The 144,179-nt window shown below is 38.1% G+C and overlaps 3 protein-coding genes across 3 annotated transcripts in view; all 3 read right to left on the reverse strand.

Moving 5' to 3' along the window:
• Window positions 1-20,914: 20,914 nt before the first annotated feature.
• On the reverse strand, window positions 20,915-109,371 carry LOC306871412 (pappalysin-1-like; the record flags this gene model as incomplete). The annotated part of the gene is made up of 22 exons (XM_079419318.1): window positions 20,915-21,019; window positions 29,643-29,741; window positions 31,564-31,635; window positions 39,056-39,171; window positions 40,208-40,355; window positions 40,769-40,961; window positions 42,096-42,303; window positions 42,509-42,692; window positions 49,035-49,203; window positions 50,480-50,693; window positions 50,809-50,944; window positions 51,368-51,475; window positions 55,045-55,241; window positions 60,825-60,916; window positions 62,285-62,413; window positions 72,848-73,349; window positions 84,470-84,591; window positions 87,739-87,931; window positions 88,085-88,378; window positions 88,544-88,689; window positions 101,951-103,022; window positions 108,990-109,371. The coding sequence occupies 22 exons, from the start codon at window positions 109,369-109,371 to the stop codon at window positions 20,915-20,917; spliced, it is 4,881 nt and encodes a 1,626-aa protein (XP_079275444.1).
• A 31,014-nt stretch (window positions 109,372-140,385) lies between these two features.
• On the reverse strand, window positions 140,386-141,127 carry LOC306870694 (myosin light chain, embryonic-like). Its single transcript, XM_079418117.1, has one exon. It carries the CDS (start codon window positions 141,092-141,094, stop codon window positions 140,504-140,506), a length of 591 nt encoding a protein of 196 aa, XP_079274243.1. The 5' UTR covers window positions 141,095-141,127; the 3' UTR covers window positions 140,386-140,503.
• A 1,368-nt stretch (window positions 141,128-142,495) lies between these two features.
• Window positions 142,496-144,179, reverse strand: part of LOC306871422 (adenylate kinase isoenzyme 5-like) — a 6,841-nt gene continuing 5,157 nt past the window's right edge. Inside the window, exons 5-8 of the mRNA XM_079419335.1 lie at window positions 144,149-144,179; window positions 143,854-144,045; window positions 143,607-143,693; window positions 142,496-143,489 (exon numbers count right to left, since the gene is read on the reverse strand). The exon at window positions 144,149-144,179 is cut by the window's right edge and continues 83 nt beyond it. Coding sequence (XP_079275461.1) covers window positions 143,469-143,489; window positions 143,607-143,693; window positions 143,854-144,045; window positions 144,149-144,179 — 331 coding nt within the window. The 3' untranslated portion in view covers window positions 142,496-143,468. The remainder of the gene's footprint in view (window positions 143,490-143,606; window positions 143,694-143,853; window positions 144,046-144,148) is intronic.

Here is a 144,179-nt window from a genome sequence, read left to right on the forward strand (position 1 = left end):
CACTCTAAAGCTATTTGAAGACATTTTGAAGGCTGAATTAGCAGCAATGCGCACCGGATTCGCCTCTCACATGACTAAAATCCAGAATATATGCTCTAAAATTGACTTTTTAATTGGGGAACAGAGAGAGCAGAAAAAAGTGATCGGCAAACACTATGCGTCTGGATGCCCTTGAGCAACAAGTGACTGATTTACAAGACTGCAGCAGATGCAGTAATCTCCGCCTGCTGGGACTACCTGAAGGGGCTGAGAAGGATGATCCGATTGGCTTTCTGAAATGGTCACTGCCGATCTGGATCTCTTCATTTGTGGGCGAACGTGCGCATTGAGTTTACTCCAGAGCTTCAACGGATCACTCCAAACCGCGAGTGTTTCTCTTCAAACTTTTATGCTACAACAACCGGAATTTGATTCTAAATGAAGCAAGATGCCGCGGCCCCGTGAAAGCGGGTGATGGTGCGATGTTGAGTGTTACGTTATGTGTAATTATGTTTTATAATGTTTATATGTTGTTGGATGTTTTCTTTCTCTTGAGTTTCAGATCGCCGCTGATTTGCTAAGTGTTGCCGCCTAGCAACGGTAATTGGATGATCAGCTGGCGGTTTCCTTTAAAACGCCTCTTCCGTTTCTCAGAAGCGAGTTGGTGTGACATCGGGCCGGTCGCACTGCTCCGGGCTTCCTTCTAGCCGCCAGACCAAATGTGTTTCTAGTGTTTCTTTTGTCTTTTTCTTTCTTTGTTGCTTAGTTTGGAATGTGGTAGAAATGTAGGAGAGACCTGCCTTTTTGATTTAATCCTCATTTTTCATGATGTTTATGTTTAGAGTAGTTTAGGTAAGGTTGGTTGTATTTATTTTTCTTTTCTTTGGGGTAGGTTATTTATATTGCCGTTTTATTTGATTAGATTGGGTTTTGTTTGTTATTTTGGCTTTGGGTCTCTCTGACGAAAAATGCCACTTCATTAATTAATTTTATATTTAATTGTATTGCTTTAATTGTATTGCTTTAATGATTTTCTGGTTGGGTTGTGGGTCTCTTTGGGAGATCCACTAATTATTGGTGTTTCTTATCTTCTTTTGTAATCCATAATAAATTTACTTTATAATTTATTGTGATTTGTTCGGGTTCTTTTTGATCTGACGGCCTGCTGGAAGTCTTTTTGTTTTTTATTATTTATTGCGTCTCACCCCTAGCGGACGTAATAAAATGGGGGCTCGTCCGTTTGACTGTTTCATCTAATTTATTCTTTATAGAATTTACCTTGCTGGTGAGTAAACTTTTTGTCTTTTTCTGATTGGCGGTTTTTATTTGTAAAAGGGGGAGTGTAGGGTAACTATGGAGTTTAATATTGAGGATTTTAAACAGTTTCCTACTGTAGAGGCGTTAAATATATGTCGTAAATCTGACTTAATCCTTATTGCAGATTATTATGATATAGCCATCTCTAAAGCGGACACTAAACAGGCAATAAGAGAGAGAGTGCAGGAGAATTTAGTGGCTGTGGGGGTTTTGATAATTGAACCGGAGTCGAGGGATGTCGACGCTGGGTTGATGACTGACGGAGATGAGGCAGGGGCTTCAGCTCAATTTTCGATGGTAGATTCGAATTCATTGATTGGTCTAAATACAGTAGATCTTAAATTGGCGATACGACTTAAAGAGCTTGATTTGCGAGTCAAGCAGCAAGAACATGATACACAGCTGCTGCGTGTCAGGCAGTGTGAACTTGAGGCTCGTCGCGTTTCGCCTAGACCGGTGAGTGGATTACAAGCCCCAATAGCATCTGTACCTAGCGGTCCTCCTGTGGTTTCTCCTGTTCTACGTTCTCCAAGTACAGGTGAGTTTGACATCAGTAGACAGATTCGTTTAGTCCCTGCTTTTAGGGAAACTGAGATTGATTCTTATTTCAGTGCGTTTGAGCGGATAGCTGTCGCTCTGCATTGGCCAAGGGAGATATGGTCGCTCTTGTTGCAATGCAGACTGACAGGTAAAGCTCAGGAAATTTCTGCAGCTTTGTCCATCGAGGAGAGTTTAGATTACGATATTTTGAAGGCCTCGGTTCTTAGAGCTTATGAGCTTGTTCCCGAGGCTTACCGTCAAAAATTCCGTGGTCATTTAAAGGCCGCCAATCAGACTTTTGTTGAGTTTGCCCGTGAGAAGGGAGCTCTTTTTGATAAATGGTGTCAGTCCAGCAAGATAAATGATTTTGAGCAACTTCGTGAACTTGTGCTATTGGAAGATTTTAAAAACACTTTGCCGGATAAAATTGTAGTACATTTAAATGAGCAAAAAGTAAACGTGCTGGCGCAAGCTGCCGTTTTAGCTGACGAATTCGTATTGACTCATAAACATGTTTTTGTTTCGTCGGCGCGTCATGAATCTTCTCAATTTGGAGCTGAGAAAAATGTGAAAACCTTAAAGACTATTATACCAAATCAAGCTGAGTCACGTGAGTGTTTTTATTGTCACGGGGTTGGTCACCTCATTGCTGGGTGTCCAGTTTTGAAAAAGAAGAACCAGTCTCCGAAACGTCAGGCTCCGAAGAGTGTTGGATTTGTTCGTGTTACCGGCCCGCCAGTTAGTGCTGATGAGCCAGGAATTGATCCTGGATATGATCCATTTGTTTTTAGTGGGGTGGTTTTTCTTACTGGACAGGAGAGAGATGAAGTTCCCATTCGTATTCTTCGAGATACTGGGTCGGCCCAATCTTTCGTACTTGGAAGTATCTTACCATTTACTAGGGAGTCGTATTGTGGTTCCGATGTACTGGTTCAAGGGATTGAACTAGGAATAGTCAGAGTTCCTTTACATTATATAAATATTCGATCTGATCTCGTTTCCGGATTTGTTAAAATCGCTGTTCGTTCGCAACTGCCTATTAAAGGAGTTGATTTGATTCTCGGTAATGATTTGGCAGGCGAGAAGGTACTGCCCCTTCCTGAGGTAGTGGAGAATCCGCTTTCTGAACCACAAAATGTTGTAGAGATAATTTCAAGTTTAACATCTGTATTTCCTGCATGTGCGATCACGCGAGCGCAGTCTCGTAAATATAGTGACGTGGTTGAACTCTCAGACAGCTTCCTAGCTTCCCCTGACAGCGCTGATGTTTGCCAAGAGTTTCATGGAGAGGTAGAATGCGGGCGCTTTGAGTCACTGTCCACCGTGCCTAGTGCTGAAATTGATCTGTCTTTGACTATTGATAGAGTCACTTTAGCGAGCGCACAAAAATATGATGATTCATTAGCTCGTTGCAGAGCTGCTGTTGTGAAAAAGGAAGATGTGTTTGAGAAACCCGTTGCTTATTTTTGGGATGACGGGTTGCTAATGCGGAAAAGAACACCAGTGACTTCTGAATGTGAAGCTGATGCAGTTTATCAAATAGTCGTGCCCATTCAGTTTCGTTCTCACGTGTTGACGTTAGCTCACGATCACAGTTTTTCAGGCCATTTGGGCATTACAAAAACATACTACCGCATCTTACGTCATTTCTTTTGGCCTGGGTTAAGATCTGATGTTGTGAGATATTGCCGGTCGTGCCATACATGCCAGATTGTGGGCAAGCCAAATCAGTTAATTTCTCCAGCGCCTCTTTGCCCCATTCCTGTTGTTGGTGAGCCGTTCGAACGGGTGATATTAGACTGTGTTGGTCCTTTGCCACGGACTAAGTCCGGACATAAATTTATACTAACTATGATGTGCTCTAACACGCGCTTCCCGGAAGCTGTGCCGTTACGCACCATAAAAACTAAGGGAGTTCTGCAAGCGTTAACGAAATTCTTTTCTACCTTCGGGTTACCGAAGGTTGTGCAGACCGACCAGGGCACAAATTTTATGTCTCGGTTATTTAAACAAGTGTTATCACAGCTCCATATAAAACACGAAGTCTCTAGCGCGTACCATCCAGAATCGCAGGGCGCGCTAGAACGGTTTCACCAGACATTAAAGTCAATGTTGCGTACTTTTTGTGTACAGTCCGACAAAGAATGGGATGAGGGTTTACCCCTATTGTTGTTTGCTGTGCGTGAAACTCAGCAAGAGTCGCTTGGATTTAGTCCTGCTGAATTGGTTTTCGGTCACACTGTAAGGGGGCCGTTGAAGCTGTTGAAAGAGAAAATGATGGGTTGTGAACCCAGTGGTGTCACCAATATTTTGGACTATGTTAGTTCATTTCGTGAGCGTTTGCATCATGTGTGTGAACTAGCTCGTGCCTCTATGGCATCCGTTCAAGCAAAGATGAAAACCCGATTTGATAAGAAGGCTGTTGCACGTTCTTTTAATCAGGGTGATATGGTACTGGTTTTGCTTCCCGTCCCCGGATCAGCCTTGCAGGCGAAATTTTCTGGCCCATATGTAATTGATGCTAAACTTAGTGAAACAGACTATGTAATTCGCACACCTGATCGTCAGAGGAAAACTCGCGTTTGTCACATTAATATGCTGAAGTTATATGTTCCGCGTGACCGCGAAATGAAATGTTCTGCTGCCTTAATTGTTCCTGTATCTGTTATGTCTGCACCTGTTTCTGATGGCACTGATACAGATGGGTTAACTATGCGAAGTGGTTCTGTTGCTGGTGCTCGTTTGCAAAACTCTGAGATTCTTAAAGACTTGAAGTCGCATTTGTCATATCTGTCTGAAACCCCTCGAGCAGATATTTGTCAATTAATCCAAACCTATTTGACTTTGTTCTCTGATTTGCCAACCAGAACGACTGCAGTGTGTCATGACATTGATGTGGGAGACCATCTACCAATTAAGCAGCATGCTTACAGAGTGAACCCGACGAAATGTCAAATAATGCGGGATGAGGTGAAGTACCTGCTTGAAAACGGGATGGCTGTTCCGAGCTCTAGTGCTTGGAGCTCCCCCTGTCTTATCGTTCCGAAAAGTGATGGTACTGCCCGTTTCTGCACTGATTATAGAAGAGTCAATGCGATCACGAAGCCAGATTCCTTTCCTCTGCCCCGTATGGAGGATTGTGTTGACCGGGTGGGGTCAGCTACGTTTGTTTCGAAGCTAGATTTACTCAAGGGATACTGGCAGGTGCCCTTGACTCCTCGTGCAGCTGAAATCTCTGCTTTTGTTACACCTGACAACCTGCTACAGTACACCGTTATGGCATTTGGGTTACGAAACGCTCCAGCCACGTTTCAGCGTCTGATGAATAGGGTGCTGGCAGGCATTCCTGATTGTGACGCGTATTTAGACGATATTGTGGTATATTCTTCTGATTGGAACGAACACTTAAAAACCCTTGGTATGGTGTTTGACCGTCTGCAAGCCTTTTCGTTGACACTTAATCTCGCGAAATGCGAGTTTGGAAGAGCTACAGTGACGTATTTGGGCAAGCAGGTCGGCCAGGGTGAAGTTCGTCCTATTGTTGCTAAAGTGCAGGCTATTGTACAGTTCCCTGTTCCAACGACTAAACGACAGCTGAGACGTTTCCTTGGTATGGCAGGATACTACCGAGGATTCTGTAAAAATTTCTCTGATGTGGTGTTATCACTGACCAATTTGCTTTGTCAACATCGAGACTATGTCTGGTCTGACGAATGTCAGAGAGCTTTTGAGTCAGTTAAATCATTACTGTGCAGTACGCCAGTGCTCTCTGCTCCTAATTTTTCGACGCCGTTCAAGATGGAGGTGGATGCTAGCGCTACTGGCGCTGGTGCCGTTCTTCTACAGGAGGATGTGCATGGAATTGATCACCCTGTGTGCTACTTCTCCCGAAAATTTTTGAAGCATCAGTTAAATTATAGCACAATTGAGAAGGAAGCTTTGGCGTTACTGCTTGCCCTACAATATTTTGAAGTGTATGTAGGGTCAAGTCCATTACCCCTTGTAGTATTTACAGATCATAATCCGTTGGTTTTTCTGTCTCGTATGCGTAATTCTAATCAACGCATTATGCGTTGGGCATTAATCATCCAGGAGTTCAATCTAGAAATCCGCTACAAGAAAGGAAAAGAGAACGTTTTGGCTGATACTTTATCTCGTGCGGTGTAAATTGATTAATCAACTGTGCGTTGATTTTTAGTGGTGGGGGTGTTACGTTATGTGTAATTATGTTTTATAATGTTTATATGTTGTTGGATGTTTTCTTTCTCTTGAGTTTCAGATCGCCGCTGATTTGCTAAGTGTTGCCGCCTAGCAACGGTAATTGGATGATCAGCTGGCGGTTTCCTTTAAAACGCCTCTTCCGTTTCTCAGAAGCGAGTTGGTGTGACATCGGGCCGGTCGCACTGCTCCGGGCTTCCTGCTAGCCGCCAGACCAAATGTGTTTCTAGTGTTTCTTTTGTCTTTTTCTTTCTTTGTTGCTTAGTTTGGAATGTGGTAGAAATGTAGGAGAGACCTGCCTTTTTGATTTAATCCTCATTTTTCATGATGTTTATGTTTAGAGTAGTTTAGGTAAGGTTGGTTGTATTTATTTTTCTTTTCTTTGGGGTAGGTTATTTATATTGCCGTTTTATTTGATTAGATTGGGTTTTGTTTGTTATTTTGGCTTTGGGTCTCTCTGACGAAAAATGCCACTTCATTAATTAATTTTATATTTAATTGTATTGCTTTAATTGTATTGTTTTAATGATTTTCTGGTTGGGTTGTGGGTCTCTTTGGGAGATCCACTAATTATTGGTGTTTCTTATCTTCTTTTGTAATCCATAATAAATTTACTTTATAATTTATTGTGATTTGTTCGGGTTCTTTTTGATCTGACGGCCTGCTGGAAGTCTTTTTGTTTTTTATTATTTATTGCGTCTCACCCCTAGCGGACGTAATATGAGCTTTTCCCCCGACTTCCCCGCGACGGCAAAGAAGTGGAGTTCCTTCAGTACAATATGGAAGGAATTGAAAGCAGCAGGTCTGCAGATCTTTCTTCAGTATCCAGCTACGCTGAAGATCGTCATGAAACACAGCGAGACCAAACTAATGCACTCACCGGACGAAGCGCATCAATTCCTGAGATCCATTCCCGCTCCTCATTCTCCTGGGATGGACGTGGCATAAGGGTTTGATAATACCGAGTGACTCGACTTCTGATTTACTGATCTAGAACTTCATGTGACAATTGGCTACTAGCAGTTCTTCATGTAAGCCAGGAAACTTGGTATCACTAATGTACAGTTTTCAGTGTACATGATGCAATTATGTTTCCTTGTTATAGAAAGTATACATACTTTTTTTTTTTTTTTAACCCCACTCTATTACTCATGTGAATTCGAAGTTATTATGTTCTCTTATAATAGGGCTAATGGCAGTGTTCTAAAGAATGGTACTGGCTGTCATGTTACCGTCACTGATTAAGACAGGGGAGGGCGGCAGCCTGGGGTTTTCACCCCAGTCTGTAAAGTTTTATGGGGTGGGTTTTCTTTGTTAATGGGTTTTTAAAGGCAGACTTGAGTTAATTAATTTTCAGTGGTATAATTTTCTCTCATTTGTTCAGTTCACTTATTTGATAGTAATGACTGAAATTAATATACTAAGTTGTAATGTCAATGGTTTAAATGGCCCCCATAAACGTTCAAGATTTTTAGAACTATTGCGGCGAAAGAGGGTTGACATTGCTTTGGTCCAGGAGGCCCATTTGTGGAAGGGTGGTGTTCATGGATGCAATGGTAAATATTGCGAGGTGGTCTCTTTTGCTGCGACTGATAGTGGAACTAGGGGTATTTTGATAATTGTTTGAAGAGATTTGAATGTTTTCATTTTGGACAGAAATGGTGATAATGCTGACAGAAGTGCCTGTACATCCCTTGTGAAAAGTAATTCTCCCCACTGATAATTCTGTTGTTTCTGCTTCAGTTGTTGGCTCTTTTCTCCTCGAACAATCATGCAAACCATTGTCCATAACAACTATCTGGTCTTCTGCTATCTTATTTCTTCTCTTTGATTTGTAGTTTTTGTATTCATGTGTTATTTTTTTTTCTTTTCGTGTATTTGAATTTGCCTTTAAATAAAATAAAAAATAATTGTTCACAAAAAAATAAATAAAAAAATCTTAATTTGTGTTCCAAAGATGAACAAAGTTATTATGGCTTTGGAACAACACGAGGGTGAGCAATTAATGACAGAATTTTCATTTTTGGGTGAACTGTCCTTTTAAAAAAGAAACCTCTCATGCTAGGTCACTAATGCATGTCTGCTCGACTAATACGAATACAAAACAGACCCAAACTTGTAGCCTATTGGTCATTAAAGTCATAGCCTACAACAGCGTCCACATACAAAACCTGAATAGCAGTTAGAATGAAAATTAAACACAGCTTTATTGGTTCTGAAACAGAAGTCATTTAAAAGGTTATTTGTAGCCTATTTTAATTTTCTGCAGTAAAGGTATAGACTATTCAAGGCACTGTATTTTCTCTAAATATTTTATATATAATTAAAGTGTGTAAAATTATTTAATTCAGAAATTACATATTTTTTTGTTTTATTTGTTAATTCATTATTTAAATTATACTTATATATTCGGAAACAGGTGCAGTTATTCGCCGGCATCAGTCACAAAAAAAAAAAATATATAAATCTTTGTGAGGATGACTGGCAACAGCCTTATATTCACACCAGGAAAGTCCACTAGTTCACTTGCTTTGGTCCGGACCAAATTCAATGTTGATTTTTTTTCACTTTCACACTGCCGTTTTAACAAGTGAACCATAAATTGTAAACAAAACCATACGTGTGCTTAAGGTCATCCATTCATTAGTTCATCCATTCAACCATACCAGAGTTCGTTTGGAACTGGAGCAAGACCACCTCTTCAGCTGGGTCTCGGTACGGTTGTTTGGTGTGCACCCGAGTGCGATTGCAGTATTAACATCTGCCCAAAAGATCTTCACCAAGGGGGTAAACGAACTTGAGTTCGATTCAATCGAACCAAACAAGACAGGTGTCCCTTTGGGGGAGAGGGCAGGGGTGTATTGTTTCAGCTGTCAGTGAGATTGACCCAGTCACTAACCCAACTGCTGGGTAACACAAAAACTTCCCAGCAAATGACCAAGCAGGCTCAACCCAGTGGTTGGCTAGAAAAAAATAACCCAGCAATTTTAAAAAATGACCCAGCAGCTTAGTTACAGAAAAACTTCAGCACCTGGGTAAAAAAATATATTAAAAATAACCCAGTAAAATGACCCAACAAGCTGAACCCAGCACTTGGGTTGAGAAAAAAAAAAAAAAAAATAGATGAATGAATGAATGAATGATGCATTTATATAGCGCTTTATTGTGTATTGCTGTACACCCAAAGCGCTTTACAATTATGTGGGGGGGGGTCTCTCCTCAACCACCACCAGTGTGCAGCATCCACTTGGATGATGCGACGGCAGCCACAGTACAACGGCGCCAGTACACTCACCACACACCAGCTACAGGTGGAGAGGAGAGAGTGTCATTGAGCCAATCAAGTGGATGGGGATTGTTAGGAGGCCATGATAGACAAGGGCCAGTAGATGGAATTTGGCCAGGACACCGGGGTTACACCCCTACTCTTTACGAGAAGTGCCATGGGATTTTTAATGACCACAGAGAGTCAGGACCTCGGTTTAACGTCTCATCCGAAAGACGGATGAGACGGGTAAAAATAGATGGGTAAAAATGATTGAGAAATGCACACCCTTCACGTCGCAGATGCTTATCATCATTTAAAGGTTATGATAAAAGGGACAAAAGTCTGTATTTACTTTAATTAGTCAATAACCCTCACCGTTTACTATAAGGAGTATATCTTGTGCAAATATGTTAACCCAAACACCCTTCAACACATATCTTATTTCAGAAAAATGATTAAAAGCCTTTTTAGTTTGCAGTGAAGAAGGACCTAGATCCAGATGTCTTTGTTTCAGTCAAAGCCGTCCCAGACAGAGCGATAACTTTTACAGTATAATGTGAGACAAAACAGTGTTGTAAAATATAATGACCAAAATTCTAGAGCTTGTCTCATTAATAGATTGAAGCAAAGTCTTTATTTAAGGTATGCTGTTTCTGTTACTTTGCCATTGTTCCATGTTTGTGACTTTAAAGATGTGTAAAGAAAGGTGAATTACTGTAAGTGATCTCCATATAGATCAGCTCTGAAACATTTCATGGATGTGTGTGTTCCACGGAATAAAGTAAGTCATAAATATTTGTAAAAGCATAATTGTCAACATCTTTCAGCATAAACAGATGGAGCAGGTTATGTAATCTGTAGCTGCTGCTGTTGCCTCAAAAAAAATAGATGACATTTGAAAATCATGACTGCTTGGGTGTGATGGTTTCTACTATTTGCCTTTTTTTAAGGGTCTCACAGGGTTGAACATGTCTATGGGGATTAGAGAGAGCAGAGAGTGATGAGGTGGTCATGACGCTGGAAAGAATATGAGCTGGTATTTTTGCTTTAACATTAATTCTGAAATTATACAGGGAGAACTTTTTAAGCAACTATGCGAGGATAATGGCCCTGTGTCTTCATCGAGTGCCAGGAGAATTCTGGAAAGTAACACAATCCACTGGAATCCCAGCAGCAGACCTGCATTGTATTTGAGCTATTTTTCAGCAGCAGCGAATTCTGTGGCTGTAAGCATAGGCCCATAAAAATATCACATATAGGCCCTGGGTACATTTTGTACCACAAATATCACATTTCACTCATAAAAAAATGGGGCTATAGGTTTTTTTTTCTTGCTTTAAAATTTTAAAGGCTTTATAATTCTCTAACAATTAGACATTTAGAGTTTATATCTGTATCAGGGAATGTACATTCATTTAAGAGGCAACCTCATCATTACTGTTTACATGTAGTATAAGTTTCAGAAGCATCTAATATGCTGTTCATAAAGCTCGCTTTCTCTTAGCATCTTATCTTCTATATGGTGGAAATGAAAAAATGGAAATTACACAATATTTAAGTAATTTATTCCACTCCGATTAAACTATTAGTCCATTAGTTTTAAAAATCAATTTTCATATTATAATATTAGGCCTGGGGATGGGTAAAACAATGTACAATCAAAGGCATTTGAAAAGTAGCAAAAATTATGATGAAGCCACTAGTTAAAAATGACCTTCATATAACAACAATAAATAATAAAAACAAACAAACAAACAAAGATTTAATAAATATCAACCCCTAGGAAATAATGTGTCTAAAATATTATTTGGAACTATTGGACATATCCGATTATGGATTAGTTGGATATTTAATTAATCTCTCAACTATACTGACAAATAATTGGTGTAGAAACAATTTTCACTCATAATTTTCAAAAGCATTTCTGGGTAGTGTTAAAAGAAATAATACCACCGTAGCCAGCAGTCATAATGTTGACTACAGGCATATGATCCTCATAAGTTTCCAAGTAAATAAACAACCTGATACAAATAAAGAAACAGCTATTTATTCTCATTTCCTGTAGGCTTGTTTACAGCGTTTGTATTTTCACACTAACCACTAGTCTTTAGCAGTTGCGTTTTCTTTCACCAGTTTCCACAATTGATCCCAGAATAGAGCTGAAAAATAACAAGCTCCACTGCTCGGTATAATTGTTCACCACCATTGCCTGAGGTCAAATGCATTTCCAAAACTGATTTGCTTTTCAGTTTTTCCACTCTTGTGGAAGCCGGGGGAAAATCCCTCAGTGAAAGAGGGACACCCGCTCTGATTTCAGCCGTCTTCTCAGCTGCAGTTGGGCCTCTGGGTGACCTCGTGAGGCTGGGACTAAACTGGCTGCTTTTAAAACCACAAAGCCACAGTTGTCTCACTCAAGCCAATTTGACTGCCTACTCAGAGTGGCCTCCGATCGCAGGAAAACACAAACACGGTTGGCTGATGTGGCCGGGGCAAATGTGTTTAACTGGCTTACAACGGCCAATGGAAAAAGGATGTGTTGCAGTTTGACTGTTAATTCCAGCGCAATGTAAAAGCTCTCTCTCTATAAAGCATTAGCTGATCTGATGTCTAAACAAATAAACTCTGCCATCAGTTCTGTTTGGATCTCAGTAGCTTGACTGATAAATGGGAACATTACGGCACAACACAACACTCTAAAAACAGAACAAGACTGGATGTCAGGGATCAAGCACATCCATGCTGAAATTTTATTTTATTATTGGGTGATTCAACACATAGATGTTTTACCAGCTAAGAAGTTCCGCACTTGTAGAGTTTCATCCCTCTATCTAATGTGAGCATAAGTATTGGAACAGTTGCCTCACAGGTCTTTCTAAGTGATCAGCTGTTTCCTGTTGCATTAATTCTTCAGATATTAAAAGCAGGGGATGTGTCGTATCAGTTATATCCATTACTTCTGTATTCTGAATCTTGCATTCGATGATGACACACACAAACCAGGATGAAGATGAGGGAGCTGACTTTGAGAGAAAAGCAAGCAATTTGGATGCTAAAAGAAAAGAGGAAGTCAATTAGAGCTCTAGCAAAAAAAAAAAGGGCATGGAGAAATCAAGAGTTTGGAAACCACCAGCAACCAACAACGACCTGATCAGCCGAGAAAACAACAGTAGTTGATGACAGACAAATCATAAAAGCTGTGAAAATTAATCCTAAAAGATGTGTCTGTAAAATCACCAACAACTTCCAGAAAGCTTGGGTGATGCTCTGACAATCTAGAAAATGCCACCAGATTCATTGGGAAGTGCTTCATATTGCACCAGGACAATGACCAAAAACACCCTGCCAGTTCAGTCAAGGAATTTATAAGGGCAAAGAAATGGAAAGTCTCAGATTGCCCAAGTCGATCTCCAGATTTAAATCTGATTGAACATGAATTTCACCAGCTGAACAATTGGAATTGGCTGCATTAAAGGCTGGTAAAAGTATTTCAAAGGATGAGACCAAGAGTCTGGTGATGTCTATGGGTCACAGACTCACTGCTGTGATTGTGCGCAAGGGATCTGCAACTAAATAATAGCTTTTAATCTTTTATATCTGCCTTATGTTCAACTGTCCCAACACTTATACTCACATCAATGAGTGGGATGAACTCTAAAAGTGCTGTTCTTTTTATTTGGTAAAACATGTATGTGTTGAAACGGCTAATAATAAAATGTGTTTGTCTCATATTCATCTTTTAATCATATTTGCAAATGTCTTGACTCCACAGCCAACAGAGCAATTTTGTCTTTACTGTTCCAATACTTATGAAGGGGACTGCATATTTTACAGTGTATGTGGGTGAAAACAATATGCTAGATAGATTTTGGAAGTATATACACTGATGTTAATGTTTGGGTTTAGTAAGTTTTTTTTTTTAAAGGGGTCAGCGGATGCAAAATTAACTTTTCAAGTTGTTTGAACATAAATGTGTGTTGGAAGTGTGTGTACACATCCATCCTCTAATTATAAAAATCCACCCAGTATTTTTTTTTAAATCCTTATTTTAAAATCCCCTTTCTCAAATCAGGCTGTTCTGAGGTTCCAGTCAGAATGACGTAGTTCTACGCAGACTGCTCCCACGTTATTTGATTGACAAGACCGTCTTACCTTAGACCTGCCCTGAGAGAGCTGTCCACCATTGTGTCGACTCCGGAACAGGGGAAGACAAGATGTCTCAGATTAAGCACTTGAGGTGTTTTGTTGTTGGATGTAGTAATGAATATAGCAGTTGTCATTTACTCCCGACATCTGAGCCGCTGAAGATGCAGTGGATTAACGTTACTTTCGCTTTGAAGTGAATGTGCTGATCTCCAATCTGCCTAAATGCATCTATAGCCCTATTCGGATGGGATTCGTTTTACATGGAGAGGTGGGGTAATTTTTACCAGAGCTTCTCAGTGATTTTAGCCCTGTCCAAATGTGCCATCTCAGTAATCATTACGGACGATGTCAGTAAAGATTACCGCGACTTTTACCTTTGTAAAAAGGTCCGGAAGTATTACCTCAGGTAATACTAATCCCGTGCGAATAGACAAGCTGTAAATATGTATGTAAATATTCTGTAATTTTTCCACTCTTGAAGAAGCATTCAGTTGCGTTCTAGACAGTGGGACAAGACTGTGGCAAACCTTGAATGTTTTCTGTATATGCCAGTGCATACCATTCAAACCAAAAAGAAAGTTGAAAGCACTTGTTAGAGACACAAAACTTCTGTTAGTTTTAGGTAAGTGCCTACTGCAAACAGAATCCAATTATAATTTAATTAATAAATCGATCGATGTGGCACGCACATTACGACAGCAAGGTGACGGCGGTGTGTAAATCAAGTTACTCCTCCCACTTCTGGTAGTTTTATTGAGATTTCTTATCCTGTGCGAACTGGTCATTAATATTACAGAATATTACTCCATCTACCCTTGTGAAACTAATCCAGTCCGAATAGGGCTCATGTTTGCACGAATCATTCGTGATCCAGCCTCACCTACAGAAGAAGTGAGTATAAGGTTTTTTTTTTTTAAACTTTGTAAATCGCCTTTCCTAATAATGTACTAGTTAGCCAGTTTTGTGGCGAAAGTAAACAGTACTAAAAAACGGCTTGCTGAAAACAGCTGATTTTGACAGGGTAAAAAAAGGTGTTTTTTTACACTAATAGTGAGAAATTTTAACCAAAGTATGTTGTAGATTTTTAATTAAGACCATAAAGAATCATATCAACTTGTGCAAAATGGGCATTCGATGACCCCTTCAAATATGTTTTTGAAAGAAGTTTCTTGTGTTCACCTTGATTAATTTGATCAATAAATGTTACTATACTTTAAAATGTTTTCAAATTTAAAGCTGAATTTTATGATATTTTTATGATATTTTGAGTTATATTTTAATTATTATTATTTTATGAATATGAAACTTGCATGAACAAATCAATTACAAAAAGATCATTAAAATCCTACCATCCTTTCAAAAACATTAAAAAGTCTTTTTTTGGGAAATATTTGTGATACATTTTTGTCAGGATACTGTGATGAATACAAAGTTCAAAACAACCTATTTATTTCTTTATTACAATGTAAACGTCTTTACTGTCACTTTAGAACAATTTAATGTGTTCTTGCTGAATAGAAGTTTTAATTATAAAAATGACTGACCTCAAACTTTTGAACGGTAGTGTGTGTGCAAGGTTTTTCAGTTGATATTACCCACAAACCTATGTGCAATGAATAGTTTGTAATGACGCTTTTTTAAATTTGTAAAGATGTAGAAAAAACCAAAAGCATGCATAGCTGAAGTTGCCACATCAGCTTTCACCTTCACGAACCTAACAGCAGCAAGAATAGGCTACTGCTCATTAATTTATCTAAAAACTACATTTAACTTGTAAGCACAAGAACCAGGCAACAAAGGGGATAATGATGTTTTAGTGAGGTTTCATTATATGTTCGAAATATACATATATAAATGGAAATAAATGTCCCTGCGACAAACAGGCCAGAATATTTTATGAATCTATACATTTCAGCGGTATAGGGACTAAGTCTTACTATTAATTAGCTGCTTATTAGCATACCTTTTATTAACATATTGGCTGTTTATTAGTACTTATAAAGCATATATTCTGCACGACCATATTCTACATCCCTAATCCTACCCAATACCTAATTTAACAACTGCCTTACTAACTGTCAATAAGCAGCAAATTAGGAGTTTATTGAGGTAAAAGTCATAGTTAATGGTTTGTTAATAGCGATAATTGAACCTTAAAATAAAATGTGATCATTTCAGCTTATGAAAGAGGGCCGTCGCATTTTTGTTGACCAGTCTGACCAATCATGTCTTCTATTATATTCCAGTGCCAAGATCACTTTCACTGCATGGAGGTTTAAGTGCACTACGCCCATTATACAATACACTGTACATATTTTTCATTTACTGTTACATTTATCACATACCATAGAATTATGCAGCAGTGCTTTGAATGTAACATTGGCTTTCATGTAGTATATCCAAATGTAAAACACTATAAACTGAATTGACACTGTAATGACTAAAGATGCTTGAGGTAATTGCAAAAGGTGTTAAAGGTACAGTAACCCAGTTCTTCCATACTTTCCATCACAATATTTAGAGATCATTTCAGAAATATACTTACAAGAGGAGCAGTGTTATGGACAAGTGCCAGTATCAGGTTTCACAAAGCGATTAAACACAAGTGGTGCAATTACATTTCATTAACCAGTGTTTATTTTCTAAATAATACATATCAGGAAAAATAACATTGATGTACTTACTGTTAATAATGCTTGAGGAGTTCATGAAAATATACAGTACACTAGTCTGCTCTGTGACAAATAATATCACAATATTATCAAACAACAGTGGCAAACTGCTCACATCAGAGATAATCATGAAAAATGGTACAAATCAATTGGTTAATAAAATAATATTGTGGTAAGTGCCCAAAACAGTGCATTTATACTGAGCACTGTGGGTTTATTGAGACTAACCAGAGCTTACAGAGACCGTCAGTGTAAGAGGTCAAACCTTTTAGGGTTGTATTTGGAGATACACCAGGAAGGAACAACAGGTTTGTCATCATGTCTGGTCTTGATTTTATGTCAGTGCAGTCGCAGAAGTATTTGCAAATTTGGAGACCAAACAATGACACAAAATGGAGCAGGGCATCAAAAAGAAACACTCAGGAAAAATATATATCATGTAACATGTAACATATTTGATTTAGATATAAAGGTTTTGAAAAGAACAATAAAAACAGCACACAAAATGAATACTCAAATGACACATAATGGGGTAAATTACCTCTCGTTGCAAAAAACGTATGATAAATACATCGAAATTTGCTATACTACTCGGATGAAAGTAGAACACCATCAAATTTTTACATCTCGGACTTTGGGAACATGGTTTTGATCATGCAACTGTAATCTTCAGAGTATGGGACTTGAGAAAAGCATGCTAAACTGGCTTAATATTGATGTGCAGTCATGTTACTGGTAGCAATGTACAAAACCTACACAGCTGTGTAGAATTACAGAAGCTGTATAAAGTGAAATTACTGCAAAAATCCCATGATGTAAAGTGACCTTTAGGCTATTCTTCAAGCAAATACAGCACTAGGGAAATCTGAAATAGGTTGAAACATTTAAAATCTCAATTGGATATACAAATTAGATGTACAAAATAGGACACTAATTTGCTGAGGTACGGTCATGAGGACGTGCCTCTTTCTGTGCTGAAGATGAAAATCTAGGGACACACGTTGGATTATAGAAGGAATCTATACATGGCCAAACATCAGCAGCTGAGCCACCACAAGCAGTCTTTCAGTTTCTCTCACCTATTCTACTATTTACACAAAACCACACAAGCCCCATGGCTCCAGACCGGTTCAATGTATCTACTCAGCAATTGGAAACGGAACCTCTCTGACCAATTTCCCCAGAATATACAAACATATGGAATCTAAAACATGGGTGGAAGTCAATACGGCAAAGGAACGCTTTGTACGGTTTTCCAAAGGTGACATTTCTCTAACATTTTCCTTGTGCATTAGAGACTTTTATTTATTACTCATACAAATTGAGTGGCTGGGAAAACAGGTCATTTCTTATGCCAGACCTTTGCTTTCTAACCGGAACAGAGGAACCGACAGAGAAATTTAAAAAAGAAAGACTTTTGATCACACCAAGTAACACTGGAGACATAAAATAACTTAGACGAACTGTGTAAATATAAATAAAAAGACAACATTCTTAATAAATAATTCTATTATTTACAACATTGTATATTGCAAAGAGATTTAAATTACTAAAATACTGAACAAGTAAGCAGCAAACATTACAGGCATGAGGTACAGCAAAAAAAGATCCTGTTAAGTTTACAGTAGACTGTTTCACCAAACTTCATTTGATTTGATCTTGTTTTTCATGGCTTCAGAAGAAAAAAAGTAATGTTGCGTTAGAATGCATTCAGCTTTTCTTAACATTTCCAGGAAAAAAAAGGACAGAAAAGGTTGATCACTGTTTGTGTACAACACCCCAGTAAAGAACTGTATGTACTGTAAAGCTCAGTAATGGTCCATTTTTCAGTGATGTCTGAAACTGGTTGTGATACTGGTTCATAAGATTGCACATATATTGGTATTTGTTCTAGGCACTCTTTCCAAGTGATAATTGAATAAAAGCAGCAGTATTTTAGCATTTACTATGCAATAATAGCATACAGTTTAATACTAGGAACAAAGACATCTATAGAGACTAAATATGACATGATCTTTACATCGAAAGAAATGACGACAGAGCTGTTTGTGTACATGAATAAATAAGTCATCAGTGACTGTGACGATCTACTCTGTCATCCTACTGTTGCCATGTCTCTCGCAGGTCAGATTTTTTTCCTTTGGATATCCTTTAATAGTAGCTGTGTTTTTAACATCTGTATTTGCAATCAGACTACACACATCTCTCTTTAATACTCGTAATTTTAACCAAAGGTAGTGAAAAGAGAAGAAAACAACAACAACACAGTATAAAGTACTATTCAATGATGTCATACACTACACGAATATTTAATTTAACAATTATGATAACCTGTCTGACCATAGCAGCTTTTTTATGGTAAACTTTTTTCTTTTCTTTCTTTTTTTTCTATTTCATCGACAAAACAATTGTACAAAGACAAGTGCAGCAACTGTGGTCAAAGATAAAAATATTGATTGATAGAGATACAGTTGAACAAAACCACCAGATATAAATATACACACAAGGCTCTTCCCACCTTAAACTCTTCACTTCTGAAAAACATAATATTTATTGTTAGACATTAATGCCATAGAAATAACCTCTTATTATTGGCTGGGCTGACACAACCTGTTGGGATATCCTGGTTTGATAAGTAGCCTCACTTCTGCTATCACAACAGTTGTTGTTTTTCTATGCTACATTGCTAATGCTAATGTAATGAGAAAGATGTCACTTAGATGTATTTATAAGAGCTCAGGAAGATTGTGAGGGTGGCTGATAAATGCTTCTACGTCAAGTCATTTTGAGGTTTCTATACTTTCTAAAAGTGGTTTGTAAACCAATGTGTAGATATTAAAAGATAATGTGTTTAATGGGGTCGTACTTACTGCCATTAACTACCACACCACCATAGACTACAATCTCCAGTTTTACACTGGTGTACATATAAATCTTAACAATGCCTGTTATTCAAGCCAGTTGTTACATATACTGCTGTTATGAGCTAATGATATTGTTAGTTATTTTTCACAAAAATAATGAGCACCAAAAAAAGGGGAGCATCCAATGGCATATCTGCCACGGAGATATTTTTTGTTACAAAATGTCAGATGAAGTGGACTGCAAAGGTGGACTGTAAGCCTGAAATGATTTCATCTATTTTATACATAGTTTAACTGCTCTTTTGCAAATATAATGCTACATTAGACTGAGCTAGCACACTTCTTAATTCTTATTATATTCACAATGAAGCCTAAATTACATTCTTTGTGTCAATACTTTACTCGCTTTTGTTGTATTTTGGCATTACTTTTGATTGAACACTTGGCTCCTAAAAAATATGTTATTATCTGGATGGAAAAAGGCCCTTTAGCAGGTCTTCATCAACAAGCAAACACTGACTGACTGTCCATTTTATTTGAATTATTAATTATGCTTGGTATATGCTGTGTCAGTGTGTATGTAATTGTATTTCTCTTTAAGTCAATCATGTCAGTGGCCATTGTGTCTCTAATAAGGCTGTCAATCTATTCAAATGATCAGTCTAATCTGTTTCATAGTTATAATGCACAGCATTAATGTATTCAGTTCCAAAGAATGTGTATTTGAGTTTGGCAGTTTATGTGAATGGTATGTCTATATAATGACACCAGACAGAGCTAAAGGAGGGGAGCCTGTTAGTAGATCTACATGTATAAAGCTGTTTGCATGTATATGAATATATATTTCATGTAAAGCTGATATAACTGCATTTTGACTAGAGGTAAAATCTATGGCAGACTGCACTTGCATTAAACTACAAACTGTCCATAGACAGAATTGGCTGCACGGCCACAGCAGCAAAACTAGCAGCAACAGCTGTGCTAACAACTTCTTTCACAAGCTCTCTTTCTCTCTGGATGTAACTCCCTGGATCAACACCTCCTCTGATGATTTTTCAGCATCAAATTTGTGCATTTCTTGCTGATATACAGGATTTGGTGATTTAGGGCCACAGCAGCTGCACTCGTACATCTTCCTATGCACTGTGAAACGTTCCCATCATCCCTCGATGTTTCGAGGTCGGCAGCCAGATATTTTTTTTCATAGTGAGTAAGAGCAGCTCAAACATTCAGAGGAGTGCAAGCCATTCGTGTGACACAAATTTGGATTTGATATTAAGGTCCATTTCTAGGTATTTCCTCTTTGATATTTGAATTGATAAATATAAGACCGCTTGACAGAGAAAGCTTGATATGCGAGGACACAGTGAATGGCTAAACTGTCATTGAGACAGTCTCGGAGGTCAGGCGTTAAGGGGCATCGTAAAAACATCAGAGGTCCTCTCATTCATCGATACGCATTAGTTTGGAGCTCTTGATTTGACTCGACTGCAATCATCCCATTTTCTGAATACAGGCAAACATTAACAGCTGCATTTTTTCCTTTCCCCCCTTCTTCCTCTGGCTTTACATAAAAACAACATTGCCATGGTTGCGTTTTACAAATAATGATCAATGAAAGCAAACATAAAACAACAAAACTGTCAGCCCAGGCTTGTTTGAGCTTTAGTTTGATGACATCTATGGTTGCTCATTCATAAAACTTCCACTTCTTGTCCTTTATGAAACCTGTTGTTGATGTGTTTGATTGGTTGTTTGTTTTTGAGTGTCATACCCTCTTAAGCTGTTGCTGTTTGATGAGGAAACGAGGGCATGTTGGAGTGCGGTGTGAGTGGAAAGGCCCTCTTATAAGCAGCATGTAGAGAAGAATGGTTTCCCAGCAGGCCCCCTGGGTGCCACAGGGGGTACTAAGCTCAGCCAATGGAACGGTGGCGGACTCCTTTGTTGTTCTCCTGGGCATCGAGGTCCCGACACGCACAGTCCTCTCGAATGTCACATGACATAGGGAATGGAATCACCTGGCACAGACAAAATATCAAAAGGGGTTGAGTCCAAGAGCTTGAAGTGATGATCACATTCACCATAATGCAGCAGTTTTATGAAAAGGTTTCAACGTTTTTTTATTAATTATATTTCAGAGATTCTGATCCAAGGGATAGTTCACCCCAAAATGATAAATTTTCCATAATTTACTCAACCTCATGCTTGTATGACTTTCTTTCTGCTGTGGAACATAAAAGATGATGTACTGAAGAATGTTGTCCAAACTACATTGGAGATTGGGGAAAAACAAACACTGAAAGATTTTTTAAAGACACCTTTTTTGTGTTCCACAAGGCAAATTAATTTTAAATGGTGAGGGTAAGTAAATGACAACATAATTTTCATTTTTGTGTGAACTATTAAGTTATTAAGAAAGAGCTATTAAAAAAAACTTCATCTCAGATCTTCTATTCTCTCCCAGCTTGTGGCTAGAAGGGATACAGCTCTGACCGGAAATGAACAATGAAATTAATTTACCTATCAGATTGTGTTTTATTAATGTCTACACCTACCCCAAACCTTAAACCTACCCCTTACAAGAATAAAAAAAATAGTAATTATTGTTGTATAGTGTGACAAAAATGACACTGTATTGATGTGCGCATGCCCAGTAGTGCCATATGTATCGCTTAGCCTTAACTAAGGTAACTGATAGTTGGTGGGAAAACTAGAACAAGGGAGACAGGAAAGTAATGAGAAATAAACTAAAAGTCCTTGGTAATGAAACTAAAAGAACATAACTGTGTGTATAATCTTTTTTTTTTTTTAATTTACAAGCTCAATTTTTTTAATGGTTCAAATGAATAAATGTAAATGTCAGCAGTTAAAAGAATGAAAATTTACAAGCTCATTTTTATTTAATAGTGCAAATGAATAAAAGCAAATGTCAGCACTTCAAAAAATAAAAATTTACAAGCTCAATTTTTTAATAGTACAAATGAATAAATGTAAATGTCAGCAGTTCAAAGAATGAAAAAAGGGAAACAAACCAAGTTTTTTCAAGAACATCATTGAAAATGGTAACAAAAGTCCTTACACTTGACCTTGGTTGATACTGCGGTGAGATTTTATCTATCAAACATCAGTCAAAACTATTTTGTTAAATTAGATATGGTGAGAGCTGAATGTGTGTGTGGGTTTAATGATGTTGCTGACCAAAGCACAGCATGCTCTCATTTTATAAATAACATTATTATCCTTTATTTAGTTCTAACTGTTCTACCATTTGGGGAAGAGAGGATGCGGAACACTGGAGCTGGAACACAAACAAAGTTTGTCAGTGAAAACACCTCCATATATCCACAAGTATGCACAATGGAATATATTTTTGAGAAAGTGATCCACACCTGCACTTCTACTTTACATGAGCCGCTAACAATGTGTCAGTATGCTCATCTCACTTTGTTTTTACTTTTGATGTCAAACAGAAAGCGGCATCTTTTCAGTCCCTGTGAGCTATGTATGTGTGCACTGTCAGATCAGTGCGAGCGCACTTGGATCCCTGTGAGTGCAGAGTGAAAAAAGAGAGAACGCAAGAGCGTATATGTGTACAGAAGAACAAGGGATCTCTTGTTTTCGGAGCAATGAGGGAAGGAATGCCCTCTCCTTGCCCTGTGAAATACACAGGCCTTTCCTTTTGGTGTCCCCATCCACTGTAGGGGATTTTCCCAACTGTAAATCTAGTCCATTCATAGTGCCCACAAACTCTGGCTGACAACATTCCCTCCATTGCCACACTCCTCATTACAACCGACCAACACTTCTCCAATTGTTAAGTGTGCGTGTGTATCTGTGTCTTCAAAATGTTTTCGTTGCCCTCAGCCATCCCTGAATTGTTTCCAGGGAAAACAAACAAAACACTGCAAAACAAAAATCTTTCGTGAAAAAAAGAGTTCATTTTTTCTTTAAGTTTCAACATCAACAGTACAGTGCAAAGACAAAAGTGAACATTTAATCAAAACTGAGTTGTACCAGAAATTAGGTATCAGGGTTTTCAAACATTTTGATGCTAAGAACCTAGTTATTATATAACTAAAACTTAAACCATGAAAAGAAAGAAAGAAAGAAAGAAAGAAAGAAAGAAAGAAAGAAAGAAAGAAAGAAAGAAAGAAAGAAAGAAAGAAAAAATAAAATATACATTAACTGAATTTAAATATAAAAAAAACAATTGTTTTTTATTTAATTGCCAAGGCAACAATTTTCATTTTCATCAAGTTTAACTGAAATAAAACCAAAATAAAATTAATAAAAACTATACAGACATATAAATAGTAATAATAAAAATAGCAACTAAATTACTAACATTTTAACTAAAATGAAGATTATATGAAAATAAAACTAAAACTAATAAAAAAACTATTACAGTATATCAATGATAATAAAAATGCTGCAAAGAAAAAAGGAGCTCATTTAAAAGAAATAATTATACTGATGAATATTCATGAAAACATGTTATATATATATATATATATATAAACCTTACATATTTTTATTGTACCAAAGCCATAAGAAGTGTTTAAAATAATATCTGAAAAAAAACATTCATTATCATTTTATGAAATTTTAACTTAATTTTACCTTACATTTGTTTTACACTGGTTTCACATTTTAGATTTGACACTATTTTTTCCTTCTAAAATGGAAATAGAAAGTCCAACTATCTGTAGCAAACCGTGCAGGATGAGTTATCCACCTGCAATTTAATACTCAAGGTATTATAGTATGAATTTGTCCAGCTACATATATGCTGTTTTCTTCCAAATAAATGACTTCTAAACTGACGTTAGGTGACGCCAATGCAAGCAAACTTACTTTTAATATTCAGTTCATGCCCCTGAGACCATGACATCTGGATAGTATAAATATCAGCATTTCACGAGAGTCAGACAAACTCTGACATAAGCTTGAAAGAAGTGAAGTTGAGAAGTCTGCAGGAAGCTTTTGACAGTAAGCTGAGCTGTCAGCACACTTTTCCTTCAGCAAACCTTGCAACCGCTGAATGTTCTCACAACATCTGACCTTTTCTGGGACAGTGGTAGAGGAACTGAGACTCCTCCAGTAGCCTCAGTTCCTCTACCACTGTCCCAATGACATTCAAGATTAGAACAATTGCCTACAAGAATGTGATGAAGCTCATTCAAAAATAAGTAGATATTGTTTGTTTTTGTCACGTAAGTTGGTTTTCAACTGGATTTGCTTAAAAACAAACAAACAATGAACATCAAGTGCCAGCCCAACACAGTACCAACAAAGTTTGAGACACAAAAGTAAATCGAAAATGTCCTCTAAAATATATTCATATACAGCTGCACATTGTCTTTATAATTGGACTGTTTGGTTTGTAAATGTCTCTTGAAGTTTGACTGTAGCCTATAATTCAATACACAAACAAACCATTTTTAGCGAGTTAACGTACTCTGCATTTGGGTTGGATGCACCATTTGAAATCCTAAAACTGACCTACAACAATTTTCCCAAAATCCCATTTCCATATGACTCCTTTGTGCTCTCTACAAAATGCAAGGCAATGTAGTTTCATATATAGGGTGCAATTCCACGTTTAAGCAAAGGATTTATATTGGGGCACATTTTACAGATCTGGAGGCCTTTGGTAGAAAATTGTTTAGCGGCACCACTAAACATCAACTGGAAGCAAATTTAGTTCTCCCGTCATGACCTCACCTCTAAAATGGAAGACCTCATCATTACAAGGCATGGATTCAAATCCTGGTCATCCTCAAGTCCAACAAACTAATAGGATGCTTTGTGTCAATGTTGCTTTTCTGTCTGCTCGTAGCACGTCAGAGGCCCCGGTTAGTTTTTCCTAATTGCTCTGTGGGGCTTGTGAGGGCAGTTATCCGCTATTGATGGTGTGTTTGGGAGGAAAAGACCTTGGCTGACAAGAGCTCTGACAAATACAAGCAATGTATACTGTGAGTTATTGGAACACTGGATTGAAGAACATACAGTCCTTCCAAAGAAACAATGAAAACAGCCCACCAAAGACCAACGAAAATGACAGCCATCCAGTGGAAGCCACCTAATTCTGTGTTTACTAAATCCAATAAACCAACCAAATCAAATAGGGGGAGGAATCAAAACATAATTTCAGTGCTATCTGTTATGACCTGATATGACCTCGGCCTGATATGAGCCACAAAACATCTGTCAAAGAAGGAACAAGTCATAAGAATATGTTTAAAATATTATCCCTAAAAATGCTACTGACAAGTCATACCTTGGCAACTATAACTGTCTGCCATTTTCTCAGACAAGCCTAACTTGGCTCTTTCCTAATGTACACAACTGTAATAAAAAAAAAGAAAGTTTTTCATAGAAGTCTCATGATCACCAAGGCTGCATTTATTTGATCAAAAATACTGTAATAATAGTAATATTGTGAAATTTAAATACATTTTAACATTTTTTAAAACATAATTTTTTCCTATGACAGAAATGCTGAATTTTCATTTATTTGAAATAGAAATCCTTTGAAATATTCTAAAAATCTTTTGATAAATTGAATGCATTGTTGCTGAATCATTAATATCTGTATTAAGATCTTACTGATCCTAAACTTTTGAACAGTAGTGTAAGTTTATGGTTGTTGGGGTAGTTTTGCCCGCTAATTCAATCAAATTCATCTGAGCACTCCAAAAAATAAAGAAATAAAATAAAGTAAAATAAATTTAATTAAAATTGAATGAATGAATTAATGAATGAAAAAACACCTCCCTTTTTAATCCCTTAATGTACATTATGAACACTTAAAGGGGTCATCGGATGCCCATTTTCCACAAGTTGATATGATTCTTTAGGTTCTTAATGAAAAGTCTGCAACATAGTTTGGTTAAAATTTCTCAATGGTAGTGTAAAAAACCCCACCAAAAACAGCTCTTGTCAGAGCAAGCCGTTTTGTAGCCTTTTCCTTTAAATGTTAATGAGCTCTGCTGACCCCGCCCCTCTCTTCCGAGCAGCTCTCTGAGGGATTGTTTACTTTAGCCGCATTCATTGTGAAACTTGCTAATTAGCACATTATTAGGAAAGTCGATTTGCAAAGATTCATTAAAAATACTCACTGCTTCTGTAAGTGAAGCTGGATCACGAATGATTCGCATGAACATAGATGCATTTAGGTAGATCAGGGGGCGCATTCCCTTCAACAAGCAACAAACAAACGTAATCCACTGCGTCTTCAGCGGCTCAGATGTCGAGAGTAAATGATGACTGCTATATTCATTATTACATCCAACAACAGAACGCCTCAACCGCATAATCGGAGACATTTTTGTCTTCCCCTGCACCAGAGTCGACACAATGGCAGACAGCTTTCTCAGGGCGGCTCTAAGGTATTCAGTTCTCATGGGAGCGGCCTGTACAGAACTACGTCATTCTGACAAGAATCTCAGAACAGCCTGATTTGATAAAGGGGATTTTAAAATAGAAATAAAAAACAAACAAACAAAAAAACACTGCGTGGATTTTTATCATTATAGGATGGATGTGTAAACACGCTTCCAACATCCAACACACATTTATGTTCAAACATAAATTAAACATAAACATAAACATTTAGCATCCGATGACCCCTTTAAAGCACTGGAGTAACTTGCAGATGGTTCCTTTTCTGGTTCATTTGAAGTAAAAGCATTATTTAGCACAATTTTACAGAAACTATACAAAAATACAGTACCCAACTCACCAAATGAGGATGAAACCATTATTGTTTTGCTTTTTAAATCTTAATCTTAAATTGATGCTAATTAACTATGTCTCACCCTCATTGCCAAATGAAGAATGTCAGTGCGAACACTTTTTTTTCAAGGGAAACGTCAACATGTTTTTGTTTATGTAAGGCTCAAGATCATTGTAGTGTGGACAATAATTAGTTCACAGTGCCATACTGAATGTATTGTACAAATGTTAGGAACAGTTCTGTTTACTTAGAGTAATCACTTTCAAATGAGTCCTTTCTCTTTTCAGCTGACTGTGAGAAGTGTTTGCCTCAATTCTCAATTGAAATCGCTACAGTTTAAACATGTTATTGCATAGTCTAACAGTTTCTTAAAAAAAGATAAAAATTCTTGCAATGTCACAAATCATTCCAGTACACATAAAAAAATAATAATATGTACTATTTCATTAGTACATTTTACTGAAAATCATGCTCTTCACAGAAATCACTAAAAAGCTTGTCTGAGGTAGAGAACGCAGCCAAGAGAGGTGGAGCTCAGCACAGGGTCAACTGTGGGGACACGATAGCCATTATATAATGAAGGCATTTACATTATTACTCTCTAAAACTCCTTAAAATGACATGACAAAGATGAAAATTAAGCATTTATTGGCTTCTCTTTATACAAAAATTACACTGGGCAGATGTGCACTTACCCTGTGATGGAGCAATTTACTAAATTATTTGCTTTTGGCAGCAACCTTTCAGAATTCATACAAGAATACTGTCAAATTTCTTTTGTTCTAAACTTACAAAGAAAGTCAAACTCCTTGTTTACAGCCACTTATTAGCACAATTCAGGACTGACAATGAATCGGTCAGCAGCTCAGCTTCTGAGAGGAGGAGGATGTGCAGTTAGTTTTATTATTTGCTTGGGTAATCCTCTGGTGTGACAAAGCAAACGGCCCCCTGAGTTTATACGTTTCTATATGATTTACAGCCGTATTTAAATGTTAAGCGTCCAGCTCCAACTGCCGTTTCTAGACCTTTCACAACAAGTTGTGTACTCTGCCGGGAAATGCGTCATCACACATGCCAACTTTTTTTGTTTTGGCACGACGCGCGGGTAGAGCGATCCAGTGTGCTTCCAGAGTTTGCTGTTGTAACTTTGGAGAAGTTACTTCATTCTTTGTCTGGCGAAAGAGAAGTTCACTTTCTCTGGCAGCCAGGAAAACTTGCTCAAGGAAAAAGCAAAGGAGGATCAAGTGAAAGAGGATGACAAGTCCACTGGAAAAAGAACAGTACACAAGCGTGCTGAAAAAGCCTTTCTAGGGCTATTTACCACCCTCGGGATTAAACTCACGAATCTTTCTCATTGTTGGAAAGTGAGGTGAACGTCCATATGGAAATGCTATATGCAACCGTTTGTTGCCATGGCTTTGGAAAAACACCCAAACATATATACACTCACCTAAAGGATTATTAGGAACACCATACTAATACTGTGTTTGACCCCCTTTCGCCTTCAGAACTGCCTTAATTCTACGTGGCATTGATTCAACAAGGTGCTGAAAGCATTCTTTAGAAATGTTGGCCCATATTGATAGGATAGCATCTTGCAGTTGATGGAGATTTGTGGGATGCACATCCAGGGCACGAAGCTCCCGTTCCACCACATCCCAAAGATGCTCTATTGGGTTGAGATCTGGTGACTGTGGGGGCCATTTGAGTACAGTGAACTCATTGTCATGTTCAAGAAACCAATTTGAAATGATTCGAGCTTTGTGACATGGTGCATTATCCTGCTGGAAGTAGCCATCAGAGGATGGGTACATGGTGGTCATAAAGGGATGGACATGGTCAGAAACAATGCTCAGGTAGGCCGTGGCATTTAAACGATGCCCAATTGGCACTAAGGGGCCTAAAGTGTGCCAAGAAAACATCCCCCACACCATTACACCACCACCACCAGCCTGCACAGTGGTAACAAGGCATGATGGATCATGTTCTCATTCTGTTTACACCAAATTCTGACTCTACCATCTGAATGTCTCAACAGAAATCGAGACTCATCAGACCAGGCAACATTTTTCCAGTCTTCAACCGTCCAATTTTGGTGAGCTCGTGCAAATTGTAGCCTCTTTTTCCTATTTGTAGTGGAGATGAGTGGTACCCGGTGGGGTCTTCTGCTGTTGTAGCCCATCCGCCTCAAGGTTGTGCGTGTTGTGGCTTCACAAATGCTTTGCTGCATACCTCGGTTGTAACGAGTGGTTATTTCAGTCAAAGTTGCTCTTCTATCAGCTTGAATCAGTCGGCCCATTCTCCTCTGACCTCTAGAATCAACAAGGCATTTTCGCCCACAGGACTGCCGCATACTGGATGTTTTTCCCTTTTCACACCATTCTTTGTAAACCCTAGAAATGGTTGTGCGTGAAAATCCCAGTAACTGAGCAGATTGTGAAATACTCAGACCGGCCCGTCTGGCACCAACAACCATGCCACGCTCAAAATTGCTTAAATCACCTTTCTTTCCCATTCTGACATTCAGTTTGGAGTTCAGGAGATTGTCTTGACCAGGACCACACCCCTAAATGCATTGAAGCAACTGCCATGTGATTGGTTGATTAGATAATTGCATTAATGAGAAATTGAACAGGTGTTCCTAATAATCCTTTAGGTGAGTGTATGTGTGCTTCATCTACAGCGTCTACAATGTATTGTGGGTAGGGTTCAGAGAGTTTCCCCCCCTTCTGTGGGTATCCTTAAAAGTTTCCTCTCCAAGGAGATAATTATTACAACGCAAGACGTAGTACCCTGTCTGAACAACGCAGATTATACAGCTTTTTACTCTGCTTATTTACCAGTTATTGAAGCGTAAACGAGAAATTTAACTAATTAAACGTCTAATGAATAATAAAACATACCTTTTTGGTTTTAACAGTAGAATGGCAGCAGTCTCCACCATCGTAGTTGCAGAACGCTCGGTTGTTGATGGCGTCGCAGTAATTATCACCCATGAACGGCTGGTGAAAAACAGATAAATCGGCTCTGTAATATGAAATTACTGAATATATGAACACACAAACAACATCAGCAATATAATGCCAAAGAAATGAACTCTTCTTGTGGTTCTTCTTGCGGTTCATTGTCAAATAATAATGAGTTCCCCTATAAACTCCATCAATAAATTCATGTAAAAGCAGAAAGCAAGAAATAAAGAGACAGCCATTCACACTTGCATACATCCACAACTGTGTAAAAATAGACACACAAACTTGAGTCTGTTGCAATTATGTTGCCCTGGAAAAGTTGAGTTAGTATTCCCGGGCTTATGGATGGTGGAGGCCGCTTTTAATGGGGAAACCAAAGCCCTATTAAACTTATATGTGTCTCCCTTGGGAGTTACTACACATTTCCATCTTGACAGGCACAAAAGGTTGCCCAACACACCTGTGACCTTTTCCAGTTTGAAATCATCTCTCTGGCCTGACCCAAAAGCTTTTAGAGGGCTGCTAATTACCACCCATTGAAACTGGCTCAGGATGAGCTGGGTTCAAACGTCTGCAGCTCTGGCCTGAATAAAAAATAGACTGGTCATCTTTCTGCCACAGCAAGACTTGTTATAAATGAGAGAGAGGTGCAGATTAATCACACTTTCAGAACAGCAGCGCAGAAGAGTCGCATGTGCTTTGAACAAATGACGTTTCTTCAAGGAGCAATATACAGTATATGTCAAAATGTCAGTTCAGTCTTTGCAGTGGCAGATGATTTTTCAACAGCTCTTTTTGCAAGAAGACACAGTAGCTGTTTTTTTTTTTTATTTTCACTCGGTGATTTGAGGAAGTTGGGAACATGACACCCTCTAAATGAGGTTTCCAGGTTCGTCTAAAACGCAAAAAGAAAACAAACTGTCCTTAAAAACAAAGGTGGTAACAAATCCCACTTGTCTGCTGTTGTTGGCCCTGTTAAACCTGACTCAGATTAGGCTAGACTGGCCCGAAGAGCAAAGGAGAGGAAGGCACTAAGCACAGCATGTTTATTGATGTATTAGACTTCAAAGATCGTGAGAAGATGGCAGAAACAACTGTTCAAGGTCAGGTTCCAGAGAACAGACCTCCATGACTGCATAGAGCTTAAAGCTATGGCTGGGAGATTACCTTGAAACGACTATCAGCGGAATAATGTTGTTATCATGCAAACGTACAGTGGGAGTTTAGATATGGTGAATAGAAAATTAACTGAATCATTTAAAATAATTTAAAACAAAAAATAAATAAAACAAAGTTAAATAATAGATAAATACAAATGAAATAATAAAAATGAATAAATTAAATGATTTTCAAAACATAAATAGGAGAAAAATAAATGAATAAAAATTACTATAATAAAGGTAAATAATAAAAAATGTATTTAAAGTAAGCGAACAATATAATTTAATTATAAATAAAAAAATATTTAAAAATATTAATCGCAATTAATTGCATCCAAAATGAAAGTTTTTGTTTGCATGATATATGTGTGTGTTCTGTGTATATTTATTATATATATATATATATATAAAAATACACACACATACAGTACATATTTTGAAAATATTTACATGTATTTACAGGTCTATATTTATATTCATATCATTTATATTATAAATAATTATATTTTATAAATAAACATATTTTTCTGAAATATAGACATGCATGTTTGTGTATTTATATATACATAATAAATATACACAGTACACATACATATATTATGTAAACAAAAACATTTATTTTGGATTAATTGCGATTAATCGTTTGACAGCACTAATATATATATAAATGTGTAGAAACGTGAGGTAGGGCTTACCTCACATCCCTTAATGCAGTGGAGGGCATCTGGGTTAGGATACCACTTTAGTCCCATGGTGCACACAATATTCTGTGTGAGAGAAAAGGACAGAATAACAAAGTTAACATTCAAAGTTAACAATGTTTAATGGTTTCAGACAATACAGTTCCATTAGAGTGAATTAACAAAACAAATAGCAGCCACTGTGAGGGTTTTTCAACAAGAAAAGACAAGAAAGAACAAGAAAGAAAATACTACTTCAGTCTTTCCCCTTCAAAATTGAATGTTTAATTCTATGTGGTACTTGCCATTTATTTGTAATTAATTGTGAAATGTACTTATTTCTGAGGTAAATTTTTCTCCAACATTTTCTTTCAGTTAAATTGACAAGAAAATGTATGTGAAACTTGCCTAAACAAAACGTAATAAATGGTTAGTTGCTATACAGTTGTAGAGGTGTTCTGAGCATTTTTAGCATGATTCTCTAGCATTCTGTGTGGTTTCTTACATGTCAGACCTGTAATCTCTGTAATATTCTGATTCCTACAAGTACATTTAAGAGGTTTCTTTTGACCCTTTTATTATTAGAGTTTGTTTACCTCAAAAAAACTAACAGCCTAGCCTCCCTCAAAAAGACTGATGATTTGAGGTATCATGGCGCAGGACGAGTTACACGCCAAGGTTCAGCACACGGGGTCAGGGGTTTGTTCAAATCCTTAGCAAGAATCACTAATAAGCCTTCAGGGATTTCAGTTTGAATGTGGAGAACCATTGCTCTGTTTGTTGACAGATTTCTTTGCCTAACACACAGAACACAAACAAATAAAATCCTCTATGAGCCCAGTGTTCCGGTGGTGATGCTTAAATCAGCTAGGAATCAGTGAAAGAGCTGGGCTTGAAGGATTACAGTCTTAAGAGCTTGGCTAAGTAGGGGACTCATTAAACTCCAGGAGTGCTACCCAGCTCCCACCCCTGCTGAGGAGAGCAAAAGGGGGGTGGCGGACCTCGGCGGCCGGCCTCCTGGGTTAGCACAGGTAGAGAGGATGTTTGGAGAGGTGAAATGACGCGGTCTGGGGGAACTCCAGATGCAATGAGGAATGGAAAGGCTGAGCATAAACAGAACATTTCCAAGAAAGCAGACCTTCGGCTTGCTGGCCAAATGTGGCCATCCACACACATACACACACGCTTAGTATTCAGTGTCACACCAAGGACCCAAGCGGCTTGTTTACTCAAGTCCTAATTTAAACCGTCTGCTCCTGAACTTGTGCTTGTTTTTATAGTTTCTCCACAGGCCTGAGCTGCACGAGTGCTACCTGCCTTCTATTAAATAGACTTTTATACTATCTGTATCAGAGACTGTTTTAAGGCCTTTCATATTTTCCGTCCTTTCAAGCTTTCAAGCTTGTACGCACCACACGTTGGCTGATTTATGGAAAACCAGATGCATACATGCAGCAGGATGTTTTCTTCCAAGTCTCGGCATTTGAATGCTATCAATAAAATTGACAGAAATAAACGGCACTCCAACAAATTCCATGAAGAAACTCCAAGGACCTTGTTGGGTCAATCCCCTTGCGAGGCTGATTTATCTTGGAGAAATCCTATGATATGAAGAAACAGGCCTGGAAGAAACTAGAGCAGTGCTCTCAGATGCGGGCGGGAAATTTGTTTGTGCTTCCTAAAGCTCCAACTCCATCTTAAACAATCAAGTAAAGAACCACATGGCACAGACCACAACGAAAAAGCATGAAAAGCACCACCACACCAAAGGACGTCCACAATAGTACAGAGGAGGAAATGCAAATATGGAATGCATAATCCAGACAACCTCATAACCACTAGCGGGCATGACGTCACCCAAAAATGTCATTCAGTAGTCCATATATAAATGAATGACATAGTAAATGCGGAAATGGATATTCCTTGAGACCTATCTGGCCTCTGTGACCCTAGCCGCAGCTATTGATATACTGTCGTATGAAATCACTGGTTTCCACAAAGATACAGAAGAATAAGCCACACTTCTGTCTCTTTCCATGAGTTTTAAAGAGTCACAGGCTATTTTGTGGTTGGCATCTGTCAGTAGGACACAAAGCAAAGACTTTACTGTTGAAATAAAATCACTTGTTTCTCATCTTGCAGACTAAAAGGACTGTGAAAGTAAGTGTTGGTGAGAGGAAAGACCCATTCAAATGCTACAACCCATCTGGAATATGACAAAGGTTTAAACAGTCACCATGTTTTCATGGCAAAGGTTTAGCATTCTTTGGTCATCACTGACCACAGTTTGAGGTGAGGAGAATAACATTCGGTTTGCCTGTTCATCATACTCATCATTTCTGAAGTACTCCAGGTCTAGTCTGTGACTCTCTCAGGAAATAAGAAAAGGAAATATGCGTTATTACTGTCTCAAGCTTTTGTTTGTGTCTACTACATATTTTGTGACAAAAGCTTCCTGAGGGGAAGTGCTCAAGTATTGACGATGTCCAAACACATGAATGCAGCCACATCATCATGCTGTTATTGTACAGAAGAAATGTTTGTTTTTGGGTATGACAATTATTTGCTTTGGAGCAGAACCTCCATCTTGTGTTTCTCTCTCCTTCCTCCAGTCATGCTCCTCTGGCGTATTCCATAAAGCAGGTTGTGTGACATACCCGGATAAGTTTAGGGATAAGGAAAAGGATAACCTCAACCTGCATTTACAAAACCCAGTAAAAGGTAAGAGGTAAAAAAAATAAAAAATTCTATCTATCTATCTATCTATCTATCTATCTATCTATCTATCTATCTATCTATCTATCTATCTATCTATCTATCTATCTATCTATCTATCTATCTATCTATCTATCTATCTATCTATCGCATTAACCAAAAATGTTCCATCATTGATGTAATTTTTTATCAGTGAGGAAAAAATCTGAAGGCTGTCCGTCACTTTGACAGATTACCCAGATTACTTGATCTGAGGTGTCTACAGCGATCTATCATGCCACATTAAAGAGCGCCAAAACAGTTTTTATTGCTTGAATTTCCTACTAATATGGACAGAATTTGAAATCTGAGACTTTATTTCATATAAAAAATAACAATGCTCAAAGTTTAGCCTATTATTGCGATTTATTGAATGGGAGGCGCATTATATGGTTCATTCATCAACTGAAAACAGCATCGATTGGGATTCAAGAATCATTATTGGTTCATAAAAATGGCCTCCGCTGTCACTGTGGTGTTGAACATGAAAAGTTACGCACAGTCTCTGATCATCTGTTCTCTTCATTAATAAAGAAATGCATAAGCCTATATGCTTGTCCTGTAGGTTCATGATTAAAAATGAAAATTTGAACAAAAATACAAGAAATTAAATGTGTTATTATAATTCAAATATGAAAATTAAATTGACGGGTAATAATAGATTATGATGGAATTTTTACGACCCCGTCCGACAAAATGACGGACAATGTTAAAGTCTAACGCAACCCCTGATATATACAGGTCCTTTTCAAAAAATTTGCATATTGTGATAAAGTTCATTATTTTCTGTAATGTACTGATAAACATTAGACTTTCATATATTTTAGATTCATTACAACACAACTGAAGTAGTTCAAGCCTTTTATTGTTTTAATATTGATGATTTTGGCATGCAGCTCATGAAAACCCAAAATTCCTATCTCAAAAAATTAGCATATTTCATCCGACCAATAAAAGAAAAGTGTTTTTAATACAAAAAAAGTCAACCTTCAAATAATTATGTTCAGTTATGCACTCAATACTTGGTCGGGAATCCTTTTGCAGAAATGACTGCTTCAATGCGGCGTGGCATGGAGGCAATCAGCCTGTGGCACTGCTGAGGTGTTATGGAGGCCCAGGATGCTTCGATAGCGGCCTTAAGCTCATCCAGAGTGTTGGGTCTTGCGTCTCTCAACTTTCTCTTCACAATATCCCACAGATTCTCTATGGGGTTCAGGTCAGGAGAGTTGGCAGGCCAATTGAGCACAGTAATACCATGGTCAGTAAACCATTTACCAGTGGTTTTGGCACTGTGAGCAGGTGCCAGGTCGTGCTGAAAAATGAAATCTTCATCTCCATAAAGCTTTTCAGCAGATGGAAGCATGAAGTGCTCCAAAATCTCCTGATAGCTAGCTGCATTGACCCTGCCCTTGATAAAACACAGTGGACCAACACCAGCAGCTGACATGGCACCCCAGACCATCACTGACTGTGGGTACTTGACACTGGACTTCAGGCATTTTGGCATTTCCCTCTCCCCAGTCTTCCTCCAGACTCTGGCACCTTGATTTCCGAATGACATGCAAAATTTGCTTTCATCCGAAAAAAGTACTTTGGACCACTGAGCAACAGTCCAGTGCTGCTTCTCTGTTCAAAAGTGGCTTGACCTGGGGAATGCGGCACCTGTAGCCCATTTCCTGCACACGCCTGTACACGGGGGCTCTGGATGTTTCTACTCCAGACTCAGTCCACTGCTTCCGCAGGTCCCCCAAGGTCTGGAATCGGTCCTTCTCCACAATCTTCCTCAGGGTCCGGTCACCTCTTCTCATTGTGCTGCATTTTCTGCCACACTTTTTCCTTCCCACAGACTTCCCACTGAGGTGCCTTGATACAGCACTCTGGGAACAGCCTATTCGTTCAGAAATTTCTTTCTGTGTCTTACCCTCTTGCTTGAGGGTGTCAATGATGGCCTTCTGGACAGCAGTCAGGTCGGCAGTCTTACCCATGATTGCGGTTTTGAGTAATGAACCAGGCTGGGAGTTTTTAAAAGCCTCAGGAATCTTTTGCAGGTATTTAGAGTTAATTAGTTGATTCAGATGATTAGGTTAATAGCTCGTTTAGAGAACCTTTTCATGATATGCTAATTTTTTGAGATAGGAATTTTGGGTTTTCATGAGCTGTATGCCAAAATCATCAATATTAAAACAATAAAAGGCTTGAACTACTTCAGTTGTGTTGTAATGAATCTAAAATATATGAAAGTCTAATGTTTATCAGTACATTACAGAAAATAATGAACTTTATCACAATATGCTAATTTTTTGAAAAGGACCTGTACAGGTGCATCTAAAAAAAATTTAATATCATGAAAAAGCTCATTTTTTATGTAACTTATTTCAAAAAGTGAAACTGTCATATATTCTAGATTCATTACATGTAAAGTAAAACATTTAAATATATATATTTTGTTTTCATTTTGATGATTAGAGCTTACAATTCATGAAAGTCAAAAATCCAGTATCTCAAAATATTAGAATATTTCCTAAGATCAATCAAAAAAAGGATTTGCAAAACAGAAAAGTTCAAGTTCTTTAAAGTATGTTCATTTATGCACTCAAAATCGGGGCTCTTTTAGCACAAACCCCAGCATCAGTGAGGTGTGGCATGGAAGAGATCACTGCTGAGGCACTATTGAGCCTTCAGCTCATCTGCATTGTTGGATCGACTGCTTCTCATCTTTCTCTTGAAAATATCCCATAAATTCCATATGGGGTTCAGGTCAGGCATGTTGGCTGGCCAATCAAGCACAGTAATATCATGGTCAGCAAACCACTTGGAAGTGGTTTTGGCAGTGTGGGCAGGTGCTAAAGTCCTGCTGGAAAAGGAAATCAGCATCTTCATAAAGCTTGTCATCAGATGGAAGCTTATAGTGCTCCAAAATCTCCTGATAGACAGCTGCATTGACTTTGGACTTGATAAAACACTATGGACCAACACCAGCAGACGCCACGGCACCCAAAATCATCACTGACTTCGTAAACTTCACACTGGACTTCAAGCAGCTTGGATTCTGTACCGCTCCAGTCTTCCTCCAGACTCCAGACCTTGACTTCCAAATGAAATACAAAATTTACTTTTACCTGAAAAGAGGACTTTGGACCACTGAGCAACAGTCCAGTTTTTTTTTACTCCTTAGCCCGGGTAAGATGCTTCTGACATTCTTTCTGATTCAGAAGTGGCTTGGTAGCCCTTTTCCTGAAGACGTCTGTGCGTGGTGACTCTTGATGCACTGACTCCAGCTTCAGTCGACTCTTTGTGAAGCTCTCCCAAGTGTTTGAATTGGCTTTGCTTGACAGTATTCTCAAGCTTGCAGTCATCCCTGTTGCTTATGCACCTTTTCCTACCCAATTTCTTCCTTCCAGTCAACTTTGCATTTAATATGCTTTGATAAAGAGGTGTCACAGATGCTCTGTGAACAGCCAACCCTTTCAGTAAATGACCTTCTGTGACTTACCCTCTTTGTGGAGGGTGTCAATGATTGTCTTCTGGACCATTGCCAAGTCAGCAGTCTTCCCCATTATTGTGGTTTCAAAGACAAGAGATACCTGGAATTTATACTGTAGGGATGGTCATTTAATGAAACTCAAATGTAAACATTCTAATATTTTGAGATACTGGATTGACTTTCATGAGCTGTAAACTCTAATCATCAAAATTAAAATAAACAAACAAACAAACAACCAAAAAAACGTTTGAAATGTTTTACTTTATATGTAATGAATCTAGAATATATGAAAGTTTCACTTTTTGAAATAAATTACAAAAAAACGAACTTTTCATGATATTCAAATTTTTTGAGATACACACACACACACACACACACACACACACACACACAAATATATATATACTATACTGTATATATATAGCATCAAACAGACAATCTAATTATTGTTCACAGTAATAAGATTAAAAATGACTGTGTTATCGCACAGTAGTGGCGACGTTGGCGATATGCATTGAGAATCAACATTAAACAAAAGAAGATTGTGGAATAGTGGTATGGCATGCTTCTTTTTAGCGACTTCTGGATTTGTCACTTTGTTGAGAATGTCTTGTGTGTTGTTCACTGTGAACATGCACTAAGTAATTTACTCCCAGATGTGTTTTTGGAACCAATAACCATGACTAAGAAATGTTTGGGTTAATAAACTGAGAGTTTGGGATTTATGTGACGGTAAGTTAACACTGCTTTCTAAGGCACAGGGGAAAGGGAAAATGTCACCAATGTGAATGAGTGTGTGTGTGTGGTCCATTGTATTTCAGTCAGGTAAACATAATGATACATTGGACTTTATAACAGCCTAGAACAAAAATATATAATTCCCATTTTTGTTGTTAACGATCAATCTGATCATTAATCGTTAAGTAACAACTGCTGACTACTCTAGTGTGTTTACATCTTAAGGTGTTTATCTCGATTACTTTTAGTGCTTAGGTTACATCCCCTTGCTGAACTATTACACAGTAGATAATTTCAAAAAAGTTATGTCATAATCGTGTGTTAAAATGCACCACATGGTGTTAAATATAGGTACTCAGTGTTTGAAGGTTCAGCTTGTACTATGACCAGGTCTCAAACATTTACCAAACTAATCCAGTGTAACATGGATGAAATATGGAAAAGTTTCAAATATGAGATAAAACTAAAAAGACAAACCATTTATGATAGTAAAGTGAGCCCACCCAAATCTTCCCATGTTTAGGCTCTCACCTTGACTTTGGGTGGGTTCCACCAGTGGTCTTTCATCACAGCTGCAACGCTCATGTTGCTGGGCAGGAGGACCACACTGCTGCTAGCATCCCTACATGCCACATCACACTCCTTTCCTGTTGGGCATCACAGACAGGTGTTATTCATGACCATGGTATATTGGCTTCAGGGCAAATTAAATTTACCTTTATAATCATTAAGAATGAATAAGCATTTTTAATTTTAAAACTAAAAGAAATGACTTGAATACAAAATTGTATTCATTAATACATGTATTCAAAGTACATTAATCAAACATAAAGAAGTTCACATTGTAAGGCATAAAACATACTTAAAGTAAGTTTTAAGTATGGAAAGGAAATTAAGTTTTAAAAAAAAGTCCCATTAAATGAACATGATTCAGGTACGCTACTGTTTTAAGTTTAAAGTTTTTAAATAAAAATACAGTAAAAACCATAATATTGTGAAATTATTGTGATTACTGCAGTTTAAAATAACATTACTCCAGTCTTCACTGTCACAGGATCCTTCAGAAATCATTCTAATATGCTGATTTTGTGCTCAAGAAACATTTCTTATGAATGTTGAAAATAGTTGCGCTGGTCCATATTTTTGTAAAAACAATGACCCCTTTTTCAGAATTCTTTGATTAAAAAGAAAACAGTATTCATTTAATGGATTCATTAATTTTTTGATCAATTTAATGCATCCCTTTTATTTAAAAAAATAAATAATACAACTAACCCTAAATTTTTAAATAATAGTGTAGCTACAAACATGAGAACAGTTTAAATAACTTGCATAGATTCTCTACAAACTGCTTCGCCAAGACTGTAATTAACCTGACAGATAAAACCAAGTGAGATGGTTGTGTTAATAGCTACTATACTGCCCCACAAAAACAAAACACATTAATTACATATTTAGTCACAACTGCGTTATTACCAAAAATCAGCTCTTCAATATAATGTGACAGATGGGTTTGACTCAAAAAATCTCTGATTAAGAGAGATTTTGAAATCCAATTAATAACATGTTGATAACATGTTGTTGTAGTTGCACCGGCCCTTGTGGCAATGTTGAGAATGCAGTGCATACTTGTGTGTGCAGTGTGTTTTGGGCCTAAGAAGTGAAAAGCAGATGGGCAGAGACCTATGCCGTGTCCGTCCTTGCAGCTGAGATGGATAGTCGGGCTGAGATTTTGCGGAAGGGAACACTGGCCTGTCAGGTTGGGGCAAAGATGGAAAGAACCGGTCCAGTTCCCGTCCTTTCTGCATCGGATCACATTCGTGGAAGGACCCTGGAGAAAAGGCCATAATTTCTATTAATCATCATAAAGGAAGCTCACTAGCCATCACCACTTTCAAAAAAAACATATGTGGTTGAATGTAAGGGCGGAGGTCAAGGATGGGCATGACCTTATGGTTAAGTTGTCCATATTACGCATTAGAAGCTGTCTAACTGACAAATGTAACAAAGCACATGTAAAATGCAAGATCAGTCTACCAGTCATGCTGCTGACGAACAGCCAGAGGGACAATGCAGAGCAATCGTGATGCTTAAATGTGAGTGATAGGGTGCGCATGATGAATGGAAAGCGCTGTAGACAGTAATGGGAGGTGATGGACTGAGATGTTAATGGAGGGAAAAAGAAAACAAGGAGAGGAGAGAGAGAACACGACAGACCTGCTTGCAGCGGCTGTGCTGTCTCACCGTGTGGTTAGCCTTGTTGCAGTCGATCCAGCAGTCGCTGTTGAACTGAAAGCCATTTGTGCACTTGTAGGTACCGTGGAAAATGGGAGGAGGCGGCTCACATGTGACTGCCACACACTCACCCGACTGCCAGGTTCCATCCTCCGTACACTGCCGCTTAAACGCACGCCTGTGGTACATCACAGGCACTGACCTGCAACACGTTCATTAAGACAATGAGAGATAGATCGAGCAGAATTCTTTATCATAGTATTTGAATACCTGTAAGGCTGGAATACATTACCAGTTTTGCCCAGATTTTTGCACTGATTTCCAGTATGAAAGAGTCGCAGTCTGCATATTTTGTATAGCCGTAGTTGACAGATTTCACAGAAAATGATGTAATGCATGAAAGGGCCAGATTTCTTAGCTTCTGTCTATGATTCCATCCAGTGTGTTTGTGAGTTTGTTGTGTTTGGAATGATTTCAAAGTCTGGTTTTCATGATTTTCATTCGTTCAGTGTATGATACCTAGTGTTTTTAAACCTGTCCAGATTTGAAAAGTTGTGTAGTGTATTCCAGCCTTGAAACAGCTTTTAATAATCGACTGTTCTCAGAATAAAAGGTTCATGGACCACCCATAGTAAGTTCATGGACCATCTGATGAATACTGCACTAAAAACTGGCAAGCACTGTCCAAAATGACAAGCTCTAATCTGATTGGCTGACTTTCCACAGCTTCTGGGAGTCAGGGTGAGTCAAAATATCACCAAATAAATATCCATCCATCCATTCATCCATCTATCTATTGTCCAAACCGCTTGTCGTACATAGGTCGCAGGCCAAGTAAATCCCAAGTAGAATACAAAAAGACTGTATATTGCACTTTTCTAAAATACATGAAATATTTGGTATGAATTACATTTGAACGCACAGACATTCTGATCAAAGTCCCATTTCCGTTCATTTTGAGTTAAATTGCATATAAAAACAAACTGTGGTTGGTTCTTTACATGTTGGTAACACAATCGCTTCCTGTATAAATGGCTTGTTTTTGGCCAGAATAATCTAAATTTGACATTTAAAAAGGATCAGATTTATGACTACAGTCAAATGTCTGGCTACGCGTGACTATGTGAGTAATCGGCCAACGGGGTAAATAATGTCTACAAAATTATCCAAGCTTTCAAACAACTGATTCAGCCCTGAGTATTCAATTGCCACAACATCATTAACTATATCTGCAATGCAGTAAACAAGAGGACGATACAGTCCGAATACAGAACTCATTAAAGTAAATTAATGTTAGTTATAATTATGCATTTAGGTCTATTTAGTGGTGTCTCACCTCTTGGGCTTGTCAATGTGGGGCACATGGTACCCAGGCTTGCACTTGTACTTGCAGAAAGACCCAACTTTGAGGCCTGTGGCATTGCAGCGTTTGGTCTGCAGGACAGCGTTAGGTACAGGAGGAGGGACCGGACATCGCAGCTCGCACAGAGCCTCGGGAAAGGACCACATGCCATCCTCCATACACGTCAGCACATTATTACTTCCTGCAGAGACAAAAGGAAAAAGAAGCAGGACAAGCTGAATTCAGATCTAATGTGAACCTACTTCAATTTGATGTAAAACACAGGACTGTTTTCTCAGTGCACATTGTTTTTTGTAGTTGGTGTCAAAACCACATTTGACATTTTACAGAGCTGACCTCTCAATCCCAAGGGCCTTTACTTTTAGAATGTGTCAGGGTCTACCCACCCACTAACTGAGCTGGCTCCCGGCACTGAAAAGTGCACTTCTTGCCGTAGGTGGTTCCTTCAGAGAACTCAAAGATTGCCGGGTGCACATGGTACTTGTCAGGCCGCCCGCAGTCCACAGGTTCACAGGTCACCTGCTTGTTCCATTTCCCATCCGCGCAGGTGAGGGTCACCGTGGATTCAGACTGTTGAGAAGGAAAAAACAAAGGCAACAGTTCAAAACATGGGAAAAGAACATTTTGTTTTCTCTAGATCAGTTCACTGCAACCTCAACAATCCTTCAGCCCAGACCATATCAAATAATACACTGTTTCAATAACACTAAAAAGACAAAAAAATACAATTCAAATTAAATGAAAAGTATTTATCTCTTGGTGAAAGGAAGCAGTGGGAAGCTAACTGTCTGAGTGGGTGATAATAAAGGGCTCGGGTACAGCATATAAAGCTGTCAGAACTGAAGGCAGAGTGAGTCAGAGGTCATTTCTGCTGTTTTACAAGCCAAGTCTGACCTGTGTGATGTCTCCAAAGACATATGTGCTAATAGCAGAGCCACAAACCACACACATGCCTGACCCCACATAAGAACAAAACAATTGAACTTTCTGTCGAATCACTGCCATGACGTAACGTGACTTGTGTTTCATTAGTGATTTGAAACTGATTTTCTGTTGGAAAACCCTGAATGAGTCCAAGTACGCCAAGCCCAATTCCGTGAAAATGAGACTGATGAAGCAGATACAATTACAAATTGTCACAAATTCATGATTGTTCATACACTTACAGTAAATTACAATAACCTTGGTGCTGAGCACTAACATTTATAACGAACTAGCTGGTGGTTTTAAGGTAATGTTGACAGTAATAGCAGTATTTCCCGCTCCTGTTATACATCCATAGGTAATTTTGCTCGATTTATTACAAAAAGGACAAATTAATTTATTCCAGCGTGAGAATGATCCCGGTGATAGAAAGTACGAATCCTTCCTCTAACCAAAAACACTGCATATTTCAAAAGGTGCATGAGAACATTCTACAAAAAGTACTAAAAAAGTGTGAGTCCTTACTCTCTCTTTCTCTGTCTCTCCTCACTCTGTCAAAATCCAGTCCAACAATGAAGACTAGTCAGCCTATAGTTTATTTGGACTATTTAGCTGTCCTTGTCTCTTGAGTAATACGCAGGGACATTTACTGACCTCTTATTGACTCGATACATAGTAAATCACTGCTTTTATTAACACAAATCCCTTACTGTGCCTGCAAACAACCAACGAATCAAACTGTACTGTGTACAAAGCAGGAATAACAGTCATGAATTTGTCACCAGCAGCACAACACTGCATTCTTGTACTAGTTCCTCAATGAATCTTCAAATGTGTGAACCACGTAGAAAGTCTGTGCCTTTACTGCACGAAAGCAAATTTAAGACTTTTCTTTGCCAAACAAATTCTTGTGATCTAACATGGTGTGGGTTATGAGACTGTTGTAATTTTTGTGTGGTATTAAGCATTAAGTAAAAAGTGATGTTTAACATAAACCATACCCAGCAGCTTGGACACGGGCCATAGGTGGGCTTAGAGTCCAGACTGTTTTAATGAAGCACAGAGTAAAACATGCACTTCTCCACAGATTTCTCCTTTTGTTTGACAAGTGATGAAAGCTAGTTGGTTGCAAAAAAAAAAAAAGAAAGAAAGAAAGAAAGAAAAAAAGATGTCAGCTATGTTTATTGAAACAATTTTTGTGAAGCCAAAAGTTTTTGCTGGGAAGGCACAGATTATTGTGGCAAATGTTCTTTAACTTGCATCCACAAAACAAAACATCAAGATCTACAAACAGCATTTTTGTTGCTGCTTTACTGTGACCCAGGCACATCTTTCTTTCTTTCTTTCTTTCTTTTTCTTTCTTTCTTTTTTTTTCTCTTTATTTGAAATTACAGATTTAAATAGGCTGGAATGTGGTGAGCTTATCTAATGTTCTGTACCCTCTCAGGAAATGTACCAGCACCTAAAACTGAGCAAGCAGCGGGAAACATTTGAAATGCAATCCAGACACAGTTACAAAACACTTTTTACCCCCTTCTTTCCCTCTTCCTTTTCTTGCGCTGAAGCTCTTATTGAAAACAGCTCACCATGGAAGTGTGAGCCTTTAATATTTGAGGTGAATATATGAAAAAATAAAACAAAACAAAACAATGAGAAAAAAGCAAAAGACATAAAACCAAAGTAAGCACAAAACAAAACAAAGAAAAGCAAACAAAAACTAAGCAGAGCCAAAAGTTAAACTAAGCAAAACAAAATGAAAACAGAGGAAAAAAGTAAAAACTAAAATAACAGACAAAAACAAAATTATGTTAAAACAAACTAAGCAAAATAAATTAGGCAAAACAAAAATAAATTAAGTGAAGCAAAAGCTAAATCTAAAACAAGAAAAACAAACAAAAATATCAAAACAGAATAAGATGATGCACAATTAACGAAAAAAAACAGACAAAAAAGCAAAGAGCATAAAACAATAAGACAAAAATAGCAAACAAAAATAAATGAAGCCAAAGCTTAAAATAAAAAACTAAGCAAAACAAATCAAAACAGAACAACAACAGCAACTACGACAAAGCAAAGTTAAACTGAGCACAAGACAAAAGACAAAAAGGATCAAAATAATTTAGGTAAAGCAAAAGCTAAACGTAAACTAAACAAAATGAAGAGTAACTCGACTGTTTATGAAAAAGTCTCTATCTGACTTCTTCATGTGAGGGCAGCAATGTAATAAAAGACCTCATATCACTGGCTCAATAAAATCTCAAACAGAACAGTAGTCACAATCTACTCAACATCTCCCCCTAGGGTCAGAGAGGCCGCCGTCTGTGTCATAACAATGCCAAAGAACGTGTCAGTCCACATACCTGGCTTCTTTATAAAACTTGCGAGAGGCTACAGAAGTGCATAAACGTGTCATCTAACTTTCCCTGCCCAGACATCTCTGGCTCTCTCAATGGCAGCTTAGACACGAGGTTTATTAGCCGGCACTGGCTGCATTACAGGAGCAGTAAAAGAAATGACCACAGTCACATGGGCTGTGTGGGACGAAAAGGAAAACATAAACTGTTGTGGTTGAACAGAAGAAACACACACATGCAGGGGGCTGTTTAAATGCCCACCTGTATGGTACGTAATCCGTGTCGCAGGCACAAACGAAAACATAAACACACGCCGCTCCTGCTTGGAAGTTATATCATGACTTGTCGTTCCTTCTGGTGAACATAGGGGAAGGGGACTGCCGTCACATCGGGGGGTGGGGTGTCTGCGTGCGGAGTTTCCTTCTTTTAAAACTTTACAGCTGCTGATTCCTCCTCCACTGAGTATTTAACTACCACTGACTACTGTGCCTAATTCAACACAGATGCCTCTGTTGGCTTTTCTTCTACTCCCCAGCACCATCCTGTGTTTCTCTCTCCGCGCACTCACACACACATGCACGAATACATAGTAACACACGTAAGCAAACACGCATAAGCGCTAGAGAAAAAAAAAACAGGGGGTAAAGCAAACCTCGAACTCCCCGCTTCCCTCTGCTCTGTTGAAATGTTGTTTGCCTAACAGTGATTTCAGGACATGCTCTGCTTTCAATAACACCTTGGCAAAAACAAGCGGCTGGCAGCCAGGAAGCTGCGGACACAAAGACATGACACTGTAGTAGAGCTTGTTGCTGTAGTTATCTGCACCGTCCGTTCATGATAGGTTGTGAGATTATAACCCTCGATACTTGGCTTGGCCCGCAACCTTATAAACACACATTTATCTCTGTCTGTAACAGCTACTAATGCTGTTTTTTTTTTTCAATAGGACCATATTGGCACCCTCTCAATGATGTTACGGTAACAGGTTAATGATGAAATGGCTAATTTGTCTCTGCCTAAAGCCTTTAGGAAACACACATTATGAGCTCCCTGGAGATGGCTGATAAGCTGTAATGACTGTGCTGGGATCAGCACTTTCGCTCTGTAAAGGTACGAGGGCTCCCTCGCACTGCCGTGATCAGCTCTCCTGCTCACACGCAAGCGAAACTTGGAAATCCATCACACCAATTTCTTTTTAACCTTTATATGGTCACATTTTTGGAGGGTAAACTCTGGAGCTGTCATAATATCATTTCTAAACAAATGCCTATTTACAATCACGTGCACGTTTTGATATTATTTATAATGTAAAGAATTTAAAAAAGAACGGAACTAAAACTATATAGAATAGTATAGTATGTATAGGCTATTTGACTGAAGGAGACGGTACATTGTTTAAATGTTCTAAAATAATAAATATTTGCATGATGTAATTTTATTGTAATTATTTTGAATGAAAGATATAAATTAACAAATGTGTTCTTTTTGTACTGCATGTTAGTACAATATTTATTTTTAATATTTTTTAAATGTATATATTTATATCTATCTATATAAACCTGTTGTTGTGTTGTTATCATTAAAACTAAAACTAAACCAACTATTAAAAAACATTTTCATTAATTTAAATAAAGATGGAATAAAATATAAATATTAGATTAAAAAATAACTGAAACATAAATAAATGACTGAAAATCTGAATATATAACATTGCATTAAATGGGCCTGTTTTAAAGACTTCATCAAATACTAAACAACATCACAAAAGCTATGAGGTTTAAACACTGCACAATGTGTGGCTGCGGGTGCATTTTAAACAGATAAACAGATAAACAGATTTTAAACAGATAAATGATGGTAAAAGGAGGGAGATGTTATTTCAGAATTCAGTATTTTTATTTCAATTTTACATTGCTGTGCTGTAAATGTAGCACTACTACAGTTACAGTTTGGGTAACAGTCGTGGCCATCTTTATGAAACATCTCCCCTCTTACCTTACATAACCGAACTAGACATCTCTCCAATGGCCCCCGAAGCCCCCAACCCTGGACCCCAATGTGCACCGCTGTTAAATATGCCGAGCCCTCCCAATAGCAGAGAAAAACTGTCTGCTGCCTTTCCTTCCTTCCAAATGTGTAATAACTCACAGGCCAAGCTTCTCAGTCGACTGCGGCTGCTGGCAGAAACCCACCCAACATACAGTAGAGCCCAAGTGCTTACAAAGAACACACAGCACTTTCTCGTCTTTTCTGTTTTTACGTTTGAATTTTCCCTTTTCTTTCTTCCCCTTGTTCTCCTTCTGTCAATATCACAAGAGAACAAGCGCTGGAAAACAGAACAGAGTTGTTTTTGAAAGACCAGAGCTGCAAATGGCCCAAAACGTTCTTTGTGAATGCGTGGGGTGAAGGATGGCCGAGGGCTTGTGGAGTTAGTACAGCGCCAAACACTTGGCCAGGTGGAATGGTGAAAAGGATTGCCATTGCCACCATTGACCTTTTGTGAGGGAGACCGGGGCCAATGGGTTGCAGTAATCGCTGCTCGTTGCTTAGCAAGTGTGTACTGGGCCGGCAGATCTGCATTGCCGCTGATCCGTGGCTGTGTCTTAAACAGAGTCCTCGGGGAGCGCGGTGGCGGCTGAGCATGGTGCTCCACTGTTTTGAAGTCAAATAGACTTGAACAAATTGCATCCTGACCGACTAAACTCTGACACTTTCTTCACACATTCAAGTAGTGGTGAACCAGAAAATGCAAGCGCAATTAACAGATGTGAATGGCACACACACGCAAGGCACAAGCAGACCTTCGTCAACACCTTCGTTAAACTTTTGAATGACATTGCATTTATTAGTATTACTATAGTATTTCTAACAGCAAAGTACAAATGCCACAATTATTTAAATGAATCATGACAAAGAACTGTACAAAAGGATCAAGTTTGTTTGGAAATTTCCAAAAGCAAGACAAACCCCACTGATGTTAAATCACAAAAGGATGCAACCATATGCTGAGGGGAAAAAAGGAGCATGTTCGTGTTAGCCAGACAGTGATTTCTGGAAGGAAACTTCCTTTCCATCACTCACAAATGACTTTTGAGGTTGCTGTTCAGTCAAACTGTTTTCTAGCCTATTACAATAACAACAACAACAACAACAACAAAAAAACACTTCCAGTCAGAAGGGAGGGTGAGAGTGAGAGTAATGTTTATGAAAAATCTACAGCTTCTCTTTTATTTGAGCCACATGGACAATTCCAGCAGTTCCAGGCAGAGAGAAAGACATAAAAACAACATCAAGCCAATAACAGAAAGTCCACTGGCCTGAGCGCCAGCTATTGTGACCATTCACTTACCGTCTCACAGTTTGGTTAGCAAACCCTACGTAAGCCATAAATCTTTACTGCTACTTTCTCTGTATGTGGTCAGGGCATGAGTCAAATGATTATTGTTTGATGTAATATAAACCGCTGTGTGTGCGTGAGTGTGCCTGTGTATGTTTGTGTTGTGAGATTCTCTATCAAACCTGGTCAAAATACTTGGCAAAATACGTGGCAACAGACAGAGAGAGTACAGCCCACACACATACAGTGTAGCCTCCACAAATACACATTCAAAGGCAATAAGCACAACTGTATTACCTGTGTTTTAATGATATCGTCATCTCGGTGTATCTTCAGTGTATATCCTCGGTTGCAGGTGATAGTACAGCGAGCTCCATTGAAGTATCCAGGACTACTGCACTTCATCTCTGCATTACCGACCACTGGCTTCTGACATTCAATGGCGTCACATGAGTAATGAACACAACTGAGGGATTACAGAAAGAACTTGCATTATGACAATGTCAAATGACCTTATCAATTCTACAATTAGTTTCCTTTAACGCTTGCATTATGAAAGCAAATGTATGCAACAATGGAAATAAATTCATCCAATTAATTAAAGACTGCTTTACTAACTACTACATGACAGAATTTAACAATGGCTACAACTATATTCCTAATTTTCACCTAAATGATAATACTAAATAGGTTTTTAATTATTGCTAATAATAAAACAACACAAAAAATAACAAAAATCTAAATAAAAATGCAAAACAAGCATCAGAATTTACTCTATAGTATACTCTAAAAACATGGTGCTATATAGCACTAAAAGTGGTTCTTGGCTCGTAATCATAGGGGAACCACTTTTGGTGCTACAAATGGTGCTATGTAGAACCATAAGTGGTGCCATATTGCATGGTATTTCTTCAACAAAAATGGTGCTAAACAGCACCAACAGTGGTTCTTTGGCTCGTAAAGACCCTTTAAAGGGGCTTAACAGGTTCTGTGTACGGCAGTGGTGCTATATAGCACCCTAATCACCCCAAAGAACCGCTGAAGAACCATACAGGAGCTTAACAGTTTCTGTATATGGTAGTGGTGCTATATAGCCCCTCAGTCATGCAAAAGAACAAGTGAAGAACCGCTGAAAAACCACTATACAGCACCAAACTGTACTTTTAGTGCTATATAGCACCATTTTTTTTAGAGTGTAGTCAATCCATATCTTTTCTGCTGTTGTACGATTTTGTTATTTAACAGGAAATCAAATTAATGCAATCTCTCATCCCAAACAAATAATTTATATCACTATAAATGTGTTTAAATTAAAGTTTTAAAGTTTTCTTACTAACAGGAATAATATTTAACGGGTGAAAAACAAAAGCTTTGCTGATGACTGTGAGGATATAGCGTGACCGAGAAAAGGCTTTTTATTGGTATTGGTTAAAAGACAGCCCTTTATTGTTAATTATTTTATTACCATCTTTTATGCATCATGTGCTAGTAAAGTGAAGTAAATTGATTTATTAAATAACATTCTGCAATAGAGGATTAAATAAATGTGTCATCAACATATCTTCAAATCTTGCCACTACTGCAATAGACATCCTAACATGATACACACACACACACACACACACACAAATTCAAATAGTATACATTACAGCTCTAAGACCACATCTAAGCGCAGTGGACTGGCAAAACGTTTAGTCTCTACACTGACACGAGAGAGAGCAATGCTAGATTTATTTCCTCACCTTTGGCCCATGGGGTTGTAGATTTCATTGCTCTGGCAGCCGCTGATAGTGATGGGGTCAAAATATTGAAAGGAGCGCAGCCCAACACCTGAGATGGCCACCAGAGGAGAGCTGAAGCTCACTATAATGGCTTTTGTCCGGTAGAAAGCCACGCTCAGGTCGTGACTCACAGGGATCACCAGTGGATTGTTCCGGCAGCTCAGCCTCCAGTCCCCTATAACCATCCAGCCATCGTAAAATATACAGCAAAAAAGAAAAATCACCTTTCACACACAACTTGGAGTAAAAGGTGTGTTTGAAATGTTATTGTAGATTGGGGTGAGACTGACCGAGAGGGTGGGTTTGCTCCTTAGTGTCCACCAGCTGAACAGTAATGTTGTGTTGTCTCTGGTCGATGTCGGCTGTTCCGTCAGCAGCCAGATTGATAATGACTGCGGCAGCCACCATAGGATGGGCGTAATAGGCCTTTTGGGAAACAAAAAAAACAAACAAAAAAACTCAGCGACAGTCAGTTCTATCATTGCTAATTGTGACTTTACCAAGTAACATGTGCTCCTGGATCAAAATCTTGTATTGATCAAACACAGCAACACATTTATTTTTAACCCCAATCTTAGTCCTATCCGTTAGCTACCCTTAAATTTAGGGGGAAATGAGACTATTCAAAGACTATTCAACAAGAAAAATGTATATTTCCCATGACTATGGGAAACCTATAAATTGATAATAAAGCTGTTTCAGTTTAAATTAGTTTCTAAGAATGTTGTTTCAGGAATATGTACTACTTGTTGAAGTCACATGATCATATTTATGCACCTGATGTTACATGACAATAATCTGTTCAACTGAAAGCAAAAAAAGACATTAGCATGGTTTGCCATCTCTTACCTTCAACCAATATTGTGAAGTCCAGCTGTGCTGCTGAGACTCCTCACAGGGAAACCAAGCGTACTGGGACACGCCATGTGACAGGTCAAACACCTTCGACTGACAGCTCTGAGCAAACAAACATAAGAGACATTCACTCTTTTTTCTCTTCCTTAGTTAAACTCATTGAATGTGGCCAATAAAATTGTGTTTTTGTCCTGAAATGGGGACATTCAATATATATATATATACATATATATATATATATATATATTTTTTTTAAGAAACTTCTGCATTTATTTAGCAAGGATGTATTAAAACTGATAAGGATTTCTACTTCAGATTAATATATATATATATATTTTTTGTTCTTGTCCATTCACCAAAGAATCCTAGAAAAAATATATATTAAAAAAATCATGGTTTCCAAAAAAAAAAAAAAACAGTTATTAAGTAGCACAACTGTTTTCAACATTGATAAATATACGAAGTTTCTTGAGCGACAAATAAATTAGCATAATATAATGATTGCTGGAAGATCATGTGACACTGAAGACTGGAGTAATGACTTTGCATCACAGGAATAAATTACATTTTAAAATACATCGAAATACAAAACAGTTAATTCAAATTGTAATAATATTTCACAATATTACTGTTTTTACTGTATTGTTCAAATAAATACAGCCTTGGTGGGCAGAAGAGACTTTCAAAACCAAGGAAATCTTACCAACCCCAAACTTTACAGCATATTTTGGACTATAAACACAAAGGCACTTAAACAGAGTAATGATGAGGCTATAAGCCGGCAGTCCACTATGAAAATGTGGTTTAGACCATCTGTAAAATCACAATTAGCCTTACAAGTGGCCAGGTTAAAGCCAGTGAAATCCGGGTGAACAGGGAGAACTGACCTACTACTCTCTTCAGAGAACTGAGAGCAAACCGCAATGTGACCAAAACTGGCCTGAACTCTAGCAACTGCTCAAAATTACTCCCATGGAGACATTTGACTCTCTGTGTGAGAGTGAAGTTCACCAGTCATACAAGTTGGTTTTCTGACATTAAGGGCAGCTTAGGACATTTTGATCATCAAAAAGCTAAAATTACTTTTTTTTTCAGAGCAGAGTGAATAAAGTACTTAAGTAAATAAACACATAGTGCCTTTCTAAGCAAATTTATTATTTATTTTTCCTAATTTCCATCAAGTCCATATTTAGATGGAAAATTCACCCACTTTTCATGTAAAATCCTCTTTCTAATAGACCATTTTAAATAAATGCTGATCTAAATGCCATTTTTAGTGGTATTTTAACTGCAACAGCTAACTCCAAGTCCAAGTCTTCTACACTCTTCGCCCTTGTTTCACGGTGAATTGCATCGAATGTATTTCATTTCACTGTAGAATAATGTGACAGAGAACCTCACTGAACCCCATGAACCCAACTGTGGGGTGACAGTGTTGCAACGCTAGGTGACACTGGAGAGCTGCACGCTTCCTCACAGAGTGAACGGCACTAATGATGTGTTCAGTGTTTGTGTATGTGTAACAGCAGCGGGAGCAGATCAGGGCAGCAGTGCTGTCGCTTAGACTGTCTCCTGCCTGCACAATAGACGTCCCCAGGATTGTTGGGGTGGTATGCAGAGGGTTTTTCCTGCTCGGTCAGCAGTACAGGTGTGCCGCTAGCTGTCTGGCCTTCACGCTTTCCCCTTCAAACATTTATCTCTCTATTTAACATCCATTCCCTTTGAGCTTCAAGGTGCTTCAAACCTAGTTCAAGTTTTTTAAAATTAATTTTAACTTCTATAAATGTAATGCAAAAGTACTGCAGATAAGACATTTTCTGTCATTTTCTGTAAAGTTCTCATATGTCTTATTAAAATGAGTTACTATGAGTTTTTTTATTATCCATATAGATTTTATTTATTTTATTTCAGTTTTTACTTTTAGTTATTTCAATTTAAACTAAATAAAAATGATAAATGTTACCCTGGCTACTAGATACTAGTTTACTGTAGGTAAAATGTAATGTTTTTTTTTTATTTCAAGTAATGAATATATGTAGGTATTATAGTTAGATATTAGTTGTTGTTTTTTTTTTACTTGGAAATTGGTTATAACGATAAATAAAAGGATAAAATAAAGCTATTTTTGCGATTTTCATGTAAATTGCACATTTGGATATTATTTATGGAAAGAAATTCAACATACTCATAAACAATGAGTTTTTCATTTTCAGAAATGAATTTGTCTCTCGAAGTGGAATCATCTTACAGTTCACAGATCTAGAGGTGATGTAATATTACTTGAATTAGACTAAGAGACCGGCAATTCAAGTCATTCACTACTCTAAGACAGCTCTGCAGGGAGAGAGCTGACTGGAGAAGGGGGATTCATAACATCTTTTTCATCTCTAAATGCCTTATAAAATTTGAATGAAACCATTACAAAATTAGCCTCAAAACTAGAGAATTCTGATGTAATGCTTAAAAGAGACTTAGAAAGGGAGTATGGGGTGAAAAAATAGAAGGAGAGGATATTCGTTTCTGCACTCCTGGCTTAATCTCATGAGATTCCTCTCTCTCGCGCGCTTTATCACTCTCTCAGCACGCCACAGTATCCTCAGTGACACCGTTCCCCACTCCACCACCTCCCCTCCATTGAGTCAAGTACACTCCTGTACGCAGCCTGTCCTGCAAGTCCATTGGCCGTTGTGCCACACAATAAGAGAAGAAGCAATTAGTCATTCCGATACACTGCTTACATTGATCACCAGCTGAATCGCTTAAGCTGTTTCCAACCTGAACGAGGCCTTGATTTACATTCATATAAAATACTTGCGAGACTGTGGAGAAACTCCACACAAAGGTGCATTGGCAAGACTATTCAAAGTCATCGTAACCTATGTGCCACCATTTCCCATTACGAGCCACAATACGCAATTTCTAGCAACAATGAGGTTTAAGCTCAACTGTGAAAAATGGCCATTTCTCAGTGCCATAAATCCTTAGGTTGCGCACAGCGTGATAGGAATAGTTTTGTGACATGATTAATTCAGGAGCTTGCACGATTTCGGGGCGCAAGAGACTCGCGCTCCACAAACATCACAATAGTAGGGAGAGGAGGAGGAGAAGTGGCCAATAAAACTGTAAAATTACAAATGTATCATGTTGAAATATCCAGGGAGTAAAACAACACAGTTTTTTTAAGACATCCCTCAGAAAGAGCCAATTCTTTACTACTTCCATGTGTGAAGGGTTAGAGAAGTCTCTCAAATCTCTCCTTAACAGAATCTGCTTCTCAGCCGTTTATTGCGAAAAACTGCAGTTCAGCCTGACTTCATCGTCAATATAAACATCATATTTTAGATCTGAGATTTTTCTGTGTTTTTAGTCAAAAAGCCACTTGTACTTAGATAATTCAAAATGTTACCTTCTGTAACCAACTGAAAAAAGTTGTAGCACTAAAATGACTAAATCTGAAGTAAATATAAATGAAACCTAAATGGAAATGTACTGTATATATATAAAAAAAAAAAAAAAAAAAAAAAAAAAAAAAAATTACACTCCAATTAAAAAATAAAAGTTTTCAAAAAAACTATAACACTTACATCAACCTATCAACCTTTCATGGGGTCTTCTACACATCCTACACGATGCATGTGTAGATGTGCTGGTATGCTTGTAAAAGTGCTCACCTTTGTCACCGCAGGATATCCAACAGCCACCTCCGCTGGACAGTGCATCTTCTCCTCATTGGACACCTCCACTGCAGTGGCCCACTGATCCAGGAAGCCGCTCGGAGTATAGAGACCACAGTCCCTTACGCTCGCCTCCCGCTCAAAGTCCTCACACACACCATCACCGTCGTAGAAGTAACACAAGCTGGGCTCGTCTTCAGAGGAGAGAGGTAGAGATGAACTGGTATGAGAGCAGTACTGAACCACTGCACCAAAAGCCCATTTCAAATGCTAAGATCAGCAGACTGTTTGAGCTGGTAGCAGTTATTCGTGTCCTTAACTTTATTTCAGCGGTTCTCAGACAGCTTCAGGTAGGGCAAAATTGTAAGTAGTGAAACAATAATGGCAGACCACCTAAAACACTCTACCCATTGACCTTAAAGCAATTAACTATACACACACACACACACACACACACACACACACACGTTGTTTTCTGCCTTGGATTAAGGGATGATTGTTTAATATAATAATATATATAAATTATATTTCTGTAATTTATAATTTGCTTGGGGGGGGGGGGGGTCTGTTAAATTAATAATTGTGTGGGTAAGTAAATGAAGAAATGATCTCACTTACTGTAATTATTTACATAAAAAAGAACTTAAAGATAATTTGAATATTTGCTAAATAAATTACACTTCATCAATCAGCCAAATAAATTATATTTATACAGTCTGAATGATATGCAAATAAATAACGTTTCTGTGGGTAAGTAATAACTTGTTGGCATGTTGGCAACAGAAATTAAAACAATACATCTTAGGTCTGTGCAGTTTTAAATGATCTCACTTACTGTTCATTTTGACAAATAAAAAAGAGAAAAACTTAAAGCTAATTTGAATGAAAGTAAAATAAATTACACTTAAGCAATGGGAATAATATGAAAATAAAACAGGAGACAGGACAGAAAAAGCTGATATTTAATTTAGCTGAGTACAGGACATTCTGTTTAGTTTGTCAAACAGTAAATGTTGTTTAGAGCACTCTTTGTTTTACTTGGCATTACTTCACAGTGTTAATACGTGGCCTTTTTAACTGGCTTTCAAACAAGGACAGTCATAAATCAACATTCATGATGACAGATTGATTATCTTTTATGACTGTACTTCATGTATCAGCAGCCCAGACGCATTTCTAGCAAATTGATCACGTCAATTAAAATCCCACTACCATTATCAGATGAAGGACTTCAAGCTTCTTTTTAATAAGAGGTCCAGCCTTTTAAAATGTTGATTTGTGTTGTTTGTTCTTTGTTTCGTGCCCTGATGTGTCCCGTTCCTGTCTTTGCCCAGGCCCTGAGGTGTCAGCAAAATCTGAACGCGTTTAGCTGACATTAAGGGAACACGCTTTGAATTGCAACGTTCTGTCACCTGTTCAGTCCAGCCATCCTGGTAATCAACAGCTACGAGGTGTCAATCATTGCAAACAGCAGTCAGGAAACAAGTTTGCAAGATGTGCACTTATCAAATCAAACACTCTTTCCCTGGCAAGCTACAAAACAATATTAACAAGGACAGACTATGTAAAGTTATAGGCATCCTCAGGCGCACAGCAGCCACAGTACATCATTCAGAGGAAGCTACTATGTATAAAGGGCAGCAGGATCCATGCTGCACCTTGTCACATCACTTCCTGTGCTAAAAAAGCACAGGAAGTGTTTTATTAATACTGTGTTACCGTGTACGGTTCGCGTGACACATTCAAAACAGAGCGCTGGAAAATATCAAGAAACACAGGGTTAACGTAACCATAGATCTTTGCCCTTCTGCTTGATCAGAGGTTTGTCTTGGGGTACGTTCAACATAAATGTAAGTTGCACAAATAACACTAGGTTGAGATAAGACATTTTATTTCTGTCAAACGTTATGCTGTTTTGGACAAAGTAACCGACCGAAAATTGAGACGTTGTTGAAAGTGACATAGAAAGCTCCAACTTTCCATACAAAGATGTACAAAAGCAAGTAGAATGTGCTGAATCTCTGTGACTGATAGTTAAAGGAATATTTAAATAGTTCTGCCAAAATCTAAAAATTCTGTCATTTACTCACCCTCATGTTGTTCCACATCTAACTTTATATATTTCTCAGTGTTTCTCACTGCACTGGTTGCTCTTTTCCATGCAGCTACAATGAACGAATGCACAGATACTAGGGGTGTTCTATATTGGCAAAATAAATTACATCTTGATATTTTCTGGGATTTTTGAGTGTGTTTTCCAAAATGTCATGAAAATGGAACGATTCTTTTAAATGTGAAACTAAAACTGCAAATAGGTTGTGGCAAATCAGCAGCAGCATCCAAAATTGCATACAAAAAGTTCCCAGATGACCACTATTTCTGGTGAGATTCTGAAGAGCACATCCAATGGACAGGTTACTATGAGGCCATTGGAGAGGATCTGTGAATGGCAGTGAAGTGATGAATTTGACACAGATAGGTCACATGACAATGAGAACATGACAAAATAGGTATGTCCGGATTACATCCATACTGCACACATTTATACAATACTGAATGTACTTTTGGGGGGTCAGAGGGGGACAGGGAGATTGGAGTTAAGAGCTCTCACAGCCTGGGGAAAAAATCTGTTGAGCAATCTGACAGAGCAAGTTTTGATACTCCCGTACCTTCTACCTGATGGTAGGAGCTGGAAGAGGCTGTGGGAGGGGTGGGTGGGGTCTTTCACAATGCTGCAGGCCTTGCTGGAGCATCGTGCAAGGAAAATGTCCAGGATGGAGGGGAGAGGGGCACTGATGATCTTTGCGGCAGTGTTCACTGTCCGTTGTACGGTCTTGCGGTCAGCAGCACTGCAGTTCCCATACCAGACAGTGATGCAGGTGGTCAGCACACTCTCAATGGTGCCCCTGTAGAAAGTAGTGAGGATGGGTGGCGGGAGACTTGCCCTTTTCAGCCGGCGGAGAAAGTGGAGGCGCTGTTGTCCCTTCTTGTTGAGTGACGTGACGTTGGTGTTCCAGGTGAGATCCTCTGAGAAGGAATTTAGTGCTGCCGACTCTCTGCACGGTTGAGCCGTCGATGGTCAGTGGGGGGTGGTCAACAGAGTTTCTCCTGAAGTCCATCACAACCTCTTTTGTCTTACTCAAATTGAGGGACAGGTTGTTAGCAACACACCATTACACCAGCTGTGCCACTTCCTCTCTCTAGAGCTTTCATCGTTGTTGCTGATGAGGCCTACCACAGTTGTGTCATCAGCAAACTTGATGATGTGGTTGGAGCTGGATTTAGCAGTGCAGTCATGGGTCAGCAGCGTGAAGAGTAGCGGGCTGAGCACACAGCCTTGTGGGGCACCTGTGCTCAGTGTGGTAGTGCTGGAGGAGTTGCGGCCGACACGGACTGACTGAGGTCTTGTAGTTAAAAAGTCCAGGATCCAATTACAGAGGGGGGTGTTAAGGCCCAGCAAGTTTAGTTTGTGGATGAGCTGTTGTGGGATTATAGTGTTGAATGCTGAGCTGAAGTCGATGAACAGCATTCTTACATAAGAGTCTTTCTGTTCCAGGTGAGTAAGAGCTAGGTGGAGAGTGATGGATATTGCATCGTTCGTGGAACGGTTTGGACGGTATGCAAACTGGAATGGGTCCAGTGTGTTTGGGAGACTGGACTTGATGTGATGCATGACTAACCTCTCAAAGCACTTCATCATGATTGGGGTCAGTGCTATGGGACGATAGTAATTCAGACAGGACACGGGTGACTTCTTTGGTACTGGAATTATGGAGGTGGATTTGAAACACGTGGGGACGACTGCCTGGCTCAGCAAGGTGTTGAAGATGTCTGTTAGGACATCCGTCAGCTGTGCAGCACAGTCTCTCAGTACACGTCCAGTTATGTTGTCAGGGCCCGCAGCCTTTCGTGGGTTAATTCGGGACAGGGTCTTCCTTACGTCGGCTGGAGAGAGACAGAGTACCTGGTCGTTTGGAGATTAATGAGTAGTTTCTGTGCCGGTGTGTCGTTCTGTATCTCAAATCGTGAGTAGAAGTGGTTGAGTGCATCTGGTAAAGATGTGTCTTTACTGTCTGTGAAGTTGTTGTTAATTTTTTTAGCATATTGTTGTTTTGCGTTCTTGATGCCATGAGACAGATTGACTCTTGCTGTTTTGAGGGCTGCTTTGTCTCCTGATCTGAATGCTTCATCTCGGGTCTTTAGCAGCCCACGAACCTCTGCTGTCATCCATGGCTTCTGATTCCAACTATTCCGAAATGGTTCTTCTGTGATACTGCTGTGAAAACCCCCTTTTGAATGCTTTATTATATCATACAAACAAAATACAATACAAAAACTCATACAAGGGTATTTTTTCCACATATCTTGATTTTTGAGGATATTGTAATAGGCTACATCATGTAATTAAAGTGCGCTGTCAAAGCACTGTTAGAAAAAGCTACATCTAAAAAAAAGGATTAATTTATGATTTCTCTATGACATTTATTGTTTTTACTCTTTTTTTTTTAGCATTTTTGATGTAAATTACTAATTTTCAATTTTGTGTGAACTGTTCCTTTAAGGCAGTGAAGGCTGAACTCATTGAACCAACTCCCAAAAAAAAAAAAAGCGGAACTGCCAATTAAGCACTGTCGTGTACTAGTGTAACCTCAGACTTCCAGAGGTGTCCTAGAGGTCAGACAAGACTTCAGCTAAATGAATGTTGGCTACATTCAACAGCGAACTTCAAAAAGCCCTTCTTATCTATTCTTCTTTGCTGCCTCCTTTTCTTCTCTCTGTCTTTTTTACTCTATACTCCAGCTTTCTGTCCACACGTTTAGAAGAAAAGGGGATTGTTGCATTACTGCTAACAGGAAGAAGTGCCACAAAGGTTTGCTGGTGCTCGTTAGGCAGATCTTAGAGCTCTACAGCAAAGAGTAAAGTCTTTTGTGAGGGGACTTAAATGTCGGTAAGAGGGTCCAATTATGCGGCCAATTGTTTTGACAGAACTGATTAGCTCACAACTTAAAGCACTCCATTAACATCACAACCAGCTAACAAGTTTTGTGTTATAAAGGAATAGTACAACAGAACTTTTTCTCGGTCTTTCACACATTGTCAGTGTAGGACACCATGTGACACTGATGACAGACTGAAGCCATGAGATTGATGGCTGGGCAACCAGGCAGAACTGACATCAATAGAGCGCTGAGAGTAATGAGCAATACAGCTAAATGCTGCTGGAGCAAAACATCAATCAAACTGATTGATACACTTTATATACCTTTAGTTTATTGTACTTTCTTCTTAAAATATAGCTAAATAAGCATTTCAACCCGAATATTTTCAACAAAAAAATGAAAATTCTATCATTATTTATACTCTCATGTCATTCCAAACACATATGCTTGTATTATTTTTTCGCCTTACACAAAAGGAGGTATTTTGAAGAATCATTGTGCAGGTCTTTTCCATACAATATGTGTCATTGTATGGAAAAGAGCTGCATAATGATTGTTTAGTGTCTATGTTTTATATAATGCCTGACCATGTCTGCCAAGCAAAAAAAAAAAACAAAAAAAAAACTTAAAAGAACCATAGAACTACTGCATTGTATTTCAAGTTATCTGAAGTCATACAATAGCTTTGTGTGAGAAGCAGGCTCAAACTGGTTACTATGAGCTGTCACAAATTCGACCTTTGCTTTCCTTTAGAAAAAAAATACATATATGTATTTGTTGGAATAAAGACTTAATTTATTCTTTTAATATTTCTAGCTATAGATGATGATCACATACCAACACAGTTGAACAACGACTCTTTCTTGCACTGGTTTGAGCAGCCATCTCCATTAGCGAAGTTCATGTCATCGCATTGCTCTCCAAGATATCTGAAAAGCATAATTCATTAAAATAGTTAAATCACACAAGTAACCTTACTGCCACAAAGCTGTTTTAAATAAATAAAAAATGAACCTTTACTCAGTCATGGTTCAAAACATCTGTTACCAAAACAAGCAGAAATAAAGCAAGGTTTATACTTTTCCAATCAGCTACTGAAAATCTGCTAATGGAAGACAAAGATGCAGCCTCTGTAAACAATTTTACACAACTCAATTCAATGAGCCATTCTGTTAATTATGTTTATTTCAGATTGTTTTATTCACAATACGTTACTTATTTTCTATGGATGTAACGATGTATCTCGTTGAAAATTTACGCAAATACGTGACGATTCAAATCAGTTGAGATATTAAATGAATCGCTACACAGTTTATATAAATGTATCTCTGAGGGGAACTGGCTGTCTTTAGGAAAGTTTAGATGGTATTTTCTTTCCTTCTCTGTATAATGCATATTAAAGTAGCAGCGCTGCTTTGTTTACAGCAGCAACCAAGGAAACGCAGTATCGCTGCTGTTCCATAAGCGCCACCTGCTGTCAGAGACTGAATTTGCATCTCATTCGGTATGAATTTGCATCTCATAAGACGGTACCGGAGCATCAGAGCCCGCTCCGCCAGACTGCTCAGCAGCTTTTCCCCCCAGGCTGTGAGAGCCCTGAACTCAAATCACCCCGCCCCCCTCTGAAACCCCATGCAAACCCCTACCTCCTGAAACATGGACCACCCCCCAAAACTCGACTCGACTTGACTTGATTCAGCCCATCTGCTACTGTTGTTTCGTTCAGATGTTTTATTTAGTATAGTTTCACAAAGTTAAAAGCAGACCATTCTGCTTTTATATTCTGCATTCGAAATTATACAATCTAATTTAGATTAAAAACTGCTAATGCTTGGATCAAGATTGAAATACAGTGGTTGCCTCTAATTTTAAATGGAAAGAGCACAGGCAAAGCCTTAGTTTGTTTATATGAAGAGATTTCTTTTATTTGTATTATTTATTTATTTAATTTGGAATTCGTTCTAAAATTCTAATTTAGTTTTGTTATTCTATATATTTTCATTTCACAAAGAAATTTGCAGCATTTTGTCGTAGCAATATAAAAGGACACCTTTTCATTTATATATTTTTTTTATATTTTGTTGAAAACAAAATTATGAGAAAATCATATAATGAAATCAGTATTGTGAATCACATCACATTGTAAATTGAGTGAATCATAAAATTCCTACTATTTTCATAACATGGCTATAACCATTGTCACCCACAGTGGTTGCAGTAAACCACAAGGATATGTACATTTTTCATTTCCGTTAGATTTACAGTGAATGCAGTGAAAGTTTAGAGAGTGAACTCACCTTTGGATGAGTCCATCTCCACAGTAGGGTGAGCCCAGCTGGTGAGAGAGAGGAGGAGATGGTTCACTCTCCGCTCTTCTAGATACTGTCAGAACGTGGTAGGTGTATGTCTCATCAGGCTTTAAGTCCCTGGAACACATAAACAAGGGCTATTAGTATGTTTTTAAACTTATGCAGGGTGTAAGTTATGGGGTGGTTTAGAGAAATCCAACCCCCCAATGCGTGCACTCCTAAAACTATAGTCAATTAAAAGATTGTGGGTCTTTACCATTCAAAGGTTTGAGGTCAGTGAGAACATATTTACACAGCAAGGACACATTAAATTACCCAAAGTGACAGTAAAAATGTATAATGTAAAAAAAGAAAAATGTTGTTGTTTAGAACTTTCTATTAACCAAAAGTCCTGAAAAAATGTCTTCCATAAAAAAAAAAATAAAATAAAAGAGAAACAGCACAACTGTTTTCGACATTCATGATAATAATAATGCATTTAATAAAACATTTCTAAATGTTTTTTTTTTTTTTTAAATGCAGCCTTGGTGAGCATAAGAGGCTTCTTTCAAAAACATAAAAAAAAAAAAAAAAATTCTTACCAGCCCCAAAACTTTGGAATGGTAGGGTACATATATTTCAACAGGGGTTTCAAATGTTTTATTAGAGATAAAAGTTTGATCACAAGTTAGAGTACTGCTGCCAAACAGACAATGGTGAATAGATATATTGCTCATATGCTTTCCATTAGTACTTCAACAAAACATGACCAGAAGTGTCATAATTTATCGCTTTATTATATATTAGCACTTTATTATAGAACTGCTTTAGATCTGCACCTGTTCCTGACACGAATTGAATGTGCACCTTTCTATATCCATATCACAAACATATATCACAAAAACCTTTAGTATAAAGAAAAGACTTCATATCTTTAAAAGCAATCTGCTTACCTCTACCTAAGTTGACACTGTTTAAATATTTACAACTGAGAGATGGAAAATTACTTCGGAATGAGTGTTTATGAGACAGTTGTAGTGTTTGCCATTATATAAGGCGATAACCACTCAGTGCATTTAATATAAGGCATTTCGTGCAAAACAAACTGTCCCCTTTCATCTTCAAGCACCAACAATTAGATGCTAAGAAAGGATGGCTATTGTAATGTGACTCTACGTAGAGTACAAAGCGTGCTGTACTCAGCACTCGTCATGACTGTAATACAACCCTTCAGGTACACGAAGCACAAGACTCAGCAAAGTAAAGCTCTAGTCATCATCTGTGCCGGGATCAGGCCTCTAATCTCAGCATAGGATCCGTCGCACGGACCACCCAAATGACCCAAGACTCCCTCATCCCATAAAATGCATTTCCGCTCTCATTCTATTCATCTTCACCTCACAATGAGAATGGAGGTGGAGGGAGTGCAGGATCAGTCGGGGAGGCAGAGGGGGAGGTACGGTGCTTTTCTCTCGGACAATACGCCCATCTGTCTGCCTTACTAGTCCTTAACTCCCCTTCTTTCTTAAAAAAAAATAATAATAATAATATCTTCCTGTTATCGACCCAGCCACTTCTATGGTTCGGGTTAACAAAAACATTTTAATTGCAGATCCTTTACAACGCTTAAACTTTCCGCCTGCAGGAACACAAACTTGGAGGAATTGCGCAGTGTGCGGAAAGTCTCACAGCTGGTTCAGGTATACTCGACTCAATCAGCTCCACCATGAGGCTCTAAAACCCCACAAGCTCCTCCAGCTGCAGACTTCCCAAACAGTCAAATATGGGTCAGAGAGCCTCAGTGGTGTGAGAACTGCCGAGTGCCAGAGGACACTTAGTTTGCTAGAAATGCACGTGGAGTCTAAGCCAACCCCCAAAGGCAAGAGCTGGAAGATCTTGGCCCGCAATGTGGTCTTGTGGTTGTGTTTTTCTAAGACATGTTTGTTGTGGAGAGGCAGAGCAAAGCTAAAAGAGTACTGCTGCTATCCTTAACAGCCACAGTGACTCCTGAGGTAGACCGTGGGCTTGGCTTCCACAACGAGGAAAGGATATTTTGCCCGTTGAATCGACTATCAATTTAGCCATCAATGTCTTGTGGCTATATTACGAATTTGTGGTGAGGCTGTTTGTTTGTGAAATCGTAATAATTTATTGGAGCAATACTAAAAACACTCAGAGAAGATCTTTCTTAAAAATAAACCCGCAGATATAAAACTTTTATAAGTCAGCCTGCATACGAAGACACAGTACAAGAAGACAACGTTCAAATGAAATTCCATAGTCGCATAGGAGTAACAATCCAGAGAAACCCTGGAGCTCAAACATCGCGATGTGTCACAGCACCTTCCTGTCTTCGTGCTTTTAGATGATAACAGCATTTTTCGAGCCTCTGTGCTGGAATTTGTGGTAGCTCATGACATCATCAGTATTCCCGTGTGGGATACCCCGCAGTAGTGTGGGAAAACATTGCAGCGCTTGAGTCAATAGGGTGGGAGCGTGCAGCACTGACAATGTTCAGGAAGCACACAACTAGTTAAGACGGTAACCAGACACTAAAGCAGCTAAAATCTCTGGGTATAAATATGACCGGTTTCACTTCCTGAAATCATAATGGGTTGGTTTCTATCAACACTTGTAGGTTTTCTTCTCTCCAGAGTTTCTTTTTTTCCCCAAATTACCATATGGGTTAATGATTTATAAGGGTCCATTCACACAGAATGTATTTTTGCATTAAAAAAGGCAAGTTAAACTTGTTTTAACATGAGTGCTGTGTTTTTAGAATGCCATGTCATACACAAGATTCCGTGTCATACACAAGAATTTAAATAATTAATTTTAATGACTTTAAAAATGTGGTGTAATCAAGTTATATCAATGAATGTATGGGGGAGGTCACCCCACATTACATCTTACAATCTGAAGTATCACAAATTATTTTATATTAAAAGCCTAGGCACACAGTCACGAGGGTCTGCAGGGGTCCTCTCTATGATGTCATTTCCAGTTTTTGTTTTTTTGTGCAATGTGGTCTGCACTTAAATACAGCTGGACTTTGAAACAAACAATCAGAAGAGTGACATATACAAGTCCGTCTTTTCTGTTGCTTGTAATTGAGCTCTATAGAGGAGCACACTCATCCTCCAGTTTTTTTGAAGGTACTCCTCTCTTTCAACCCAGATGTTTGAAAAATGCTATTATAGTAGTCGCTGTATACCTTCAAAAGAAATCAAAGACACGCATCTCATAATGTCAAGCCCTCTGTGCAGCTGCTCGCTGCTTGAAGTGTTTAAGAGGAGAATGCTGATCTAAAAACTTAATTACTTCAAAGGAGTGGAAATAATTTGTCATTTAAAATCAAAATCAGATTTCATATGGCTAAATAAAAAAACAACACAACTTCAATCATATAATTTACCCAACCACAGATGTTTGGTCAGACCGCAACTCAACCCAAGACATCCATCAAGTGGTGCTTACTATATTCTCTATGAATGAAAGAGAAACACGCCGCTGGAATCCATGACAGCTCTGGGGGAAAATGTGAAATTCTTGCAATGTGACCTTCAAGTAGGTAATACGTAATCTCTTCAGATTACTACAGGAAAACAAAGAGACACTGCACAAACACAGATGTCTAAAGCAGGATGTTTTGCTTGTGAATGGATACTATTCTGAAGTCATGAATCATGCATGTTTTTCACAGCTTTAAAGCAATCATTCATCAAAGAATTATACACACATACATACTGTACATTTTCCCTCATGTCATTAAAAAAAAAGTTTTTTCTTTTTTAATAGTTGAGGTCACTACGAATTGTTGTATGGAAAAATGAAAGATTCTGCAAAAATATCTGGGTAAAGAATGCTCAAAAAGTTCACCTTTTGCATTTTACAAACAAAAACAGCAGCATATGGGTGAGTAATAAATCACTAAATGTTAATTTGTTTGGGTGAACTATACCTTAAAATGCACAAGACGAAGCTAAATTTGCATATCCTGTGCATGCTTACAACACGCAGCACTGATTTTTGGGTCAAGTGTGTTCTTTTACAGCACTTTTGTCTTGTTGGCCTGTGACATCATATTGATAAATCTGCAAATAAAAACGGGTGTGTGAAGCAGTATGGAGGTTCTCAGAGGCCATTCTGCTTAATCACTCTCCATACTGTAGCAGCAGTGATCTATAGCGGCTGTTCTTTGGCTGAGATCCGATATTATAGCACATTCCCCTGCTACACTGAAGAGCTCTCATTAGGAAGCCTGCCTCTTTTAGCCAGACACCACTTTGATTGGGGCTGCTTTCACTGGTCACAATGAGTGATTTGCCTGCCTCTATTGGAGCCGAACTAGGCTTGCACCTGGAGGATGAAATGGCCATGTAATTTTGCGCCACTCTGGAGCTGACAAAACATTTTATGGCCCTTGTTTTCCTGGACGATGAAAACGATCTCTAGCTAATTGTCACAAAGCGATGAGGGATCAGAAAAGACCACCCACATTGAGGACTGAAAGGGAGAGGAAGTGAGAAAAACAGATAACAATATCAATAGGACAAAATAACTGACAATGAATCATATTTAGTCATCAAGCAAATCTCATCAAATGATTCCTGTTAATTTACTAACATTTCTTTGAGAAACAACTTTGAGATTACAACTTATAGCTTAACTTTTTATATATTTAACTTTTACTCGCCCTGTCATAATTTTCACTTGCTCCACTACTAAATAAATAATAATAATAAAATAAAATAAATAATATACAGAAATTCACATTTATAATGTTGCAAAATATTTCTGTTCAATATTCATAAGAATATTTCTATTATAAATAGCATGTTATAATGATATTAGCATATTCGAATAATTTTGAAGGATCATGTGAAACTAAATTGCAATGTCATTAAAAAATATTCAATTGTAATAATATTTAAATGATTCAGCAATAAGAATAATAATACTATTTCACAACATTAGTGTTTTTACTATATTTTGATCAAATCAAAACATTAAAAACTCAATTTAACAGTATTACATTTATATTGTAGTTTATAATTTGTACAGATCTTTATTCTGATTTATATATTAACTTATATTTGAATTATACACTTCTCTTTCCATGCAAAACATATACAAAATATATTTTTGCAATAACAGATTATAGCGCAACAATAAAACTCCATGAAAGCAATAAAATCGTATACATTTTCTGGAAAATGATGTGTGTCACAACAACCACAACTCATCTATGTTAGATAACACCACTTTGGTGACAAGTTTAACATGCATAAGATCAAATAATGTATGATTTAGGAGCAACACGACTCTGTTTCTTTGACTCAGGCTGACCCCAGGCCTTATTGTTGTTCATACCGATTCCAACTACTGCAGTAAATTCCTTTAGACTAGCCTCAATGCAACAATCTTCTGAGATCTAGAAGTTACTGTAAAATTCCCATAAGGAAGCCTAACTTGAGGAATCGCTTGTGCTGATACTTAATAATGAATTTCCTGGATTTAGCTTTTAGCTGAAGTGGAAGTCTTTCTAAAATATTCTGCACTACTCCTCACAACAGCTTTCTCAACAGCACTTTCGCTCTGCGTTTATGAATTTCAGATGCGGGGAGTTTTTTGCTGATCCCAGAGCGGTACAAGCCTGCTGATACACTGATACATTTTCTCACCATCTGGTGAATACAGCTGTGCAGCATTAATTCATAAAACAAACCTTTTCAATTAAAAACCACATTATCTGAGCAGATTAAGCCCGTTGGCTGGATCTGAATACCTTGCTAACACAACTTGGACTGTGCTACTACAAACTAAACACAGATTTAATGCATGTTTGGATATGTCAGTATAAATACTACTTTAGTTCTGCAAAGATTTCTTAAGACTTTTTTTCAATTCTAAATATTATATATATTTAAAAATATCTAGATAATTATTTGTTAAGATGAAAAGATCTGCATGTCTTTTCCTAACATACTTCTGCTGCAGCTGTCACTGTATTTACTGTAGTTTCACTTGTCAGCCAACTTTTTGGAAACAAGAAAAGACACCCAAAACAGCCCAGTATGAGGACAGTGAAGTTCAGTGGGTTCACATTGGGTCTTGTTTATATGCACTGAGTAGATTTTTTTTTGTGAAAGCTAATGTGCACATTATTGGCAGCCTGCCAACTGAGGTGTGGTCTTGTTCTGTTGGAGGGCACAGCATTCAGAAGCTCTAGAAAATAGTCCAACACAAAAAAATGCACAAAAGGAAGCAGACACAATGCCTGCCAACTAAGTGACTAAAGTCTTCATTAATGTCCTATTAATGAGGCATATTTCTCTCACAGAAAAAAAAGGATGCCCAATAGGCCATTTTATAGATTTTAAAAAGTCCTTTAAAATGGGATAGCACTTCTGCAAGTTTCATGATTGTTATTTTATTTATTCCAAGAAATTATCCTGAAATCATTGTGGAGGTTCACAACTAAAGTTTGGAGAATAATAAAGAAAAAAGAAATATTGGCAATTAATCTGAAATATCTTTACATGTAAATGTCCTTGCAGATTGCAAAAAATATACAGAATTTTCTTAGTCACATAAAAATGACTCTGATGAACTGATTCTTTTTAGTGAATCAAAAACACAGCACAAGTCTGATTCACAAACATTTGACTCTTATAAATTGATTATTTATGTCAGAGCGAGATATTTTTAGTTGAGACAGCTCAAACATGAATTTTAGTCTGGGACTAGCCTTAAGCCTTGTCTGTGAAACCGTGGGAATTTGAGTCAATCATTTAATTCAATAATTTAAAAAGATATCTATATCTATCTATCTATCTATCTATCTATCTATCTATCTATCTATCTATCTATCTATCTACTATCTATCTATCTATCTATCTATCTATCTATCTATCTATCTATCTATCTATCTATCTATCTATCTATCTATCTATCTATCTATCTATCTATCTATCTTCAAACACTCTCCAACTGTTTATTGGCCACACTGAATTTATGAGTATCCCATGAAGTTAAACTGCCTGGGAGCACTTCAGCATGTATCTCTCAGACGACAACAAGCTGGCTGTGAAATTCTTTGTGCTGACCTGAACCCCCAGCCCAGGAGCAAAGGATATGTTTGAAGACCCCCCACATGGTACCTAAGAGACACTCATACAAGGCAAAGTACATCAACACATGGCAAAAGCAAAGATATTATGTGCTAGTGTTCCTAGAAATGTCTTGAATAATGTTAGTGCATTCAGTCATTATTTGTTTATGTTGGCAGTCATGCAAAAGAAAACTTTTCAAAGCCTCTTTAAGAGTTCATATATCTAAGTTTTCCAGTACAAATGATTCAGAGGGACAAATATTTTATCCCTACTAGGAGCCGTAACGATACATTGATACAGACTCATACATCAATCAAATGACTAACTATACAATGTATCAATGCAACGCCTAAAATAGGTGTTTTTAAGATAAAAATTTTATTTTTAATTTTAACTTTAACTTTTAACTTTTATTTTTGATGTTAGCCTGTTCTACGTATTTCCACCAAGATGTGCATTCTCTTTTAAAAAGTGCCAGATGATCATGATGCAGCAACCTAGCACCGCTGTTGGCAGCCAAAAAACCCAGACAGTGTATTCTCTCCTGTCAAACTCAAGTCTTGGGAAGCACAGAAGACTAAAAGACTTTCTTACTGTTATCATTGCACAAACCAGTGATGAGCTGTCATTAAATGATTCATGATCTCATGTGCAACATGATTTTCCCCCTTCATTTATTGTCCTGTATTATTTAAAAATTAAAGTGTTTTTGTTGTGAATGCCCCAATTGGGATACAGGATTTGCAATTTTCACAGAGTTAAATTACATGTTCATGTTATATTTTGGTTGCATTTGTTAGCTAATAAAAATGTAACTGGTTGTGTAAAATAGGCAAATAATTAGGGCTGCATGATAAATTGCATGCGATGATCATGCACATCTTGTCAGTAAAGCTGGTTCTGTGATTAGTAGTAAATCTCCATCACGTGCATTCAGATGGAGCAGCATTTAATACACAGAGCTGTGGTTTGCTGACAAGCTATGCAATATCACGCTCATAATCGAATGCGATTCATCTGCAATTATGAAAGCGATATTGCGTAGCTTGTCAGCAAACTACGGCTCTGTGTATTACAGTTTTTCTCAGTCGCTTTGGTACATTTCTTGAATCATCCTTGACATTTGCAAAACAGTAAGTGCATTTCTCAAAACAACTCGTACAAATAGCAAAACACCATGGATTACCTGCAAAAGCCAGTCTCTTGCTCAAAATACTTAGTTCATCTCTCAAAAATAAATATCTGTGTCAATGAACATGTCAGTGCCATCAGAATGACAAGTCCTTGTGTCATTGTGTACGGATAAGACAGTCAAATTGTTTAGTTATGTTGTCAATATGACAGTGTACTCTGGAGGGATGTTCTGATGTAAACTACGGCTACAGTTTGGATGACAGTTACTGTACTGAAATGCAGAAGGCTGCACTTCTTATGTATGCCATATTTCATTTCAAAAGTACAAATTTACACATTACTGTATGTGGGATATTGATTGAAAGAGACTGTTTCAAAATGTTTGAATTATTGAGGATATGGGCGATAGCTGCACCCTTCAGCCATTGTAAGGATATGATTGACAACATTATTTCATCTGATATGCACCTCTGTCCTTGGCCTCTTCTTCCTCTTCCTCTGTTTTGCCTCTGTACACTTCCATGTATCCTTACTCCTCTTCTTCCTCTCGGCTGTTGTCCCTGATCGTTTTTTGGATGTTCATCCATCGTCAGAATTTGTCAATTTTGTGTTGTCCTCTGTCTATATATGCTTTCCAATTGAAGGTTCATGAAATGCACCTTTGAGGTATTTCAGAGAATTGGTTTATAATTGGTTGATCTATATTCTCTTCATTAGTGAGAGTCAAGGTTCACTTGCGCAATTCATGGCAAATTTACAAAAAGTCTAATAGAGATGTGTAGAAAATATGCTTGACAGTTTATGAAAACTAGATCAACCATTTTGCATTTCTTTAGATCAACCAAGACAATAGCACAGAGATCTATATAATACATTTTGAGCAACATGACATAAGCAATTGATAATGAAGGAAACAGCAGAGAATTGTACATAATCATTTGCATGGATGTAAAGCATTTGCAACTTGTTCAAAGAAATGAGAAACTGCTTTTTTGATGTGCACAAGTGACACAATGATGTGAAGATTGAACAAGTTGAGAATTTCAATTCTGAACTGAGAAATGTACCAAAGCGACTGAGAAAAACTGTAAATGCCGCTCCATCTGAAAGCACGTGATGGAGATTTATTACTAATCAAAGAACCGGCTTTACCGACGAGATGTACATGACAATCACATGCAATTTATTGTGCAGCCCTAATTGTAATATTGTTTTCTCAGGCCCCTGAATCATAATAATATCAGGACATGTTTGACGTACTGTCAAATATCATATATAAGTGTCAGATCCAGGGATATTATCATTAAAACTAGAGCTAAAGGAAACAGCGCAGAAGGAAATCATTGCCTGTGTCCCAATGTGCACACTATCCATCCTAAATTCTATGTGATATTAGTAATTTTCAATACTATTTAGGGCAGATAGGGTGTATAATATGCACATTGGGACGCAGGGATTGTGTGATTATAAGGTGCTGGGCTCGACACAAGTGAAGCGAACGCGGAGAGAGAGAGAGAGCAACAGTGTGCGAGAGATACAGTATGTACTCATATTTGATAAGGGTACAGGGAACCAGTGTTGCCAGGGTTGTGGTTACCCTGCACAACTGGACTATTTTGAAAATACAGTCGCGGGAAAAATTACAGAGCCGTGGGTCCAATTCTTCTTCATAATGCATTTTGTCATAATACTTCATGTAAGGTCGCAAGAAAATGTTTTGTTGTATTTATTTAGAAATACTTTTGATAATAGTTGGGTAAATGTGTACTGGGATTTAAGCGATGTGGCTTGGTAAATGTTTTATTGTCAGTATAAAGGCTGATAATGGCTGAATAAAAACAAAAGAATAATAAGGATTATGTCTCATTCCTGGCGGAGACGTGAAAGGTTCTGTTTCCTTAAACTAGTTTGTCATGCATTCCTTTATTTCAACACATTTACAGGTAAATCCTAGTATTTTAAATTTGCGATTAATCGTGAATAATCACAGTCCAGGACTGTGATTAACGCGATAAAAAATTGTAATCGATTGACAGCACTAATTTCAACTTAATCTTATAAACTTTAAGTTTCTCATTTGTATTTAGTTTACGTTGAAGCATTTAAATACTAACTGAAAAACAAAAACAAAAAACCCTAAAACTCAAATAAATTAAACCTTAAAAGTAATATTAAAAATAAAACTAATAAAAATAACTAAAGCACAATAAAATTACAGAACAAAATAGCTAAAAGGAAAATTAAAAGTATAAAAATAGCTAATTAGAAAATATTAATAAACACTATAGTAGTTATAAATAATATATACACCCCTGATTCTTACCTGTCCACATATCTCAGAGTGGGTTCCTGAAGGATCAGCCCATATGGTGAATGTGTGAACGGTGGCTGTCGAATCAGTCTATAGCGTAAAGGATGACATGACCGGCACAGAGGATTGTCTGGCTTTGAGGAAAGCAATGTGGCGTCGATTTCCAAGTGCTGCTCCATGGTGAAGAACTGCACCCCATACACCTCCTCCTTCGCATCTAGCTTAAGTGTCAGCGGTGTGTCACAGAACACATACTGTGGACCCAGCGAGATGTTGTTACCACTGAGGGTCAGCAGAAGGATGTCGTGGATTGCAGGCAGTCCAGTCTCCTCTGGAGAGAAGAAGGTGACCCAAACAGTGAGGGAGTCAGGCACAAGCGGATAGGCAAACTCGAGCTGCAGCATACAGCCCTGGGGTGGGCAAGACGCTGAGCCAACACTACTCGAGTCTAGGCCAGCGTTGGGGCTCCAAGTGCTGACACTCGCTTCACAGGCCTGCTCTACGTCTGGTGGACCTAAAGAGGACAGCAAAGAATGAATTAATTAATTAATTAATCTTTTCTTTAGGCAACATATTTCAACTTGGTAGCATAAGTTAATGTCATTATTTCCCCTTATGTGAGGTTCTGAAAATGAGAGGGGTATATTGATGCTGCCAGGATGTTAGCGTGCTTGCCAGGTTATTGCTATGTGGTTGAAAAGCCTTAAAACTAAAGTATGAGCAATAGCAATGTTGCCAAAACGATATAATAAATGTCCAATAGGCCCACCATTTTTACAGATTGTAAGAAGCCCTTTGAAATTGGATACTACTTTCTTAAAGTTTCATGATTGTTTAGTTAATTTAAGAAGTTATCTTGAATTCATTGCAGAAGTTCACAACTAGGGTTTGGAGAAAGAAAACAGGAAAAACTTTAAGATTACTTGTACGTTTTTACATCTAAATGTACTAGATTTTACAGCGTCCCATTCACACACAAATGACACTTATGAAATGACAAATGTCAATTCTTATACTGAATCTTTCTATAATTCAGACCTAAGAAGGACAGCAAATTTAACGGTGATTAATCTGAAAAGTTTTTCCATCTGAACGTCCTTTCAGACAGCACACAACATACAGTGTGACAAGTGTTATCTGATTCACACACAAATTACTATTATGAACTGATTATTTTTAGTAACTCAAACACATAAAGTACAAGTTGTGTTGTCCACGTCACAAACACATTATTCTAAATGAGTCAACCGTTCTACAGAATTTGGTGGACCTAAGGAGGACAGCAAAGGATGAAAACCAAGACTGCATTGTCTAGTCAACATGTTTCAAACTTGGTAGCACAAGCTAATGTCATGTTACTTCCTCTTAAACACCTTGAGGTTATGAAAATGAGAGGGGTACATTAATGCCACCTGGATCCTAGTGTCCTTGCCAGGGTGCTGCAATGTGGATAAATCCTTAAGCCTAAGTATGACCAACAGTAATACGCATGTTTGCCTTAGCAAGCACTGCTAATTATTTACAGTTAAAAAAAAATTATCCTGAGCTATGTCAATTGCAATGACTTCTGCTATTACATCTAATGATTGGGTTCTTGGATTAATGAATGGCATTTCAAAAACAAACAATCAGTTTCTAAGAGGGCCAAATGATGTTCTTCAGTGAGATGGCAGGAGGTCATGGGGAGAATTCTGGCCCTGGGCCCAGTTTTCCTTTTTAGAAACAGTCAAGAGGTCATTGTGAGGGGCCCAGAGAGGGGGTGAGCTTGACAGGGAAGCCTCACTGAAGCTCTGAAGGAAAATGTGCTTAAATGAGACCTACAGCAGTGGCCAACAGCTACAAGCTTGCAGCTATACTAAGTAAGCATAATTATAAATTTATCTTACAATGATGAGTTTCTGTAGAGCATTATTTATTTAATTCCATCCACCTTTGTTGGCTTCCAGAATAAAGCTGGCATATATGGCTTAAATATTTCAAAATGAATATTTCTAAAATATTTCCAAAAATATTTCTAAATAAGCTTCCATCTTACATTATTTAAAATTCCACTAAGAAGATGCAAACAATACAATTTGGGCACTCACTTAAATATATGTGTTTGCATTGCCTATGAAAATACCAAATGGCACCTGAAAATATATGATGCTAGAAATTTTCTTAGAACTAGCCTCATTTTCCTGAACCTTTTTGGCAATGATTTTAACCAACTGGTGTTGAAGTGATTTTAGTGGATGTATGAAGTCAGTTCTCCTTAAGTTTAAACATTTCCTGTGCAATCACAGGTGTAGCTCATCACATTAACTATGAACATGTTTCACTAAAGCCGGGCTCACACTACAGGAGTTACGCTGATTTATCTCCAATTTTCTCCTCCCAAGAATCAGAGAAAAAAATCTTGTTGATGACCTCGGTCGGTTCTGATGTTCAGTGTGGATTATTTGGTAATATGAGGAATTTACAGATTGAATTTTGCACCTCCCGACCTGCTCGCACACAAACTGGGGCCTCCCCGATCATATCAAGCATGTTTGATATTTAGGATTTTAAATCAGGATGATCACAATTACATTAGTACTTTCACAATAACCAACACGCAACCGCAAAACAAGCTGCTTTATGGGCGGTTGGATAGTGGAGATGGAGGAAATGTCTCACATTTGCCGTGATGAACATTGGAACCGACCAAGGTCCTCGACAAGTAAATATAAATCAGCCTAAAACTCCTGTAGTTTGAGCCTGGCTTAAGGCTAATGAATCACAACCAGCATCCCTTTTTGAAGCCACTGTTGATTTTAAAATGCTGGTTTTTGATCTGACTGGTTGCATGATGAATGGAAAAAAAGGTGAGGTAAAAGCTTCTTTCACATTTATTTTGGTTGACCTCAGTCAAGCTTCATTTGTAGTCTGACTACAAGTTAAATGACAAATGGAAAAAGTGTTGGGCAAAAGTTTTGTTAATGTTTATTTGGTTGAGCCAAGCATCTAGGTAACCTCCCTCGCATGTCTGACTCAGATATCACCGTTGTTCTAGGGTGGGTATTTGTTGCTCAATTAGATGGCCAAAACAAACTGGGATGTTCTGAAACTAGATGCATTTTTGCAGTATCAAATACCCAACTTTTTGCTAAATGTCTCCCACATAGATCCCTCATGTACCTCAGCTGCTGATCAAGGGAATATTAGAAGAAATTTTAGATGGAAAAGGACAAAGCCAAAAATAGTGTGAGAACTGGACTTTCCAAAATAAACCAATTAGTTATATCCAGGGCCGTAGCTAGAGGATTGGGGGCCCCCTGAAAAAATATTGATATGCCCCCCCCCCACACACACACATATCATATACTGTACAATATACAAGCATGGAGGCCCACATATATCCTAATAGGTGTTTCTTACAAAATAACAAAACAGTTAACAAATAAATGCATATAAAGGTTTTTTACTGAACATCAGCGCAAGAAAAATACACAAAAATAAAACAAATATTATAACAAACAAATAGCAACAGTAAAGCAACAAAAAATTATTTTGATCAGTAATGAACACTGAAATAACTATGAAAATTATGCAAATAATTCTTATTACATCAATTCTATTGTAGATGTATATTGGTTTGCTTGATCTTTAAACTTTGATGACATTTCACGTCACTTCACCTAGGATGAACCAAAATCCCATTGTCTGACTTTTTTGTTGGCAACGTCACTTATGACTTTGAAGTCCAGCTGTCTGCTTAGCTGGCTTTCAATTGAAAGTCGGGCAAGGCAATTAAACCTCTCCTGAGTTTGGGTAGACATGAGTTTCTGCACCAGAAACAGAGACAGGTAAAGAGCAGAAGATGCGCACTGCAACGCACACTTCTCCAAAAATGCTCTGGAGCTGCATCCTGTAAATTGAATTCAGCAGGTCGAGAGGAGACTGACAGTCTACAAATGTGGCATTATACACAGACTTAAGATGCCTCACTTCATTTTCAAAGCCTGCTGTGAGATCCTGTGTATATTTGCTCACTAATGAGTGGCAAGCTGGGTGAATCTGATCTTCTTCTAAATCTTTTAACTTCAAGATTGCAGCAAACTCTTCAAATATCTCTGCAGTGGGTTGAAAGCGGGTATCCAATGCAGAGATTATATTATCCAATGCCACAAAGAAAACATTGTTTCGAAATCGATTTTTCTCTGTCTCTTGCTGATTAGTGTCCTCTGAACTCTGACTTTCATCTGCAAACCGCTTTCTCCTTCTCTTGTGGCTGACTGGAAACCCCCTGGGGTTTGCTTATTTCAACTTCCATTGAAATTTTCCCTGATTGCAGAATTAGGTTTCTGTCTTCAGTGGACTGCAAGGTTTTCTTCCATACAGTGAGAAGAACTATGGCTTTGAAGGACAAGAAGTACTGTTTTAGACCACTGGCCTCTGACCTGGCTTCATTGGTTAAACTGCACTTAGCAAGGATGGTGTCCAGAGCTTCTATGATTGATGGCAAGTGGTTTGCAACAGGTTTGCAACAGTGCACTCCACCTGCTCTCTGACAAAAGTTGAAGGGAGCAGCCAGTCTTACTTTTAAGGATTGCCCACCGCTCTGGACTTGCACTAAAGAGACTGTATAAGCGGTTCAAACAGCCAAAAAATGCTGACACATCAGGACATGACTCTGCTGCTTGTACACCAACAAGATTCAAGGAGTGTGAAGCACAGGGTGAATATGTGGCAAGAGGGTTTATTTTCTTTATTTCAGCCTGAACCCCTTTCACTTTGCCGGACATATTTGCCCCATTGTCAAATCCTTGTCCCCGGCAATCTGAAATAGCAATGCCATGCTCCTCCAAAGTCTTCAATATCGTTTCTGATATTTCCCGGCCAGTCTTTCCATTGAAAGCTTTGAACTGTAAAAAACGTTCAATTATCTCCCACTGATTATTCTCCTTCTTTGCTATATATCTGAACAGAATCACATTCTGTTCCACATGAGATATGTCAGCAGTTGCATCACAAATCATAGAATAATAAATAGCATTCTCCCTTTCCTTCAATATTTCTTTCAAGACCTTTTCTCCACAGAGTTCAATGAACTCATTTTGTGATTCCGAGCTAAGGTGCCTTTCTTGAACCTTTCTTCCTCTCTGAAACTTTCTTCAAATGTTCACTGAGCAGAGGATCATAACGAGCCAACAGCTCTAATGTGCCAAGGAAGTTTCCATTGTGAACATCACCTACATTTTCTGTGGTCCCTCTGAATGCTAAATTTCTTGATGCCAAAAAAAGATGCCAAATCTAATATTCTTTCAAGAATTGCTTTGTTTTTTTCAACTTCCAGCTGTATTTGTTTTTGTAAGCTGCTATCTATTCCTTTTTCTTCCATCAAATAATATTTCAGATTTGTCCACTTGAGGTAGCATGCTTTGTGTGCCTTACTTGCTTCATGGGCAGGGAATTTGTCGTACATTCGCCGCCATTTTAAATCTGCTGCCTTGTACCCTTCTTTAGTATTGAGCGCACTAGTTGATGCCTTTCTAAGGTCATCATGTGAAAACAGCATGCATGGCACACAATATAATGCATCCATTCTTTGACTGTATGTCAACCAGTCTCTCTTCTGTTTTTCTCTCCCATTTGCTGACTTACTAAACTGGAGATACTCTGGACATTTCTTTCCTTCTGAATCCTTGGGCATAACAATTATCAGGTCTATCTGACTCGCAGTGGCTAGCTTTCTAACAATCACCTTACATTCATGATCTGTCAACCTCTCTGGCCATAATCCTGGATCAGTTGTCAAAAAATCTTCATTCTCGCCTACATTTCGCCCTGCACTTGCTGAGTCTGGGCTGTCTGTGACTGTGTCGTGACTGCTGCTACTTTCAGCTTCTTCATTTTGACCTTCACTAACTGATGTTGGCCTATTTTCATGCATTTGTTCAGTTGAGGGACCTGCCTCTGTAGACAACAAATAGCATGACTCAAAGAATATCAAAAATAAACCAATACTTTGCAGTTCATTTCATTTAAAATACACATTACTAGAAATAATAAAGTGATTCCCTGACAAGTCAATATACCCAATGAGTATCGTCTGCACTGACCCTCCAAGTCATCTTTGGAAAAGGGTTGTGAGTCAGACGATGCCACATCTGATGCTGCAGAATATTATAAAAAAATTAATATCACACCGCTTTAAAGATGGCAATGTTGTTGTAAACGTTTTATTTTAAAGTTAATTAAATAAATTATTTTATCAATATTTTATCTAATTTATTTTATTCTATAATTTACTTAAATTATTTATTAATTTATTTTAATGCCATTAAGCCATAACTTATGAAACACTTATTTAAGACAAATTAATAAAAAACTACCAAAAGACAAAGAAATTATTAAATAATAATAAAAACCTTTTTTTAAAATTCAAATTCAAATTCAAATTTTATTTGTCACATACATATACATACGTAGTACGACATGTAGTGAAATGTATTGTACGACTGTCCAACAAATTGTCCAACAAAATTAGAAAAACCTCAAGTTTACAAAAATACAAATAGAAAAAGTACAGTAACCATATATACAGAATAAACTAGCAATAAAATAAAATAACAAATAGATATGAGAATAAAAAATAGAATATGATTCTATATAGATTCTATAAAAAGTAAAGTGTAAAGGGCCAGCAATATAATTTTTTTCCCACCAGCCTGTTATAATTCGTAAATCAAAAAGTAAAAATTCAGAAACACATAATAATGCAATCTAATACTCATTGTCTTAATTTACAAACCCGATTCCAAAAAAGTTGGGACACTGTACAAATTACGAATAAAAAAGGAATGCAATAATTTACAAATCTCATAAACTTATATTTTATTCACAATAACTAGAATATAGATAACATATCAAATGTTGAAAGTGAGACATTTTGAAATGTCATGCCAAATATTGGCTCATTTTGGATTTCATGAGAGCTACACATTCCAAAAAAGTTGGGACAGGTAGCAATAAGAGGCCGGAAAAGTTAAATGTACATATAAGGAACAGCTGGAGGACCAATTTGCAACTTATTGGGTCAATTGGCAACATGATTGGGTATAAAAAGAGCCTCTCAGAGTGGCAGTGCTTCTCAGAAGTCAAGATGGCAAGAGGATCACCAATTCCCCCAATGCTGCAGCGAAAAATAGTGGAGCAATATCAGAAAGGAGTTTCTCAGAGAAAAAGTGCAAAGAGTTTGAAGTTATCATCATCTACAGTGCATAATATCATCCAAAGATTCAGAGAATCTGGAACAATCTCTGTGCGTAAGGGTCAAGGCCGAAAAACCATACTGGATGCCCGTGATCTTCAGGCCCTTAGACGGCACTGCATCACATACAGGAATGCTACTGTAATGGAAATCACAACATGGGCTCAGGAATACTTCCAGAAAACATTGTCGGTGAACACAATCCACCGTGCCATTCGCCTGACTCTATAGGTCAAAAAAGAAGCCATATCTAAACATGATCCAGAAGCGCAGGCGTTTTCTCTGGACCAAGGCTTATTTAAAATGGACTGTGGCAAAGTGGAAAATTGTTCTGTGGTCAGACGAATCAAAATTTGAAGTTCTTTTTGGAAAATTGGGACGCCATGTCATCCGGACTAAAGAGGACAAGGACAACCCAAGTTGTTATCAGCGCTCAGTTCAGATGCCTGCATCTCTGATGGTATGGGGTTGCATGAGTGCGTGTGGCATGGGCAGCTTACACATCTGAAAAGGCACCATCAATGCAGAAAGGTATATCCAAGTTCTAGAACAACATATGCTCCCATCCAGACGTTGTCTCTTTCAGGGAAGACCTTGCATTTTCCAACATGACAATGCCAGACCACATGCTGCATCAATTACAACATCATGGCTGCGTAGAAGGAGGATCCGGGTACTGAAATGGCCAGCCTGCAGTCCAGATCTTTCACCCATAGAAAACATTTGGCGCATCATAAAGAGGAAGATGCGACAAAGAAGACCTAAGACAGTTGAGCAACTAGAAGCCTGTATTAGACAAGAATGGGACAACATTCCTATTCCTAAACTTGAGCAACTTGTCTCCTCAGTCCCCAGACGTTTGCAGACTGTTATAAAAAGAAGAGGGGATGCCACACAGTGGTAAACATGGCCTTGTCCCAACTTTTTTGAGATGTGTTGATGCCATGAAATTTCAAATAAACTTATTTTTCCCTTAAAATTATAAATTTTATGTCATCTATGTTGTATTCTAAATAAAATATTGAAATTTGAAACTTCCACATCATTGCATTCTGTTTTTATTCACAATTTGTACAGTGTCCCAACTTTTTTGGAATCGGGTTTGTAGATAATACATGGTGCTGCATAATATATTAGGCTATTGAACAAAGCTAATAGCTGATACGCCGATACGCGCCAGTAGCCTAAATAAAATTATGTGATGGCGGCAGCGGTGGTCGATAGTTTACATGACAACATACTAACCTGTCTTAAAGAAGGTCTTGATAGACTGGAATACAACAATTCTCCTGGCCTCTCTCTCCTTCTTTTCATTCTGTTTCTGGTAACCTGATTTATATTTTCTTTTCCCCGACATTGTCAGTCAGCATGTACATCGCTAACTTCATCTGATGTCTCAACTCTGATTGGTTGTCTTGTTCACGATCTGGGGTGGGACTTCTGAGAATACTTAGTATCAGACTAAGCCATTTATCGGGAGGGTAGAGGAGCAGATATTAGAAAATGTATTTAACCAAATTGTATGCTTTTTTGTGGTTTTCATAATATCTCAGTTATACAACTAATAAAATATTAGAATTATTTACAAAACATGGGCCTATATAGTATAATTCCTGGATTTGTGGGGCCCCCTAGGCGGTGGGGGCCCCTAGAATTGTCACCACCTTTCACCCCACTAGCAACGGCCCTGGTTATATCATAAGCCTCTCATCAAACGAACTAAACTCACATCAAACAAACCAAAAAGTTCAGATCTAAATAATAATAATAATAAAAAGATTACTGACAGTCATACAGAAAACTCTTGCCAGTCAGCAAGACTCACTGACACAATCAGGATCTGGGCAATGGGGGCACGGCAGACAAATGAAGCGTTGAGGTAAGAGTGGGATGGAGATACAAGTCATTCCTAGCATTCCTGGTTTTGTGTCTCACATTCATTCTCATCTTCTTCATGTTTTCAATCAACTGTGGGATCTTTCTCATGAGCACAAGAAACCACAGAGTAATTTGCGTAGCAAATCGAGTTGACTTTGCACAGCACTCTTGCATCCATCTATTTGTTGTGCCTGTGTTATTCTTTTATTGAATTCCAGCAACACGATAAGGACATTGTTTCCAAAAATATGCTCGTTTCCAAAAAGTCAACTAAGGACACTCGAATGAGAAGAAAAATGGCTTTTTTAATCTAGATGACTGAGGACAGGGGGCATACATTGAATGAGGTGAGCACTGCAGGTAGGTGATTTTCTGAGAGCAGTACAGGGCAGAGGTTCAAACCAGCTGCAGGCCGTCAAAGTCAGGTTTTGTATCCGATTGTAAACAGTGGAAAGATGGCCCGGGCAATGGAGTACACCAGGGAAGCCATCCAAGTGCAAAGCATAGTTAAAGCGTTGTGGCCATGGCAAGCCTGGGCATGCCTTCTCAGCTGACTGCATGAAGCCACTGCTGGGCCAACTTGGCTTGGAGGGATACAAGCATGCACTTACGGCTCTACCCGCCACAAGTCTGACTCACCCATTTTTAAAAGCAAACCAAATGAAGTGATTAAGTAATTAAACAGAAAACAGCCGGCCTCTGGAATGTAGGTCTCTGAAGTTGTTTTCAACATTTCAATGTCAAGTCCAATTCACTTTTTCAAGAGCTTTTGCAGTTTGAGCTAAAATAGTGGGCATATGTCATGGCCATTAGGGCCTAGTGCTTCTTCAGCGCTTGGGTAGGTTATACAGATACTTTGCACTCATAAAATAACGGAATTTAAAAAAAAAAGGATCCCTTGGAATTCTGTTAAGAATAGCTTGACCATGGCAGTTTGGCTTCGTTCTGTGATACCAGATCAAAGGTTGAACTACGAGGGCAAGATCATTGATACTGCGCAGGAAAACATGACTCATTCCCCGTGGTAAAAGACATTCATTTATGTGCACAAAGCTCTATGGACCAATTCTTCCATATGTCCACATTTTTCTTGCCTTAAAATAAACACATGAGAAAATCGAAATTTACGACAACCCCTATGACTAATTTTTTCCACACTTTTAGTTCTTCTCCTCATAGATTACTTTGCTGTTCCATCCAATATTGGCCTCACTTGGCAACCTCAATTGGGTGCAATGCTTTAATCATTTATCCCACTCAATAAAATGGCACATTAATGGTTTTGAACTGCACTCACCAATTGAGCAAAATTTCCAAGTGTTAACAGAAACAGGTCTCTTTGAGTTTGCTAAAGTAGCCAGCTTAAATCCAAACAGGAAACCTCCTAAAAAGTTTCAAGTAGGCCACTAGCAAACCCACTAAATGGCTTGTAAGTCTCATCATATGCAATGAGATTTATTATGACTTAATGTGATTGTGAATTCAACCGTTAAAAAGTTATGCTATTGTTACGCTCTAGAATATTTCGTGGTCAGTACTGAAATATAATTAGAAAAATTTGACAGAGTTAAATCAATAAAGAGTCGGTTCTTTTAAAATTAGGTTCTACCATTTTGGACTGGTGTGCGTTTACTCTACACTGTTACCACAGTACAATACATCGGTAGAGAAACTAACCAACTAGCTATGACTGTTTTCACAAAACCGTATCACAAACCTCTAACGTTTGAACCACATTGGTTCAATGATACAGGACTGCTGTTAATGACATCATGCGCAGGTGGAGGAATAATAACTTAAACTAATTGACCAATTCAAGATTTCCTAGTGAAAGAAATACTACAATTGAAATACATTTATTTTGTTATAAGTATACTACAAATACATTTACATATTTATGTGCTTAATAAAAATACACTGCAATTGTACTTTTGGGATACTAAACTGGTCTTCTTGAAGTCTGCTAAATTGGAACTAATTTTGTGCTTAATGCACTTTCATTGTGTGGAAGTAGTGCTGAGGTCCAACAAAAGATATATTGTAAGTATAAGTATATTTGATTGTGCTAACGTAGAACTATTGCAAGTATACTTCAGGTGCACTTTAAATATCTTGCATATTTAGATCATACAATCCTTATTTATTATGATATTAAAAGACATTTTAGGCATAACATTACGAAATGTGCATTGTGCATTAAAGAAATACTCCAAATAAAGTTAAATTTTATATCAGTAAGTCTTAAGAGATATGTCAATAAATATACAAATGGATTTGAAGTATACTAAATGCATTTTAAATAATGGCAAAGTTTTTTTTTACTAGGGTGCTGCTGTAACAAACATGACATCTAAAGACTACTTCACTGTTTTTTGTTCCTTGCCATTTTGGTAACAGTTGGCTAACAATGCTCCCCTGGTCAGTCTGCTTTCAAAAAAAATCTGATTTCAAATTGCATATCAGTCAAACGAAGAAGGCATCTATTGTGGGGTTTATGGATGATATTTAAGGCTAAGCCTTACCTTCTGCTTCACGAGGGCTCCAGTGGCCGGAGGGAGCGCAGGGTCTGGGAGAAGAGGAGTTCGAGGCATACTGTAGGAGCACCCCAACTTCAGTACATCTGTCACAAACTGATCCCACTTCTCTAGGAAATCAACAAACAACCAAGGTAGCAACTTAGACACAGCAACACCACAATAACCTCTTGATGCCTTTAAAAATGTATAACATGGTTTGTATGATGATGAGAGAGAAATTTGGATTCAGATGACTCAAACCTCGCCCCACTACGACCTGTGGGCGCCATGTGCACTACTGCACTACATAAACGTTAATCTTTATTGACATGATTGACCTTGACTCCATTAATTTTTATTGGGGTACTTACATTATATAAGAATTTCTGGAATGAACTAATAAAACTTAATTAAACATATAAAAATTAACTACTGAAACAAAACACTCAAACCATCACAACATCAATACAAAAAAAAAAAATGCAGTTTATACAAAAAAGAGCCTAAAACAACTTTTTTCTTTTAAATAAATGTTTCATGAAAGGAGCAAAAAATTCTGGCTGTCCATATCAGTCAAACTAAATGTTATCTAAATATTAAATTAAAATTAAATATTAGATTTATATAAAAAATACTACAAATATTATGTAGATAACATTTATATAACATTTAACTTGCCCTTTAGTTTGATAAGGCTGGTAATGTTTTATTTCTATGAAGTCTATATAAGAATTTTTCTACATGCAGTTTAAAATCCTGATTTTGTAATATTCTAAAAATAAACATGAAATAATATCAAAAATAAACCGTAACTGTCACGAGTCTGTTCTGTTTTTGCCATGTTTTCCATTGACCCAGTTTCCCCGATTAGTTAATTAGCTCCTCACCTGTTTCTGTTCTCCCTTAATGATGACCTGCATTTAAAGCCTGTGTTCTCCCCAGTCTGATTGTCTGCTATTGTATGTGTTACACTATTATCGCCTTGAGTAAAGCCTTTTGTTTGGATATACCTGCCTCGTCCTGTTTTGCTTCCCTTCGTGGGGCGTACCGTAACAGAATAGCAGACCGAAACAGTTTTTTTGCGGCGTTATTCTTTTGCTTCTAATTGTTTACTTTTTTTTTTCTCTCCCTCTCTCCCGGAATGGATCCTGCCATGCTACTCCTGTGCCTGGAGCAGAAGGACCGTTCGCTGGTGGAACACACCAAGGACTTCATCAACCTGGCGTGCCTTACCCACTTCGAAGACCGCTCGCTCTGTGTTTTCTACACTGCCAACCTGAGCGAGCAGTGTAAGGCATGCCTGCCAGCGAACGGTCCCAAGGAGAATTTCGCCGCTTGCGTGGAGTGGGTGCTGGAGAATAATGATCTGTTTATCTTCGGTGACCCTGCTGAGGACAGCTCCAGTCCCACTCCCGATCCAGAGCCCAGCCAGCCCTCACCATCTCACTGCACGGAGGTTTCGCCAGAGCCCACCGCAGTCGCAGAGCCCGAGCCGGCCGCGCGGATAGAGCCGTCACCACGGAGAGTGACAGAGCCACTCATCGCCCCGGAGACCGAACTCGACGCGACTGACCAGGTGTGTGAGCCGGCAACATCGTGCGTCGTGGGAGTCTTAGTGGAGATCGAGGGAATGGATAAATCCCCAGCCCACACATCTACCACTGAGGGTGAGCTACCGCTGGCTTCTGGAGGCCTTTTTGAGGAACTGTTGGGCATCTTTGAAGAGGATCTGATTGACTGGTTTGGGGAGGCATTACCCAGCCCGGTATCTCCTGTGTCTCCGCTGGTTCCGTCCAGCCCTGAATCTCCTGTGTCTCCGCTGGTTCCGTCCAGCTCGAATCCTCCCGTGTTCCCTCCCAGCCTCCCTCTCCCGCCTCCTCGATACCAGACAGCCAGCCCATCAGTCCCTCCTCAGCCACATCTGGAAGACCCCTCAGCTCACCCTCAGCACGCCATGCCCGGTGGATCGGTTGAGCTTCGGGTCTCCCTGCAATCTGCCACCTCGGGGTTGGAGGATCCCCAGTCTTCACCTCCAGCCTGCGAGACCCGGACTCCACCTCGGCCCTCCGATCCATCGGCTCCACCTTGGCTCGTGGCTCCCTCATCTCCACCGTGGCCCCTCACTCCACCAGCTCCGCCGGGCTCCCTCGTCCCTCCGGCTCCGCCTTGGTCAGTCGTCCCCCTGCCTACTCCACGGAATTCCACTCCTCCAGCTCCGCTTCGTCCCTCCATTCCTCTGGCTCCGTCGGGTTCCTCCCTCCCTCTGGCTCCACCGTTGTCCTCTGTCACTCCGGCTCCACCGCGTCACTCGGGATCCCCGCCTCCGCCTCTCTCGCCTGAGCTGCCGGCTCCGCCGTGGCCTTCCGGCCCATCTGTGTCACCCTGGCTCTGCGGCTGCTCTGCTCCATCCTGGGCTCCTTCTCCACCGGCGTCATCTCCGGCAGTCGGTCCCATGGTGTCGGTGGTCCCATCCCCACCATGGCTCCTCCTGCCATCGACTCCGCCGTGGGCCGCCATCCTGGCTGGCCTCTGGACTGCCATCTGGCTTCCCCTGCTCCGGGCTCCTCCTTGGCTCCTCCCACCCTCCGCTCCCCCTTGGACTAATTTTTTGGACTGTTTTTGTTTTTTCTGTTTTTGGTCTGCATTTTTCGGTGCGAGGACGCACCGTTCCGGGAGGGGGCGAACTGTCACGAGTCTGTTCTGTTTTTGCCATGTTTTCCATTGACCCAGTTTCCCCGATTAGTTAATTAGCTCCTCACCTGTTTCTGTTCTCCCTTACTGATGACCTGCATTTAAAGCCTGTGTTCTCCCCAGTCTGCTATTGTATGTTACACTATTGTTATCGCCTTGAGTAAAGCCTTTTGTTTGGATATACCTGCCTCGTCCTGTTTTGCTTCCCTTCGTGGGGCGTACCGTAACATTAAAAAACTATTTAAAAATAAAGTTTATTTTTTTAAATAAGTAACAGGTTTTCAAATTTAAATAAAATATTTTCAACATCATTTGATAAATATTTGTCATTATTTGCAAGATATCTTTTTTCTTAATGCATTTTAATTTGTTTTATTTAATTTTTTTCTTCAATAACTTACAATACAAATAATGTTACTTCTTGGATTTCACAATTTTAAGGAATATTACATTTTTCATTATGGTTAACATTTTAATACTTATTATTTTATTACTTGTTAATAAATATTTCGCTAAATAATTGATTTATTACTAAAATGAATTAATGCTCTATCTAGGAACAGCCTTGGCTCCTAGTTCTTTACCTGTCTAAGTAATGGCCAGTGAGAGCAGGGAACCACTCTAGTGTAATAGAGTCTTGGTCCTGCACTGTTACTCGAGGAGGTAGAGGAACAGGAGCTGGTTTACTGCCAGGTCTCCAAGACTGGTAGATCAGATCCAGGTAACAGTGCATCCGGGCCACCTGGTTCAGCGTGAAGGAATCTGTGCAGTCATCATCTATATGGGAACAAAAATGAACAAAAGAAATCTCAGACGTTAAACTCATTTTAAATTTCTTTCAGAAATACTAAAAGAAAATGCTAAAATAGTCTGGAGAAGTCTTCTACTCAGCAGACATTTAGAGTTGATACTGTATCCTGTATGTCTCACCAGCATAGCTCATGTAATTGTTGAAGGGGGTGTTTGTGAAATGACGTCTGCCGCAGGTGTCGTTGCCTGGCTCAGGATCTCTGCAGTACTTGTACTTGGGTGTGGGATTTGTATCTACACACAGATCACCCGTCTCAAGAGACGGCTCAGTCTCTAAGCAGGCATCATTACAGGACTCCACCTCTGAGATTCCCCTGAAGACATGGTACAATCCAAGGCTGTGGCCAATCTCATGGATCATGGTGTGAGTGTGGCCAAACGTACCATAAAATAAAGGGTTTAATACAATCCCACCTCAAAAAAGACAGAGCGAGAGCAGGAATTATAAACATCATTCTTTATGGCAACCGTTTAATGTCTTTCTTTCCTGATGACAATGAAAGTTGATATGCAATGCTCTTCAAAAATGCTAAAGCAATGATTGTTACCTGTATTGTAGTGATGCATTTATGTATTTACCTAAATGTGTCAAAGCTTCTTTATCCCAGGGCCAAGTGCCTACACCAGCCACGTCTTCATCAGATGAGTTAGCAAAGAAGATGTTCAAGTGTGTGGATCCATCCAAATTCAAAACCTCTTTCAGCTCTTTCACATTCATGTAAGCCCTGTAGAACAAGAAATATGTTTTAACACATTAAATATTCAGACTGTTTTCAAAATCAAATATACTGTAAACCGGACCCTACAATCACACATAGAATAATTTTCAGACCAGTTGACTGAGCTGTCGCTTGTCCTTTCGGTTTCCAACCATCTAACATTCACTCATCATGATTATTAAAATGGCAATCTTGATCTTTTATGCCCATTTACAGTGTTTGTAATGTACCAGTTAAGTTTTTCTGAGTTTCCTTCATCAATTTTCACTGCTCCCCCACTGTTGAACCTTAAGCGCCATGGCAAAAGAAATCACGGTTGTGAACGTGATGCAAAAAAGGTTTTTCTGTTGAGCACACAAATGCAAACAAGAAGTAACTAGTATTGGCTGATACACCAACAAATGACTCTTGTGACCACATCTTTAAAGTAATTTGTTGGGTCACGCAACTTGTGTTTCTGAGTCACTAAAAAAATAACTTGCTCATAAAGATGCGGTCACATTTACCACTGTTCAGCAATTTTTTTGGTGGATAAAATCCAGTAATTTCAGCAGAACTTCACACAATTGGGAATTTCGTGTGAGGACAAAAGACATGCCCACACACATTTCACAGACTTTTTACAGAATTGCTACATTAACCAACAGAAAGCTACTTGTTTTCAAATTAACTTCTGTATGAGCTGTGCTTTATATATCTCTATACAATAGACAATATACAACGGACCATTTTTGCCCATGATATTTCACCGAAACGTCACTAAAACGTCACAAGAGCCAAGGATCACTTGTGGAGAGCTTCAGAAAGACCTGGAATTAGCATGTAGAATTGTTTCAAAGAAAACATTAAGTAATGCACTCAATCGCCAAGTCCTGTATACACGGTCACCACGCAAGGCTCTATTGCTAAAGAAAAAGCATATTGAAGCTCATTTAAAGTTTGCTGCACAACATTTAGACAAGCCTATGAAATACTGGCAGTAGCCCCTCACTGCAGAACAAAAGGTCCAGGGGGCAGGGTTGGATCCACATCCAGGGGGTAGAGATGGTAGGTTTAGGGGTGGAGATGGGTGGGTTTAGGGATCAGGGGGTGAAGACGGGTAGGTTTAGGTCTATGTAAGGTAGGAGGAGTTGGATCTAGATCCAACCACACCCCCTGGATCTTGTGTTCTGCAGTGAGGACCATCTCAATACTGGCAGAATATAGTCTGGTCAGATGAGACAAAAATTTTTACTCTTTGGATGCCATAATAGACACCATGTTTGGATATCACCCCAAAACATTATGGTGTAGCACTGGCAAAATTCATATAGTTGAAGGAAGGATGAAGGAAAATATTTACAGAGACATTCTTGATAAAAATCTGCTGCCATCTACCAGGATGATGAAGATGAAATGAGGGTGGACATTTCAGCGAGACAATTATCCCAAACACACACAGCCAAGGAAACTCTCAATTGGTTTCAGAGAAAGAAAGTTAAGCTGCTAGAATGGCCAGCCAATCACCTCACTTGAATCCAATAGAAAATGTATGGTAAGAACTAAAGATCAGACTTTATAGAAGAGGCTCACAGAACCTTCAAGATTTGAAGACTGTTTGTGTGGAAGAATGGGCCAAAATCACACCTGAGCAATGCATACGACTAGGTTCTCCATACAGGAGGTGTCTTGAAGCTGTCATTACCACCAAAGACTTTTGTACAAAGTATTAATTCAATTTCAGTAAATGTGTTCAATACTTTTTCCCTTGGTCTTTCCATTTTATTACACATAACTTAATTTCTGAACTTATTTGTATTGTTTTCTTTGTATGTATGGAATACTTGGGTTGTTACCGACATCTGGCGAACATTTCATGTTAACAGCACCTTTAGAAATATATTTAATGAGTTTGTTTGCCCATGTAATCATTAGGAAATAGAGTAAGCTTATTTGACTTGCTGTCCACTGATGAGGGGCTTGATGAAGCAGCTTCAACTGGAGCTCTGATGTACCCCCCAGGGACTTGATATAAAGTGATTACAAAGGGCAAAGTACCTAAGATGAAGGTGGAGATTGGGGAGGTGGAGGGATGCTGGAACAGCTGAGACTGGAGAGAGGTAAACAGCTACTTTGGGTGTTGATTGAAAGATTAGATGGGCTCGCTCCTCCCTAACTTACGTTTAGCAACTTCATTTAATGAGAAAAATGGTGACATGTTCAATACTTATTTTACCCACTATATACAGTATATAAAGAGTTCAGATGCAAAAGCCTCTAAGTGCCATCTGAAATTTTCATCTAAAATGTGCATTGTTATCAGGCTCCTATGTTTAGGTTCAGTAAATGTATTCTAATGGCAATGTATATGTCCTTTTCTGTGCAATTAAAGTGAAATAGCTAAACAAATATAGAAGCCTGATAAAAATGCTCATTTTAGAAGAAAATTTCAGATGGAACTTACAGGCTTTTGCATCTGAACTCTTCAATATATATATTATACTTCAGGTACACTTTAAATATCTTGCATTTAATGACCGATATTATGACCATACAGTCCTCATCAATAGTGACATTAAAACACATTTTGGGCTTGATATTAAGAAATGTGCATTGAACACAAGTAGTACTACAAATAAAGTTTAATTATAGCATTTATATCAGTAAGTCAAGCGATATGTCAGTAAATATGTTAATAGATTTGAACTATAATAAATGCAATTTAAATATATTACTTTTTTACTAGGGTAATTTCCAAATGTTGAGGTAATTTTTATTAACGAAATACATCAGTCAGGATTGATGGGAAAGTACATGCAAAAAGTACACAAAAAGCGTGTGTGAGTGTACAAATGTTTGTCAAGAGAAGCAGTGTTCTGTAATTTAACGGCTCTAGTGAGGCTGTCACACAGAGTTTGTATTTGGAAGGAAACCTGAGCCCTGCTCTGCAGCCAGCGCTGAGGTCAGAGGTCACTGGCCCTGTCTAGTTAGGAATGCATTGTGTCATTTGGATAGTTCCAAACACGGCCCCCTTAAAATGCTTATTATTTCACCTCAAACACACTGAGCATGTTATTCCCATGCAAGCCTTTCCCCTGCAGTGATAACTGTCATGCAAGTCAAACAAAGACAAGCCTCTCTGGAGTGATGAATGCTGGCTTGCTGGAGACATACATTTCCATAAGTACAACAGCATGTAACCATGCATATATTCATATTTGTGCAGACGTATAGTATTTCATATCGCCTCTCCGCTAACCTCCTCTGTCTTTACGGGAGGCCCAGCTTAATTCTCTCAAAACATTTCCCTTTTGAAAAATGCTGGACCAAATAATGAACACAAGTGGTGCTGAGTCCCTAACTCCAATGCTTTCAAATGCAGAAAACACCCACCTCCACTATTCACTGAGAAACAAAACAAAACAGCCAGGTCTCATTCCTCATCTTAAGAGCAACATCTGTTAGCTAGTTCACCATGAGGGCCAATCAAACACAGTATCTGTTGTCATGCTGCTAAGCCCTGGGTTAGCTGAGACATTATGAAAATGTATGTATTACTTTGTAGTCGTTCTTGATGTATTAACCTTCTAAGGAAGATGTGGGTTAAGGAGACAGGATGATCATTTCCTGGTATTTATTTTCTCGTAAGCCTTATACCGTGGCACTTCGTCTAGTAAAGACATCACTCTCTGTCATAAAAGAGAAACACTAGAAGCCTCATGACAGTTCAAAAGAAGGAGAGTGTGTCCAGTAAACACACTTTTGCATTTCACTACTGGACTACATTTCCAATCATATACAATTTATTTTAAAAGCACAGTGGTTATTGTACATCCCAACACCACTCAGGCAGTTTTGTTGATATACTACAGAAGTTTGGAATAATTAAAGTTTTTAATTAAGTGTTTTTTCTCTTATGCTTATTAAGGATGCATTTATTTGATCAGAAATGCAGTAAAACTGTAATATTGTAAAATGTTGATACACTTTTAATATTTTTTTCAAATGTAATTTATTCCTCTGCTGGCAAAGCTGAATTTTCAGCAGCCATTACTCCAGTCTTCAGTATCACATGATCCTTCAGAAATCATTCTAATATTCTAATAACTGAAGATTAAAAACACAAGATTAAAAAAAAAAAAAAATCTTGAAGATTAAAAAAAAAGTAAAACATTCTCGTCATAGAAGTGATGTATTCAAGTCAGTATATGTATGAAATGTATTTTTCAACAATGTATTTTATATATTTACATATTTTTGAATAAATTACTCGATCTGAAAAAAATTGTTGTCATTTTATTGACCCATCTATCACTCCTTTGTGACTGAAAGCGAAAGACAGAGATGTGATAATGTTGCACAAATATAAAAAAAAAAAAAAACATGGCAGAGGGTGTGATGTTCCCTAGGCAGAACATTGATGATTAGTTGTGGTGGTGATGCTACAAGCCAACACAGCTGCCAATGAGATGCAGCACAGCGTGGAAACATCTTGTGTGGTACAGACCTCAAATTACCTGCTTCATTCCACACATATTCAGAAAACAACTCATAACATAATAAATATTCTTACAAGCAACATTACTGTGAGGATCACAGTAAAGAATCATTAATTTTTTACTTATAAGCATGCATCTTACTGGTTTATCTTGACTCAGACTAGTGAGAATACACCATAGTAAACCTACATAGTGGAATACTTGAAATGACATCATTTTTTAAATAAAAAAAGTCAAAAATGGAAAACGAAAATAAACTGTTGGGTAGTATCAAAAGGTGGCAGAGGTTCGCTTGTGAAACTATGGAAGCCAGCTCAGGGGACAAATCTAAGGAGAACAAATGATATAAGGTTTCCCTCCTAATAATTTCAGGAATTTCATTATTTCCTATGAAAATATTTGGCTGGCTTTTTGGCTACAGAAGGGGAAAAAGGGGTCAGGGAGTTTCATGGCGAGATAAGTCAGCTATAGAGTAAGTGCAAAAAGAACATGTTTTTTAAAACGTAGGCCTCTACTTTAATAAAAGTTCCACTACTGTAGGTCAAAGCCACCTAATCTGAGTTCAATTAAATTTAATCCACTGGCTCACTTACAAAAACACAACACAAATCAGATGTGGACGTAGGCCTACTACAAAAACAGCAGGCCAAAGTATGCATCTGTCCAGCCAAAGTATGCAGGCATCAGTGGTCATGTATTGCACAATGCTGCTCAGGATCATTTGAGGCTTTTTTCTCCTGATTCTGCTGAGTAGGGAAGTGGGTGACACTGGCAGTACAATGTTTGAAGCCACATAATGAATCACTAGGCTCACATTCGGAGGTGATCGTCTTTAAGAATGCCAAAATAGTCTTCCAGGATGTCTTAAAAGAAGCCAGTCCGTTCACATCTCCACATGTTGAGTAGAGGCTTGTGTCATGGGAAGGCTGTCCATTAAACAAGCAAAAAAAAAAAAAAGAGGGGGGGGGGGGGGGGGGGGAGAAAGCGCAGACGTCACTGCTGATCAGTTCCGCCTAGCTGCACTCAGAGTGCTCCAAGTGGTGTGTTGACGCATTTATATTTAATGCCTATTAAATGCGTGATTATGGCTTCATCCATTTACACCCATGTATTATTCATCTGAATCAGTAAAGACGGCCTTACATCCAGATGTACCGAGTGTGGTTTCGTGTAGAGCTGCTCGGGGCGGGTTGGCATGGCAGTGTTCACCAGTTGGCTGAGAGGGCTATAATTTTCTCAGCCTTTCATGGATCTTTTCATCAGCTCCAAGTACATAAGAGGAGTGATCAATCATCTATACAATTAGCATCATGCACTACCAGGCGTGAAGTTCACAGGCTCGTGGGATAATTTGTAGCTGACCTCTGCAGGAATAATATAATTCACAGACAGTTACCATAAAAGGGGATAGAAGAAAGGAGGATACATTTATGCAAGGTCTACGGAGAACTAGAACTGAAGTAGATAAAACATGGGAAATATTGTCCTGAAATATACAGTAAACAATCACTGTCACTGTAGCCTCTCAGAAAAATGTACAGCTTTAGTATGGATGTTCCTATGTACATCTGAGACCGTTTTCCACAGGACACACTTGCCCAAAGTCATTAAAAACATTCATTTCTGAATTCTCTATTCCTATGTCCTCCATTACTTCCAGCTTCTGTCATCAGTTATACTAGCCTCTCAGAAATATGGCTAATATGGTTCAAACAAAAGATGTTTTTTATTTTTATTTTGCCCCCATAATAAGTAATATTATTGCACCAAACCTTAGTAATATTATTGCACCAAAAATCTACATTTTTGAAATGCTTTTCAAATTTAAAAATTGCTTTTCCAACTTCTGATGGTTAAATAATAGTAAAAATAATAGTATAAAACATTTTTTTTTCTGCTGTGCCTTTAAGACACATTCAAATAGTGAATCAGTTCAATCTGTCCACTTCAATCATGTATTATCAGTGTATATATATAATTTTTTGGGGGATATAAATATTGTTGTTTATTCCTTTTTTTACAGTATGTGTACATATGTGCATATAAAAAGATTAAATATAAGTACTCCTTTTTTGTGAAAAACTATGGAGCCTCTAAAGGGACATGTTCATGGTTGGGGAAAAAAAAAATTAGTTGGGAGAGAAAATTATATTTCACTGCTTTCACGTTCTTGCAAATCTTCGCTTTCCCCCAAGAAACTTTGTGTTAGCTCACAAAAGTTTTATAATGGAAATAATAAGTCATTATTTTTGTAAGTGAATGCAAGCAAAGGAAAAAGAATTGATATAAAAGTTTTTCCTGAAAAATCTAAAAAGCACACTTTGATTATTTTAACAATTTTAGTTTTATCCATTAAACACTGTAAATCTGTAAACGTGTCAACAGTGGCGGTTTCAAAAATATTATCCTTAAAAATTATTTTAAAAAATCAGCCCTTTGAGCTATTTCAATTACATAAATCTAGAGATATACTGAATATTGAAAGCTGTATTCCCAGGCCTACATTCATGCTGACTCAACATGAGCTGTGTACCATCACATTTGATGCGGACAGCCAGACACACAAACACTGACACTGCAACAAAGCATCAGCATTATCTGGTCCTCATAAATCTCTCCCTTTATTTCAGAAGGCAAATATGTCAATTAAAGCTCTGAAACTAGTTAAATTGCAAGTAAGTGTGTCCAGTGCTGTTAATGCGGTGGAGTGGAAGTCCCCAATGAAAAGGGCTCTGCACACAAATTAATCAGCTGGCCTCACAGTGGCATGTTAAAGGACTATTTAATTACTGCAGTTTAAAAAGAGGAAATCCTTCTGTCCCCCGGGCTTAACTCTTTATCCAAACCTACTTCTGAACATCAGGGGTTGGGCCTTGTGGTTGTGTGCCTGACTTTGCATGCGATGAAGAGGGAGACAGATCTCCATTGCTTTTTTAGGTTTCCACTTGTGGAGACAGGTGGCTTCTCAAGCCTCCAGAAGAATAAAAAAGGCGCTAAGAGTGTGCTTTTCCTGTCCAAATCCTTGATAAGGTAACCAGCTAATAGCCATCTTAGTTTACAAGCCAAGTGGCTTAGATTATGCTGCAGAGTGAAGTCTCAAACAGGGCTAATAGAGAGATACTCTTATTATTAGAGTTGGATCTCCTCTTCAAGAGAGCCCTGGACAAAGCAGGAGAGCAAAGCAGGAGCAACATACCTTTGACTATTCGGAGACAAACTAGTATGCACTTGAGATATGCTGTTAGGAAAGCAATGCATTTTCTTTTCCCCCTGCAGTGTTGTGACCTTTGAATCCCAGTGATCGGCGAAAGCACTGCACCTCAAGCTAAATACTGCAATTCAGTTGAATTTATTCCTGAAATTCATGTCAATTCAGGTAGAGACGACTATGTTTATATAAAATCTGAATAATGTCTGAATCAAAACCAGTTAAAGAAGCGATGATGTCACTTTCTTTTTGACACTGAGAGCTCGTCTGAAGTGCTTGAAAATGAGACAGATGTACGGGTCTTGACTCATGCAATTATACAGACTTGACTCTTTTTTACACTGTCTCGCTCTACCATCGCTTCTCTCACCAGCTCTGCAGTCTTGGGGTGACCCAAAAGTAACATTTAAATGCATCAGCTTAAAGTGCATATAGAAATTGTGATGTCTTGGTCAGTGGTCCCTAGTGAAAAATAAATATATTTAGTTCATGCTAAATACGCTGCTTTACATTTTACAGTTTCACGCCCCTAAATATGACACTAAACAAAGTGAACTGTGATTGGTTGCTTTACATGTCTGTCAGACGTCCTCTTGGGCATTTTTTAGCCAATTAAATCGGCTATGGAGTCTGAACCTTCTGCCTTCAGTCTGAAGGTCTGCAAGACTAAGTTAGAACTAACACCGCTTTATAATAGCAACCTGTCTCTGAGCTATTTGCTTTAAGATAAAGGCAACTAAATTATTATTAGCTAAAACCCAATTCAATATATGACATACATTACTGAAAGAATACAGATATGAAAAACAGGTTAATAAAACCCAGATGTTCTGTTGAAAATTGCCGATTTTAAAGTTGACTGCAACATCTGCATGAGTCTTAGGCAAAAACAAATTCACCACAGCATTTGATTTCATTGTTCTGTTCTTGCACAACTCTTTGTTCATGCATTCTTGTACAATCAAAAAGGAATGTCAAATCACTTCGTTATGCAGCCTTCGGCAAAGCTCTCCAGACATACCATAATCAAATCAAAACAAGCAACAAGCTGGAGTGCCCTCCACTTGACCACACGCTCTAGTCTCATCTCACACACGAACACACACAAACGTCAACAGGACAAACTACAATTATGGCAACTAAAAAACAAATACAGTGAACTAAGGATCTGTAACCACAGACGGACAGGAAGCAGTATGATTGTGCAATTTTGCAAGCAGTACCATAATGCAATGAGGTTATAAACCTGGAACCAATATTTTAATTTATAGAACCTCTCAAAGCTAAGTGATGCCTTTTATAGATAATTTGTTCAGATTTACAGATATTGAATATGCAATCATTCAACCATATTCAGTTTCTGTTTCCTGAGAATAAAACGTTCATTTTGGACCTTGACATGCCTCTCTTTTTTTTCTCTCTGGCACAGATCTCTAGTTGTCCTTAAATACCCTTGTTTGTTCTGATTAAATACACAAAATTGCATTAAACGATAATCAGCGGTTTTGCTTTCAAGAATCTGCTGTAGACATACAGTGGGTTTCAAAAGTCCGCCTGTGAAGATGCTAAAGATGTAAAACAGTATTTTAATTACAAACACATTATCAACACAGCAATTTAATGATACGTTGTATTAGAAAAATTAACAAGAACTTTATAACCGTTTGGATGGATGCTTGTTTTCACCATGTGATTTAAGGTAATCACGAAAAAAAATGTAATTGCAGCTTTTTTACTTCAGAATTTTCCCACAATTCTAATGTAAACTGGGATTTATGAGAACACTGGAAATTTCAATATGTTAACGTTACTTGAAAAAAATATTACAAACCTACGGTCTCAGAACAATCTAGTTAAGGTTGCTCAATATATTCAAGTTTACTCAAGTAACTACATTTTTTTCTCACAATTCAGACTTTTTCTAGCAATTCTAATTGTGAGTTATAAACTCAGGATTGCGACATATACACTTGCGATTCAGAGAATTGTAAAATAAAAGTTAAAAGTTCTTTTTATTCCGTGTTAGAAAAAACAGTATTGCGAGATGTAAACTTAATTCAAAGAGAAAAAAAAGTTCCAAGATATTAACTCAGAATTACAACTTTTTTCACTCTAAACTCCAATTTGTTAACTTTACTTGAAAAAATCTTGTAAACTTATTGCCTCAAGAAAACTGAGAAGTGAACCCAGAGGAACTTAAATACACAGAGATGAACTAAAAGGTGAACAGGTGTGCTGATTAATCAATGTCTATGGCTGTGTCCAAATTCAGGGTCTGCATCCTCCTTAGGATCCTTCCTACCCGGTTGAAGGAGGAGGGATCCTCCGACGTCCGCAAAACCCGGAAGTCGGTGTTTGTGAATTTGGACAGCCTACCCTTCTTTCAGTTCCCTCCCTTACCCGTTGCTCATATCCTGTCGCCTAGCAACCGTGACAGCGCCAAGCAAGAAGCGGGAAAATGGACAAACAAAGAGTTATTCTCCTCATTTTAATTCTTTTGGAAGAAATAAAGCAATTAAATAAATTAAATACTTTCTTTGCTCGTTGTCGGAGAGTTTTTTATATCAGACTACAAGACAGTCACATCCAGGTAAGCCATTATAGCCTATTTTTATTTGTTTTTAAGTATTCTACTAATTTCTCCTACAAATTCATTGAGCCGAAGCATAAACTTTAGCTTGTTTTGTCAGAGAAACTCCTCTCCCACTCCGCTACCGCTCGCTTCGTCCGCCATTACGCTCTGCCGAAAAGAATTATGGGATAGGTAGGACGGGAAAGGATCCACCACACCCATCCTTCCAATTCGGGGAAAAGGAGGACGTATTTGTGGGCCGCATTTGAAGGATCCTACGAATTTGGACAGCCTTCGTCGCGGCGCTGTGACGTAACATCCTTCAAATGAGTACTCCGAAGGATGCAGACCCTGAATTTGGACACAGCCTTTGATACTGATGAGTGGCGGGAAACTAGAACAAAGGAAGCAGGAAGGTGATGTGAAACAACCTAAAAGTCCATGATAATGAAACTAAAATAGCATGACTGTAACACAATGTCACAAATGCACAAATGTCTCAAATCTTGTCAGTGTAATCTCAGACTTTTTAATGCCACTGTATGTCACAAAACTTGCTGAGTGTGTATGGCTACAGGAACTGTTGCTGAGAAAAAAGGAGAAGAGTGGAAAAGAGATCTTTGGTTTGTCCCACCATCCAGAGAACAAATACAGAGCTTTACCCCAACAGTATCCAGTGCCCCCACAACCTCAACATATTTCTGGAAGGTTCTTTTTCCTGAGCAGGACTCCCAGAAGAGTCTCTAATGCTGTAAGTAATAGTGTTGGAGATTCTGCTCTAAGCTGTGATTGGCTCCTCTGTTTGTCCAGGGGGACATAGTTTCCATTCCCACTTACTCTCTATCAAATCACTTTTATAAGTTTACAAAAAAGGAGAACTATGTCTAGAATCCCCTCAGTCTTCACATCTGGTCACCATGAGAGTAGTTCATGTCACCCACAGAGTAAAACGTGATTGGTTGCCGAGCTCTGATTCGGTGCCAAAATGGACTCCAGGGACACATGAAACACATAAGAACAGGCCTGAAACCCACTAGTACAGATACACCAAACAGTGCACACCAAACCATAGGGCCAAGACTCATCCTTCACCATGCTTTATTGTCCCTCAAACTGCATCCATCCCTGCATACGTTAATTCATGCTCCAGAACTCTGCCTCCGGTTCAGCAGTTAAGATGTTTTCAGGACGTCATGTCATAATACATGAATGGAACAGAATTAAAATAGCTGAAAGCTTCACACATAGGAATGAAAATTATAGTGCCCTAGAGTTTGTGTCTGGTACTTCCAAAATCTTTAAACAGCTATGAACTTCTAACCTTGAGCTTCAAAAGAAGAAGAAAATGTTGTACATGAGTCAATGAGAAATAAGAGTGTCCAAGATAAAGACAAATTGATCTTTAAATCAGGTTATATAATTCATGTTGGTTTCATATGGTTTTGACTAAAAATGTCATGTGGTGTAACCATCAAGTAAAAAGATCTAACATATATTCTTAAAAATAAATGTGCTTCACGATGCCATGGAAGAACCTTTTTGTCTAAATGGTTCCATAAAGAACCTTTAACATCTGAAGAACAATTCTGTTTCACAAAAGGTTCTTTGTGGAGAAAGAAGGTTCTTCAGGTTATAAAAAGGTAAGAACGAGATGGTTCTTTAAAGAACCTTTGACTGAATGGTTCTTCTATGGCATTGCTGTGAAGAACCTTTTAAGAACCTTTACTTTTAAGTGTATATTTTGCTTACACCTTAAATTACATGTACACATGGTACGTGAAATGTTTTTATGTATGATTAGTTCATAAATGTCATCATCAGATTTTGGGGAGTCACACCACATTATATTTTACAACCTGAGATAATCTAGCCTTGCCATAAAAAGTAATTAATAATGGCATCCTTTTAAGGTTTTTTCTTCATTATGATATTAGGACAGTATCATCCTAAAATGTTTGACTTTATGGCCCCCCAAAAAACTGCATTTTAAAGTATTTGTGAATAAATTAATAGGTAATATTAACAATTTTAAAAAAGGAGCATTATAAAAGCATTTTGAGCTGATAAAGCCTGCTGTATCATATTTAGTACACAAATTTCTAAGGTCTCTAAATTATGACAATGATCAAAACTTTGCTGAAAAACCTGTAGTACACAATAGACTACATGCCTTCTGTCATCTGATTGATCGTTTTTGCTCTTTTTTTGCAAGTAAAAGGCCATTTAGTATAATTCTAAAAAAAATTCCACATTTAGGCTGTGGTTCGTGTCTTTTTGCTGTGAAATCTTTAACGATTTTCATAAAGTTAACATTAGAATAATTTATATTGTTAGTAATATTTCAAGATGAGCACTTGCTGGACTGCAACTTACATTTATTTGATTATCCTTACATCAATTAAGTGAATTAATTGACAAAAATTAAGTTACAAATATGATACTAAAGGCTTTTGAGGAACGTTTATTTGTAATATCTTTGCATTTGTTTAGTTTATATTTATATCATCTTTCAATAATCATTGCAATACAATTAAAACTACAGCATAAAGCATTTAAACAGCATCTTAAGACATATTATTGGGAGATATAGAGCAACAATTGATATGATTATGAAGTTTAGTTAAGTAGTTAGCTAGACTGTTGCAAAGGCTGAATTATATTATGAGTTATCACACATTCCTAATAAATTCTGGCATATAAATATCAGTAACTGCACCAAATTACATATTGTTGCTCAGTTTGGGCCTCTGAATAAAATTGAGTTTGAGCTCCATTTTCTATATCATACTATATGAGCCATGCAATCTTTATTAGATGTTGTTTTAAATAAAGTGCTCCTTTTAAAAAAAATATTTTTCTGACTATTATTTTGTATGTCTGGCTTTACAGAGTTAAGCTGTATTGGATATAGTCTGTTACTTGCACGATTAGTGAATAACTGAACTAATTAGTCAGTTTTCAGCATTTTGTGCGTCACTGAATAAGTCTGAAATAGCAGTTGAGAGTTACCTGTGGGGTGATGCAGGATTAAAGCACGTCTTGGTGACATCAGTGATGTTGGGGTTGCAGCAGTCCCCATGATCGTAATAGAAATTGTCCCAGTTACACTCTGGGTCACAAACCCCGTTCCCCTGCTTGTATTCGGGGCAGCGTGCGATCTGCCTCTTACAGTATCCAGCATCGAAGCCAGTAAGAGTATGGTTACATTCTGGATCGCACTCCTCATCGCCCACTTTGCTGATATCACAGTTGGCCAGTATTAGGCGGTTACGTAAGGATGAGTTGTAGACGTTGTGAACGGTGCGCTCCCAGGAAATGTTGTAGACGCGGAAAGCATTGTTCAAGTGCTGGTGCTGAAGGTTGATCTGGTGGTCTGTAATCGTCGGCCACCGCCCGTCATCGTCGTAAACGTTTATCACTCGGTAGCGCACCGTCTTGGGTTTGCGGAAGCTCCAGAGCTGGTAGTAGTTTGTAATCACCTCCACATTGTCACACACCGTCTGTCCGCAAGGTGGAGGTTTCAAAGCAGCATCGCTGAGGACAGCCGCTAGGTTCCGGTCTGAGTCCTCCAACCGGGGGAAATTGCCATCTTTCACCGTCAGCCACCGTCTTGACATGTTCTCAAAGTTCTCATGGATGACCAGCTGAGAGAGGTCACCAAACTGACTCAAACTGTGACCCATGTATCTAATGATTTCACGTTGGCTCAGAGCCCGATGCCACAAGCTCAAGTGTTCCATCGTTCCCCTGTAGTTGTGGTTTAATGCATTGCCACCGATCATGAGCACCTTGCACTTCTTGGTAAGGGGGCTAAAAATCTCACCCGATTGATCTCGACTTACAGCAACCTGCGCCCCGTTTACATACAGCTTCATAAAGAGACCGTTGTAGGTGACGGCCACGTGTGACCATTGATTGGGAGTGTAGGGTGCATTGGAGGTGATTGTGGTGAGCTTGTGGGCTCGGTCTGTCTTGAGGGAGAAGAAGACACGAGGGTCACGGTTGGCTTGGTCGCTGATTGCTTTGATGCCAAGTAACCATCCTCTATCGCTGGACGCGTAGAAGCATTTATCATAGAGACCTGCGGGAAGATGACAGGTATTAGATACTAGAACAAACAGAGAATTATGTACAGTGTGGTCCCACAAAACCAACAATTTGAGTGAAAATGAAAAAAATGTACATGAATTTTATAATTTTACAGTATCTGGTCTTAGTGTTGCTTTAATGACAGACGTTTTCAAGCTCTGTGAACTCCACACGTAAAATCTGATATTCATGTTCTCCAGCAATTGAAACAAGAACATCTGACTAATTAGTGACACAAATAGTGCAGAATTTTATATATTTCTTATTCATTTTCATCACATTGCTACGTTATATTTTTTTCAAAATATTAAAACTTTATTTTATTTATTTAACTTTATTTGTTTGCCATTCAAAAGTTTGTGGTCAGAAAGACTTTTTAATTATTATAATTTTTTTTTAAAGAAGTCTCTCATGCTCACCAAGGCTGCATTTTTTATAAAGTAAACACAGTGAATATTGTGAAATATTATTACAGTATAAAATAACTATTTTCTTTTTTTTTGACACACTTGAATATGTAATCTATTCCTATGATGGAAAAGCTAAATTTTCAATCTAGTGTCAGATGATTTTTCAGAAATTGTTGTAATAAACTGATTTGGTGCTCACATCTTTCATTATTATTATATTGAAAACAACTGCTTAATATTTTTGTGAAAATACATTGTGATACGTTTTAGGGTTTTGTTGAGTAGAAAATTCATCTTTACTGTAACTTTTGATCAATTTAATGCATCCTTGCTGAATAAAAGTATCAATTTCTTTCAAAAAACAATATAAAAATATGGATTTTCAATATCCCTAATATTAAACCTTTCTGTTCAGTAAATTTGACTTTGAATTGCAGATTTTCATTGTGTTCTTTTACACTTCCCTATATCTTTTATCAGGTTTTCTGCTCAATAAATGCTAGACACAAATAACACATATAGATTTATCCAGAATGAAAGGTGCACAGTAGTAGTTCAGCGAACTGCCTGACGCAACAGCACATACGCAAGTTACCGCAGCCTGATGTGGAGAGTGACGAAAAACTGTATGTGTTTGTCCAGAAAAATGGGGAACACAACATGGTTCCCATGATCAAATCATTGCAGTCCAAGGACTACAGGCCTATGAAAAAGCATCTGCTAGCAATCAGGCCCAGACAGTGTGGTCTTGTATCAACAGAGCAAAGGTTACTTGAATTTTCAGTCTATTTTCTTGAAATGTGCCTGAGCAGTAGGGATGTTTGAATCAAAAATGGTCCTTTTTCGGCACAGTCCATATTATGATAGGGGCTCTAAAACCCTTTCTTCCTGTTTCGTTTGGAAACCATGCGCTGAGCAACAGAAGGAAACGTATTCTAACATTTAATGGTTACACGTCCTTCATAATCGAGTGTGTAAAAGTGGATTTCATAGGAATCACTGTATTTCAATACTGCAGAAATCAGATATAGGGCATATTCTAAATTTTGAAGTATTACATTTCATTTAAAGTTAATCGAACAAGTCCTACAAATCCACATGAGCATTGCTGCTTAATCCAGCGAGCTGCTGAGCAATGAAACCTGAAGTCGTAGATGGAAAGTGAGGATCTGTGACCCTCATTCTGTCTTCCCTCATTCTCTCGTCTCTCACAGCGGATAGAAGTGTGTTTGTTAGAAGTAATTGGTGAAACTCAGGGTGAATAAGCAGTAAAGTGTTACCAGGGTAGCAGAGGAAAATATTACTATGCTAGATTACTACTTAAACTATGTAACATAACTCCAAATTTACACATGCCTCTGCAACAGGGAAACACATTTGGACCGAACTGCTTCAATCCATTTACTGAAGCTGAATGCATGAGGATCTTTCGACCGCTAGGACTGACCACTTTAAAGAGATCATTCATTCAGGAGCACCTTACTAAAGAGCAGACAGGAGCATGTACTTCCCTCTCACTTCTATAGGCTGCCAGCAGAACCGCTGCCAGCATCTATAAAAATAAATTGTGCCATAAAACTGAGGAAATTACAATCTGTGAAATCCTGGAATGAGACCACTAAGTGGGAAATAACAAACAGGTACATTTCTTGCCAGCACCGAACTTTAGACATGCAATGGGCTCAGTATAGGGAAAGGGATGGCTTTCAATGAATGATCGCTAGATGCACTAGAAAATGCTAATTTTATACTGATCACAACTGAGATTTCATTAAACTCATCAGTGCATAATAAATATCGTACACAGCTTTAACTGAGATAATGCATTAAATACTAATGTATGATCAACAGCGTCGAGAAAAAGTCTTGCATGCAAATACAAATGCTGCTTGCTTTGCAAATGAACTTACTTTATGAAATCAATCCAGTCATTAAACTAAGTACATGCTGAAGTTAAAATGTAATTTTGGAAATTATTGCAGCTGGCTCCTCGTGTCGAATATGGCGTTCTGTCTAATCCTTTCCAATATTTCAAGAAAGCATCCATTTTGAGTTCATTCAATCTCAGTATCCAGCACCATGGACAGTGCACTAAAAAGTGAGCATTACGAAATGAAAGACAAGTGCAGCAGCTGTTTGGAAAAATTGATATACACCTGTATTGTCTATACTTTTATTAAAACATCTGTAAGGATATATTGAATGTTGAATTTTCTTACGTTTAAAATGCAAACATATACATATATATGCAAACATATATATATATATATATATATATTTAAATTATATTTCCACGCACACAGTATCAAGACAGAATGTTATTTATCAGTACAATAGGTAACACTTTACAATAAAGTTCCAATGTTAGTTAACAAGGACTACCATAAAATTAAACTATTTCTAAAACATTAATTCTAACATTTTACTATTAAAATCAAAAGCTAACTATGAACTATGAACTAACAAGGAACAGTTGTATTTTTATAAACTATTGTAAACAAAGATGAATTTATATTGTATACATATTTAATTTCAATTTATATATCATTTTTATTTATTACTATATTTTTATTAGCCTATATCTATTAATATATTTATTAACATATTTGAAAATTAATCACATCTTCTCACAAAGTATCTATACCACTGTAGAAACATGAAATATCTGTTAACAACCAAACATAAATCATCCTGTTTAGTAACATGATAACTGAATATTTAAATCTTTTATGGCTATCATTACAAACCTCTAAGTGGTGCTATTGACAGTTTTATGAGGTGCTTATTAAGTTACTGTAACGTGCCATAAAATATCCCATCCCACTGTGTACTACACAGAGACCTCAATGACAACAATGAAAAGCAAATGTACGAATTTACATCTAAAATCAGACTGCGTACAACTTCGGACGAACAGTTGCCGCGTTACGTCAGCAGACATACTGTAAAACTGTAAAATGTCATCTGTCTGAGAACAGGCTCAGCGCCTCTCTGTGCGCTCTTGCATCTGAGGATCTGATTGACTGAAAGCAGGAGTTCGTTCCATGATGTTTTGTGGCAAGGACTGTAATATCTTTACAAGAACAAGCAATAACAAAACCACTTGAAGAAAGGATGGACAAGGCACTAGTTTTATAGCTTCCTCCATCTGGACAGACACTTAAAGCATTTCCTTATCATAATCCTATATCTGAAGAATCCTGATTCCAAAACAGCACATATTTGTGGGTTAAAACCCAACAGCAGATATACGAGGGCCACAACTTTGACAGACCGCAAACATTTAATGCTTTGTTTAAAACAAAAATTGCTGAACAACACTATTAGATGCGCAGTTGGAAAAGCTATATAAACTCTGCCAGCGCCCCCTCGTTGCTTCTTAATGTTACTGTGACTAAGGAGATCATTTTGAGGACAGAGGAGTGGACTAATTTTAGATGACTCACTGACAAGATGTATTCAATCAATCCATTATCATGCAGCTCTCTGGAGATATAAAGCTTATTTAAAGACGACGTAGCCAACTGTATATAATTACATTAATTTGCAATGTCCTGAGTCTACAATTTGCCATTTAAATTGTGCATCTTGAAATCTATCACTGAATTGCATGTGCATGACTCTGTAATTATTTTATTATTTATACCTCATATATATATATATATATATATATATATATATATATATATATATATATATATATATATATATACACATGTAACCCTGGACCACAAAACCAGTCTTAAGTATCACGGGTATATTTGTAGCAATAGCCAAAAATGCATTGTATGGGTCAAAATTATCGATATTTCATTTATGCCAAAAATCATTAGGATATTAAGTAAAGATCATGTTCCATTAAAATATTTTGTAAATTTCCTACCATAAATATATTAAAACTTACATTTTTAATTAGTAATATGCATTGCTAAGGACTTCACTTGGACAGCTTTAATTAAAGGCAATTTTTATTTTTTTGTACCCTCAGATTCCAGATTTTCAAATAGTTGTATCTCGACTAAATGTTGTCCGATCCTAACAAACCATACATCAATGGAAATCTTATTTATGATGTATAAATCTCAGTTTTGAAGAATTGACACTTATGACTGGTTTTGTGGTCCAGGGTCACATATTTTATCTTGTAATATTTTAACTTGGATATAAATTGAACATTTTACATGTGATCTATGTAAGACTTTTTGTCTAATATTTGAGAAAAATAAGAACTAAGCATGTGGTTATTTTGTAGATTTCTAATGACATCCATGTTAGAAAAACTAGGAGGGAGTTTGGTAATTAGCTGAAGTTATCAAAACTATCCCTTTACATATAGGCTATTTTTTTTAAAAAAACTACACGAGGGTTCGCATTTTATTTAGCCTTTTACTGACCCCCAAGAATTTTAGAGAGAAAATAAAAATGATTTGATCTGTATATCATTACAGTACATTTTCGTTTATGTTCGCACAAAACTGCGTGCTTACAGGGGTTCACGGGGTGCACGCAGGATTCATAAACCTACTCCACGGGTATTACGCTCTCTGTTGGCTGGAAAAGGGATGGGGGGAGAAATCACATAGATTTGTTTGAAGAAAAAAAACTAAATACAACCGAGCAAATACATCATCCCCATAAGAATAATGCGTAATGTGCGTAAGCAGAGATTTTTCAAGGGAAAAAAAACGTACGTATTTTTTTTATTCGATTGTAAACTGCAAGCTCTTCGTTAGTGGTACGTGCACTTTCAAAGCACATTTTAAAATCAAATAGCCTATAATTATAAACAGGCATACATAAAGACTAAAGAAAAATAAGCACCCGCTGTAGTGTTCAGTTTGGTATATAGGGTGTATATGTAGTAGGCTATTTAGTGCAGAGCAGAGCAAGGAACACTGTAGCCTATGCATCAAAGGGATGACGTATTTGTTTAAGCGATTTCTGACACACACACACACACACACACACACACATACACACACACGTAATCATACAGCATCATACAAACAAATGTACAGATTACGCCACTATCGTTTTTTTCTCTTTTTCTTAAAGACACTTTAAAATGCAGTTTTAAAGGTTTTACAAATAAAAAAGTAAATTAACAGTAAATAAACAAATAAAATTCTTTAAACGCCAGCACACCAACAAATACGATATTTAGGGTATTGCAGTTGCTATACATCACCTCCACGAGCCGTTCAAAGATGAACAACTAGAAAGGCGGTTTAAATCGGAAAGATGCTACCAAAAGTTGGGTGGCGATAACCTGCCAAACGCATGCAAAACCCAAGAGAGTTTTTGCTCGTAAACAACCAGAGCAAAGAAGCATCTCTAGAGAGATCGGTTATTTGTTAACTATTCTCGGTGCATGCTCGCGTTAGCTCATAAATAGTGAAAGTGGTATAAAGAAGTGCCAGTGGCAAGTGTTTATGCAACTATTTGCACACTGGAGGTGATTTATTAAGCGCGGGCATGCAGCAGTTACACTATGAAATGATTTCTGCATTGAATATAATAATATAAAGTCATAATTAAACAAATCAAACCTCCGATAACAGCTGAAGAGCGCTGCCCACCCTCAGGTTTTATCCACATTTCCAGCGTGAAATTGCCCCTTGGCACCTCTGCATTGGGTTTCAGACGCAGTTGGTCTCCTCGACCGGTAAAGTAAACAGCCCTCCGCCGACCTGGGCTGCTTTCCCCCGCCTGTGACAGGCGAGGGGAGCGCCGATCTATCCCGGGAAGTGAGCGTTTGCCCCGAGGCAGGCGTGTGGCACAAGGTCCTGGGAAGGTACTTCTGGCTTCCCTGATGCGTACCAAGTCTCTTTTAGACCTTACAATTCGCCGTGGAGTCCCACACTCAGATCCCAAGCACACGATAAAAAGCAAAAGGCATAGGAGCCAAGTGCAAATGGGCAAAAGTTTCATTTTCAAGTGGAGAGAAGAGATTTTGTCAATGGATAGGGGATTTGATTATTTCAAAATACTAAATAGCGCTCGTCTTTGGAGATCTCTCCCGGTCTTTTGCTTTTACAAAAGCCTGTCAAGACGCGTATTCAATACCAACCAAGACGGCAATGCTGTCTTATTTTTTTCCTTTATAATGTTAAGCCACGACCCCCTTTCCTTGCCCCTTTCAAAGACACTTCAACACAGATTGAGGGGGGAAAGGAATATGTTAATTCACCCAAGTGCTCCACCTTCCCAATTGAATGGATCCCATTAAACTGCAGGGATGACTGAGTAATCAATCAGTGTGGAGAGGTCAAAATCATTTCCCTTTCACTTTTTTCTTCATCCGCATTTCAAATCAACTTGGCAAAAACGCGTTGCTCAAACACATCGCATGCACAACTCTAGGCGCATGTGGATGAGTGTTTGAAGGGGGTCAGTGGCGAGACCGGCGTGCATTTCTATTCTTACGAGGGATTCACGTACATTAAAGTTGAAAAAACACCTCACATCCCCGGGCTCAATCGAACAGTGCGACTGGAAAGAAAAAGACAGGATTTGTCAAATGCTACATGTTTCGGACAACTCTCGCTCGTTACGTCACATTGTTTTTATCTGTAAGAAAGCATATAGTGCTAATAGCCGGGTTCATTCTGACAGAAGTCGCAGGTAACCTGCTTGCTGTTTTGTTTCTCAGTGCGTGTCTGAACCGGGACGGTGTTTTTATTTTGCGCACCGCTGCGTTGAGAACCCTCTAGCGGCTACACCGCGAACTCTCAATAAAAACCACAAGAAAAAACAAAATATGGTCAGGCACGTTAAATATTTGTATTGTTCTTTCCTTTGTCCACATCGACCTATTAACGCGCGCAGCGCTGGCTGAGGAGGCAGACTGACAGAAAGCCAAACGCATGCTGATGGCGAGAACGAGAAGATACAGTAAATGTAAGATTTAAAGAAAATGATGCTTTTGTGTGGTTAATGATAATGTATGTGTAAATAACGACTTTAAAGATGAAAAGCTGACACTAAGGAGCATTAACGACGTTAATTCAAATAATAACAGTAATAAAATAAAAAGGCAAGTGTTTTAGTTTTCTTTCTCCACAAGGATGCCTTTGTGCAGTCTCCAGTTAATATTTTTCGATTTATTTTTCATGTTTTTTTGTATTTGCAATTCTATAGGCTAAATAAATAAATAAACAAATACACTCATAAATGACATCATCCTTTCAGGATGAACTCTAAAGCACAAGTAAATGTTTTTTTTTTAATTATTATACTTAATCTTATATTTTATTTTTCTAATAAACACCTTATTGTGACCTTAAATACACAGATAATGGATAAATGAACAGTAAAACTGCCTTCAACTCTATTGCTTAAAAAACACACTTAACACATTCTTTGTTTAAGAATAAATTTAGGTTTTAAAATATTTTGTAGCACTGATGAATAATAGGAAGCATACAGGTAGTGACAGATCTGATTACACATGTGACACCTACAACAAGAGTATCAAAGCATTTCCAGCCAGACTCTTCTTATTGCTTTTCCTTATTGAATGCCAGCAGCAGAGGGAGCCTGGAAAATGACTGAATGCACTTCCTACATTGTCTGCTCCTGATCTCAGTGTTCTGGTTCTCACAGTTGCAGAAGGACTCCTTGCAAACATGTGACGTCAATACTGCCGAATATCAATGGGCACTGGTGCTAAAGGACCAGCGGGAAACCTGGGGTGAGCCACTATATAGCCCCTCATTCGGCAGGTTCTTACCTCAAAGTTACTTTCAACCATTCTTATTCAGCAGGATGTCCAAATCCTTTGCTCAGGAAGGTTTTACAGTGAGACTCCAAAGTACCTCAACTCTTATCACTTAAAATAGATGCAGGCTTGCTAATAAAACTCAGGAGGCAAAGCAATGAACTACAAACATATTTCTGAAGTGTATATACACTTTGGCATAATACGTCCTGTCTAAATGATGGTATAACTTGTTATTTGTCCAAACCAATTTATTAGTTCCTTTCAACCGTTTTGCAATTGTCTAGTTTGGTAAAATGTTTATTGTCCCTGCTAATGAACTCATACAAAGCAACCGATTGGTTTTACTGTGCAGAGAGAAAGCTGCATTTATTGTTCCTTATTTATTATGAACAACAACAACAAATAAAGGACAGCAAACAAAACATCTAAAGTTGAAAGAGTGTTTTAATGAGTTTACAGTTTTAATATTTGCTCAGGATACATGCACATAAAAACATATTATATAAAAGTGCACAATGAATGCCCTGGCGCTTTGGATAAAAACATTTGCAGCATTTTACATTAAATTATTAAATCTTATAGCATATTCTAAATAGAGTTCTCTCCGTATCTGACTGACATCTGATTTTGAAATATAAAAGTCAATTTATATATATATATATTTTTTATCTCTAGGCTGTTCGCAAAAAGTTAACATGAATTAATTGTAAACCTATTGGAATATCCAAAATATGTGAAGAAAAATATTCCATTAAAATATCTGGTTATTTATTTGTGATTAAACATATATATAGTCAATATACTTTTAGTCAATATATTTTATTATTAATTAATTATTTTATTATTTTGTGCCCTCTTATGTGAGATATAGATTAATTTGTTAATTTCCCACAAGGGTTGCAACTTTAACTTCTTGTATTAAATTCAATATTATGATCATCCTTTTTTTCAATGTTAATATATAATGCAATAAATATTCATGTGTAAAGAAAAAAAAGGCATGCAGGTTTGTGGTGGTTTTTCAGTATTTGCAACAAGATTTGTGCAGTCAAGTATGATTTTATCATATATCTGCTCTGGTTTTGCTATTGCACTGAAGAACAGTGACTCACTGCCTTGCATTCAGCATTTTTAGTGGGGTACTCACTGCATTAAAGAAATTAAACTTTACAAATCATTCCAAGATAATGTTAAGAGAGCTCTGCACAAGTCCTGTATTGTGATTAATAGCGGGTTGCGTAGACAGCTGAAGATGTCATCAATGACGCACACATCCTGGTTTTTACTCTCTGCCTGTTCCCTCATCTGCAATCAGGAAATGCAAGTCAGTTCATTTGAATTGATCCTGGCTTGTCTCCTACCTGAAGACCTACTACAACTAAAAGTCTAAGAGCAATTGCCCAAACACTTAATCTTTCTGCTGAGGCCTAAGGATTTTGTGACGTATTCGATGCTCCCTCAACACTGGAATTTTTTACTTAGTCTTTTATACAAGACCGTGATTTTCTCTTTTACACCAACACTGCCTTTGCTTTAAATGCAAATACATATGAATAATCTTTGTGAATAATCTTTGAATAATCAGGGCTGGGCTGGATATAAGCTTTAATATTGTGTAATAAAAACTAAACAAAATCTCTCATCCTAGTAATTGGGCCATTAACAGGTATAATGTTCACTGGCAGTAAAAGAACAGCTTGTCCACATAAAAGCAAAATGCAAGTGATCCCCCATGACAAATATGAAATGAATCCTTTTTATGATTTATCAGCAGAATTTTCTGATTAATTGCAATTTGGGAGTACAGAGAGAAAATGCAGAAACTTGTCCAACAAACAACTTTCCTAATATCACAGCAAATGTAATGCAAAATTAGTGTGTTGATGGTCATTAAAAACAAGCTTGCAACTGAATCTTATGCAAGTCAAACATGTACGCGTGTGTATGTGTGAACAAGCGCGTACGTGAACAAGCGTTTGTGTGCGTGTAGTAGGGGAAATTCCACCTGGTGTTTATTGTACCCATCTTTCAAAAAGATAACCATCACAAAAATGGGAAGGGATGCATGTTCTGACACCTATTGTATCTGATCCAATAATAAAATATGGGCATTTCTCCTTCATTCCAGAGATCAAGGTGTTCCCCCAACGGAACAGATCAATTTGTAGTTAGGGAGACTGTGGAAAAACCCTGTACTAAGGCCAATGCAACATTTTGTAATGAGTGATGGAAGAACGTATTAATTTAATCTCAGCTGCATGAAGTGGTTGTTATTATGATGGTGTTGGCAAAATAACCAAAACGAACATTCTGCAATTAGTCCACATATTTGTTGGCAAACTTGGTTCATATCAACTAAACGGAAGATCTTACCGGTGGAGTAATAGCAGCTGGTGGAATGTTCATTTGAATATCTCTATGTTGCTTTGCTGTTCATTTAACAAATAAATAAAGATTTTTGCAGCGTATATTAATCCTCGTCTGCGGAGAAAGAAAAACAAAGTATTGAAATAAAGCTCCCAATTTGTATCCTCTCAGAATCTTCTGATAAATTCATATTCATAGCCCATCACACAGCAACCTAATTTCATTCTCTTCAAGTTGAATTCAGCAGAGATGGACAAAGTCAGCCACCTGTAATTCAAGCGTCTGATGTAGATGAATATTTAACAGAGCCCAAGGCAAGAGCTCAGTTAAAGTGGGCAGCGATAACCTCATACTGATGCTGTTGAGAATGAAGCTCGCATGAAATCAGCAAAGATCAATCTAGACTTTTTTGTCATTGTAAATTGAGCTGAAATCAGTCTGTGTCGATTCTGACTCAAGGGTAAACGAGACATAAATAACCTTAGCAGAACCAGCTTACATTTCATAATCACATTCTGACTCTATAAGATAAAAAAACTGAATTTCCCAGAGGACAGTGCTTTGCTTGGGTCTCTAATTACTGCTGTAATTGATCCTTGTTTCTAAGCAACAAAAGCTTTTAATGAATCAAATAATTTCTTCCAACTTCTGAATCAATATTTCACCACTGAGCCATTGAGACAAACATCTGCTCCACCCATTTCCTTTTGCAAAGTTGGCAAGTTTGATCTGTATTTACTCTCTGGATAGGGAAGGAGAGGAAGGAAAAGAGAGAACAGCATATGACATCATTTTGTTTCTAGAACATTTATTCATTCTGACAGCATTGATCAAGCAGAAGAAACACCTTTTATAGACTGGGCCAAGATGTCACACCAGGAAGTTTTTGAGTTGTCCACTTAAACAAATGCGTGTTTACTCGAGCATTGCTTTGTATGTTGGTTTATCATCATACTGTTGTAAAAAAAAAAAAAAAAAAAAAAAAATCAGAAAAACAGAATAAGGATATTTTAGTGTTACACTGGCTTTATATGTTGAACCTTTTTACATTCTATTTACATTATTTGTTATAACATTTACATTGTTGCTGTTTCATTAAAGGTTTTGTGATTCATAATTTTTGTACTGTTTGCTGAAATGTTTAGCATAGTTTCAATAGTTGTGACAGATCACTGTAAAAAGATGCCATTTTTCAAGTTTGTCCACTGAAGTATATCTTTACTCTCCTGTCTCATTTGTTTGTCAGACAAAATGGGCGATTCGGCATTATGATTGATCAGATCACCTGTCAATCAAGCTCTTTGCGAAGGGTCAATTAACAAGTTAAGCTATGGTACATGGACAGATGGAAAGTTCTCAAAGTGACAAAAAAAGCTCACCTCTAGTCTGGACACCCATGTGGCCTTTCTAAAAACACAATCAACACCGATTCCCAGAATGAGATAATGCACATTTTGACAGAGCAGCAACACGAACCCTTTAAATTCACCAGGGACGCTTCATGGTATAGGCATGGCTGTACAGCAGTGGTCGCCAACCCGTCGATCGCCATCCCGAAAACAACACAAAAATAAGTTCAAAAAATACATTTCTCCATGAATGTATCACTGTAGGTAAAATTTTCTGTCAATTCTTCAGTAGGTAGATCTTGTCTTTCATGAAAGCCGAGATGAGGGATCTTATAAAGGTTGGTGACGACTGGTGTAAAGCATGTGAATGTGTTTGTTTTATACTCTGCTTTGTGTCACAACCAGACCAGTCAATCAGCCCCGAGGGAGGAAAGTTGATAAAGGAGACCAGTAAGATTATGACCAGTTCCTGGAAATCCCTCCTCTTTAGGGCCTGTTTCCTCTCCCTGCTGCCTCTACACTCTACTATAGTAGGTGTGTTGATTTCCTACATCAGTTAGTTTCAGACATGATAACAACTGCTGAAAAGACCCAAAGATACTCTGGATTGATTAAAGATTTAAAGTCTTTAATTTAAAAAAATATATATATATTTTAACACTTAATTGTCAATTTGGTGGTCCAGTTATGTTTTAAAATACTTGATTTTTGTCTTGTTAAAAATTACATTTTAAAACAAAATAAGAAATACACTAGTGGTCTTTAAATTAAATTAAATTAAATTAAATTAAATTAAATTAAATTGTAGTCAAGAAAATCTTTGTTGTTGTACAGGTACAGGTTTCCAGTTGCTAATTTTACTTAATTTAATTACTTCAATATACATTTAGTCTTGTTCAATTACCCTAGTGAAAAAACAAACAGCCTATATTCTAAAATGTGTTTGAAATACATTTATTTTCTTCTAAGTATACTACTAATATATTTACATATTTATGTGCTTAAAATACCCTGTAATTGTAGTTTTAGTGTAATAAACTGGTATATTTAAAGTCTGCTAAACTGGAACAACTAATTTTGTACATAATGCACTTTAATTGCACAGAAGTGCTGAGGTCCAACTAAAGTTATACTGAAGTATATTTGATTGTGCTAAAGTGGAACTATTGCAAGTATACTTTGTGCTCTTCAAATTAAATTTACAGATAGTCGTGAATTTTTTTTTTACTTTTAAGTACAGTTTTCCAGTTACGCTTTAAAATAATTACATTTTTATTACCAATAACTACACTGGCACAGGTCTCTGATGGACATTAGGCTTAATAAATGTTTTTGTGTTTGTTTATTTTTTTTGACATAACAGTAGAACATACAATAGCTGACCTAGATTGTGTGTGTGTGCACAACTAAGGTGTTTGCAGTGAAAAGCCCCCTCATGTGGACAAATGAATATTTCAGTTCTTTACATAAGACAATCCCTCTGAGGGCATTAGATGTCCCCACTTCAGAGACCTATGTCCTTTTCTCTGGAAGACGTAAGGGAACGCATGAGTCAGGACGTGTTCCTCTGTGTGACAGTTATACTGCTTGGGTACAGCGTGGTGGGAACATTCAGAGCCCAACTCCCTCAGGTCACCCTGCAGTGTGGGTGACAGGTTATCCTTCCGTAAAGAGCGCATCCCTGTGATGTATAGTGCCAGCTCCGGCACTGAGCATAGCACAGATTCTGAGTGAAAAAAGTCAAGCCAGCACCTGAAGAAAAAGTGAGCTAAGTACCTCGTAGAAAAAGAGATTGAAAGGAAATGTTTCAAACCATTTGAACTAAGAGAAAAATATATACACAAACTATTATTCAAAAGTTTGGGGTCAGTAAGATTGTTTAACGTCTCTTTTGCTCACCAAGGCTGCATTTATTTGATAAAAAATATAGCAGAAAAAAAGAAAATTGTGAAATAATAATACAATTTAAGTCAAGTCAAGTCGCCTTTATTTATATAGCACTTTTAAAAATACAGATTGTGTCAAAGCACTTAACAGTATCAAATTGGAGGGCAGTGTCAGTTATGTATAATAATAAGATTAAACACTCAATTTTCAGTTAAAGGCATTTCATTATTGAATTCAGTGATGTCATTGTCTAGCTCAGTTTAGTATCTGTGAAAGCAAATGGACGATAATCACAAGAAATCAAGTGTCCCCAACTGAGCAAGCCAGAGGCGACAGTGGCAAGGAACCAAAACTCCCACTGTGACAGAATGGAGAAAAAAACCTTGGGAGAAACCAGGCTCAGTCGAGGGGCCAGTTCTCCTCTGGCCAGAATATTATTGTTTATTTATTGTTTAATTATTGATTTAATTAAAATTTTAAATGTATAAATGTATTATATTTCTATTTTTATATTGTTGCCATTTCTAACAATAATAGTATTAAGATCTTAGGTATTTTATTATATGTTTAGCTATTTTGTTTTATTTTTAGTCTTATTGTATTTTTAGTCGAGGTCTTCACTGGACATATGTCCCTGGGGCTAATCCAGGTGTCTGGCCTCCGCCGACGATCAAGGACTGAGAAACCGAATAAGAAACAAACAAACAAATATTAGTGTAGATGCCATTCTTTTTACGATGTAACGAGTACATTGTGTGTTATGAGGAGTGTTCCCAGTTCCGGTTGATCTATTTAATGCAGCCTAACAATCCTTTAACAGATTTGAATAATAGAAGTGTAGTAATGTATTATGTGTAAACCAGGTTAAAGAAATGTGTCTTTAATCTAGATTTAAACTGACAGAGTGTGTCTGCCTCCCGAACAGTGCTAGGTAGATTGTTCCAGAGTTTGGGTGCTAAATAGGAAAAGGATCTGCCGCCCGCAGTCGATTTTGATATTCTAGGTATTATCAAACGACCAGAGTTTTGAGAATGCAGCGGACGTGGAGGACTATAATGTGATAAGAGCTCGCTCAAGTACTGAGGAGCTAAGCCATTCAGAATCAGAATCAGAATCAGAAAGAGCTTTATTGCCAAGTGTGTTTGCACACACAAGGAATTTATCTTCGTGTTAGCAGCTTCCAGTACAGAAAGTACAAACATAGTGCAGACAACATATAATTAAGGTGATAAAGAACACTAATAATGAAGAGAATAGACAATAATTAAGAATAACAATAGTAATAAAGAATAAAAATATACAGAAAAGAGACATGACCATAGACAGAACTGTGAATGTGCATGTGTCCTATGTACAGATGAAGGTTTGATGAGTTATTTACAGATGTACAGTACCGGGGTGTGTTATGTGTTGTTCAGGTGGGATACGGCCTGGGGGAAAAAACTGTTCTTGTGTCTGGCTGTTCTGGTTCTCAGTGATCTGTAGCGCCGGCCAGAGGGCAACAGTACAAAGAGAGAGTGAGCTGGGTGTGAGGGGTCCAGAATGACTTTCTTAGCCCTTTTCCTCACTCTGGAGGTGTAAAGTTCTTGGAGGCTGGGCAGAAGGGCACCGATAATCCTCTCAGCAGTCCTAACTGTCCGTTGTAGTCTTCTGATGTCTGTTTTGGTAGCTGAACCAAACCAAACAGTTATAGAAGAACATAGGACAGACTCGATGATGGCGAATAGAACTGTTTCAGCAGCTCCTGAGGCAGGTTGAACTTCCTTAGCTGGCGGAGGAAATACAGCCTCTGCTGGGCCTTTTTCGCAATAGAGTCAATGTGATTGTCCCACTTCAGGTCCTGGGAGATGGTGGTTCCCAGGAATCTGAATGACTCCACTGCAGTCACAGTGCTGTTCATGATGGTGAGTGGGGGGAGAGCAGGGGGGGTTCCTCCTGAAGTCCACTATCATCAAGACTGCACCAGACAGCCAGCTGCTCAACCTCCTGTCTGTAAGCAGACTCGTCACCGTCCTTGATGAGGCCTATGACTGTAGTGTCATCCGCAAACTTCAGGAGCTTGACAGAGGGGTCCTTTGAAGTGCAGTCATTCGTGTAGAGAGAGAAGAGCAGTGGGGAGAGAACGCAACCCTGAGGGGCGCCAGTGCTTATGGTGAGAGTCCTGGATGTGAGTTTGCCCAGCCTCACTAGCTGCTGCCTGTCTGTCAGGAAGCTGGTGATCCACTGACAGATGGAGGAGGGCACAGAGAGCTGTCTCAGTTTGTCTGAGAGAAGGTCAGGTATGATGGTATTGAAGGCCGAGCTGAAGTCCACAAATAAGATCCTTGCATAATTCCCAGGTTTGTCGAGTTGTTGCAGGATGTAATGCAGTCCCATATTGACAGCGTCATCCACAGACCTGTTTGCTCTGTAGGCAAACTGAAGAATATCCAGCAAGGGTCTAGTGATGTCATTCAGGTAGGCCAGGACCAGTCTCTCAAGTGACTTCATGACCACAGACGTGAGTGCGACAGGTCTGTAGTCATTAAGTCCAGTGATTTTGGGCTTTTTGGGGACAGGAATGATGGTGGAGTGTTTGAAGCAGCAGGGAACTTCGCACAGCTCCAGAGATCTGTTGAAGATCTGTGTAAAGATGTGGGCCAATTGGTCAGCACAGACTTTCAGACAGGCAGGTGAAATACCGTCTGGTCCTGAAGCTTTCCTAGATTTCTGTTTTCTGAAGACCCGGTTCACATCCTCTACACAGACTTTAAACACAGGTAGAATGGTGGGGGAGGGAGTAAGGGGGGTTGTAGGGGGGGAAGGTGAATGTGTGAAGTGCAGATCAGAGCGGGTGCTGGGTGTCAGTCTGGCCTTTTCAAATCGGCAGTAAAACACATTGAGATCGTCAGCCAGTTGTTGATTCTCCACATACTGTGGGGGTGGTGTCTTGTACATGGTGATGTTCCTCAGACCAGTCCATACTGACGCTGGATCGTTTTTTGCTGAAAGTTCTTTTTTCAACTTCTCAGAGTAGTTATTTTTAGCCACTCTGATCTCCTTTGTTAGTCTGTTCCTGGCCTGGTTATACAAGATTTTATCCCCACTTCTGTAAGCGTCCTCTTTGGCTTGACGAAGCTGTTTGAGTTTCCCAGTAAACCACAGTTCATCATTATGGAATGATAAGAATGTCCTGGTGGGGATGCATATATCCTCACAGAAACTGATATATGATGTTACAGTCTCTGTGAGCTCATCTAGATCGGTGGCAGCAGCTTCAAAAACACTCCAATCAGTGAGGTCAAAACAAGCTTTTAAATCTTGCTCTGCTTCATTAGTCCATCTTTTAACAGTTCTTAATACAGGTTTAGAAGATTTAAGTTTTTGCCTATAGGTCGATATGAGATTAACCAAACAGTGATCAGAGAGCCCCAGAGCTGCCCGTGGGACAGAGTGATATGCATCTTTAATTATTGTGTAACAATGATCCAATATATTATGGTCTCTGTTGGGATATGTAACGTGCTGTCTGTATTTTGGCAGTTCGCGGGAGAGATTTGCTTTATTAAAATCTCCAAGAATGATTAAAAGAGAGTCCGGGTCCCTTTGCTCTGTTTCAGGGCTTTATAAGTAATTAACAAGAATTTTAAATCTATACGATGTTTGATAAGAAGCCAGTGCAGTGTTGACAGAACCGGGCTAATATGGTCATACTTCCTGGTTCTAGTAAGGACTCTAGCTGCTGCATTTTGGACCAACTGTAGTTTGTTGATCAAGCGTGCAGAACAACCACCCAGTAAAGCATTACAATAGTCTAACCTTGAGGTCATAAATGCATGAATTAGCATTTCCGCATTTGACGTTGAGAGCATTTAGCAGTAAGAAGTAACTCGTCATCCAGTTTTTTATATCGACTATGCATTCCATTAGTTTCTCAATTTGGTGTGTTTCACCAGGCCATGAAGAAATACAGAGCTGAGTATCATCAGCATAACAGTGAAAACTAACACCATATCTCCTGATAACATCTCTCAAGGGTAACATGTAAAGCGTGAAAAGTAACGGCCCTGGTACTGAGCCTTGAGGTACTCCATACTGCACTTGTGATCGATATGATAACTCTTCATTCACTGCTACTAACTGATAGAGGTCAGATAAGTACGATTTGAACCATGCTAAGGCACTTCCACTAATGCCAACAAAGTGTTCTAGTCTATTTAAAAGAATGTTGTGGTCGATAGTGTTGAACGCAGTGCTAAGATCCAGTAGAACTAATAAAGAGATACAACCACGATCAGATGATAGAAGCAGGTCATTTGTAACTCTAATGAGAGCAGTCTCAGTACTATGATACGGTCTAAATCCTGACTGGAATTCCTCACAGATACCATTTTTCTCTGAGAAGGAATATAATTGAGGATACTACCTTTTCTAGTATCTTTGACAGAAAAGGGAGATTTGAGATCGGTCTGTAATTAACTAGATCCTTGGGGTCAAGTTGTGCTTTTTTAATGAGAGACTTAATAACAGCCAATTTGTAGGTTTTGGGGACATATCCTAATGACAATGATGAATTAATAATACCCAAAAGATGATCTATGACTTCTGGAAGTAGCTCTTTTAGTAGTTTAGATGGAATAGGGTCTAACATACATGTTGTTGGTTTAGATGATTTAACAACTTTATACAATTCTTCCTCTCCTATTGTAGAGAATGAGTCGAATTGTTCCTCAGGGGATCTATAGTGCATCTGATGCGATACTGTAGCTGGCGTCTGCATGGTTACAATTTTATCTCTGATAGTATCGATCTTGGAAGTAAAGTAGTTAATAAAATCATTACTGCTGTGCTCTTGGGAAATGCCAACACCCGATGATACTTTATTTTTCATTAATTTAGTGACTGTATTGAAAAAATACCAGGGGTTATGTTTGTTTTCTTCTAGAAGAGATGAAATGTAATCAGATCTAGCAGTTTTTAATGCTTTTCTGTAGGATAGGGTACTTTCCCACCAAAATATACAAAACACCTCTAGTTTTGTTTCCTCCATCTGCGCTCTATTTTCCGGGCTGCTCTCTTTAGGGTGCGAGTGTGCTCATTATACCACAGTCAGACTGTTTTCTTTTATCTTCCTTAAGCGTAAAGGAGCAACTGTATCTAAAGTGCTAGAAAAGAGAGAGTCCATAGTTACTGTTACATCATCAAGTTTTTCTGTGCTGTTGGATATGCTGAGGAATTGAGATAAATCAGGAAGATTACTTACAAAGCAGTCTTTTGTGGTAGAAGTGATGGTTCTACCATACTTGTAACAAGGAGTAGAATTTACAGTTTCAGCTATATGGAGTTTACACAAGACAAGTTAATGATCTGAGATATCATCGCTTTGCTGCAGAATTTCAACACATCAATTCCATGTGAGAGTATTAAATCTTGAGTATGATTTCGACAATGAGTAGGTCCTGAAACATGTTATCTAACCCCAATAGATTTGAGAATGTCTATGAATGCTGATCCTAATGCATCTTTTTCATTAACGACATGGATATTAACAATTATTTAACAAAACTGTTGTAAATTTAAATATTTTAAAATATAATTTAATCATGTGATGAAAAAACTGAATATTTTATTTATATCACATTTATAAATATTACTATTGTCGTAGTTAGTATATTATTATCAATATTGTTATCAATTTTATAAATACGTGTTGCATTTGCTTTTTGCAGGATTATTTGATTAATAGCAAGTACAAAATAACAGCATTTGTTTGAATAGAAATGTTTTCTAACATTATTAATGTACTGTAACACATTTTTACCACAACTTTTCAATGAATCCTTGCTGAAAAAATAAAGGTATGTAATAATATTAATAATAATAATAATAATAATAATGATAAATGTTGACGCCAATTTTTTTTCCTGGTTTCCCTAAAATCTTGGTTGTGAATTAAGAGCAAAAGTGGAGAGCAAGTGACGTAAAGTATGTGCTAGTACAACTAATTCAACATACAACATTTACTAAATAACCACATAAATAACCTGCATTCCTATAGTTTGCATAATTCATACATAATTGTTAGTTCCTGATTTGTCCTGGTTTTGATCAACGTAGTAGAGAACAGGTCCGCACATATGCTTGATGCACAGGTTTATGTATCTTCCACGCAACTAATACCCTGAGGAACTGTTCTTCATGAACCGTGAAACTACAAAAAAATGCTCTTCATTGTTTTCATATGGCCATGAACTCTTTACTCTTAGCCTCTTACTGGTTATGACTGATCCCTTTAAAGTACATTACTATACATTAGCCTGTCAAAGATGCTGACATCTGGCCATCACGGACAGCAGTCAATACCCCTCATTCATCAATCATGCAGTCTTTTCATCTCCCTCCTGGATTGACAGAACATCAGAGAATGATAAAACAATGTGAACAAAAAAGAAGCTCCTTGACGGAAGAGGTGCATACTTGTATAACTAGGTCAAGGACAAAGAAATGCTTCCCAATGGTTAGATGGCAACACATGCAACGGTATGTTAGTGCACACGTCGATCAAGTCAGTTTTGTGTTTTTATCTGGCAATAGTTCAGTCTAGGATTTAAAAAAAACAACAAAAAAAAAACAACAGGTCTTACATTAATTAAAAACAGCCTATGCCTATTACATATAGGGACCTTATAGGACATTTAAAAATCACTAGAATTTAAGCCACTTTACTGGTTTATGCAGAAAAATGTAAAGGCAGCAATTAGATTTAAAATTAGCTGTCATTTTGCATATAGTTGCATATGGTTGGGAAGCGAGAATGGGTAGAAAAAAATACTTTTTTAAATCTATTTATTATTATTATTATTATTATTAATATATTTTTTTTAAAGAAGTCTCTTACCACAGTTACATTTATCTGATCAGAAATAAAGTATAAACAGTAATGTTATGAAATATTATCTGACAACAGCCAGTGCTCCACATCAGATGTCTGATGGCTGTTGTCAGACTCACTGGATTATTACAATTAACGGCAAAATGAATGCTTGGAATTGTAAACTGATATTTCCTACTGACACACTGCAGCAAAAGATAGAAATATTTTACTTTAAACCATTTTTTTAGCTGGTGAAAATCCTAGTGGCCTAAAATTTATATTTGAATATATATATTTTAAAAAGTATTTTATTCCTATGATGGTAAAGTCATTCCTATGAAGTTATTATGCCAGTCTTCAGTGTCACATGATCCTTCAGAAATCAATGATTTAGTGCTCAAGTAAAATTTATTATTATTACCAATGATGAAAACAGTTGTGCTGCTTAACAATTTTGCGGAAACCGTGATCCACTGCCAAAAATAAAGAAGAAATTAATACTTTTATTTAGCAAAGAACTACTAAACTGATAAAAATGACAGTACAGACATTTATAATGCTACAAATTTATATTTCAAATAAATGCTGTTTCATTAAACTTTCTATTCTTCCAAAAAAAAAAAGTATCAGTTTCCACAGAAAAAAGGTTTTCCACACTAATAATAAGAGTCATGATTACTAACTGAACTTCTTAAATTGTAATAATATTTCACAATATTACAGTTTTACTGTATTATTGTTAATTATGTATCAAATAAATATCAAGTCAAATCAAGTCACCTTTATTTAGTGCTTTATATAATACAAATTGTGTCAAAGCATCTTTACAGTGTTAAACAGGAAAATAGTGTTGTCTATTGCAGCCTTGGTAAGCACAAGAGAATTCTATCAAAAACATTTTTTTTTAAATCCTAATTATTCTGAACGTTTGTCTGATAGTGTATGATACATACAGAACAACTGATGTAATCCAAACCAAATGGTTACTGAATTAATCTGAACTCATTAAGGAATTGTAATCATTAATAGGAACTGAATCTGAAACAGAATCATTGCATTTCTGATGTTTTCCCATCCATAGGAAGCCTTGAAGCCTTGGTTCCTTGCAATGGCATCAATATAAAACCTAAGTGTACATCTAATGCACTTAAGAAGCGATTTTATATTGGCATGTAATTTGAGTTTAGCAATATTGGTCTGCATTTTACTCAATCATTCTGTTTAACAGCAGAGTTATGAAGTAATGAGAAGCATCACAAAAACCAAGAATAAACGAATACAATGCAGTTACATGAACAAACTTTCAGATGAGCATAACAGAAGTGAAAGTGTTTTGTTTCTATTAATATTTCACATAACAGCTAGTTTAGAGTGATTATTTTCCCGGAAGTCTGGATCTGATCTTTCTACCAGATCTGAAGCCTTACCTCTCAGACAATGAACTAAAGAGGTGGAAACTGGAGCCACACAGTAGGAAAACTAGTATCTCTCCCTAACATTGGTGCTTTAGTTATGTATTTATTTGCTGAATGGAAAGTAGACTTTTAAAATCTGAAACCATGTTGTTTTAAAGTTGGGGTCCAGGTAGCTCACACAGAATCCATGAGAACTTAAGTGGCCGGTATTAATGAGGGTCATGCTCAAGCGTAACAAACAAGTGGTCCTTTTAGACAGCAGCACAGACTTTGTCTGTTTCTCCAACCCTAAGAAGACGGCATGATGGACCTCAGCCAATTTACACAAAGTTAGTTCCCCCCTGTGGTCTGGAAAGTGTACCTATAGGAAACTGTAAAGACCTTAACCTAAGCCTTCAGCCTGAGTGCAGTGCAGGACAGCTCCTGATTTCACAAATCAAACAGACCACATAAAAATGAAGGATATACCAGTTCCATATGGAACCCCAGGAATGACAATTAATTCAAATAAACAGTTTCCCCTTCGCAGACAGACGCATCTCAGCTCTGCAGCCCAAACAGGGCAATGTGAGGAAACATTTGTGCCTGCTGAGGGAAGAGATACTGTTACACTCTTAGCCCTGCTACTAACTTCACCTGTAAAGCCCCTCCGTTCCTCCTTCCCTGCTCCCTTTACTTAGTCCTCACAGCTTCAACCTCTTCTTCTGTTTATGACTATATTGTTCATGGCTACAAAATTTTACATTAATTGTTGCATATGGATGCTCATGTTTTTATTGTGATGCATTCACAGATTCTGAAAAGCAACATTACAAAAGTGCCAAATAAATAAAACTTATAATAAAACAATTATTATTATTATTATTGTTTCAAAAATCTAATAACAATAATAAATATTCGTTTATTATTGCTATTATAAATTTTGCAAATAATAATAATATTTTTTAATTATTATTTATTGTGCATTTCACAAACCCTTTACATCACAGAAAACAGCCGAAAAAGTATGACTATCAAAAAGAGAGACAAAAATGGGAAAAATACAAAGAAACAGAAAAATATAATTGTGCATTTCATATATGATGATGATGATGATGATGATTATAGATTATTTTTTTTATTATTATTTCACAAATCTTTGACATAACATGACAGAAAACATTAAACAAGAAAGAATATCTTAAACAACATAGCAAACAAAGATACAAAAGAAAAGGGGAGAAACAAGTTTAGTCAACATTTAGTCACAAAAAAAGAGGCAGAGCACATAAACATCTGAACAACACTAAGTAAACAGCACGTTTTCAATTGAGTTCTGAAGGAAGAGATGCAATTTCACAGAGATACTGCAGGAGAGAATTCCAGTGTCTAGGGGCCACTGAAAGACCTACCACCCATGGAGGACAATCTTGACCCGTTAATAAATTGGCTCCGGAGGAATTAAGTGTCTGAGCAGAAGAGTAGGATGAATAAGATCTGCTAGATACTGCAGTGCAGCACCATGAAGGGCTTTAAAAACTGTAATTAGAATTTTGTACTGTACATGATAAGCCAGAGGAACTGGCCGAGCATCTCTGTTGAAAAGGCCAGTCTATTTTGGATTTTGGAATCCAGAATAAGATACTGGTGTGGTTACAAAGCTTAACCAACAAGTTGACCATCATCACACTGGTTGAAGATTTTGTTGGTAAACAGCATGGCTATGATTTCCTAACTTTTTAATGACTAAGCTTTGTATGTATTGTATTATGTGAAGCAATTTAGTTGGAAAACCAGTTAGAAGTGAGTCACAGTAATCTATACTTCATTTATTGATGTATTGAGGTAAGAAGGACAGAATGAACACAATATTGGTTTTCCCATCTAACTACTGTAATTGTCCTGATGAAGATGGAGGTTTTTATAAAGGGATGTTCTTCATCTTTAATTTGTGTATTGCATTACAAGGCGGCGGGGGATTGAATAGAGATATAAAGAGGATTCATATAGCTGTCTTTCAAATTGAAGAAAGAGCTCAGTCTGCCAACTGATCAATTGATGAATGAGCTCATGGGACAGGTTGCTCTTTTACAGCAACACACAACTAGTGGCCTCGGCCAAATCCAGAATGAGAGGGAACAAGCGACTCTCAGACTGTCATAAAATTTCAATGGACAATTACCTGATCAGAGTTATCCTTTGGTGATCTAGTTGCCTCAACAACAAGCTCTGTAAACATGCCCCATATACTGTATGTTCTCACAAACAAATCTCATTGAAACTACTCAAATCCGTTTCAATTAAAATCACAAGATTATTCTTGTGGGGGGGGGGTTAAATCCACCACAGTATAAACAGCAGGAGACAATGTCTGACAGATGTGAGTGAGAGGATAGAGATCATAGCTTATCCACCCCGACAGAGGTCAATCAATGATCTCCTTCTCTCTTCCTGAAGGAATTGTGCATGAGGCTGACAAAGCCAATGGGTAGAGGTTGACATCAATAAATGAATTCATTTCACCGCAAATGGCATTTCAGGTCCCTTCTACTCCTCCTGAGTGCTTGTGTATCCCTGCATTATGTTGTTTCTATGCCAAATTGTGATACGTCATGCTTTGTTCGAATGCCACTGACATTTTCTTGCTGTATATTTTGATTCGTTATGTGATTATCTGCAGAGTTGGGTCAGGTGTTTCCCATTTTCTGTATTTTACTTTTGTTCAGCTTCTTCAGTGTTCATCACATTTAATGTTCAGGGATTAGCTGGAGAAAATTGTTAAAGGGACAGTTCACTTTAAAATTAAACTTCTGTCATTTACTGACCCTTGTGTCATTCCAAAAAATGTATAAATTGCCTCAGATTTTGACCTCTACAGCACTGTTTTGGACCCCATTGACGTTTATGTATGCACAAAAACAGAGATTCTTCAAAATACCTTCTTTTTGTGTCCCACAAAAGTCAGTCTTACGTGTAAAGGATATGATGACAGATTTTAACTTAGAGAGAACTATCCCTTTAAAATGTGATATGAATGTCTGAAATGTTACTCATCTTGTAGTGACAGCCCCAAGCCTCAAGCCTCCACCTCAATCTCTCTCCAACCTCCCAAGATGTACCAAATCCCCTCCTCCACTCGTCCAATGACCTCTACCTCCTAAGCTGTCCTTTTCATTTATCTTTTTGTGCAGTAACCATTTTTAAATATGATTTTTGGTGGACAACAGCAACGACTCTCAAACTTTAAGTACTTGACTCCAAAACAAAAGTACACTCTTTGACATTATGTCTTCATAATGAACAAATGCAATCAAACATGATTCACTTCTAATATTACTCATCTTCAATGAATAAAATCCTAAATAATATAGTCTATTCCTATTTTGTTTAATAAGAAAATATGATGTCAAAATATACAAATACTTAACATAGATTTAAAAAGATTCAACGGACTGCCTGCAATAATCACAGTGGATCCACCTTTATCTTTAGTTCTGTTTTCTAAAGTCCCAACTGAAATCTGTTACAATAGATAGTTATAAATTATAACACTCATTATCCTTTACACCTTCTCATATACTGTATGGATGTGATTGAGTAAATGTTATAACGACCATTTAGCTCCCATTAAATCTTTCATTTATCAACACCCAGTGAGCCAGTGGAGTGAAGAATGTGTGTTGTTGTCAATGTCGCTCCAGTGCGTATTCCAGCCATGCCTTGTTGTATCCATAGTTACTCGTAAATCGCATCCTAATTAGCCAGGCATTCTCATGAGACCACCCACTTTAAACACCCCCCAACCCTATGTGTTTCTCCAGAGTACTGACCCCTGTGCACCGCTCCGCCGTGTTGGCCTCTGCTCTTTCCATACCCCCATGACCTTCCGCTCAGACATGAGGCTTGACATGGGTCGTCTCATTTTAAATTCAATGCTTTCTGGCCCTGCCCACCTTGAACGTTCAAAACAAATGCATCAAAACAGGGGTCCCCTCTCCCACACCCTGAAGGCACTGACCAAAGCAAGCATTTCAAAGTATTGCAAACCAAATGCCATCAAATGCCTGAAACTTTACCAAACATTCAACTCTTTGCTTCACACCAAAGCACTGCATGGCATGAGCCTTACATGCAAATTTAGTTAGGAAAAAAATCAAACAAAAAAAGATATCACATCTGTACACTGAAAAAAAGTGTAAAAACAATTTCTACTCAGAAATTGCTAGTAAATTTCACAATTACAAAGAAACGGCAAGAACCCCATTGAAATAAACATGGAATTTTGAAGTAGAGAGAATGAAAAAGTATTTTCCTGTAAAACACTCCATTAATCTGCTTTAAAATCATTTTTACAGTGTATGTATTTGTTTATGAATTGTGAATTGTTTCTAATGCAATATCTGCAAATAGTTTGTTTTTCCAGTCTTAGTTTTCTAATCCCATCAACATCCTTCCAATTTTGACGTTGTTACCACACCTACTATGTTATTGGTTTCCTGCTTGTCAAAAAGGAAAAGAAATCTGACAGATGCTGAAATATGAAACTAAATAAACACGACAGAGAGAAGACAGAGTTCTTAGAAGTTGTATTTCCATTTCCCTGTTAGAACTTGAGAGAATTACATGTAATGATTAATAGGAAGGACAAAGAACAGATATTAGACCTTAGGATAGAATAACAACTTATAAGACAGAACATAAAAATATAAAATTACAAAACCAACACATCTGATAGGATGACTGACATCTATATTAATTAAAGCCCTAAAAACACTTAGCATACTAAACATTCTGGCGAGCTGTCGGCTGGAAAATATGGCTCATCTTTCTGGAATGAGCACTTCCTAACTTAGTTAAGCTTACCCATAAATTAAAATTCTGTCATCATTTACTCACCCTCCTGGCATTACAAACCCATAAGTCTTTTGTTCATCTTCCAACCATAAATGAAGATATTTTTAATAATACCTGAGAGTTTTCTATGCCTCCATTCCACCAAAACTTTGATGCTTCATTAATTTAATCCATATGAATCGAGCAGTTTGGTCTCAAGAACAATTATTGCTTTATATGATGAAAAGGTGTAAATCAGTATTTTATTCACATATAAGCAGCAACGCACATGGAGCATATTAAATATGGCAAACAGAAGCTTAAACATGTTTGTGCGACAGACGAGAACAAACCTCATTGGTTTATTTGTAGATAAAAGCCTAAATTAAATTCAGTCTGTTCATCACGTAAAGTCTCTCTAGAAGATTTAAATTAAACAGATCGATTCATTTTACTGATAGATATATTTACTAACATCTCTTAGGTTGCAAAAAAAACATCTTAAATTGTCTTTCAAGGATGAGTTAGGAATGACATCAGGGCGAGTTGTAAATGATGAACTATAGTCAATATGGAAATTCATAGTTTTTCACCAACCGCTCTCTCTACTGCTTTTACAACATCACCTTGTGTGGGATGTTAAGTCATAGAGGATACAACACCTACTAAACTGGAAGTCCACATATGGTTTGGCTTAAGGGGTAAAATAAACACTGCGATCTGTTCTTGATCCCCTGCGAACATTAATTCACTAAACTATATCCAAATAACCATATTCAGCTGGCATTTGCAGTAGGTGGGGTCCCTGATCAAATAAAAAGTGACGAACTACTCCACAAAAACACTAAAATTGCCTCCGAGTTCACATTGGAGGTGCTTAAAGCTGCCATACATGTCACACAAAAGAGATTAAACATAAACTTTATTATAAAACACAGCTTGTTTATCCATCATTCCCTGTTCCCTCAAGCGCAGGAAGCTCAAGGAAACAGCTGCACCATCATATCTGTTTAAGAACTGACTTTGACCTCCACCCAAACCTGCTGAAATGGCACAGCAGGCTGGAGCAACCTGTTCCATCCTGGACCGTAACCTAACATATTGATTGTTCTAGGAGCAGAGTGCATTGGCGGTGAGCTGGAGGACTGTGTGTAGAGAAGCAGAGGAGACACCTGACAGGGGAAGATTTTAATGGACTCTGGCAGGTTCCAGTGGCCATGTCATTGTGCATAAAGTCAGCCTGCTTAACCGCTCATCTCCCCACAGGAGCAACACTATAGCCTCCGAATCTGACTGACTTCAACCATCGCTCTGTGCTGTCTTTATACGCTTGATTCATTGCGCTTGGTGTGGCTTTTATCAATTGGCTGGTCATAATTTCCTCAGGGTTTGAATATAACTTCTCAATCATCATACAATGAGTCCTAGCGAGTTCCATATATATATGTGACAGTGGATATATGTAGGTCAGGACCAGATTGGTCTGCTAGGAAACTCTAAATCTCGATGGGAATGCAATGAAGGCATGGTATAGTCCAGCCTGACTAAACATCTTGGTTCAATCATTTTAATTCTGGTGACCAGACGCCTGAACTACTGCAGAAAACATGTTACAGAATGGATATTGCCTGAACAATCCCAGATGTAGACACAGAGAAAGAAATATTGTGATATCGATGCCCCCTAGTGATGGTCTAACAGTTATCTGGTATTGACATTGTAGCATCTTTTTGAGGATCAACCTTAGTGCTGTACTTTCCTAGCTACTGGTTTAGGCTGTAATCACACTTTCTGTATTCTGTTGTATGTTGTTTTTATAAAGAAGAGCAGCCATATATGCAGTAAGTGTTGGGGCAATAATGCCCTCTAGTGATATCACATGCCATCACATCAATTTTAACACACGAATATGTGCATTTTCAAAGTGCAAATGGGTATTTGTTCAAATGATGATAATAACATGATAATAACTGTCGAATGTGGCTGCAAGTCAGTCCTCACATGGTCATCAGAGAGAGACTTCGTCCTTCTTACAAGACTGCAAAATCTCTGCAACACACAAGCACAGCACACAACTCCAGCCGATGATGTCATCTGTAACTGACCCATCCCCCATCAGTGAGGAAGATTCGGTGCAGATTTGAGGGTTTGTGCACTGAGATACCTCAATGGTACTGATTAAGGTATGCTGGGAACATCCTCTCCTCATTTTCTCAGTCAAAGGGGCCCAAAAGGCGTTTCTTTTAAAGACACTAAGGAGGTATTTAAGACATTTATAAACATGGAGCTCTTATAATGACTTTTGACATTACATTTTAATTATGTCAAATATGTTAAATGTCATAAATATGCATGTCAAATATACTGTATATAAATTTAAGATATAATATTCTAAAGAGACAAAGGAGGTTTTGATTTCTTCCAAGCTTTCTCTCTCTCTATCTGATAATCTTCGAGAGTTAAACCAGCTTTGGAACAATATGAATTGTATATATTTTAACGCTCCTCAAAAGAGTATGATCTTATGCTCACCATGGCTGAATTAAAAAAAAAAAACATTACATACAGTACATAATCAAATATACATAATTACAATTTAAAAGAACTGTTTTCTATTTTATTCCAAAATGTAATTTATTCCAGTGATGGCAAAGCTGAATTTTCAGCAGCTATTACTCCAGTTTACAGTGTCACACATTTCTGACAATCCTTCCGAAATCACTGTAATATGCAGATTTGGTGCTCAAGAAACATTGTTACTATTATCAATGTTGAAATGCATTCTGCTGCTTAAAATTTGTGTGGAAACTCTCCACAAAATCTTTATTATTCACTACTAAAACCATAAACATTTTTGCTACTTGAAATGTAATTTCTGAGATTTCACCCATGGCTCCTAAACTTTGGAATTCATTGCCCCGGACTCTTCAGACAATAACCACACTGCATGAATTTAAGTCTAAACTCAAAACCTATCTCTTCAACCAATCACAATATGTTTTTTCTTAAACTTTTTTTTTTTTATACTGCCAAATATGGTGACCCATACTCGGAATTCGTGCTCTGCATTTAACCCATCCAACGTGCACACACACAGCAGTGAACACACACACACACACACTGTGAACACACACCCGGAGCAGTGGGCAGCCATTTATGCTGCGGCGCCCGGGGAGCAGTTGGGGGTTCGGTGCCTTGCTCAAGGGCACCTCAGTCGTGGTATTGAGGGTGGAGAGAGCGCTGGACATTCACTCCCCCCACCTACAATCCCTGCCGGCCCGAGACTCGAACCTGCAACCTTTGGATTACGAGTCCGACTCTAACCATTAGGCCACGACTTCCCCTGTTATGGCTCTCTGATGTATTTGATTGTTTGTACTACTACTGTGATATGCAACTGCAATCACACGTCTTGGACATGGCAAATGTCTATTGTCCTTCTATGTATGAAATGACAGTTTATTGCCACTGTCATTGTATAGCGTCCTTGAGCTTGTGAAAGGTGCTATAGAAATTAAACATATTATTATAATTAAAAAAGTTGGCATGTGACCATTTCTCATTTTCATTTAGTTTAACTTGGAGTGCTAAAATAACTAAATAAATTAAAACGAATAAAAAAAATAATAAAAGCTATATATATTATTAGTTACAGTATTACAAAAACACAACAAAATTACTAAAACTTGTGAAAAGCAGAAAGTTAAATTGCTAAAATCTAATGATAAATATCAAAACTCTATTACTACAAAGAGACAGAGAGAGAGAGAGAGACTCATGCCTCATTCATATTAACTATATGATGAGCATTTAATGTGTGAGTGAAATACAACAAAGACTGATGACTTGAAAAGGAGACTCTTTTGAAATATCTTATACCTTATATCTTTTTATGTCCCTCTCCCACTGTAAGCTTCAGAGATCAGTCTTCCTTAGCACTCTTAGTTCTCTGACATTTAGGATGATATTTGCACCGCGCTGAAACTAAGCCTATCACCTCACGTCTCTGTTTGGGCCATCTGAGGAGAAAGTCTCGCCTGTGAGAGGTCTCCACATAAGGATCCTTTTGTTATTTTTCAGTGAACCCGTGCGCTCCAGACTTAAAGAAATATATGTCTGGACATCAATGAATAATAAACTGTTGTTTGAGATAATAAAGATGCTCGAGCTCAGTCTTTAAGGCCACACTTCCTTGATCATTTGCCAAACGTTCTCTCGAGATCAACTACCCCCAGAATCAACTACAGTTTCACGTCCATTGGTTTCTTGTGAACTTAAACTCGACTGCCATATGTACGTCCCAATGTGAACCTATATCCACTTGCATGCACAAAAAGAGTCATTAGCTGGGCAGACGTTGTCTTTGGATCCGAACTCAACTAAAACTGTTATCTCTGTGAGTGGTCTTTATGACCTGAAAGAATGTATAAAAACAACCATACACATCTCTAAAATAAAGCATACTTTGTCTTATAGGGATGAAAAGAAACATAGATGGTTACAGCTCAGTCCTGCCAAAGGAAACAGCCTTTATGTGGGACAGATTCACTTCTGGGCCTATAGTCGAACCTAAAGAATCAATCTTTGATGTTCAAATCCGAGAGGCCTTTCAAAACGACATTTTCATCCGAACTATTCAACAAATAAGAATCAAACTCTGAGGTTTCATCTCACACTTTGGAAAACTGGCCACCTAGAAGTGAAATACACTAAATGACTCACAGGATATTTAACATGAGAGATTTGGCATAAGAAAATGAAAAAGGACATGCCTGATAGACATAATGTGTGTGGTGACAGGAATGAGCATCTGATTGATGGGTGGCTGCTTTTCCTGGGTTTGTTTGGGATGTAACAGAGGGGAAGTACAGATGTGGTGTCAACCGGGCTTGCCAGGGCATTACCTGTCACCATAAACAAACTCTCCTCTCATAAACAATGAAATAAAATCCTTCCTTGGACTTGCCTGCGGTTCTGTTTTTGCTCTCCTGATTGAGCATAGATGGGGAAAATCCAGTGAGCTTCAAGCTGCCAAAGCTGCAAGCAAAAGAGGGTTGGGGAGCTGCCATCATAACTGAAAACAGATATAAATCGCACGAAAAGCGAATCTCAAGGACTCACAAGCATTTAAATCTTGGCGAAACTTCTAAGCGCCTAAATTACTCATTTACTGCAGTTATAGATCACAAAGAATGTTGTTATGCAGAGAACATCACAAAAATGTCAGATATGGGAAGACTGTGGAGGATTCCCGCCAAACATAATGTTATGATATGAACAACTTTTATTTTCACAGCATTGATATAATGAGGAAAAGGTGGATTTACAAGAACAAGATGCGTGACAACCACAAGGAAAAGGGCTCAGGTATTTTTCGGAGGTTCAAAGCTGCAAAATCTGCCTTCTTTATCGCTCGACTCTCATAAAGTTAGTAATATGACCCACCAGCCCCCCCCCCCCCCCCCCCCCCCCCACCACAGGGGTATTATACACTGATCTATGCAGATTCAAGTACAACTTGTACCCTACTTAGCCGATCAATGTTATAGTCACTATGTCCTAACCTTAATTACAGTAAAATTGAATGCAGGGCCCAGAACAGCCTAGGGTGCCTATTTGAGGATGTGTACTGATGGTCTGCATTTTATGAATTTGATATGTATCATCTCAAAGAAAATAAGATTGCAATAATTAATCTGCCCTTCAAATAGACCATGATTATGCACGGGAGAATAAGCAATAGCAAAAATACCCAGCATTGTTCCGATACTACCTATTCAAAGTTCACACTTTTTTTAACTTAAAAGCAACTGGTATACTCAAAATTTCTCGATGCACAAAAGGATTATTTGTAGTGTAAAATTATTGTTTTGACTATAAAACAATCCTTTGCATTCTAATATCATAAAATTAAGCAATATCACACAAGCCACAGCACTGTTTTTCCAAATATCGGTTGTAATTTACTCTGTGATAATCACAGTTAGGCTATATAATATTTACTAACAGAGATAAAGCGACTGTGATCTTGTTTTTAAGCAACACTTAAAATGTTGAACACACATTACTTTTTTCTGTTTTCGCTCCAACTATGGAGACATTTCCAAACAACCCTGAAGAGTTGCACAACCCCGAGATACAGACAGCATCAACGAATGAATAAATGTTTTTTGAAGTAACTGGTCGAATGATTCAATAGCCCTGTTCAGACGGTAATTGTTTGTCATATGGGCGTCTGTAAAAATAAATTCACATGGCACCGCAGTAAAAAAAACTCATGGATTCGGATGGCAATTTATTCACAATAGAGAAGCGAGTTCTGTGATCCTTTGAACCCGGGAACGCACTGCTCATGTTTTATATTTTTATGTATGTAACTGTAGGCCTATATATACATAGGCATATTTTAAAATTGATTTCCATACCTGTTGCTGCCCTAATAATGACACATTTCAGTAGTTTACATGCTTTTATTTATTAAATATTCATGTATTTTCCCCCTTTGGTAATAAGCATGCACATTACAGCAAAGTGCAGCAGATACCATACAGTGCTTGACATTGAATTTTGGATCGATTTCTTGTAAACTCAGAGATGTGGATTCGAACAGCAATTAATTTGGCCAGGGATTTTTACGCGGATGATAGGAAATAATTACCATACAAATTGGGCTAAAGAATTGTTCAGTATAGTACTGTTGAATTAATCGATTTTTTAAAATAAAAGTTAGTGACTCATTCATGAAAACTTGTCTACACTTGTCTGCAAGTTAATTGTTCAATGAGGTAACAACATGGAATTGTTTGTATTACTCTGCTGTTTATTTTAAAGGTGACATATCATGAAAACATCTCAGGTTATGTATGTAACCTTGGTTCCCTGAAGGGAACGAGACTCTGTGTAGAAACGCTAGGGGAACGGCTTCACATGTGTAATCTGTCCAATGGAAGGGCAAGACGTCACGGGCGGGTGATGTAATTGACCAGGAAGCATAAAAGCACGTGCAGTGGAACCAGCATTTGCTTCTAAAAATGAAGCAACCACCAGCAGGGATGCTGGAAGTATGGCCTAGAGACGCAGCATCTCGTTCTCTTCAGGGAACCAGGGTTACATACGTAACCTGAGATGTTCCCTTCCAGGAACTCGAGCTGCGTCGAACCGCTAGGGGAAGGAGATGCCCACGCCATCAGACTTTCAAGTACCTGCCCTGTGTGTATCCCTCAGGAGCACAACGAGGGCGAGAGAAAAAGGGCCACGAGTGGCTAAAGTGGTCGGGCCTGCGTCCCAAATGCCAACTTCTGAGAAGTGAGTCTTGATCCCCAAGAAGGGGGAGAGCAGAGGACTCGAGGCTATGGAATAGCATCCTGATCCACCACATAGCATAAGGCCTCAGCCTCTGGAGGAAACATGTTCTAGGGGGTGTCTACCCACTGAAAGGCCACCGAGAAGGGCGTGGTAGGCTGGTATAGCCACCACATAGACCTTCAGGGTGGAGTGGGTTAACCCTGCGGAGGCATAGGCCTGCACGGACTCCAGAACTGTACCAATTGGGCAGTTGGCTGGGTCGAGCTGGCAACCTCCGCACCATGAAGTGACACTTCACTTCAGGGCATACAGGTTCCTTTGTTGTGGAGGAAACATGTAACTAGGGAGTGCCTACCCACTGAGAGGCCACCGAGAAGGGCGTGGTAGGCCGATAAAGCCGCCACGTAAACCTTCAGGGTGGAGTGGGTTACCCCTGCGGAGAAAAGGGCCAGCAGGAACTCCAGCACCACTTCAGGGCATACAGTTTCCTCGTAGAGGGAGCTCTGGATTGGAGGATGGTCTCAGCATCCTCGGTTGAGAGACCGGAAGCTATGAGCTGTGCCTCCTCAGTCTCAGAGGCCACACCCACAGCTTCCACAGCTCCGGGCGAGGGTGAGCGATAGTGCCCCCCGCCTGTGAGAGGAGATCTCTCCTGACAGGAATCTCCCACGGGGAGCCGTCGAGGAGAGAAATCAGGTCCGAGAACCATACTCGGCCCGGCCAGAATGGTGCTACCAGTCCCGGCGCACTCTCGCCAGAACTCCCGGGAGCAGAGCGATCGGGGGAAAGGCGTACAGACGAAGCCTCGGCCAAGTCTGTACCATAGCATCCATTCCCAGTGGAGCTGGATGACCCCGGGCCTCGGCCCCTGCCTCGACAGGATGTCTGCCCTCTTGCACACCAATACATGGTGGTCTCTTATTTCTGGGAGAAAGTGTTTGAGTGCTCAAAACACGGCCAGCATCTCCAGGCAGTTGATGCGACATGTGAGATGGTGACCACTCCACAGACCTCTACAGCTTCCAGCCCCGAGCCAGAGCCTATATCTGGGGAATGCAGGAGGAGATAGGGCGAACCCGTCTCCAACCCGTCCGCCAGATCCATGTTGTGATCCCCGCGATCTCACTCGACCTCCCTCGAGAGCTGACTCTCAAGCAGACCACACATGGACTGTGTGTATCCCCAGCAGTGATGTAGTGTTTGCAGGGAGGAACATACAGCCTGTAAAGTGATCTGCTCTCGCCCAAGTGCTTGCACACATTGTGGAGCTTATTTCAAGTGATTGTGAGGGACAAACAACACCAAATAAGACTCACAACACAGATCGACAGACACACACAGAGTAGCGGTTGTTGAATGACAAAAACCAAATGTCAGTTCCACCGCACGTGCTTTTATGCTTCCTGGTCGATTACGTCACCCGCCCGTGACATCTTGCCCTTCCATTGGACAGATTACACATGTGATTCAGAGCGCGGTGACGCTGAAGACGTTCCCCTAGCATTTCGACGCAGCTCGAGTTCCTGGAAGGGAATCTGACTTTCCAGGTTTTAAGTGCTATAATCAGGTGCATCTACCAACCAAGATTAACCCCTTAAATTTCGGTAAGCCTTTTTCTGCAAGCCTCTTAAAAAAACAAGCGCATTTGATTTAGCTCCCCGAGTGACTTGGAAATTTTTTACCGCCCCTTAATCTGTAAGTTTCCACCCACTGCGCCATCATTTTGATATCAAGCAACAAAGGTGTACCAGTTCCAACGCCATGGCAAAAGTTTGAGCAAAACATGCTAACACGGACGCGCCCAGAACAGTATTTAGAGTCCCAGCCTCAGAGTAGACAACAGAGCAGTGGCTTATTTACTGTATATGGCTACTGCCACACAGATCTAAAATAAATTATTTCCCAGCTGTTTACCTTCACAGACACATAACCAACAGTTTTTAAAGTAAACTTGTGTGTGAAAGAGAACTTAAGTTTAGTATTCACATGACGTGTGACAGCCACTTTCTGTACGTGTGCTTCGGATGTGTGCACTCAGAAAACTGTATATCAGAAGTTTATATGGTTTAAAATTGCATGGTTTCAGCGCGATAAACATGATAATCAGAACCAAAACAGATGTTTTTAGCAGGTACGAGCTGTAATGGCACAGCTCTTTTCTGTAGAAGGGGGCGGGGAGTAGCAGCTCATTTGCATTTAAAGAGAGAGGCACAAAAAACAGCATGTTTCTGCTTCTACTCAAAATAGGCATTTTCAAAATGATATAATAAATGATGAGGGTGATGATGGGGTATTTTGAGCTAAAAGATACATTCTGGGGACACCTGAGACTTACATATTGTAAAAAGGGGCATAATATGTCTACTTTAATGCACTATGTACTGAGCCCTGATGACATGCAAGAAAAGATAGGCTTATTGTGACTATGAATTAAGAATTCTTTTCGCAACATAACTAAAATAAAAATTGTGAATGAATTAATCAAACGTGGACCAACAATTGAAAAGTAATGGTAACACATTCTTAATTTGTGGCCATAATATCATATTTAGTGCACAAAAGTAGACAAGCGCAGTGATACAAACAGTGAAAAGTAGTGCTGTTGGACATGATGCATAATCTCTGAGTAGGTATTTCTTTAAAATTAATAACTACTTAAAATGTACATGCACTTAGTGAAATCACTTTCACCCTGCTGGTTACAATCTTATAAACGTCTTTAAAATCTACGTTTTACGTATCATTAACATCTTAACAACATTTTCTAAATGTCTATTATTAATATCTGACAGACGCAGATAAGCAAAACCTCTTAAAATGCTCTCCTGTGGCCTCGTGGGATAGTAAAATGTCCATCAAACACTTCAGAAACTCAGAAATAGTTTACTCTGGGACTTTTTGCCCACTGTTTTGTGAATACTGTGAATTCGGACAAATTTTTGCCTAGCCTACTTTATAGTATGCAATTTCGTATGCAGCCAATACACCACACAGACAATCTAACTGGAACTAATGGTTGCATAGGTTGTTTATAGCACTAAGAAAAAAAAAAAAACTTCCAAAACTGCCAAAGCTCCTTTTTTTGTTGTTTTTTTGCTGACACTTTTATTTTTAAGAGTACATACTGTAGATCATGTTTTCCAATACCTACCTTCCTTTACACACATCTGAGTTTGACATCTCAACAACAAGATTAACAGAACAAAAAAAAAAAATCTCAGACGAAACAAAATTTGGATGGTTTTTATTTGATGCTTTCCAAGACATACAGACAAGACATATTTTCTTTCCAGTGTTTTGACAGTTGCCATTTAGAGTTCCAATTTCATTTGGCAATCTTTGCAGCTCCGGCTCACCCAGAGAGGATGTGCTTGATGAAGGACGCGTAGTTAATGCAGCCGTTGGCGTCTTCTTGTCCGGCCATCAGACGGTCCACCTCATCTTCTGTCATTTTCTCCCCAAGTGTTGCCAAGACATGACGGAGCTCAGCACCCATCACTGTTCCATTTCCTTCTTTGTCAAAGACTCTCAGACCCTCAACAAAGTCCTCAAATGTCCCCTTGTCTTTGGCTCTCGAGATATGCTGCAGCATGGGCAAGAACGTCTCAAAGTCCAGGTGTTTGGTGTTCATATCTTCAGCCTTGGGCTTCCCCAGCACAGTCAGGACATCAGCGTTGGTAGGGTTGTGACCCAGAGCCCTCATCACTTCTCCACACTGGCCGTACCTTATCTTCATCTCGCCCGTTGGTGTCTCATCAAAGAGAGTGAAGGCATCCCTGAACTCTTCAATCTGGTCAGCGGTAAATTCCAGTGGGACACTTTTCAGGTCCAGCTCGGGCTCTTTGGGGGTCTCTGGAACCGGGGCAGGAGCTGGGGTATCTTCTTTCTTAGGCTCTGGTTTTTTAGGCTCTGGTTTCTTGGGTTCAACTTTCTTCGGTGCCATAATGCTAAGAGTGGAGATGGGGAACGGTGGGAAGTGTGTTGTAAAAGCCCCTGTTGGGCTTTTATATCTATGTGTCAGAGAATATGATAAGCCTTATCAGAAATTGAATAGTGACATACTATATAAGGAAATGAACTGGAACAGACTTGAGTGCTGCTCATACCATGTTGAAATGCTCCTGTCCAGTAGATAAAACTAGACCAACCATCCTGTTATCTCATTGAAATGAACAAATGCAATAAATGTTCTTAAATAGCCCTAGTCAGCTTTAAATGAAACCCTGTTACAAAGTAGGTAATTTTTTGGCTTTTTATCAAGAGGAAAATTATATTAGCATATAGAGACCTTAGAGTAACCTAAAAATTAAAATTAGTTTATTCACATATCTTTATGTGAGAAACAGACCAAGATGTAAGTCATTATTCACTGATATTGTTCACTTCCAGATGATTGATCAGTTTGAATGAACTGAACTTGAGAACCGGATCAGTTTGACTCATTAATGAATCATTCTGTTCAGTTTTGTTAACAGGATCAACTGAAAATCAGACAATGCTATTTCTCTCATAACTGTGCCAAGGACAGCTACCATGTGTAAAGTGTTTTGGGGAATACCAATTTAAAAGCTATCCAAAAATTTTTTTTTAATGGCATGAGAGTGAGTAAATCATAATACAATTTTCATTTGTTAGTGAACTGTCCTTTTAACATATATGTTTATCCAGAAATGTAATTGTCATCATTTTCTCACCCTCATGTTGCTCTAAAAACCATTTTGACATTTTTTTCTTCTGTGGAACACAAAAGAAGATATTTTGAAGAATGTTGGTAACATTTTTGGTGACCATTGAATGTACAAAAACATTTCTACTTTTATGTTCATCAGAAGAAAGAAAGTATGAAAAAGAAAATAATTATTAAGAGCGGAAACCTCAAGAACATACAGCAAGAACAGAGTTAATAAATGTGAAAAATGCACCAAGGTTTTAGAGTTCCGTGATATTTTTTTGGTTCAAGCTCTATATGTTAGTCCTGAACATGAAAGAGAAGATTTTATGTAATGTGTAGATGCAGTAAATTAAATTGTACTTCTGAAAACCTGAAGCTGAATTATATGCAAGCCAATAGGGGTCTCCTATTCGTGCCACTCAGAGCTGCTAGTAATTTGCCAGGCAGGTGATAAGGGTGGATCTATTCTGAGAAGCAGCACATACCAGCACTCTGTCACAGGGATGCTGTTGATAACACAGTATTTTAAGCACACTTAGCACAAAATAAAGATACCATGGTCTTTGTATGGTAAATTATATCTAGTAGTTCAAAGCAAACTCAAACTAATGTTTTTCCAAGCTAATTTTTAAAATGTTTTTTCTTTATTAATAAGTTCACAGACTCAAAAGTGAAAAATTCATCATTTTAATTTCATAAAATGGCAGAAGTGGGTATAATTGTGGACGGCTGTAAACAAACTCTTTCAAACCATTGAGGCTATAGAACAAATTATTTTTAAGGAATAAAAGCCTGCCATCTAGTGTCTCAATTGTGAATTTGTGTTCAGAAAACGTACAAGCAATGTCAGTGTAGAGATGACATGAAACAGATACTGATGTTTAATAGACTTTACTTCTTTTCCCACTAATTTTTCAATACTCCTCAGTATTTAAAGTAACAGCATTTTGGCACTTGCGTGATTGGTCAAGGTCTGTCAGCAAGGGCAGAGAGTCTATGTTCACTGATGTCCTACTGTGAAAAGTGGCACAGCTGGAATGAACATCTATTAATGAGAACACAGCCAGAGGACATGTCTGTAGTGCCCCCCTCTCTCTCTGTCTCTTTTTAATATGCTCATATTGTGGAGTTAGATCAAACAAGAAACACTGTGTTCATAAATGAATTAGTTATTAATCAGTAATTATTTAATCCATTTAATGTTTTTGCAGGAATAGTCGAGGTAAGTTGTTTGAAAACATTTGATATTGTTATTGTATTTGATATTATTTTATACTTTGGTGGGTTTTTTTAGCAGCTCACATTATTTCTGGCTAGAGCTCCAAATATACATTAATAATAAATGATTATTGAATTAAGTCAAAACATTAAAATTCAAAAACAAAAACAGAAAAAGTTGGAAAAATGTTCTGCTCTAAAAATTAATTATTATTAAATTACTGCAAAAGTTGTACAGAGAAGATTCACAGTGAAGTACAAATAGAGCCATCAACAAGTGTAAAATATACAGTATATTATATTTCTTCCTTTACTCTTTTCCCACAAGTTTATTGATGAAAAATTATGCTAAAATAAAATGTTTGGCAGGCTGCTTTTGACATTTTGGATTTAATGGCAGCAGCTGTTTGGATGTTTAGACGTCCCTCTAAAGATCTTCAGTAATGCTCTGCAGGGAGAAAAATTATGTATATGAAATATAAAGCAGATTGAAGTACAAATTGAACAGAACAGATTTTTAAGTATAAATTGTGGCTTGTAGTGTAACTTTTATATAAAAACCTACTGCATTTGTGTTGCTAGGGAACAGTCTCTCCTTGACAATGGTACAAATGTCTGTGAAAATGTCATCTTCTTCTCGATCAGCATCAACCTGACCAAGCACAGTGAGACAGAATTGTGTTTCACAACATAAAACTAGACCGTTTTTTTAAACAAAGCAACATTTGTAATCATCCACAGAACAGCCCATGCTGTGAAAACCAACTGAATTCAACAGTTAAGATAAAAATAAGCAAAGAACAGCATCTTACCCTTACAATAAGTCCTCTCTCCTGGTAGTACTTGGCTATGAGTGTGATATTGTGTTTAAATGTATCAAGTCTCTTCTCAATAGCGTGAGTATTGTCGTCGGGACGGCCCTGCTGGGACGCTCTTTTCTCTAGACGCTGCCGGAGTTGCTGATTGGAGCAGGCAAGCAAGATCACCAAGTCTGGGGAGCCAATCTGAAGGAATACTGTATGAGTATCATTCGTAGCGTACAAAGACATTTTTTTCTGTAGATTACATACTGTATAGAGCAGACCATCAGAATGCTGAATATCTGACCTGCTCCTCAAAGGTGAACGCCTGCGAGATC

The sequence above is a fragment of the Barbus barbus genome (assembly GCF_936440315.1).
Source record: "Barbus barbus genome assembly, chromosome: 6".
Lineage (NCBI taxonomy): Eukaryota > Metazoa > Chordata > Actinopteri > Cypriniformes > Cyprinidae > Barbus > Barbus barbus.

Bases quoted from the DNA above. Each gene is read 5' to 3' on its own strand.
- LOC306870694 (XM_079418117.1), bottom strand. From the start codon at position 141,094: ATGGCACCGAAGAAAGTTGAACCCAAGAAACCAGAGCCTAAAAAACCA.